The sequence below is a fragment of the Glandiceps talaboti genome, chromosome 1, assembly GCF_964340395.1.
Source record: "Glandiceps talaboti chromosome 1, keGlaTala1.1, whole genome shotgun sequence".
In the NCBI taxonomy this organism is placed as follows: Eukaryota; Metazoa; Hemichordata; class Enteropneusta; family Spengelidae; genus Glandiceps; species Glandiceps talaboti.
In genome coordinates this window covers 25,833,226-25,959,841 of record NC_135549.1, presented here as the reverse complement: position 1 = coordinate 25,959,841, position 126,616 = coordinate 25,833,226, and the positions used below count along the sequence as shown (strand labels likewise).

At 35.7% G+C, this 126,616-nt stretch overlaps 6 protein-coding genes across 6 annotated transcripts; 3 read left to right on the top strand and 3 right to left on the bottom strand.

Moving 5' to 3' along the window:
- Nucleotides 1-16,571: 16,571 nt before the first annotated feature.
- On the bottom strand, nucleotides 16,572-32,160 carry LOC144435079 (HMG box-containing protein 1-like). The gene is made up of 10 exons (XM_078123630.1): nucleotides 32,113-32,160; nucleotides 30,503-30,702; nucleotides 29,777-29,904; nucleotides 23,566-23,875; nucleotides 22,954-23,213; nucleotides 19,883-20,176; nucleotides 19,220-19,364; nucleotides 18,278-18,529; nucleotides 17,096-17,240; nucleotides 16,572-16,580 (listed from the first exon to the last, which is right to left on the bottom strand). The coding sequence occupies exons 1-10, from the start codon at nucleotides 32,158-32,160 to the stop codon at nucleotides 16,572-16,574; spliced, it is 1,791 nt and encodes a 596-aa protein (XP_077979756.1).
- Nucleotides 32,161-33,866: 1,706 nt separating this feature from the next.
- Nucleotides 33,867-43,723, top strand: LOC144435069 (centromere protein K-like). Its single transcript, XM_078123618.1, has 9 exons — nucleotides 33,867-33,983; nucleotides 35,213-35,272; nucleotides 35,577-35,652; nucleotides 37,617-37,787; nucleotides 38,322-38,469; nucleotides 39,186-39,272; nucleotides 39,944-40,082; nucleotides 41,740-41,817; nucleotides 43,565-43,723. Exons 1-9 carry the CDS (start codon nucleotides 33,867-33,869, stop codon nucleotides 43,721-43,723), a joined length of 1,035 nt encoding a protein of 344 aa, XP_077979744.1.
- Nucleotides 43,724-48,105: 4,382 nt separating this feature from the next.
- On the bottom strand, nucleotides 48,106-52,116 carry LOC144437352 (ubiquinol-cytochrome c reductase complex assembly factor 6-like). Its single transcript, XM_078126280.1, has 2 exons — nucleotides 51,888-52,116; nucleotides 48,106-50,623 (listed from the first exon to the last, which is right to left on the bottom strand). The coding sequence occupies exons 1-2, from the start codon at nucleotides 51,993-51,995 to the stop codon at nucleotides 50,534-50,536; spliced, it is 198 nt and encodes a 65-aa protein (XP_077982406.1). The 5' UTR covers nucleotides 51,996-52,116; the 3' UTR covers nucleotides 48,106-50,533.
- LOC144437341 (ubiquinol-cytochrome c reductase complex assembly factor 5-like) lies at nucleotides 52,061-53,259 on the bottom strand. The gene is made up of 2 exons (XM_078126269.1): nucleotides 52,982-53,259; nucleotides 52,061-52,137 (listed from the first exon to the last, which is right to left on the bottom strand). Exons 1-2 carry the CDS (start codon nucleotides 53,145-53,147, stop codon nucleotides 52,061-52,063), a joined length of 243 nt encoding a protein of 80 aa, XP_077982395.1. The 5' UTR covers nucleotides 53,148-53,259.
- A 349-nt stretch (nucleotides 53,260-53,608) lies between these two features.
- On the top strand, nucleotides 53,609-61,795 carry LOC144436353 (uncharacterized). The gene is made up of 7 exons (XM_078125136.1): nucleotides 53,609-53,654; nucleotides 53,918-53,991; nucleotides 55,115-55,367; nucleotides 56,550-56,619; nucleotides 57,221-57,353; nucleotides 58,038-58,197; nucleotides 59,230-61,795. Exons 2-7 carry the CDS (start codon nucleotides 53,960-53,962, stop codon nucleotides 59,866-59,868), a joined length of 1,287 nt encoding a protein of 428 aa, XP_077981262.1. The 5' UTR covers nucleotides 53,609-53,654; nucleotides 53,918-53,959; the 3' UTR covers nucleotides 59,869-61,795.
- Nucleotides 61,796-112,232: 50,437 nt separating this feature from the next.
- Nucleotides 112,233-117,144, top strand: LOC144435058 (venom prothrombin activator pseutarin-C non-catalytic subunit-like). Its single transcript, XM_078123607.1, has 6 exons — nucleotides 112,233-112,460; nucleotides 113,503-113,607; nucleotides 114,801-114,951; nucleotides 115,521-115,643; nucleotides 116,520-116,725; nucleotides 117,025-117,144. Exons 1-6 carry the CDS (start codon nucleotides 112,233-112,235, stop codon nucleotides 117,142-117,144), a joined length of 933 nt encoding a protein of 310 aa, XP_077979733.1.
- The last annotated feature ends 9,472 nt before the right edge of the window (nucleotides 117,145-126,616 follow it).

Genomic DNA, 126,616 nt, shown 5'->3' with positions numbered 1-126,616 from the left:
GTAGGGAAAAGTTTATATCTACGATTTTCTACTAGCATCTCTTCTAAGTTTAGTAGTATAAAATATATATCTACCAAGTTTTCCGAAAGTGTCAACCTTGTGTCAGAGTAGAAATAGGGACGTACAGAGAAAGACTATATATATAGCAGTCACAGTGTGATGAGTCACAAACCGTCCTTTTAACAATGGATTGTTTTTTGGTAAAAGAAACAGGATATCTCTTTTATTAAAACTTTAATAATAGACTTTCAGTTACTCGTAAAATATTGACGATGTCTATTCATCGGTTGCTGTAGTCCCTGGGAATGTTACAAGGGGCAAATCGTATACAGAAAGAAAGAAGGTCAGAATTTATAGCTCAAGTTAATAGTTGAACAACCATAAATCAACGTTTTACATGCAATAAAACACCATGGCTAAATTACCAATGAGCACGGATTGACATATAATGCGGTAATAACAAAGAGCACATCAAATATGAAGTGAAACTGTTCTCATATATAGGTGGTATACATGTAGAATGGCGACTTTGTTGTATTGCTTTTAACCAAGTCACCACCACGCCCTGTCTATTCATTGACTCCGGTCGTTAAGATTGGTACTGGTGATATTGGGCGTTTGTTGTACTTTGTGGAAACGATATCGATGTTTACGATGGGGTGGTGGTGTTTGCAATGGGGAGGTGGAGTGTGGAGTTTACGATTGGAAGGTGGTGTTTTCGATGTGAAGGTGGTGTTTACGATGGGGGGGGGGTGGCGTTTACGATGTATGTATGTATGTATGTATGTATGTATGTATGTATGTATGGCGAGCGAGTGTGCTGTGATGGCTGATCGTGTAGTTTAATAGTTTAAGTTTTAGATACTGGTGCAAAGTTGAATTCCGAAGGTAGTTTGAAATACGTCAAAATACGGCAATTGGATATTCCAAAGTTCATACTAGTAATTCTACACAGCAGTCTAGACTCACACACATTTAAAACATATGAGACCATCTCTTCTGATTGACATCTGACCATAGCATGACGAAATGTATCAGAGACGTACTGATATAGTTGATAAATAGCTTACTGATACACATGATTGCATGTAATCAACACATCGTGACATACTAAAAATCTTAGAATAAAAACTCGACAAGTATGTTTCATGAAACAATACAAGATTGTCAATTGAGAGTTATGGTTGGGATAAATTTAAAGACCCCGACACACTTCTCGCTTCTGCGATATCCATTTCACCGGCGGCCGGCGTGATTTATCAGGGTGGCCTTAAGCTTACAAAAAGTATCCATTTCACGAACAAATCACATTACGTACCGTACCATATTACAATTTTTTAAAAAAAGTACGGGTATTAACTTGTTTATGTTGCTAATTTGAAGTCTTGTCCTGTAATATAGAAATTATGGGGAATTAAGTACTCGGCAACTCTTTCATGTGTTATTCTTGGTGACGTCAATTATCTTCTCTGTATACCTACATACCGAGAAAAGTTTATCGATTAGAAAATAAATCAAGTCAAATTAACTTTTAAAAAAAAGTCCTGTAGTAATATGACGTCTGTAATTCTAAACCCTACGAACGATAACAGAAATACACATCTTATAATATTTTCATATTCATGACTAAGATCAGGATGTCTCAAAGATATTGGACAGAATGGGGTCAAAAGGTCAAACACATCTGTTAACACGTCTTAAACTACATTGCATGGTTTTATGTCAAAAAAGCACACAAATAAATAAGATCATGACGATGCAGTGGTGTTGTTTGGTGTTGTTTGTTCACCAGTGCGAGTATCAGTTGTCGCAAACAGGACGTAAATCATGTTAGGCAATTACTCTGCTGATGGCGATATGGGTTGGTTTGGTGTTGCTATATTTTTTATTTGTTGTGTTGTGTTGTGTTGTGTTGTGTCGTGTTGTGTTGTGTTGTGTTGTGTTGTGTTGTGTCGTGTCGTGTCTTGTCGTGTCGTGTCGTGTTGTGTTGTGTTGTGTTGTGTTGTGTTGTGTTGTTGAGGGGGAGGGAATGGGGATGGGTTGGTGTGGAGAAGGAGGGGCATGTTCTACTGTTATTTATTTGAACGATTGTGGTGGTTGTTTTTAAGTTATAGACTGGGTGAACTGCAACCTACTTATTCAAAGGCACCGACCCATTTCGTCAAGCACGATGAAAAAGAACAGTTTGGAATTCAGCCTACATACGGTTCCACACGTACAAAGTATGCCTCGTCAAATCAAAATGCCAAGGCATCATATTTCTAAAGTCCATACAAATAAATACCACACAATGCAAACCTATACCAGCAAGTTTTAGCCGTCCATCACAACACGATATTTATTTTATTTTTTTTCCAAATGTATGTCGCATCCAGCTCCATCAAATAACGCTGACTTGAGTGTTGTTGGATTACGTGTAAACTCCCACGGTACACAACAGTTTGACTTCTCTCAGATGCACTTTGACCTTCGAATAATTCACGTCTGTGACATGTTATTTCCGACGGACAAGCTTGAAAACAAAATAATTGGAGATGCCACTTATGCATGGCGGCAAATTATAAGTGCGACCTTGGAAAAATATTATGTCTGGCATGGCATAAATTTGTCTTGCTCCATAAATTCTCCAAATTCATGAATCATTTACATGTTCATATTTTTTTTAAAATACTGAGGTCATAGCACAGTCGCCACACGACTGACATAGAGGAATGTTTGTCAGGTTTTTAAAGATGATGGATTGTTTTTTGTGCAAACATACACATCAATTCACAATGCATATGTGAAGACGTGGCCTGTCATCATCCCCGGTACTGTTTCTTGAAAGTATGTGAGACTGACATGTATAAGTATTGGAAATGAATGAACATGATAGCAATATTCCATCTTCATTGGCCCCGATTACATAGTACCGATATATGTCTTCCTTTATGTTAAAACCTGCTTCCATTATTTTATTCATTTTATCCTGTTACAGACGACGATTTGAATAATGCCTGCAGACTTTTCAGCTATTATTGTCTTTATTCAAGTTCTCCCTTGATGGGAGGCGGGGTGTGAGTGTCTTAACAGTACTATGTATGTTTGCATAATTATATCCGAAGTATTCACCCACTTCAAATGCCGATACAGACTTGTTAACACCGGAAATGGGCACTAGCTCGAAATGCAATAAATGTTTTAAGTTATTTTCACGGCAAACTTTAATACTGGTAGTTTTATTACCAATATTTTTTTTGGGATAGAGGGCGTCCTCCAAGGTAGCACCTACTGTTTCTTTGAAAGTGGCGAGATACAAAATGACTATCACAAACATTATATATTAGTTCGTCCAGTGGTTATCTGCTTACAAAGAACACTCTGGAGTAAAAAACCTCTCTGATGGGATCAACTCAAATGTTATCCTTTTTTAGTAATTTATAACGATATGTTAATATGTATTTTTTTTCATCGCTTTATCGATAACTTTAATGTATACAACATACCTATCTACAGTTCTATAGATTGCTGACCGCGAAAAAGCTAAAAAAAATTAACGTTTTTATATCATCGTATACATGTGGCAATTCGTTTCCCTTTCTTTTTTTTTCAAAAGTTTCATTTCACGGAAAGAATAGAATTGTGTGTTTTTTTTAACAGTCATTGAAAACAAAAGTTTTTAAAATCTCTCCAATCTTTGCAGCCTGCTTGTGTTGTGGTCTTTTTAAAAAGAAATTTAGGGTCCACTGTCTTGTTTTCAGGGAAATTAACAATCTATTATTTTCTCACAGAGTTAGTTCCGAGTATTAGACGGCCATATTGGATTCTAAAATGGCGTAATTTTGATAACACTTAGAACTCTATTTCCAAAATTGTACCTTGAGGCAGATTTTTTTCTTGATTCTAACTGAGAATGTGTTGGAGATTTCTTGAATAAGGTGACAGAGAAAAGTTTTCAAATTTCATTTCCAAGGCGCATCAAGTTTCACGTTTAAGTCCGACAGCAGCAACTTTCCCCTTGCCAGGTTTTAGCAAACGTCTACCCTCTGAACGAACCTTATTACACGCACCTTTTTACATGTACTTCAAATTTAAAAGTTCTCTATCCTTCTTATTAGTTGAATTAGCTGCCTTATTCCTCGATATGGTAATGTGTACACTGGCTTGATGTCCATGTGTAAACAGTAGGATAACTAACGGCCGAGACAATTCAATCGAGGGGTCATTTTTTAAAACAAATTGTGGATTTGTGGTCCTTCCTACCTCCATGGATAGCAAGCGAGCGACAGTAAGACAACGACAAGTCTCTGAGATATAGATTGGTGGGTTGCTAATAGAGTCTAGTCCGCTACTACGTGACGATCAAGACCGCTTCAACCTGAGCAAATACTGCCCCATAAAAAGTCAAATAAGAACAAAACTAAATGAAGAAAAAGTAATTTCAGTAACGACATGGACTTTAATGACCCAGCTATATGTGGAATTGTACAACTATCGCCACTACATTATTTCGCTATCCTAATTGAAATTTTGATTTTTAAAAATTTAGAACGGGTATGAATTCAAAAAATAAAAAAATGTCAGTTAGGATAACGCAATAGTGTAAGTAGTGACAGTCCTTGAAGTGTAAAGAGTGGGTTAGCACTTTAATAGTTGCGAGGTTGAAGTTTTGATATTACTAGTATCAAGTAACTATTCTCATTCAAGAAAATGATTTCAAAAGTGAATTTTATTTCAAACACCCCATTTAGTGGAATGACTCGTAAAAGTCCCCCATTCCATTTTATTACCCACCACACGTTAACAAACGCCACTCCTTCCACAGCTGTCTGCCGTCAGTCCATTTTACCCCTCGGGTCATTAACATCACTCATTATTTAATTTCAATAGCTATACATACTGTAAACACGAACAAATAAAGTGAAGAGCACATGCAGTTCAAACGAGTTTTAATATCTTTCTTTTTTTTATTTCAAAGCGGATCACGCATCTGTTGTATTCGAGTACCCCTGCTGAGACCATCACAAAAACTCGGTACATCACGTGATAGAAAGTCAACAAGCACTCGATGTTTGATCTGAAATGTTTTACGGGCGTTGACTCGAAGAGGGGGTCTGTCATTGTTGAGTGGTATAAAAAGAAAGCGGTGATGAATTTTAAAAGGCCCTTATTGAGGAAAATGTAAGTCAACAGTTTGTTCCTGATCAGTGAGATGTTTCATTCTTTAATCAAACAACAATTCGATTATATTTCATATAAGTATTTCATAGTCCAGAAAATATCGGAAGTGTATAAACCCTCTAAATATGAATTCACGAGGATTGCGGATCGTTTATTACTTCCCCTACATTATCATACATACAGCCTGATGAGGTAACAATTAACAAGACACACACATTCATATATACACATACTCGCATACACATACTCTCTCTGTCACATACACACACACACACACACACACATACATATACATACATACATACATACATACATACATACATACATACATACATACATACTTACATACATACATACATACATACATACATACATACATGCATGCATGCATGCATGCATGCACGCACGCACGCACGCACACATACACACACATACATGCATGCATGCATGCACGCACGCACGCACGCACACATACATACATACATGTATATATATTACATGCATACATACATACATACATACATACATACATACATACATACATACATACATACATGCACGCACGCACGCACGCACGCACGCACACACACATACATACATACATACATACATACATGTATATATATTACATGCATACATACATACATACATACATACATACATACATACATACATACATACATACATACATACATACATAGACCTTGGCAAACTGAATTAGCCAATTAGCCACCTGAAGATATGTATATATATGTATATGTATATGTATATGTCACATACACACACACACACACACACACACACACATACATATACATATACATACATACATACATACATACATACATACATACATACATACATACATACATACTTACATACATACATACATACATACATACATACATACATACATACATGCATGCATGCATGCATGCATGCACGCACGCACGCACACATACACACACATACATGCATGCATGCATGCACGCACGCACGCACGCACACATACATACATACATACATACATACATACATGTATATATATTACATGCATACATACATACATACATACATACATACATACATACATACATACATACATGCACGCACGCACGCACGCACGCACGCACGCACGCACACACACATACATACATACATACATACATACATACATGTATATATATTACATGCATACATACATACATACATACATACATACATACATACATACATACATACATACATACATACATACATACATACATAGACCTTGGCAAACTGAATTAGCCAATTAGCCACCTGAAGATATGTATATATATGTATATGTATATGTATATATATATATATATATATATATATATATATATATATATATATATATATATATATGTATGTATATATATATATATATATATATATATATATATATATATATATATATATATATATATATATATATATTCAAATGAAATGGTACCAGATCTTCTAGTGTACAGTGCTAGATACAGATGTAGAACTTGATAAGTGAATGAAGAAAGGGTGGTTTGATTACTTTGTTACATTCGATTCTCCACTACTACGCGCATGCATATATAAGTTATATATTTGTGTGCATGTGCATATCTCTCTCTCTCTCTCTCTCTCTCTCTCTCTCCTCTCTCTCTCTCTCTCTCTCTCTCTCTCTCTCTCTCTCTCTCTCTCTCTCTCTCTCTCTCTATCTCTCTCTCTCTCTCTCTCTCTCTTATATATATAATATACAGACTAACGTAACACAGCCTGAGATAGAGAGAGACCAAGATTGGCAGATTTCCAGACACAGACAGATACTGGCAGACATGCAGATTTCGACTGCATATCAAACCGATAGCACGTAGCTTACTGAATGGTTGATAAGATTCTGCATTCACCATAGGATTGATCAAACGAACTGAATACAGTCTATTGGCCAGAGGGCTGCATTGTTTACCCATCACCACCTTGCTCGCCACCAGACACCCAAAACCACACATCGTGTGAGTTTCACACGTCACATCAAAACTAGCTAGGCAAGTGATGTGCACGTGCGCAAGTAGTACATTTGTTCGCTGCAGATGGCGTTGCCGTTTTGCGGGTTTAGAGTTTTGTTGCTACAGTGGTCAGCTGTTGCGGACATTGGTCGCTCTCTACTCTTTCGGTTATATGAATACAATCTCTACTACAATTGGACAACTATCAATTTCTTTGCATTATAATTTCTATGTGGACGTACCCGATATTTCGTTTTCTTTGTTTTGTTGTTTCTAGATGTACGTAGTTTCCACTACTTTCGGTTTATTGTATTTACTTGGCCGCGGAGTGCGGAAGTTCATTGATGTAGTACTTATGACTATATCACTTACATAACTTTTGTTCGAGAACAGGCACTATATATTAAATAATGAGGGAATTACCCTACGAGACAGTATTGTCTATAAAAAAGCTAGTGATTATTTGTGATGACGTGTGATGACGTGGTATGCATATCGACTACATTTATACTGGAAAATGTTCGATAAATAACTAAAAGAAACAGTTCTCGACACCATATAGGTAGTTAGGTTGGTAGGTAGGTAGTTAGGTTGGTAGGTTGGTAGGTAGGTAGGTATACAGACAGGCAGACTGACAGACAGACAGATGGATGGCCATGGATGGATGTACGTACGTACGTACAGGTAAATACACGAGTAGACAGATACATAATTATATATAAGCACAGACAGACAGACAGACAGACAGACAGACAGACGGACGGACAGACAGACAGACAGTCTGTATTGTATCGAAAATCCGAGGTCTAGCAGCTAGACTTTGGTTTGAGAAAAGGCGTCACATAATAAATGAACACACACACACACACTTGTCTATAAATACACATGTACTGCGTTTGACATCCTTTACGTTGAACTATAGTTCGTCATGAGAAACAAAGACAAAATGAGAATCGCCCTACTCAGTGACGTTTGCGTGTAGGTTCGCAATATCACGATAAATAGTTTGTATCAATCAATGGAGTTGCTCATCGATCACTAACTGGTTAAACAATGCCAGGTCGTGGTAAAGCAGGCAAAGGCCTCGGCAATATATACACCAATGTGTAGTGAGGAAAAAAATATTTCGTTTGTTGACAATTTACTTTATTTTAGTGCCATGAATTTACTTTAGCAAAAACTGTTCTATTTCTCAATTTGACATTTTTTTTCATAGAAATATTTATGTTTAGGGGTACCAACAGATTCATTAAAAGTAAAATCGTTTTTGTAGGATAAGAACCAACATAGCTCAAACACCATCCAACCCCAAAGTAAAATTATAATGTATAGTTTTTTTTATCCTACATTGAACCTCACATCAACCATTGCAATATCTACGCAAATTAGCCTCTTTTCATTCTCTCTTGGAAACAGCCCTGTGCGTTGCACTGTTGTTCAGCTATCTCGACTACAAGGGTTTGACAATATAGACAGACTACGTGTCGTAATCCTACCATAGTTTACCATCAATCGCATTAGTGACGGAGAGGTCACTTTGCTTGGATGACCCTAACTTTGTCTTCGGCTATATATATATATATATATATATATATATATATATATATATATATATATATATATATATATATATATATATATATATATATATATATATATATATATATATATATATATATATATATATAATATATATTATATATATATATATATATATATATATATATATATATATATATATATATATATATATATATATATATATATATATATATATATATAGTTTTGGTAGTACTGGAACTCTTTCTTGGGTGTAACTCAGAGTTTCACGCATATTGCGATCATCAGACACTCAGTGTCTGATGATCGCAATATGCGTGAAACTCCGAGTTACACCCAAGAAAGAGTTCCAGTACTACCAAAACTATTACGCTCTGCCACTGCGGTATAGAGCACTGTCTTATAGCAGATTGATACTCACCGAGTTATATATATATATATATATATATATATATATATATATATATATATATATATATATATATATATATATATATATATATATATATATATATATATATATATATATATATATATATATATATATCCTTTTTTTCGTACTGTGAAAATCATAACACATCTGCCTACATGGCGCATGCCTTTATGGTACTTGATAAGTTTGTGTAGAGGTTTGCAGAAAGACAGCTCCTGATATTTTTAAATGACTTGTATGATGGTAAATTACATGTAGATGTGAAGGCTGAAAAGGAGAAATACTTGTATAGTTATATACAATCAACAGGTGGTTGCGCAATTGCGGCGTTTTCTCGTGGATCGACAAACATGATCAGACTGAAATATTGGTCGTTGTGGGCGCTCTACTTATTGCTGTCGCTTATCTCTGTACATCAATTCTAGATATTAAAGCCCATATGATTCAGTTGATGGCTGACATGTGTATTGGTGGAAAATACTGAAATATATTTTATGGAAAATATAAGCTTAGTAAGTGACATTTAAAACACGTTTGATGAAGTCCATTGATTTATTTCGATAAGTTTTTTTTTATGATTGTATTCTATAATCCCTTCTCACGATCACTCAATAAAGTCCACATGTACATAAATACAACGTACATCCACCTGTTCCATTATGCAGGGTCTTGCCTAAGCCTGATTTCTGAGGTACGTAGTAGCCCAATATTCTACTGCATTTTCAAGGATGGACTTTGTCGGTGGGGGCGGCCATTCAGACGATATCACAGCAGGTGAATTCATTAAGAGAATGCAACTGACAGAGAAGCATGACAGGCTTACCAGGGAGATCTTTAATTGCTATGGTGTTGTCGTTTATTAGAATTATATGGTCTCTAAGTTCCCATGAAGGAACAGAAGTACAATAGTGGTGGGCACTCTTCCAGTTAGCCACACATGTACATCTATTTTGTTTTAACGAAGTACTTTAATACACGGGTTCAAAGGTCATGGCCTAACATACTACTTGTCAGTTCATGTTCTTACTGTACATACTATTTGATTGTACTAATCCTTACTTTGTGCCTGTACACTAATCTGACTAATCTAAATAGAGGACTTTGCTTTGTTCCTCAAACAACAGACACAACACAAATTGTGTGGTTGTCTGAGAAAGGATTTATGTCTCAGATTGGGAGGGTTATATAATTCTTTGTAACTATTCTTAGCTAATCGTAATTCTATATTGAACTGATAATGACGAAGCTAGATAACAGAGAACACACATATGAATGATGCCATCATCATCATCATCACCGCCACCACCACCACCACCACCACCACTATCATCATCATCATCATCATCATCATCATCATCATCATCATCATCATCATCATCATCATCATCATCATCATCATCATCACCACCACCACCACCACCACCACCACCATCATCATCACCACCGTCGCGGACATCAAAGGTCACTTTAAGAATGTTCTCATAAATATAAGTAATACTTTACATAAACAGATGTTGTACATATCTATTGACACAATCATATATCCCTTATACCAATATTAATTGTTATTCACTTCCTGTAATCTCTAGCTTTTAGTTTGTTATACAATAATGACATTCCGTTTTAGCCACACTACGAGTGACTCCTCTCTCTCTCTCTCTCTCTCCACCGTTTCCCGCCCTCTACCTCACAGCAACCTGCCATCTAATGTGCCTAGCCACAATCACCACCGCCATCATTCCTATCACAATAAACATCTCGTTGAACTTTAGTCGAACTTCCAATCCAACGATAAATGAGTGAGTAGTGTTTCATTGTGACTTTTGTGAAGGTAAATGACTGACGCACACACACACACACACACACACACGTAAAAACTAGCTTGATATTATAATATTACTAAGTCATTCACATTGCAGTAATCATAGCAACAGTATATATAGTATGAAAACAATGAGAAGTACTAGATTTGTCACAAGACCATGCCCTGTTTATTTATTGATAAAATCATCCATGTACCATTCCATGGTAGCATAGAACTTGATAATATAATCAATCATTGAATGAAATCTTTGACACAACAGTTCACACACGATAAAAAAAAGAAAAGAATGAAATATCAACGCAAGATCAACAAACAATCCAGTCAACAATAAGCTGCTTAATATAATACTGAATGAATTCACATGATCAGACTAAAGGGGCAAATACATGGTCAAAATCAGCAAATACCAAGTTTGTTTGGATATAAAAACGAAGGTACGAAATTTTGCTGTTTGAGGGCGCTATAACAGGTTGGGTAATCAGTTAATGCGAAAGACTCCCTTGCTTGTAAATGTTCATTTGAAGCGACAGGTGTAAAACATTACAGACAAAATGAACAACACAATATCATTTCATTAGAAAAGATAATTACAATGACACTCCAAAGTAAATGCACTTGGGACAAGTAATACAACTGCACATCAAAACTTATGGTCACAAATAAAATGACACTGCAGATACAAACACTTGGACACACAGACAGACACACACACACACACACACAATCACACAGACATACACAGACACAGACACACACACACACACACAAACAAACACTTTAAAATTGGAAAAACAGGTGACACTCACATGACTATGCATACACTGAAACTCAAACCTGTGTCATAATATTCCCTTCACAAATAAGAAATGAAAATATTCAGAAACCAACAATTCTGAAACAACAATCAACACTGCATGCAGTCAAGACTGAGATAAATCTTTCTTCTTCTTCTTCCATTATAAGGATCAACTTCATAAATGAAGGCTCAGACCCTGGAAATGTGACGTATGCCTGCATGGCATGTGTAATTGAATGAACAATAAATACAGATACATAAACATCAGTGAACATTATGTGACTGTACCTAAAATATCCATGATTTTTGTGAAAACTGAATACTTTGGAAACATTGAAAGCACACTCTATCAGAGTAGGCGGAGTAAAAAAAACAAAACTACTCACGATGTCCACAACTTTAAATACATATGAATCTAAACTTTATATCAAGGGATAAGTTTGGTCCAACTTCGAAAAGCAGCAAATGACAGGTTTGGGCAAATTACAAAAATTTTCATTTAGTTGCTCCTGTTAGTTTCCATAGTGATAGGGTCAAATGTCATCACAGTCAATCGTAATCACAACTATATGAAAGTACTCTCAATAAAAGAATGAGAGAGAACTCCTAGAGGTGATACTAACTTTGTAACGTGACATCATTGGATAAATGGACTTTTAATACTGAAAAGATTTTAAAATGCTGCCTGTAATAAATTAGTAAAATTGTGATGTCAACTCCACATTTTATAGGCCATAATCAAGACAAACAGTGGACCAAAGTTAACCCTAATATCGTTCATAAAATTATAACAATTGTCGCCATATAATATGAATTGTTAACATAAATATTTCAGTGTAGAAGTTCTTGTTAAAGTTTCTATATGCATAACAATGTTATGTGAATGTACTGTTTTTTCTTATTGATCTGTTTTAATCGGATCATAATCCTGGATATCATATAAATATTAGAATTCACAGAGTAATATACACACTGCTTAAAGTTATACCACAGATACTTCACTGTCTATAGTTGTATACAGGAGATGAAATGACCATTTCAAAACCTATGTATACCATTGACACTTCACTGTCTATAGTTATATACAGGAGATGAAGTGACCATTTCAAATCTATGTATACCATAGACACTTCATTGTCTATAGTTATATACAGGAGATGAAGTGACCATTTCAAAACCTATGTATACCATAGATACTTCACTGTCTATAGTTATATACAGGAGATGAAGTGACCATTTCAAAACCTAAGTATACCATAGATACTTCATTGTCTATAGTTATATACAGGAGATGAAGTGACCATTTCAAAACCTATGTATACCATAGACACTTCACTGTCTATAGTTATATACATGAGATGAAGTGACCATTTCAAACCTAAGTATACCATAGATACTTCACTGTCTATAGTTATACACAGGAGATGAAGTGACTATTTCAAACCTATGTATACCATAGACACTTCACTGTCTATAGTTATACACAGGAGATGAAGTGACTATTTCAAACCTATGTATACCATAGACACTTCACTGTCTATAGTTATACACAGGAGATGAAGTGACCATTTCAAACCTATGTATACCATAGACACTTTACTTGTCTATAGTTGTATACAGGAGATGAAGTGACCATTTCAAACCTATGTATACCATAGACACTTCATTGTCTATAGTTATATACAGGAGATGAAGTGACCATTTCAAACCTATGTATACCATAGACACTTTACTGTCTATAGTTGTATACAGGAGATGAAGTGACCATTTCAAACCTATGTATACCATAGACACTTTACTTGTCTATAGTTGTATACAGGAGATGAAGTGACCATTTCAAACCTATGTATACCATAGACACTTCATTGTCTATAGTTATATACAGGAGATGAAGTGACCATTTCAAACCTATGTATACCATAGACACTTTACTTGTCTATAGTTATATACAGGAGATGAAGTGACCATTTCAAACCTAAGTATACCATAGACACTTTACTTGTCTATAGTTACTGTATACACAGGAGATGAAGTGACCATTTCAAACCTATGTCAGATTAAAGAACAGTGCAAAGTCATTTTACTAAATGAACAAAATGAACACTATTTGCAATTAGTCATGTCCCTGCTCAAAGTATATAAAATGTTGAAATAAAACATTCTCACTGTGAGTTACTACAAAACAAGAGAGACTATAGAGTTTCACTTAGATGGCACAATGTTTTTACATCATAGTAAGACTTACTACATTTCTTGTGACGATAAAGAAAAGGCAGAAACTCATGATAATGCGCAAGCAAAAAATGACATGTTTTTTCTATGTGTAATTTGTAGCAAAAAAAACTCACTGTGTAAAATGTTAGAAACATCGCGTACGTCACCTAACTGAAAATCTATAGTCACTCTGGTTTTGTAGTATTTTGTACTTGATATGATAAAGTTGCATAGAATAATAGGAAAGCACCAGAGTTACCACAATATCCAATTCCATAGTGGAATTCTTGTCTGTGTCCCATTTAGAAGCTAAACTATTGACTTTAATACTTTCACATGTAAATATGAAGATATGGAAGTACTGTTTTGTTTGACAAAAGATTCTGCACACTGCCATGTCCAATAAATAGTTCCATACATGGAGTAATGAAAAAAAAAAGGGGTGAGAAATCTTGTGAGGCGAGGTATTACAAGTGGATACAAACCACATTGCAATAACAATATATCAATGTAATCATGATTTATAAGGATATTCAAGTGAACCTTGGTTTAGTAATTAACTTGCACACTACGATTTACTTGAAGGTGACTACTACTTCTAATGTGCATCGGGCACGTTCAGAATAAAAGACATTTATAGCAAGCCTGTCAACAGCATTGGATGTATGACTGTGCTAGCTCTCATCTACAATATGAGAATTTAGCATAATCACACACCCAGCATTGCCGACAGACTGGCTAACAGTCCACTTATCGCTTTTATCCTAAACACACCCAATGTACATCTGGGGAAAGGTGAACTAGAACGAACAGCACAATACCAACACTAGAGGGCAGTATACTATAGCAACACCAATGGCATGAAATGCTATATACTATCATGTATATATCAAGAGACTGAAAGGTTGTCACTTGTTAAAACAACAAAATGATAAGGAATGAGTGTCCATATGGATGAATTTTCAAACTAGTTTATCTAAATTTCTGGATAATATTATACAAAGTGTACTGACTTCTGCAGCAATTCAAAAGACAACAACCCAATTTTTTCGTACAAAATCCAGCAATTAATGCAATTAGTGAGAAGTAAAATCTGCTAAGACAACTTTGATGAGCTAAATATCTGAGTGTTGTGTATAGGTTTAGATATATGCTATAAAGAGCAAACAATGTGTTTGATATCGTTATCTACCAGCATTAAAAGTAAAGAACCACAACGAAAAAAAGAGGAAGTTAACAAAGTATATAGTTATATATGAATAAATATTTAAGCACACACACACTGTTTGTTAATGTCATTAACCTGGCTAGAACCTTTAGCATGGTTGACATAGAAAGTAAATTATGTAGTCTACAGGGAAAGTGTGTGGTACACTGGTAAATTTTTATATGTCACAGACTAAGGTGCTAAGCAAGTATGTAAACAAAATCTTTTGACAGATTCACATGGTGATGATAGTTTAGGAAACTATTTGGTCAATGTGAAATGTTTTGGAGTCAGTAAAAACTGACACCTAACGACAGGTACTAGAACGTTGACATTTTTCAGTACACTGACCTCACCCTTACACAAGTGTTTGAATTAAAATAAAGAACAACGTTACGAAATCTATTAATTTTAACAACTGTCTATCTAGCAATTCTGAAAGTGATTTGGTGTCCATTCTCGCTGAGAAAGTAGAGTTTGAAAAAAGCACAGATAAACAATTTTCCTAAAGTGCCTCCCCAAAGAAAGAAAGAAATGAATATGGTCCCAAACTACTCTGAAAATAGTGAGTTAACTTTTGCAGAGAGATTGTCAACAGTCATGGTTAAGTTGCATAGGAATTAGCATAAGCTTTTATCAAGGATTTTGAATATTTCTAAAGCAGTTTGACCCCCCCCCCCCCTGCCGAGGTAAATGCTTCATTTAGACAGACTAATTCTGTTAAATGCAATTAGTTTAATTTGAATCCCACACTAGAGCTTCAAGCAAAAACATGCCACTAACAACAAAGACACAACAGCAATGACATCAATAGGCAAGCACATATCCCTGAAAAGTGAATAGAATAAAATTTTCCTCTCCCGATTAAAGATTCACATGAACAAATAGAAAGATTTTTAGTTTTTAAAAAAACCACCTGCATAGATAAGTATTTTTAATATATAGTTGCCTTACAAAAGGCATCCGATTCTGGCACTCTTATAGAAGAATTTGTACAAGCCAAATTTACAAACTTACAAAAATATTAGTTATTAAAAACATTCTGTACTGACAGACATGGCATACAGCAAAGATAGAATAGTTTCGTGTTTATAAATAGTTTACACTGCATACTTTTTTTTTCTCTCTTCTTTCAAAACATTTGTTAAAAAAAAGCGACATAAATGTCACCCTAAGTTTCTATTTACAATATACACACTCAATCTCTCTTTACACAAATTATTATACAAGATATTAAGGTGGTTGGTTCAGCACCTATGTACATTTGTACAAAGACCAAGAGGGTCTATTTGACCAGGTTGCCCACACAGCACCAGTGGTGGTTATTTCTGTAGAACAGTTCTCTCTAGATTGGCAGCAAGCAGGTGTCAAAGTGACTGAAATATAAAAGAAATGTAAAACAAAAAAATCATTCACTGAGAGGAGTAGAGGTTTTTATAATCAAAATAACATTTATAAAATTAGAGTGTTAAATTTATAAGTATTTTTATATTGATCCGAGGACTTCAAATTTCATAACATAGTGTGAAATTAGAGTGTTAAATTTATAAGTATCATTATAATAATCCGAGGACTTCAAATTTCATAACATTTGATGAAATTAGAGTGTTAAATTTATTAATAACTATCATTATATTGATCCGAGGACTTCAAATTTCATAACATTTTATGGAATTAGAGTGTGAAATTAGAGTGCGAAATTTAGAAGTATTATTATATTCATCTGAGGACTTTACATTATGATTTGGACAGCTGAGTCATCTTGCCAGAATGGTCAGCAATATTAACGAAATGCTAACTTACAGACTTCAACTTTGTGATGGCAATTATTGAGAAACTATTTCAAAAGTAGTTATTTTTAAAAAAAAAAATGATTTGTTATTTGACTCACTGTTGAACTAGATCTTTTTCTTTTCCAGCAATCTGGATGTATTTTCTTGTGTTCTTCTGCTAACATCTTTGCTTCCTGTGCATACACTTTACGTTCTTCCACTTTCATTTTCTTCCACCTGTCACCCAGTATTACACTGATAGCTCTGTCAAACAATATCAAAACAGTATTAGTACGTTCAATCTTAAAATATGACACTGAGAAAATAGACATGTATAAAGTAATGGCTGACTTTACTGAACTTTGTGTCAAATACATTTCTATTGCCATAATAGTCTCGGTTACCCAGACTCTCGCCACTGGGGGCTCTTCTATGAGACCACTCAGACAAGAGTTTGGGGAAACCACATTTCAACTACCCAGTCGTGAGTCACACAGTACATTTCTTCCAAGTCATAACAATGGGCTTACGAGGCTTGTTTGTTGTAATTTAGATGTATCACTCATTTGAAAAGTGATAACTTGTCGTGAAAGTACCTAAATCATTTAGAATACAAAGTTGGACGTGAAGTATTCCCCAGCATGCACTGCTTTTGAAGCTACTTCCTGCGTGGGCAAGTTGGAATCTTGCTTCCCCCAGACCCTCGATTGGGGAGCCTCTCGTAGGCAGAGCCCCAAGTGACGAGAGTCTGGTTAACCAAGGCTATTGTCATAATTTACATCCTGCAAAATAGTTATTGTAAATTTAAAGTTGAGACTCAACAAACTTATTTCAGTAAAAATATAATTTGATTTTGTTGCTTTCAATTTCTCTTGCAACATCAGGAACCTCATTGTGTTACCAGTATTAGGGAAGTGATCTTTGATGTCCGCGCCAAGATATATAATGGTGCACATTTGTAAGGGTAGCTGTTATTTGATATATGCTCAAATTCATGCCTACAGTGGATAAAAATGAAAATGCACAAAATTTTGTGTCACTCACTGGCAATCATCCATTTATATCATAAACAGTGATTGCTTGCCATGATTTGAAATTGCTTGCTATGATTTGAAATTGTTTTCCATGATTTGAAATTGCTTGCAATGCTTTGAAATTGCCTGCCATGATTTGAAATTGCTTGCCATGATTTGAAATTGCCTGCCATGATTTGAAACTGCTTGCGGGAAATTGCTTGCAGGAAATTGCTTGCAATGATTTGAAATTGTTTGCAAAGATTTGCAATTCTTACTAGTACTAACCTGTTGTCTTTGCCTGGGTATAGTTGAGTATACTCTAATCTAAACTTCTTGGCAAATAACATGAAAGCATTCATTGGTCGTTTGCCGCGATTTGGTTCAACTTTATGTTTCTTTTGTTTATGTGGTGACGTCGGACTTCCTGTCTTGCTGGGTGAACCTGGTGATCTGGGACTCATTTCTAAATCTCGTCTATGTCTAGCCATACTACTCAGTGCTAACACAGCTGAAGAGTCCATAGGTGTGAAGTCAAAACTGTCAAATTAATAAAAATACAAATAGTCAAGTAATCTGCATAGTCTATATACATTGTAACCACAAACAAAAGATGAAAATCTACAAAGAGTATATAAAACATAATAAAAAAAATAATATTGGTTTTTATATAGCACTTTCCCACTCTGTGCTCAAAGCACTATATAATTATTATCCTGGTACGGATCTATAACAGCACAACAGCCCTTTACTTTCTCAACTCCCTGGATGGCATACGATCCATTGCAGCCCCTTTAAGCACATAGGATTAAGGCATTCACATTGCAACCTCTATCCTACCAAGACTATGTCATTAAGACTGCACTACATATATTTATATAATTATTAGTTTATAGCATAAACATTGGAGAGAGACATCTATGGTTTATAGAATGGAGGTGTAACTGTTTGTATGTCCATGGTTATACATTTGTGCATTGTGTCTTTGCCAATATCATCAAACCTTTGTAACAGCAAAGTTTATACTATTTGCTTCACATTTGACAACACACATGCATACACACACCAGGTAGTCTGGACGACATCTGCACAAATTTGAAAGAGATCTGATAACTTGGAGAGTCAATTAAAAAATACTTCAAATCTAAAGCTAACAAAAGTATCAGAATGGCAGCAGCAGTGCCAAATACGAAAGTGTCGGGAGAACAAAGACAAAAACTTCACAGTTACCTTTTGAAACTTTCAAAGACTTCTGAATCCTGGAAACTAATAGCTTCAGGATGAGATGGTGGTAGACATAGATCACCACTTTCTAATTCACAGCATGGTATACCGTACTTCTCTACGGTCAGACAAGGGTTATATGATGACCAGCCTATAATTGAAATAGAAATATATATAAAATGTGAATTGCAAGTGATGTTACATCCCATTTAGTATATTTTACAGATTCTACTCAACAGACTAATATCCCTGCATTAATTCTTCCTTTCAACAATTTCATATTCACTTGTTCATATTTTACATTTATCCTGATTAGTATTTTAAGTGAGTAACAGCTGATAATATGCTGCATCTAACAATTATAGAATCAAATGGTGGGGGTTGAGGTGAAAGAATTCCCACTGACACTACATGTAAGCCTCTTCCTTATCACTATTTTATTGTATTTTGCTACACTCCTTTTCCTTTGAAACTTCATCTTTCTCTTATGGCTATACGGCTATAACTAACCATAAATTGTTAAATCAGGGTTGTTGTTATTGTTGTTTCTAGTGCCACTCCAAGATTTGGTTTTTCAATACCACTTACTACTCTTAGTTTTTATCATTTTTGACTCACAAATAATAACATTTGCCTGTCATTAGAAGGCACACAGTCTCTTCATGTTACCTTTATCTTTTACAAAGAAAGGATGTTCAAGTTCGCACTCTGCAACCAGGTTGGGTTGTACTGGTGAACATGACTTGAAAGTCAAGGTCAAAACTAGACCACTGTCCGATTCATCCTCGGCTACCTTTAAAAGCTGTAGACCATTGGGTGCATAGCCTGATGTGGGTGAGATACCCCTTCCATTGTACTCTTCTTGTTGTTGGTAAGCTTGGGCTGCTAAACTCTCATTACTACCTAGTTCTTCAGCTAATCTCCAATCTGTTCTTGGTCCTGATGTAAAATGTACTCTTGTGCCTATGTCATTGTGGAAAGGATAAAGGAACTTTAGATGTACCTAAACTGGCTGCAACTCACTGGCGTATTACTATTTTCAATCAGACAATTAACAATATATACTCACTAACAATTGTTAAAATACCAATAATTAGACATTGTACACGATAATTAGAGACAGATTTTGTTCATAAGTAGTACAGTAATAGGTTGAAATTGGGGGTGCTGATTTTCTGGGTGCAGACCCAAAATTCAATTTCATTGGATTTACTGTATTATAATTATGTATACATGCAGCTATAAGTTTACCTATAGATGATAACAATTTTGTACAATATTAATTGTACGTCATATCTAACAGAGTAGTTTCAAAATATGCTCAAATTGCAGCTAGAACAGCTTTTAACATAACAAATTTGGATCTGGAAATCTCTCCTGGGTTTGTAACAGATCATAGTGTACAAACATAAGTTATATGTAGCGGACTGTTAATATGTTAAGAAATAGACTGTTCAAATTTTATGAATTTGATGTTTTAGTGAATACGAATATTGGTATTTGTGGTCATCTTTACAGATTTAAGAATATAATGTGTTGTGAAAGGATTGGTGAAAATCATTTTAAATTTTTCAAAAGGTTGTCAAAATAATGTGCAATAAAAGTAAAGTTCACTGAAGAGAAAGACAGGCATCAGCTGAATAAAATAGCAAAAAACACACACACAAAATAATAATAATAATTAGTAGTCCAGTGTGTTACTTGTTTGTAGTACATAACATCACATAACAAGCGACCTATCGGTCAGAATAGCTCTGCTGTTTTTTTAATTTTTTTTAATTTTTATTTTTTTTTATTTTGGTGACACGTAGAAATGGTTCAGTTCTTCACTATGCAGTTTTGTTTTAGCGATGTAATAAAGTGGTTACTGGTTTCATATGATGTCTCACTATAAAACACATTTTACACAGAAGTTGGTAATGTATTGTACTTTTATACCATAGTCACCATTTTATAACAAAAATCTACTGTTATGAAAAATTGCACAAAATCTCTGAAAAAAATGACTGGAAATGCACACAAGAAAAAGAAAAAAAAGAAGATTTTGAGGTTGGCTATAAATAATTCCAGTGTCTTACAGCTTTAACCCTGGAAAATGTTAATGATGAATGAAATAAACTAGGGATGTAAAATAATTTTGAGGCAATTTGAATTTCAATTTTCTAACAAATTTACCAAGTCAACAACATTCAACTTGTACTAGTTGTAGTAGATATATATAGGGAAGAAATGTATTAATCGCCATCTTAGTTTCCATACGGCGACAATCCCAAGTACCCGGAAGAGAGTCATTCTCAGCCATACGTTACAGTGGTAACACTCGTTCATGTTCGATTACCTTTCATAAACAAAAAAAACGAAATGGTTGAAGTGATCTTTTTTTTTAAAATTTCTTTTCATCACAAAAACAAAATCTGTGTGATCAAAAGTGTTGTAAACTAAACCAGAAAGAATTATCGGACTGGCTAAACTTCCCGCTGAACTGGAGTAAGGTCCAAGCCTCGATAGTACGTGAGGAAATCGTCTCAAACTAGCGATACAACTTTCAAAATATAACTGGACATGTCTTCATTTGTTAGAGTTATACAATTCAAGACGGGTTTTCACTCGAAAAAAACAATTCTGTGAATAATGACACTCTGAACGCAGCGATTTCTCGGACGATGTTACCACTGTAACGTATGGCTGGCAACGACTTGCTTCCGGGTTAGTCCCTCGTGCATCCGGGTACTTGAGATTGTCGCCGTACAGAAACTCACTTGTCGTGCATTACCACATCGGTAATTTTGACGCTGTAATTTTGCCACCAAGATTGGTCGTACAAAAACAAAACTCCATAATGAACCACAAAGTACTTTCCCTTTCAAAATGTGATAATTTTAGAAAGAGTATTATCGTTTTTATTGACGACTGACTCTGTCAAAAATCATCCCATACACTTCAGTTCAGGCATGCACGACTTCACTTGATCGTGAGGTGCGTATACTGGAATGAACCATTCTGTAGGAGGGTGGAGAATTTGGATTTGATGTTTACAACCCTGTTTCGAAACAAATATTTGTCATTTGGGTGCACAATGCGTAGAATTAAGACTACAGTACATATTACATTGCTTGTTTGACGTCAATAGTGTCTTTTGAAAAGTTGCAGTTTACCTAAAGTCTCGCGGACTGATTTCCAATATGGCGGCGGTCATAATGCTCATTAACATATTCATTTTTTTTTTAATTACAAAAAAAAAATCATAAAAAATAGAAAAGAAGACGTGCTGACTTGAAATTAACAAATCTAAGTAAGCTACCCCCTGCGCATCAACACACCAGATATCAAAGCAATCTGACAAGAAGTTTTCAAGGAGATGATGAAAATGATATTTTATGAAAAAAAATCATAAAAAATTGAAAATGGCACAGATCAACTTGGCATGAACAAATCTGAATAGCCTCCCCCCCAGGGAACATGCACACCAAATATCGAAGAATTCCGACTGTCACTTTCGGAGTAGATAATGAAAATATAAAAGTTTGATGGACACCTATGATTCACTCTACTCTCTATACTCTATACAACCTATACCTAAAGCTACGCTTTCAGCTTTCTCTGACAGTGGAGCTAAAAAATTAAGGCAATATTTCATCAGTACTTATGTATTTCATTCATTTATACAATACACCACAAAAATATTTAAAATCAAACCATTTGAAAAAAAAGGACTGACTTTGTACTTGCAAGATCTTTACCTTTCATAAAACATTGCCATACAGCTGTTGGCCATGAATGTGACCAAGTACCACTGGAACTCTCACTAAGTTTAGGTGATGCTGGAAATGGTGATGACGATGTTACCCTGCTGTCTTCATCAACACATGTAGAATGTGTATGCAGTGCTGGTGTTGTATAGATTATTTCACAATGGTCTATCAATGCTGGTGGCGGGCTAGGAGTTCTTGGTGGTTTGGCATAGCTATGTAGAGATCTCTCTAGTGTACTGATTGGATTTCTGTAATGTGACAAAGACAAAGTTGTTACTATAGAAACATACCGATTACAAGGTAAAATTTCCCATAATTACTGAGCTAGATCTTTTACTAATTTTTACATTATTTTCTTTCTCTATGCATCTTACGGTAACAGCTTTCATAGGGGATTTTAAATTACAAATGGATGCTGATAATGCAACAGATAGTACCATACCCAATTGACACTGAAGGAAGTAGAACATTTTTAAATCTATTTTTGTAGCTGAATTTAACTTTTACATATGTACTTCCCATTTTTTTAAAACCTATTTTTAGAAAGCCATTTTTGTGTAGAACTAAGTAGAAAAAAATATGATAGCATTATTCAATTACCTTGGAATAGTACTAGTTTTCTGAAGTAAAGGACTTTGTGGGCTGGTTGCAATTATTGCCAACTCTGTCAGCCAGTTCAGATTGGCTGGTTGATTTTGATTGACACCACATTCTAGTTCATCATTGGCTTGTGGGCTGTGATTGACACCATAGTCTGGTTCACCATTGGCTGATAACGGTGAGCAACTGTCATCATTCAATGTGGTTGATGGTTCTTCAAAATATGAATTGTTAGTGTCTATTGTTAAAACGTGTGGGATGTACTTTATCTTCTTTGGTGTTTCCATGGCAGGTACATCAATTGTTGCATCTGGAAAAAAAGAAAAAGAACAGTAGACATAAATGCCTGCTCTTCTTGATTACTCTTCTTCGAGGAAATGACTATTGGTACATTTACTTTCATTTTAATGAATTGAATAAAATATTCATGATTAGCCAAGCATACACTGTGTTGAACCATACGTATATGTCAAGCAATCACTTTAGTTTCATGTATATGCAAATATTGACTGTCTAATTAGCAAATAGCTTTTCACTTTTCGTGATGGATGGATTCTAAGGCTTGTTTTACCAAGTTTTAGAATTACTATCAATATTATCTACATGAAAGTATGTTTTCTGAAAAATTGTTGGGTATTTCTGAAAAATTTAAATAACATATGATTTCACAGGCACTTCTGGTCCATTTATAGTTTCAGTATTTCCCTATGAGAATAATAATATTATATAATTATAATAATATTGTATTGTATATCATATCATATTCCATTGTAAATTAACAGGTGGTAGTTATATCTATTGTGGTCACTTTATTGATCATTATTGACTTCCACATTTATTACATAAATCATATGGTTTAATTATTATGAGGGTTAGAGCAAAGAAAACTCTGGAAAAGGTTCGAACCTATGTTGTTGTTTTTCCAGTAAACAGTTCAGGAGAATTATAATTTGTATACCACTACCTGTCTAAACACTGAATAGTTAGTAGAGCTTCAACTCACTTTTCAAAAGTGTGAAATTATTGCAAACTACTACAATTCAGAAAATAAACATAACAAATGAAGAGTACACATAAAATGCACGACTATAAATGGTGTAAGCAAATCTCAGTAAGGCCTTCCTAACAAACAAATTGTGTGGTTTTGTTTACGCTCAATTTTAGAATAGGTAGATCTTTTATTTTATTTTTATCTATAGTATATACAAAAAAATGTATATATATTTTTTCATATGTAAGTGTCTACTTCAGGTAGTTATGTTTTCCATTGTTTTCCATATGGTTTCTGTGTTATTGGTTTCTTCTCATCAGATGATCATGTACAGGCATTACAGATTGGAAGAACGACTTTTTTTTTTTTACATATTTGAGAAAACTAATAATAAAATTGCGAAAATCGTGTGAAGTCTCACAAGAAATAGTGGGGGCAGAAACTGACATTAACATAAAAAGACAATATAAAACTATTCTTCCAATCTGTAATGGCTGTACATCTGATGAGAAGAAATAAACACCAAAGAGACCATTTGGAAAACAATGGAAAACCTGAACTACACACACATGAAAAAAAATAAAATAAAATAAAATAAAAAAGCTACCTACCCCACCTATTTTAAAATTGAATGTAATCAGAACCACACAATTGTTTTTTACTCCTAATCATATCTGTAAATCTCAGTAAAATAACTAATACCCTGGTACATATACATAAAGAAATAAAAATACAAAAATCCCACAATCATAACTTGTAGCATACACACACCATTGCACAATTCTAATCAACAATATACATGTCCATATCAGCAAATCTCAAGTATGGTAGTCTTATCCTAGTGTACATGTATGAGGTCAATGGGTCAAAAGTAATACTGTGTACTTACTGGGTCATTCTGGACATGTACACATATAAACACTCACACACTCTGATGGTCAACCAGGTTACACATAGGTAGGTCAGAGTTCAGACTAGATATATACTAACAACAGTTATTCTTACATCATTTTATATCTTTTATTAGCATGACATAGAAATAGAATTTGTAAATTTAAAAGTAGTAGCACAAAAATAAATTTAAAATTTAAAATTAATAAATTAATAAATTTAAAATTTAAAAGTAGTAGTGATCATTAGTGGCCTAACTTTAGACCTGAAGGTTATTAAAGTTTGTGACTTCACAGATTGTAATAGAGACTTAGGTAACTAAAATTAAAATAGAAATTAGAGTATCAGGTATCAAAACATCACTTGTATATGATTCAGTTTCTTGGGTGTCCCTATTAATAAATATCTAGTTGTTGAACAAAAGGCATAGTAATATCTACAAAAATTACGCTTTGACACAGTTTCCTGAATAAAAAAAAAGTTAAATAAACTGATTTACTGATCCAAAAATCTCTTTTCATTCAAATACCACTACACAGAAAGGTTTTTAAGGCTATAAATGCTTCAAGTGTTCTCATAAATGAAGGCAAAATATTCATATAGATTTGGTATGGTATGTCACTTATGTGTAGAATGGTAATGTAATGAGTTGACTCTTGGGATATAGTAATGGGACACTATAAAACAATTTATGACTTGGACATTTCTAAGATTGTATTCAAAATTCTGAACTTTGCAACCATAAAACCATGTCAAAAGGTTATTAAAGCATTTTGAAATTTGTCACAAATGGAGTGTAAAGATATTGCTGTGAATCAGCTTATGTTTACTATCTCAAAAACTGCACTTCATCATTTCATGTGAATTTGATTGATGTTTCCTGTGCTTAATTAATATTCAATCTCTAAATTACTGATCAATTTAAAACATTATCACAATCATTTAAATTGGCCACACGGATGAGAATTTGGGTATTTATTTTGGATTTTTAATTTATAAAACAATTTTATCACGGCTTCCTTCTTGATAAATCAACATGAAACAACATATGCCAAGTCCTTGTTTGTAACTCAATAAAATGGCAAAAGACTGATAAGTGTGTAAAATGTTTGTTATTGTACCCAGTCATTAACAAACTTTTTAACACATTTTTTAAAAATCTTTTTGCAAACAGACCTGGTCCATGTTGTTTCACATTGATTTTTTAATTAAGTAGGAGGCCATGATAAAATTGTTTTATAAATTAAAAATCCAAAGTGAATATTCAATCCTCATCTATATGAACACTGTAAGAGATTTGACTATGTTAAACTTAAACAAATGTACAGCTGTATTTCATGTTGATTTATGACTTCTTTACACATAAAATAAACACATGTTCAACAGGACTTCAACAATTTCCACCTGCCAATCATTGCGTAAACCCAGTATCCACATAGTTCTCTCAATAGTATAGCATGTAGTTAATACACAAACACATTGTACATAAGTGTGTTTTTAAAATATATATCCAAATAGACCAGAAGCAATATGTTTTATTAACGTATTAGTTCTATTGACATTTGATTTAACCACATGTATGTGACAAGGACCTCCATAGTTTTATGTGTAAATGTAAAGTATTGATCTTAACTGAATAGCAATTAAGAGTTGTTTCTACAAGTAAATGAATACCTTAAACTCCTTAAACTTGCTGATTTTGACAAAAAATAACAGTGTGCCCAGTGTGTGTCCTGTTTGCCACAGTTCATTGAAATATTGCTTACATCAGCAAAAGTCTAGTCAACATGTTGAACAACTTTGTGATTAGTTCTCAATACTGTAATCTCTAAATTACCTAATTAACATTTAACTGTTAGTGGTAATATTACAAAGGTCAAAAGACAACACAGTAAAAAGTCTGTTAAAAGGTCAGATGATCACACTTCAAACTATCTCCTGACAATATGTTGGCAGCTGTGACTTTTATGTAGCCTAAGATACTGATTACAACTAATCAATTATGCCCCGATTAATGTGCCCTTGAAAACAAGAAACTCAATAGAAGTTATGGGACACTAACATTTCAATAGAAGTTATAGGAAGGAATTATATTCAAGGTGCTGCTATTTACAAAACGTCAAAGCCATAAATAATGGCTTTGAAGGCTTTTCAAAATATTGTTACAAAAAGAAATGTCTATTGAATAACCTTAGTATACAATAGAGATATATTCTCTTGCCTGTTGTTATGTTTGATCTATTTAAACAACTTTGGAACGTTGAAACTATTTCATCAACTTGTTCTCACCTTGTCTACAACCTGATCATTTCAAAAGTCAACCAACTTGACATGTTCTTGATGTAGGAAGCCTGTGTTACGTATCTCTCACCTTAGCAAACTATAAAGTTCCGACTCAAAAAAACAAAACATGAAGCCTCCGAGTCAGCCTTGTCCCAACTTCTGAATGAATTTAAATGGCCTGGCTGGGGACTGCAACAATGTTTTGTTGAGTGGTCAGTCATTCTATGCCCACTCACATACCATTCACCATTGTTCCTGTGCAACTGCTTTTCAGCTGCATTTGAAAGTTTACAATGGACACAATGGCATGACTTTGCATACATTTACATATGAAATATCTCATTTTGAAAGGAACTGAAAACTCACTGTCACTACTGTCCACTATGATATATAGAGTCACAATAGGAAAAGCTTCAACTTTCATTTTTGATTGTGGCTTGGGAGATTGTGTTCTCACTGACAATGATGTGTATTTTAACAGGAAGAGTTTATGAAGTGAAAAGATAACAACAGGCATTTCAAGCTTTTAAGTTATCACAATATCAGTCTGTACAATGAATCTTTTCTTCAAATTTACAGCTGATAACTGAAAAGGCTGTCAAGTTCTCTACACCTTTATCTGCTCTCTTCCTACTTTTCATACTTTTGCTGTGCATTTAATTTTTTTAGAAAAAAAATATGATCAGTTGTCTGCACAGAACTGAAGTTCTTTTTTGTCACAATTTCATTTTTAGAACCCATGGAATCATCAACAAAAATAGAAATATTTCACAGGGTACACTATTAATATTGGGTATTATATTGGATAGCTACACAAGAAAATGGAAATGGACTCAAATAAAGAGAGGAAAACACACTTGAGTGGATAACGCTGTAACATATATAGAACAATTATGTCGTGTTCAAATAATGAAATAGGTTATAGAGTCATCCTAAATGTATATTAGCAAGTCAAGAAGTTACTCAATCAAACAAAGATCTTCATAAAATATTAAATGAAATGCTCTCCTGAAACCATTTATAATACCGTACAGACTATTTTTCATAATCATGGTTTCTCTTCTTCTTCTTTTTTTTAAAAAAGGAAAAAAATAGCAACAAAAATAATCTCCATATATCACATCATCATTTTGGAGATCAAATAATTTCTTGCATCAACTACTAGAAAATTTTGTGGCGTCTTCAGCTAGTTTTCAAAGACTAATTATTACTAACTACCAGACTGGTACATTGTATTTGTACATGTATAAAAAGGCAAGTTAGTCACTACAATATTTTTGCATTTTTGTCCTCCAGCAAAACAAGTAAAAATATTAAGTCTTTAACAAGGATTCCCAGGTGTATAGTATTTTACAGAAGTTAGTATATATCTGCTATCAAGTCATCTTTGTGATCACACAAAATATGAGGTCATCAGGTTATTGGAAATCCGAGGAGTAAATATTAATTTTTATCAGAATAGATAACAGGTCTTTATCAAAGCCACAGTGGAAAGAGTTCAAAGGGAATTTAACTCTGTCTAAATCTCTACATCATGATCATGCAAAATCGCAAGAATTCTATTTATATTTTCAACTCCATCAAATAGGTGCAAATTATGATAACATGTATACTTGTGGCACCATGAACTTTACTGGGACAGACATGCTTGTAGACATGAAATTTTTATTTTATAAGGTTAGTGCAATATATGAGATTCAAAGCTGATAAGAAGTGGAGTGGTTGCATAAATCTTAAATACTGCTCAATGCCTGAAAAGTATGTTCTACAGGAGTGGTAAAGTTAGGATTTAGGAAAAACTGATAATTAATTTGGATGAACTTGGATGAAGACACATATCACATCAGCTCAAAAGCCTAGAATATTTTCCTCTTTCTACCAGGGGATTATGTGTTTGTACACAAAAAACTACAAGTTGAGAAAAGCAGGAATATTAATGAACAAAATTAAATAACATTTCAAAAAAAGTGCTAACAATTTCATAGTCTTAAAAAATATATTTCTAAATCTTTCAAGTGTTTATGTTTTAAATTTTTTTCAACTTACCTTTGATGTTTGGCATCTGTTTGGTTGGTGTAGAAGCTACCGGTATATAACTTACAGAGGGGATTTCAGAGATGGTAAACATTTCCTCACATTTGGTTTTCTCCAAGTGATATTTCAGTCCATTTGAACTGTTACATAAAAAATATCAGAACAGAGAAAATAAGACTCCACAATACAATACAATACTGTACACAAAGTAGTTACAGGACGGTACCAGTAACAAAACACACATCAACAGAATCAGAATTGCAAAATAATTTGAGCATAATTTTATTATAAATTGTTATTCATAACAAAGATACAAGTTTGAAGATAAAATGTAAAAATGTGAAATATGTATAAATACACGGTTGGCGGTATAAGTTTAGATTCCTATCAACTGTAAGTAATATGCTACTTTGATTTTGTGACATTTATTGGTAAAGTTCATTGAACTTGAAGCAAGAGAAATCACATTGGGCGAGGTTGTGATTTTGATAATTTATAGAAGTGAAAATTAAATTTCTAGCTTCATTTCCCTAAAATTCATCTTTGAAATAGTCTGTAATTAATAGAAAATTGGATAATTTGACTTTTAAATGTACCATTCTAACACTACAGTGTCATTAAAAAACACCGAGTGACAACACCTCTGTGTTCTTTATAATCATAATTTTTCAACACCATTCCTTTAAAAAAGATTGGGAAAAAATAAAGCTAAATGGCTAAATAATGAAAACTAAATACCTTTTGAAAGTCTTGGAACATTTCTTACAAGAATAAGGTCTTGTTTCTTCGTGTGTTTTTAAATGATACCTTAAACCAGGCGAACTGCTTAAAACCTTATCACAGCCTTCAGTTGGACATTTTAAAAGTTTCTGAGGAGAAATCTCTTGATTTTGTGAAAACTGTTGCATTTTTTCTGTTTTTGTATGCTGCCTTGATTTCTGAAAATGAAATTGAAAATGGGTTTTCAGAGCATTCAATGAGTAATATTTGAGTGAAATGTCATCACAGTTCTATGAATAATAAATAAACCGTGTGGCCACTATACTGCTCATGGATATTCCCTTGATATCATGGCCACTAATTCATTCAAAGGTTTCAAACACAATTAACATCTTGTTTGTGACGGTTTGAAAACCTCCCGGTCATTCATTTTTCGTCGCTGACTTTTTACTGTTTAAAAAAAATCACCTGTCATGCGGATACTGACTGGCAAATACACAGTTATATGTAAATATATATGACAAGATGGGCCCCTTTGTTTACAAACACATACTGTCAATGTACACAATTACCTTGGCTTTGCTTTCATAACTGCGAATTGTGTTTGTAATTACGATAATGGAATTACAGTAGCTCAAAATTAATAGCGACAGAATTAAACAAAATACCCAAATGGGAATATCAAATTAATTGACCACATGCGTTCTCGCAATCACCTGGCTTTGGGCCCCGAAGTAATTATTATTTACCAGCAGATATGGTGAATGGTACTGGTTTACGTCCTATATTTTGAGTTAATAACCGCACTACCTGGATTTAGAAAGGCAACTATAATAATACAATGTCTGAATAAACACAGCGACATCCGTTTCAAGAAGTGCTACTCAAGCGATACGAAACAAATTAATGGGAGTAAACACTTGTTGCTTCTTCAAAAATTCACCATTCAAAGTTGTGGTATGTACATCTACTACGCTCAACACCATTTATGGTCGTGAAAGATCGTCAATGAATCAACCCGTCCGAACTTCGAACATGAGTTGTTTTCTAACGTAGAGACTGTCATTCATTCCAAAATAGACACAGAGAGTGATTGCGAGATCAGAAAACACTGCTGGTGTTGCTTGAGGGGGACCATTTTGGGCCCACACGTAAAATTCCGACAATTTTTTCGATGAATGAAAGAAGTGCAAACCGAACGCAGAGTCGAACCTTTCGGAACGGCCCATTCAAACTGCATCGAAAGAATGCGATCGAAACGGGAAGAACTCTGCTATTCTTGATAAAAATATATATGTATTTTGAAAATGGACCATCTAAGCAATCATTTACAATGTTTCTGTGTAATGTCATCACTGGAAAACGTGACTATTCATATTACACAGTATCAATGAAATAGTAAAACTACTGTCAGACCGCAAATTAAAATCCCAGACGTAGTAATTTATTTTTTCCAACTTTCGGTAATGAAAAATCATAATGAATTCAAACGTATGCTCGTGAGAAAATTACTGCAAATTGAGGAAAAATAATCCCTATTTTTGACATATTTTTTACGTGTGCTCAATGTCGAGATGCAAAGTTTTTGAAAAATTTTCGCTTGAAAGTTTATCGTAAAAAGTACTTACCACAACCGACGCCATGATGGCTATTGTTGGACGTCTGCAGGGACGCATAGTAACCGTAAATAACTCAACATGCGATTGGTCGATCGTGATCACGTGCGCTTGTAGTTGGCATGTGATTGGTTCATTTTTAAAAGATTGCATACTAAATTAGGTGAGGGTCGACTTCTGCTTGTCAATCATGAGCTGTTGTGGAAAACTATATTTTGCGACTTTCCTCCCCAAAGCGGCCACATTATTTTGCAAATTTACCAAATTGATACGCAACTGAGACAATGCAATCTAGGAGTACTTCGTAAATTTGTATTCATCTCTTGAATTCTAGCATTTCCTCCCCTAAAATGTTTATGATCACATTATTTTGAGAGCCAAACGTAGTGCACATGTCCCGAAAGTCAAGTAAATGGAACAGCTGTAAGGGTCAGCTGAGAAATGTATAATAGAGCGGGAATTTCCAAAAGGGATTCCCTTCTGTTCCCTCGTCTTGATGATATTTCGGATACACCATCTGCTAAATTTATGGAATTGCTACAACGATAACAACAACATCCAACATAAACTGTTCAAGAACTATAAAAGTCATGGTAAGTATGTATCAGTTTCATAGTTGATCATTCCAAAATTACTAGCGATGCCAAACCAAACTCGATAATCGGAATTTGTAAGTCATCCTGCGCGGTGTGTATCTTGAAGTTGAACTCGATCGAGCCAATCTGTTGATTCTAATAGCAAAATACACCACGTTACGGTCACATTTACCTCCGTGTCCGTGAGTTTCGAGAAATTTGAAACCCCACATCGCTGTAAACACGATGACTGGAACCGTTTCCCTACCATGGGACAAATCCATTTTCAGTTGACAGTCGTGACTCGCCCCGGTCCAATATCCCAGCTGCTACATGTACACATCCCATGATTCTCAGCGCTTCTCCAAAGTCAGGCAACCTTTTTTTCTCTCCCTCACCCTCTTTGTTGTAACCGACCAGTATAAGAAAAAAAGACATCTCCCCAGTTGATTGCAATCAAGTTTTCTCAAAAGTAGATGGTAGTAAGATTACAATTTCACATGATAATGTATTTATTTATTTCTTTATTGTAAGAGAGAGAAAGAGAGAGGGGGGGATGGGGGAAGCAAAGTTTAATTGACGGACTAGTTGCAATAATTGTAGTGAAAGTTTTTAATTTTGTGATTTTTTGCTATTGTTTTTAGCTGTTTATCATTCCAGGATTAGTTTTGAGTCCAAACTTAGGACAATACTGTACAGAGCTATAAAAACAAAAACAACCACCCTAAAAAAAAACCCCAAAAAATAGAGCTATAATTATTATTGCAGCTACGTTCTCTCTACTACAATTAGTGGAGTCATGATGGGTTAAAGTGGCCGGCTTGGAATCTGCAAGGTGCAGGTTCGAGACCTATCGCTGCCATTTGTTTCTGAGTGGCTAAAGTCCTTTGTCCAGATTTGAACCATGACTGTGCCTCAATCCACCCAACTGTATAAGTGGGTACCTGGTAGGATAGAGGTTGCAATGTGAATGCTTTAATCCTATGCGCTTATAAAGGCTGCAATGGACTGTATGTTCCCCAGGGAGTTGAGGAAGTATAAAGGGCTGTTGTGCCGATATAGATCCGAGCCAGGGGTAATAATTGTAAAGAGCACAGAGTGGGAAAGAACTATATAAATAACATTATTATTTTTATCATTAATACCAGTAGTAATAGTAATATAAATTGTGTAATATTATATAATAACAAAATGTTGTTTCCATCATATCTTTTACTCCAGGAAAACATTGACGATGTTAATTTTAACACTGAGTCGATCAACCAGCTGAAAACAGAATGTGAACAAATCTGGACAGATATACACATGGTAAGTTCTATCAGTTCAGTTCACAAAAGGGAAGAGGTATCCATGGATGATAACATCGCTTTAGTTCGTACTTGCAGGCAGTCAATCTGATCTAGTACCCCCTATAGGAAGAACCATGCATACTATACTGTTCTATGAAACATTACAACAGTGCTGTTTCCTATGTACATGTATGCAATATGTATTATAGTAGTGATGCTATGTCATGTCTTGTATCATAAATTCCCTCTTTCAATAGAGGCACCTCTAGCCAAGTATGGATTGGTTGCTTTAGTACATAAAACATCTAAAATAGAGAATACATAAAACAAAGACATAAACAGAGACACACAACTGTGCGATAAAAGAGACAAAAGTAACAAGATAACGTCCCATCCATAATAGCAGTTATTTACCAGTTCAGTGTATTGAGAGATCATCCAGCAGGACAGTCCTGCAATGATAAAGACTTGGTTTTCAAATACTGGAATACAGTCAATATGGCAGCCTTTGCTCCTTACGACAGCTTATGGGTTAACAAGTAGATTAGTGTAATCTTCAGCAAAACAGGTACATCTCAGTAGAATCACTACACAGTCAGTGCAGATTGAACTCTTTAGAAGCTCTATATACAACGAAAATCATAAACCCTGAAACAAAACGTCTCCTGGCTCGACAAAAATGTCACTAACATTGCTACAGTTCTTTTGTCTGTCTAGACAAAATATCTCTTTGATGTTCAACAGTAAATCTTATTGTCTGGCTCGACAAAAATCTAATTAATATTTTCACATGTTATCGTCTGGCACAACAAGAAGTGAACTACAATTGTTACATTTTAGTCAATTGACTGTCTCAAAAATATCAAAGGACGTGCCAACCTTAGGTTTACCAGGGACGTATACATTTAGCGATGATCTCCTAAGATAATAGTAGCTCACACAAAGAAAGTGTAACAATACTGGTACAGATGTTTGTCATGCCAGACGATTGATGAAACACTGTTGGTAAGAGTTTTGTCTTGTCAAACGATAAAATGTAGCAATGTTGATAAGATTTTTGTCAAGCCCAGCGACATTTTGTTTCCTCGTTTATGATTTTTGTTGTATTTATTGTGATATTGATAATTCACTGAGTGCTATGCATACAAACTATGTTAGTTGCTGTTATCTCTGTGTGATGATGTACACCAACAAGTGAGGCCTACCACTGATCTTGCAATCTGAAGGTATTCACAAATTTATTTTCAGGTCCATAGTGATATACAAAAGGCTGGAGAAGTACAGACAACTGCAAATGTGAAAAATCCTGTAAGTTCTCATTTAAAACTATTTACTTGTAACTAATACATATAATATATACTTGTCAGATTATGGTTTGAAGACGGATTGTAACGGGGCCCTTACCTGTAGACTTGAAAATGACTATCGCTACACTATTCCACTATCCTGTTTTGGGAGCAAAAATTTCAAAAACAACAAACGTCAGTCTACTGATAGCTGAGTAGTGTAGTAGTGATTGTGGTTCAAGTCTACAGGTAGGGCTACCCTCTCAGTTAAATTCGTGATTGACTTTCGTTTCTAAAAATGTGATTTGGATTATCTTCATGAATAGATGTTGGCAATTTGTCAAGCAAAAGAGAAAAGACTGCAAGCTGAAGTGGATGCATTGAGACAAAGACCATTAAATGGTACGTATAAAAATTAAATAATTGTCCATCCTTTTTGTACAAGGTTTGTTTTAATGTACAGAGCAGACAGCTACGTAATAACCATATCTTTCGCATCAGTGCCTCCAGAGTAAATCTGAGAAAATATTCCCCAATTTTAAGATGTTTAACTACTTGTAATGACGTTTTTAAAGCAAATCCAAACATAGATTTATTTAGTCCTGTTTCCGCCTTTCGGCGTGTGCTTCGAGCTGCGTGTTTTTAATAATTTTTCCTGTTTTGTTGTTTTTATTTCTGTGTTTGCCTTTTATGTCATGTCACTTCTTTCTGTTATTGCTACACCTTGTTTTTATTTTTTTAGTGCTTGTTTTTCCTTATTTGTTTCTATAGGTGCCTGTAAATGGGCTTTATGCCCGTTGGTTTACCTGAATAAATAAATTAAAAAAATGAATAAAAAGTTGTAACATTCTTTTTTTATATTCTACAACATGACAATGGTTGTCCATGTCATTGGTTTTGTTCATATGGGAATCACTACACATTTCTTGGTTCTATTAATGCTACACCTGTAGTAGTATTTTCTCTATCAAACAAGTTCAACCAACAATATGATGATTGGAAATTATCAAGGCACCAATAATTAGACATTGTACATGTTAAAGCGTAAAACAAATTGTGTGGTTCCGATTTCATTCAATTTCAAAATAGGTGCTGTAGGTAGATTTTTTTATTTTATTGCATTGCATTTTTTTTTTCATATGTGAGTATCTAGTTGAGGTTTTCCATTGTTTTCAAAATGGTCTCTGTGTTGTTTATTTCTTCCTATCTGATGTACAGTCATTACAGATTGGAAGAATAGTTTTATGTTGTCTTTTTAAGTTGTGTCAGTTTCCGCACACACAGTGGCACTATTTCTTGCGAGACTTCACGATTTTAGCGATTTTATTATTATTTTTCTCGAATACGTAAAAAAAAAGTTTAGGGTCAGTGTAAAAAAACTAGGTGGGGTCGGGTAACCGGAACCAAACAACTTTTTTTATTTGTCCTAATTAGAGTTCAGTTTTATCCATAAGTAGTATTATAATAATTAATAGGTTGAAAACATGATCACATTGGGTGTGCTGAATTTAGAGTGTGGACCTAAAAATTAATTGTATCATATTGTGTGTACAGCTACACAATGTACGTTTACCCACATATAATTCAATACTGTTCAGGATGTTCAGTATTACAAGTTGAAGTTATCATATCTAACAAAATAGTTTCATTTGCAGCTAAAAAGCTTTAAACTTCATGCTATAATTGCGCGCATTGATGGAGGATATTTGCTCAGAATGTCAATACAGCCTATGAAACCCTAGATTTGCTGCTAGACATTTGGGCTTTCTTTCGATACTATATATAAGCGAACCAAGTTTGCAGTGAGGGCTTGCCCGAACAGTCTAGCAAATATCATTTTCAGACCGGATATTCCATTGAGATTACGTTAAGCGATGGGTCGGGCCATGTACGTATGCATATATATACTTTAATATATTCAATCTCTGCATGCAGATGATGACAAACACACTTATGTCATTACTATGTCTTATCGGTTTATGGTAATTGTGAGTTTGATGAGTGTGTAGACGTTGTCATTCACACAATTTAGTTAACGCATTGGTGGTTATTTTTACAAGCCCCTCCGTAAGATGAATATGCATGAAAAATTACCTATTGTCCTCTGTTTGTGCTTGTCGTTAATACGGTTCTCTGATTGGCAGTTATTTATATCCTGATGACATTTGCTAGACCTTGGATGTTCCATCCTCGATAGCGATGTTCAGTCATGTGTCGTATTCTATCAGAAGAACATCCGAGGTCTAGCAGATAGACTAATAAAACTCCAGTATAGCGATTTCACTGTCTATCATAATCACTTCTTCCTCCATGTGACTGGCCAAGCCAGCAAAATGTTTTATAAAATATTTCTTTCTTTTGTCAAGTTTTACCACAAAGAAGTGAAGTACTGAAGGCTGTAGTGAAAGATGAACTTCAAACATCTTTGAAACAGTTGGAGGAAACTTTGTCAGATGTCAAAATCCGTAAGAAGGAACTTCAAGATGAACTTAACAGGTTTGTTGAAGAGTTGATAACTTATGTAAAGTCATGTGAAGGTGAAATAATTAGATATTATTCCAAAATATCTTGCTTCATTCAGCCAAGGAAAATACAAGTGACCTAAGGGGCCTTGTCACTATGAGTCACAAGACAAGTAGTGACAAACCCTTAGGTCATGAGTATTTTCTGGCTGAATGAAGAAAAATATGGTTAGAACTATAAAATAATTGTACCTCCTCAAGCATAATTTGTTAAAATCTGAGAAATAATGGCAATTTGGAACATTTTGACTAAACTTGAATTTCAAACATTGCAGAACCTATGATGTAGTCTGACACATCATGGTTGTCATAACCTAAAATGGCCAGGATATACATTTTGTATAATCCATATTTCTGTTGAAAGATAATATCTTGGCTTGTGCTTGGTATAATCAACTATACCTTGGTTTTACATCAAACTTCAAAGGCACATGAAATTGGCTGAGAGGGCACACTGAAGCTGACTGCAATGACAAAGATATTCCAGGATGCTCACAAGTAAAATATAGATTTGTATAATATTCATCTGTATCTGTATCTGTATCGTAGACCTACAATCACCAATACTGGTTGTCGCATACGTAGTCAAGGGTCGCGTGTGGGGCAATACCATCAAAATACTAAGGGGTCCTAGTGTCGATAGCATTCAGTGCAGTTTTGAAGGCTTGTGTGGTGGGTGCACAGCGAACTTCTTGAGGTAGCGCATTCCATAGTGGCAGTGTTTTGGGATATAATGAATGTCGATAGCAGTCTTTATTTGTCGTTATCACTTTGTATTTATGAATGTCTGATTGCCTGGTCTGTACTGAACGTGAAGTATTGATGACCGAAGGTATTCGGTAATGTAGTTTGGTGTGAATCCATGAGTCTCTCTATATATTGTGATTAAGCATGAATTAGTGCATCGATCCTGAAGTGATTCCCATTTGAGTTTCATAACAGCATAAAGTGGCTCTTAAAATTCCTTCTTGGCCAAAGGACAAGTATCTTCCACTCCTAACTTGTACTTGCCTGTAATCAGGTCATTGACACACAATTGATCAGTTGGCTGTAGTGTCAAAGATCAGTTCTTACCATATTTGTGTGACTGCCATATTTACTATTCCAACATAATTGGAGAATATTGACAGCTAAAATCCTTACCGACGGGAGTGCATAATGTTCTTTGAAGGGAATCAACCTACCAAAGTGTCTGGGTGCTGGAAGAGTTATTGTACCATTAAGTGAAGCTAGGGAACCTGGGGCAGCGTGACTCTGCACTTGTTGTATACACTATACCACTCATTACTAATTGTTCCTATACCTTTTTCTATGACAGTCTTGTCGGTTTGTATTGTTGATGCCTCTCTCACTCATTATCAGTTTTTGATCTGATTTTGTCAGACTAAATGACATTTATGTTTTTACTTTTAGGACAGAAATTCAGTTGCAACAACAACAGGAGTTACACCAAGAAATGTTATCAAAAATGGAGGGGATTGGAAGAGGTGCTGATGTACGGTAAGTATTTTATTTAATGTATTTATAAGTGTGTTCTTTTCCTAGTCATAAAATATATCAAGCAAGAAACAACAAGCTGTGTTTCTGTTATGGGCAGTTACTAAATATAAATCAAAGTGATTTCAGAGGTGTTTTACCTACTAGTTACCCAGCAATATTGTGGTATGCGTACGTGATATGGAAATCAATGCAAATTTTATGATTTTACTGTCCCTCTTTAGAGCTCTGTTATCATGATTCCCGTACCTTAGTAAAATCACCAAGCATAAATTATCATGTCTATACATGTAATTGTGTATAAGTTAAGTTAATTTAACAAAATCTGACCCAAAACAAGCAGAAAAAATTCTGAGGAAAAGTCAAACCCGGTCACAAGGAGCAGTGGACTGACAGATCAGCCATTGGGGGCGCTCTTCTAATCCCTTTCTACAAAAGGCGAAGGGTTAATAAGGATGCCCTGGCAATGTATTTTTCAGTCTAGTAGGGAAACAGGAAAGCTGGTTGAAATGACCAATAACTATTACAATCTCTTCTAAATTCTACACTGTTATTGACAATCAGCAAATATGCCATGATGATCAGCTTCCAGTGGTGTGTAGCTGTTAAGTGTGCAAGAGACCAAGATGGCGATTGTAGATATTTTGTTAAGAGCTTTTCATCTTTCTAATCAGTCTCATTAGGGAAGCAAAACAGAAGCATAAAAAGATGGAGAGATATTCATCAGAACTTGAAAGGAAACTGACAGAATTCCTGGCAGAACATTTTCCATTACCAACTCCAGATGATGATTTAGGAAAAGGAAAGCGGAAGGTAAGTAATTGCGAAATAATAGTTCTGAACTCAGAGAATAAATTATCTATATTTCAGCTAAATCACTGACCCTTCTTCTGTGTTGTGTAACAGCATTAGCAGTAAGATGTTTGAGACTTTTGTGGGTAGAATTACAGACAACTGAAAATAGAATTTTGTGTCACCGGGGTGATACAACCATACAAACTACACAAAAGATTACAATTTCTGATATAGTTGGTTATTACTTTTCCAGTACTAACTATCCATCTCAGTTTTATAGCAGGATGTTGCTGTCATTTTTCTCACTTTAAAGGCAATTACATTTTGCTTTCATACACTGAATATGTTTCTTATGTATGACCAGCAAATATTGTTAAAAAGTGTAGATAGTCCTTCTCTAATTATTCTCCAGTTAAAGGTGAACACCACTCCAGGAAATCGATTGTCATAAACTTTGGGTTCTGGATATCTTTACTATAGGCCACATTGCCTGATTGGACTTCATGGTTGAACAATGAATGTCAAGGACAGATGTTTTACACTGAAGGGAAAAACAAAATAAGCAAGTAGTCAAACTTGCTGTGTGACATATTCAGTGCCACTTAGTGTTTTGATAATCCCAGCTGTAATTGTATGACATTTGTTATTCATTACTCGATCAGTCTACATATCTGGATATCTATATCATACAATTCATGTTATCATATACCCAGTATCGATTCCATTGCAATTCAATAGAGAGCACACGCCTGGATCCTGGGCGATAATTTTCCATATCACGGCCGGCACACTTTGCCCAAATATGGCAAGTGGTGCGTTCAGAGATATCCGTTCACTCAGTGATTTGGCTTTGTTAATTTCTTCACTATTTTGACGTTTCTGCAAATATAATATTTCACTTCCAATTTATGTGATTCAAATGATGTTTCCATGCCACTACATAGGGTATATGATAAAAACCTTTATGACCCAGATATGGGTTTTGTGGACCTCGGTAGTACTGCTTACAGCAAAACCCGTATGCAGGCCGTAAAGATTATTATTTTATGAATCATGAGAAAACATATCTACCAAAATTAGAATAAGTTAACCTTTTCATGTCTACGTTTTGGCAACATAACTGGTACCTTCCTCAGGACAAACTGATGATGATGATTACTGCTCACCACTAGACATACAGCAAATTTCAAAACACCATGCAGCTTTTTTGTTTGATACAACCACGGTAAAAACCAATAAGAAACTGGACATGCTACACTTTAAGATAGCAAAATTGAATGAGTACAGTTTCTTGCTACATTTTGTCTAAGTGAAATGAACTACACATGCCACCATACAGACATCAAATAAACACTGCAAAGGACATTTTGCACACCCTTTATCAGGTGTTTGATACTAAGAAAAACATTGGTGCCCGAATGTCTGCATGGAGTTGCAATACATTTAAATGGTTTATTTCATTTAGACCAAATGTAGCAAAAAATGCAATCTTGCTATTGAAGTGTGGTATATACAGTTTCTTATTGGTTTCTGCGTGGTTGTATCAAACAGAAAAGCTGCATGGTATTTTGAAAATCACTGTACAATCTCACATCATCCCTTACTTGAGGATATCTTGTATGAATAGCTTCATCTTTTTGTCCTGATAAAACTTTTCATTTTGTTCCCATTTCAGAGACGGACATCAGGACAGACAACCATAGATCAATATGTTGATGGTAAACACTTTGTCTCTCTTAGAAGAATTATTAGGGTATGTTTGCATTTGTTTGTATCTCTCAGATAATGACAAAATTGTGATTGTCTTACTTGATTGTACAGTACTAAGTGTTTTCATTTGCATCAAATCTTGCATATTTTACGTATTTTCAAATAAATTGACGCATAAAGATTAGTGTCTGCGTACTCCATTAGCCCAAGAAGACAGTTCCATTTTGACTACCATGTAAGCTCACAAGTGCGAATGGTACATTTTGTACTTGCAAATGATTGTTACTGAAATTGACTGTTAACCCGAGTGCCCAGGATAAGTCAAATGTACTGCAAATCGTCCATACAATAGTGATAAAATGACAAAGTGAATATAATGACAGTCTGACTCAAAAATAGTCACTGCAGTATTCAACTCTGTAAACCCGTTGGTTTCTTTAGACTACGTGTACAGGTAATTCTCAGTGCTTTTGCTAAGGGGCTGGGAACCCTGGTAACAGAAAGAGGTAAATCTTGTAAAACTGGCACAGTTTCCCCATACATTATACCATAATATTGGTAGGGAACCCCGGTAAAATGACAGGAGATTTCGGGTAGATTTTACCTACTTGCCACCCTTAACAAAAACACTGATTATAACCTAAAATAGTGGAGTAGATTTGATAGGCATATTAAAGATGAGTTTATACATTTTGTTCATGGAACATCCGTGGATGGAGAGTCTCTGGTTTTTATGCCGGTAATATTTCAGCATAGCCCTCTTCCTCCTTAGAGGGTATTTGTTTGTACACAATTAAGTTCAAGTTGGGAAAAAGAGGATTGAACGATACATCTAGGCTTCTCTAAGCAAAGTTTATTATTATTATTATTATTATTATTATTATTATTATTTATTTCTTGTAAGTAAATGCGCTACACATGCGTCTCAGCGCGTTGTACAGACTGTAGTTTAAAAAATAGCAATAAAGTAAAGAAAATAACAACACACAAAAAGGGGCTAGGTGTAAAACTGGCCAATTAAAATAATTTACTTACTTAAAGTGGCTATATCGATGATGATTGGGTATTAATATTGGATTTTTATTTCATAAAACAATTTTATCATGGCTTCCTACTTGAAAAATAAAAGTGAAACAGCATATGTCAAGTCCTTGATTGTGAGTCAGTAAATAGTGAAAGATTAATACACAAGTGTGTAAAAACCTTTTTGGACTTACAATAACAAACTTTTGAAGCCTTTTTTTCAAATTTTAAAATGTATTGAGTTACAAACACAGACTTGGTCGATGTTGTTTCACATTGATTTTTCAAGTAGGAAGCCATGATAAAATCATTTATAAATAAAACATAAAAAAATAAATACCCCAATCCTCATCCATATGGCCACTTTAAAGTTATTTTCACATTGTCATTGTCCCCTAAGGAGGAAGAGGCCAATCTAAATCTGGTATTCAGCGATACATAATTGACTATGACATAATATATTGACGTATACTAAAATGTGGAAAACCCATATCATACCATCAATTATGCAAACAACTAAGATGTTTTAATGCCATTGAAGGTGTACATCAAAACTAACACCATGCTACTCTAGAATTGGTTTTATGTACATATTTCAGTTTTCAGTTTTCACATTTCCACTCTAGTAAAAAACAACAACTTATAAACTTACCTTGTGTCACATTCATTTGCCAGTTTTGCATACATTTTGTTTACACTTGAATTTGCATAAGTTTTCATACCAACCATTGTGTCAATAATGGTTTTCTATTACTTTATATTTACAGAGGATGGCAAAACAACAGTTTGAGAGTCCACATGATCCATACATTGTGATAGAAGACAGTTACTGGCCACCGTATCTAGAACTACTACTTAGATGTGGTGTTATAGTCAAGAACCCACAGAACTCTCAGTATATCAAATTAAGACCATTTCATTTGTGAAACAACACATTTTTGTTGACATATTTTATCTTCTGAAACTCATGAAAATAGCCCATTATAGTATACACCCCTGACAATACTAATCAGACGTCAGCGGAAATTTGGGATTCTTTTCCATATGAAATATTTTGACTCTGTGAGTAGAAATTTTTCATTAGTAATATTTTATCATAATAATTTATACTCTCAATCCAAATCAAATTTGAAAATTAAAATCCTGTTGTCATTCGTACAGCGACCAGGTATGTTAGTTAGGGCCTGAAGATACCAGGAAACCTACGTTGTTTGGTTGGGTCAAAATGGTTGCTTGAATGGTGACAACAAATACAGTAAGACTCGAATCTAAACAAGATTTAATGAGATTATTATATGGTAAAGTCTACAAATAATGAACACTTTTGCTGCCTCAACAATTTACAAAAAAAAAAAAAGATTGTTTAATATTTTGTTTTCGCATGTTTCACTGCCAGCATACCTTCACCTGTACAAAACACATCCCTCCAAAGCATATGCTTTTTTAAAAGTTCTTTTTAAAGTATTGATTGAAATTTCTATGAATTCACACTGGTGAAGGAAGACACATTCTTTCTTGATTAGGTAAATCCATATCATATGGTATTGCATATTGTTATTTCTTAGTAAGAAACTTTGTATGATTTAGTAAGATGTTCAAAAAAGATTTTTTTGTGATTTTGTAAATAGATTTTTTCAGTGTTATCTCTCGATATTTATACCACTAAACATTTTTATAAACCAGGGTGTGATTGGCTACTTAAACAACTGATGCATTTTATTAAAAGGCTTGTACATTTTGATGATTATTGTGGAGAAATTTTTGTCAAGAACAGCATGCTATTTTCATAAACAGCGCCCTCTATCGGTACATCTACATGTATATTGGCATGATATTTCAGATTTTATGTAAATTTTCAGACTGCAAGTGATGAAAATGTTTAAAACCTATATTGCCATTTATTACTGCAAGTAAATGCTTGTTGTCTGAATTAGAATTCTACCATCCAAGTGTATCAGAAAAATAACTTTATTCAATTCTCGCTACCTGCAATACAATTCTACACATCACTGTGGAGTCAAATAGAACGAGGTCGCGCGACAACGCGTTCTAATATCGACAACTACACTTCCGGTCGACTATGCTAATACACAGGAATGTTTCTTTCCCATTTTCAGTTCTAGACATCTCTTGTGATTTTGCTCTGGAAAGATACTGTACATATTTAAATTTCCCACCTCCATAATTATATGAGCTTAAAACTTGCGTTTATCTTATTTGTTACAAATTAAACTGTTTGGAAGAAACATTCACGTGTATTGACATAGGCGACCAGAAGTGTAGGTGTCGACAAATGCAAGCGCGGTCGCAAGACTGCGTTCCATTTGACTCCTTAGCGATGCATAGAATTGTATTGCAGATAGCGAAAATTTCTTGGTCGACTTAATAACTTTGACTCCATAGGCTACACATGCATTACAGTTCTTTTCGGAGAAGCTTGCCCTATCTGTTAAACAAACTATCAAGATCAGTGAGTCTGATTACAAGGTTTCATGTTGAGACAGACACCATAAAGATAGCACAGAAACATCACTTACACTGTGTGGACTCCTTATTTAGTTAATGATATAAACAGTAACTGCATGAAAGAAACAGTTCAGTTGGCTGCTGACCATGGATTTGGTTTGATCTTCAAGAAATTATACCTCATGTCTAGTGTAATTTTAGTAGTGTGCATGCTGTTAGTGTCTATAAAGAGTTGATACTGGGTAAGTGATGTTTGTGTGTTATCTTTTTGGTGTCTATCTCAACATGAAACCTTGTGATCAGGCTCACTGATCTTAGTAGTTTGTTTAATCAATAGCTTGGGCAAGCTTCTTCTAAAACAGCAGTAACTATATGCATGTTTAAGAATAAGTTGACTTTCTCATTGTATTTTGCCCCCCCCCCCCCCCCCCCAGCACAGCACAAGGTAAAATACAGGTAACAAGAGTTAATTTTCCCATTTACCCATTTGGCCAAATAAAAAAAAAAGTTGGTTATGGTCATCCGACCCCACCTAGTTTTTCATGCCGACTCTAAAGTTTTTTATTACGTGTTTGAGAAAAATAATAACATCGTGAAGTCTCGCAAGAAATAGTGGGTGCGGAAACTGACATCAACTTAAAAAGACAACATAAAACTATTGTTCCAATCTGTAATGGCTGTACATCTGATAGGGAGAAATAACAACATAGAGACCATTTGGAAAACAATGGAAAACATGAACTAGACACTCACACATAAAAAAAAATGAAATAAAATAAAAATCTACCTACCCCACCTATTTTAAAATTGAATGTAATCGGAACCACACAATTTTTTTTTTATGCCTTACCCATGTTTTTTTTTTCATATCTTGTCACAAGAGGGTGCTGTTCATTGTCAGCATCAGTAGTGTCTCTTATACACTGCAGTTCACTGTAGCATCTTGATATATACAAAGCAAGTAGAACTGAATTTTTTTTAGTGCTTTTATAAATATATAGATACATGTACTTATTTTACAAGTTTCTTGATGCACTAAACACATTTCCCAATAAATCATTTTCTGTCCATGTATGATTCTTCATAACTTTTTTTCCGTACAGGGAATAAACATCTCAAATACATGTAAACTTACGTTGGATGTGATATATTCCTTATGTATATGGATATGACCAACTCAACAAGGCACACCATATATAACAAAATGTCCAAGCTATATTTGTATTCAACCTTCACTAGCTCGCTTCTTTTTGTTCATAAAGTGACCAAAGATCATATAGTGACTAGCAATTGGTCAGTTCCTACTAAAAAAGACATTGTGTCAATAATATCCGTAGGTGATGTAGTGACAACTTTTAACCTGTTGCTAATTTAACTGTAGTATTGTTTTTCAAACAGACAACCACAATTTATTCACTGAAAAGTATTTCAATACCAATAATTAGACATTATACATATTAATCAGTGGTCAATTTTATCCATAGGTATTGCAGCAACAGGTTGAAACCATAATCGCCGTTGAGGGCGCTGTTTGGGATGTGGACCCAAACATAAATCTGATTTGATTTATCGTGTATACAGCTACAAAAAATGCATTCACCCACATGTAATTCAATACTGTTAAAGGGGTATACAATATTACGAGTCTGTTCTTGTATCTAAGAAAATATTTTTTTTTTAAAATAAGTTCAGTTGTAAGTAGCTATAGCTTTGAAACATGCTGTCGTATCCTCTGTGGGACACTGATGTGTTTACTCTGTTATCATTCATATTTCTGAAGAATAAGAATTAATGAAGTAACACATCAGTGTCTTAAACAGGCTATGCCTGGTTTAAAATATTTGTGGGTGCTTCCAGTTGTCTAGACTCCGTAAGTGGGGCTGGCTAGTCAACCTGGTAAGTAGTCGGTCAACCATCTAATCTGCTATGGATACTAGAGTAAGTCAAATGGTTTGTTAGATATCTCAGTAAAGGAAAATAAAAGGTTTAAAGCTGCAACTGATCATATTTTGTTAGGTACAATAACTTACTCATAAAATATAGTACACCCTGAACATTATTGAATCACCCATAGGTGAACATTTTTTTGTACCTGTATACATAACAAATGATTTTTGAATCCATAACCAAAAATAGCGCCCTCAACGGCAATCACTATTAAATCTGTTATTACAGTACTAATAGTCTATAATGGATAAGATCAACCCCTGATTAATATGTGCAATATCTGATTTTATTGGTATTTTAACACTTTTCAGTGAATAGATTGTGGTTGTCCAATCGAAAAACGATCCTACAGTTACAAACTAGTGCAATTTTAACATGGTGTCATTCAAATTCAAGCTTTTGCTCAAGATTTAAACTTGTCACTACACTACATGAGTGTCTGTATGTGTACGTGTGAATGTGTCTGGGTATACGTGTCTGTCTGTGTCTGTGTACCTATGGAAAATATCGACCACTAATTAACAGATACAATGACTTTTTTTTTTTTATAAGTAACAGGTCAATTATGACAGGAATATATATTTAGTTACTTGATGAAAAAAAAAATCCCAGTTGCAGCTAGTGCATCTTTAACTATCAAAATAATTATTAATAGTGTCATAAAATTACTACTAATGTCAAACAATGTTTACTTGCTGCTGAACTGTTGGAGAAAAACAATGTTAAAACTGATCTAATTTGCTATTCATTTACCATATTTTTTACTTTGAAAATTGCAAGCTTATCACACATACATCAAGACATTGGGTATCCATTCATTTTTTTTCAACTTTATTTTATTCACTATTGCTCATTTGTGGCAAAAATGATCAAAAATAAATACTTCAACAAATTTAACAAAACATCATACAAATTGGCATACACACATTTCAATAGCCTTATTTGTCTTGTAGCACCACAAAAAGCCAATATTCATTTATTGATTGGAAATTGAAAAGCATCTATGACTCTGAAGATAAGTATCAGTTAGGCAGCATAGTTGAATACTGGTATTAACATGTAAGGTATGTGTTTTTTTTGAGATTCATTATCAAAGATGAAAGTGAAAACCATAAAAGAGAGAACAGCTAACCTTTATATGAGTTTACTACATTTGGATAATAATGTCAAGAAAATGGAAATTTGTATAATGGAAAGGGAGGGTTAACTTTATATGGGTATTTGAGTTTACAATGATCAATTTTATGGTATGACATAGATAGCAAATTGTCGTTGTCTAGAGTAAGTTGTGGGTTAAAGAAACACTACATTGTGTTCATTTCATTTGGAGGGAAGTGCCAATAATTTGCACTGGACACATTTTCTTCTGTCCTTTCTAGTAAGTGTTTTACTTGACTCCAATATCCATGAATAGTATTAGACATATAATCTGAACTATATTGCAATATATTGATATTTGACAGCTGTGTTCTCATTTCCTGTGGTTTTTACTTTGTTACTAGATCAGGATTCATTGACTGTCTGGTGAAGTCTAAACAATGCAGTGTCCAGAGGTCCACAGTGAATTTGTTGATTTCTACACAACAGTGTTCACTGGTCATCAGTAATCAGAGAGCGAGTCTAATACCACGATTTCTATACAATGTGATTTCACAAGACCAAACTTATCACAGTCTATGAGATATGAAATGTACACAATAAAATGTTCACAGTAATCCAGTAATCACGGAGTATGGGATACCACGAAATATACAAAATGCAATGTTCACAGTAATCCAGTAACCACGGCATGTGGGATACCATGAAATATACACAATGCAATGTTTGCAGGAACCCCGTAATCACAGAGTTTCTGAAACCATGAAATGGGATGTTCTCCCCACAAAGTTGAGTTACCTTCCCCCAAGTCAACAGCTGAACACAATGCAGTTTTCACGGTGACAGAACGTAGGAGTATGTGATACTGTGAAAAACATGTTCAGAATTTTCAGGGACTTACAATTATTGTGGTGAAAGTAGTAAACTACAGTAATATAGAACTATAAAAGTACTATTAGTTACAAGAACAATGCTACATGGTACATACGGAAGTAGTGCAAGGTGTAGAACTGCAGTCACAAAAGTAACAGTACATCCAGTAGTAATAGACTAGCACATGTAGTACTAACAATAGTAATTGTAACCATAGTTTTCTAAAGGTGAGAAGTCTTATATTATTTGTATAGTTCACTTTACGTCTATAGTTTGTGGCATTCCACAAACTGTTTGGCAATATGAAAGCATACTACTGTTCTAAATTGTTGACATCATATTCATTAAGATTGACATATTGAATACTTGTTGAAGTAACTCATAAAGCAGTGACACTCACTGTACAGATTTTGTTGAAACCTGTCAGGTTGAAATGCGCTATTTTGGATTATTGGAGCCTGATAACAGTTGTATACTATGATCATGAGAGCTGAAACAATCTCAAATGCAATTAGGTTCCTATTTCAACACATAGCAACTGTTGCCAGGTTCCTATTTGTACACATAGCAACTGTTGCCAGGTTCCTATTTCAACACATAGCAACTGTTGTCAGATTCCTATTTCAACACATAGTAGCTGTTGTCAGGTTCCTATTTCAACACATAGCAACTGTTGTCAGGTTCCTATTTCAACCCATAGCAACTGTTGTCAGGTTCCTATTTCAACACATAGCAACTGTTGCCAGGTTCCTATTTAACACACATCGACTATTTTTATTCAATTCTACCTATTACAACAAATTGGGAATTGTTACAGCAAGTCTGAACAAAACAAATTGAGGAAAAATAATCATAACACAGATAGGCCTGAACTGTTTGGATCAAAGTTCGAACAAAGTAAGAATATTCACAAATTAAAACAAAAAACCTTTTAAAATTCACATGTTGAAACCAAATACAAACTCAACAAACCAATAAACCATAGAATTTCTCTGAACAAACATATATACATTTGTTGTCACCTTAGATGACACAATTGAGTTACTTCAAGGTTTGATTATAGAGAGCTGAGTGGATCAAGGAGGGTAAATATGGGGATGGGGGGGGGGGGGGGGTTACCTAGTAGTAAGATTGTACTTATGCCAAAGTAGTCAGTTGAACACTTATTGTATATTCATGATATTAAAGAATGAGATTAACTATGTATTGAAATTCCTAATGACATCTATATGCGTCGTTTAACTAGCATGTTTATTGAAGTTACTGAAAGCTAGTAGATGTAGATTAAGTCTCCCCTTAAGCTGAATACTTCCTCAGATCAGAAACAGGTTGCGCAGCATTGAAAGTGTTTATTACTTGGCATTGTCATCTGGTGTTGGACTTTCAGCGTTATTATTACTTTTCTGTGCATTATCTTCTAAAGTTGATTCACCAGGTATGCTCTGAAATAAACAAATATGACAAATATGATGTATAACAGTGTTGGAGAAATTTTCAATGCCATTGCTTGATGAACAGAATACATGTATGTCCTACTTTTGTCAAGATTGATGTATAGTGTATTATACATTTAGCTACTTGCAGAATTGATTTTATGAAGTCAGAGTGAAACCAACTGATTATTCTACTGCAGTGCTATATCATGACAACCCCATTATGTGTACATGTGAGTGCAGGAGTGGCATACTTGGGGTATTTGCACGAGCGCTGGAAATGTTCTCTGTGGCAGTACTTTCATGAGTATAGCAAGTGAAAATGCAGCAGAAAACACTGCAACAAGCATGAGTGCAAATACCCCTGAGTATTGACACTGGCACTCACACAGTATGGGGTTCTGTTATTATTACATATGTCTATCTGAAACAACAAATTTACATTATGTGATCACATGCTTTTGTGTAGAATGAATGATCACATCCTCATTTGCATATTATTTGTATGCAAAATTATGTTTTTGGTATTGCACTGCAGTGCAAATACTAATAGTACGTGTGCACACTGGTGTGAGTAATCTATGCAATAAGTATGTGTGTTCACACTGGTGTGAGTAATCTATGCAATAAGTATGTGTGTTCACACTGGTGTGAGTAATCTATGCAATAATAAATACTAATAGTACGTGTGCACACTGGTGTGCAATAATAATGTAGATTACAGTAAACTTTCGGGTAATAATGTAGATTAACAGTAAAATTTAGGGTAATAATGTAGATTACAGTAAACTTTCGGGTAATAATGTAGATTAACAGTAAAATTTTGGGTAATAATGTAGATTACAGTAAACTTTCGGGTAATAATGTAGATTAGAAGTAAAATTTAGGGTAATAATGTAGATTAACAGTAAAATTTTGGGTAATAATGCAGATTACAGTAAACTTTCGGGTAATAATGTAGATTAACAGTAAAATTTAGGGTAATAATGTAGATTAACAGTAAAATTTAGAGTAATATTGTAGATATACAAATGTAACAGTAAAATTTAGTGTAATAATGTAGATATACAAATGTAACAGTAAAATTTAGGGTAATAATGTAGATATACAAATGTAACAGTAAAATTTAGGGTAATAATGTAGATATACAAATGTAACAGTAAAATTTAGGGTAATATTGTAGATATACAAATGTAACAGTAAAATGTAGGGTAATAATGCAGCTATAATAGTAAACTTTATGGTAATAATACATATAACAGTAAATTCTCACCATGTCAGGTTTGTATATGACATGGACTAGCTGTGACCCAGCCATCATGGTTAATAAACCAGCTGTTAAAAACTTTAAGTACTGTGACCAAGGTACACCAGCAGGCATTGTAGCTCCTCCTTTGATATTAGTATAAAGACTGTAGTTATAGAGATGTGATAGTCTGACTATTTCTACTGTTTGTTTGGTGATGCTTCTTCTGCAGCTGCTGCTGCCAATCTCTCGGCTTTTTTTCTTCTATTTACGTCATCTAAAAAAATGTAAGTAACCACAATATGAAAAGGATTAGAGAAAGGGAATTCTAACATGTTTGTTTGTTTGTTTGTACTTATGAAATGGTCAAATCACCCTAGTTACCTAGAATGTTTTATCGGGGTTCAAAAAGGTTAGTAAGGTATTGATAAGTATGAACATTTCAATGGAATGCTAGCATTTTAGAAAAAAAAACCTATAGTACAATTCAACATTTCCTAGAATAATTGTAGAACAATTATCTCTTTTTCTTGCCAGTTTTTCTATGAATGTTTTGGAACCTCTGTCATGGGGTGAGGTGGGAGTGGGTTGGTGTGGTGTGTGTGTTAAAATTTACATAGATTTCTGTATGTACCTAGCCTGTTAGTATACTATTACGAGCTTTGGCCAAGGAACCACAATATAAATTACTCTATAGGGAAAACTCTGGTAAATTTTACCTACTTATCACCCATAACAAAAACACTGGGCCAAGACATGCTACAGTGTCACCTTAAACATGAATGTGGGTCATAGGTAAAAAAGAAAATATTAAACAATAATTAATAATCTAGTAATAAAATAAAGGATTTCTAAAAAATTAAATAAGAAATTACTGGTAATACTGCCTGAATTAAAGGCATCGACGTCACAGTACGATGGTATAGATCATCTTAATGTATCAAGTGCTGAATAAAGTCACGGGGGGGGGGGGGGTTTGTTAGCAGCTGTCATGGTCTAGTATAGTACCTATGGTAATGACATGATCCAATACTCAATATATTAATTCAACATTGTGTCTACGCCAATGTGATGAGATTCTATTTTTTGTAATCATTGTAGTAGTATGCTTCAATACTTACAGAATGTTTCTCCTCCTGGAGCTATCCTAGCATTGATCATGACCCATTCTAATGAAGCACCAGTTACGAAGAAAAGTGGTAAAAATCGGTAGATACCAAAAACTCGTTTGCCTGGCCACTTGTCAAGAAGACGGCGCAGTCGTCTGCTGTACAGCAAATTTGGCATTTAAAACTAAAAAAAATAGTGTCAGTAAGTTACGTCAGGTGTAGCTTTCCTGTCTTTCAGACGATGAATTCATTCAACTATAATGTCTGATCGTCACATAAGTTTCAAAATATCGCCTTCTTTTCAGTATTTAATTAAAAAGATCGAAGTTCCAAGGTCAAACGTGATGTAAACAACCTTTCAACCTATGTTGATTGTTGGTGTAATCTTTTCTCCAATAAAACTGAACAAAAGATAGAAAAAGACAGCAAAAAATATTGAAATTTCTGTGCCATTGTTTCAATGGAAAATATTTATCGCTTATCTATAGTTTACAGATTCATAGGATATTGGCTATTGTCTTATCGATAAGGAATATCCATCAAGGATTTGCTTCTCAGGAAAATTAGGGCTTCCTGTAAACAGCGCCGATTACGGTGACCTGGAATAAAATTGCATGGAATTTCACCGGTCACTCAAATTCATTGTTCTTGCAACATCTTTTGCGTTTGATCGACCAAAATTAAGGTACGGATCTCCCGTTAATTTAGTAGTGGTGGGTATTTTATCGATGACAGAATAACAGATTCATGTTTATCTCTCTGCAAAGTCTATTTTAAGGGCAGATCGACCATTCGCAGGTCTGTTGTATGTGGTAGACGCTGTTCGGCGATGTTTGTGATGTTCATTCAAACAATCCTAAACCTATTTACTCTATGCGAAAGTGTGAATGGAAGCCCAATTCTGTATGCAAATTATTAACGACTTTGCTATTGTTTTTATCTTCACAGTGTATTTTGATCTTATTTTGACGGTCACCTTGGCATTGGAACATGGAAAATTCATATCAGCCAAGCCCGTATTTGTAAGTATATCAATGCATTTCTGTGCTTTAAATGAATTGAACCGGATGTTTGCATTTCGTTTACCGTTCTCTTACTCCTAGCTGAGATTCAACAATGGGGGATTCATCGGGCAAAAACAACAGAGATCGATAGAGATACCTTACATTTTTAGCTCGATTGATAATGCTGAATACGTGTACATGTATTTTTTTTTGTGAGTCACCACTCTATGAATGTAACCAGAGATTTCACGAAAATGCCATTTTCTATACGCAAACATAACCCAGAATTTTCTGAGCAGAAATCTGAATGTAGGAGATTTTCCTCAATTTGCACACCAAACCTTTTTTTTAGAAATGCTTTCACGAAGCCAAAATAAAGTATTCATCAAAATAAATCGAAAATATGTATGGAAATATTTTGCCAGATCAACCAAGTGTTCAGGCTTGGCAAACCAGGTAGCAGATACTAATATGTTTCCTGTGCTTTGTTCCAAAATTTATTTTGGAGGGAAATTCCAATAAAATGACTGTGAAGGGTATGTTTATTTTACCTACTTAACAGCCTGAAATAGTTATTTATATCAAAATCGTTGTCTGATGTTAATACTGGAGTGAAATGTTGTCACTTTATTCAATTAATTGTTTCTATTTCCAAACCAAATAGTTTGTTTGCTTTTTTTCCAAGTGATCATGGAAGTATTCCATGAAGTAATGAAGCTAGGGAGATTAAGCTTACATTGAGCAATCAACAGGTGAATTTTTAGCATTCACCATATTTCACTTTTTCACACAAATTGTCCACTTTGAAATCATGGAAGTGATTCGATCTGGTGAAAATCTGATAGGGAAACTGTATAATGCTGTTTTTACATCCAGCTGACCACTCCATCAGATTTTAAAACATGCAGATCAATACATGTCTACACGCACACACACACACACACACACACACACACGCGAGTGCACGCTCACACACACACACACACACACACACACACACACACACACACACACACACACACAGGTGTTTGAAATCCCCAAAATATATCTGAGTAAGAAATGATTGATTTTGAAGTCGCAAAGAAAAAAATCCAATATAAAATAACCGTAATCGAATTTTGTCTCATGTTCTTTGTGACAGTAACCCAGCTATGATTAAAATTGAACCACCACAACAACCCATGATGATGCCTCATATGTACCAACAACCACAACCATCAGTCTCAACGACACCAACAAAAGTCAAGAAGAAAAAAGTCAAACAAGAAAAAATTACAGATGCCTTCCCAGTTAAAAAGAAGAGAAAGTTTGACAGATTCCAAGGTATGCCAGAAGAGGAAGTCATGAAGAGAACATTACCAGATCATCTTGATTATGACCTTGACATAGCCATTGTAAGTTTCAAGACATTTTTTAAAAAGTTTTTTTTTAAATCCCAGTTTGTTTGTTTTTTATCTCGGTAGCACTTTAGTTCCTCCAATTTACTGTTACACTGGCATATGTGATACTGTTATCATGGTAACCTTGACAACATGAGTGTTCTCTCTTTGTAGGAATTTTTTGTCTTGTAGTGCTGCAGTTAGACAATGTAAGATATGTTGTATCACTCTCCCCTCACTGGCCTGCTTAAAAGGGTTGACGGATGTATGAGAGCATCCCGATTGACATGGTGTACCTTACAGACTAAACTGCAGTGCACTACTGTGAATGATCATCATCATCAATATTCACCTAGTCCAAAATCAAATTGATAATTATATTTCTATAAACATACACTAGCTGTAACTTGGATGTTATTATTTTTTTTATCAGACCAACCAACAATATATTCACTGAAAATTGGTAAAATACCAATAATTAGATATCGTGTCAATTAGAAGTCTATTTGATCTATAAGTACCGTACATTTTGTTGATGATGAAGACTGTATTTTTCTCCAACTGAATGCGTTTATATGTGATTCCTGTGTGTCTAGAGTGATGTTGGTTTCAAAATCGAGTGTGAGTATGAGTGCGTACTGTCAGTACAATGTCGGCCATATTGACTGGCGTTCCAAGAGTCACTACGGTTATAACGAAATCTGGATATAACGACCAAAATTGCCCAGTCCAAAGTTATTCATTGTAATGAGGTTTGACCTGTAGTATAATTATAAGTGCAGCTGAAATCATGATTCATTTGGGGTTCTGGTTTTGGGGACAGACCCAAAAAATCCATTTGATTGGATACATTGCATCATACTATATGTGTGCTACTCCACAAATATGATGTTTACCAACTGGTAATTCAATACTGTTGATGGTATATGGTATTATGAGTAAGTTGTTATATCTAATAAAACATATTCAAACAAATGTTCCGGTTGCAGCTGGAGCAGCTTTAATATTATGTATATCACTGTGTACAATTTATCAGAAAATGTATCAAGGATAAGCCTTGGCACAATTTTCTAAGTTCTCTGTGATCAGGGAAGTCAGCGATGAATTTTACTTTTTGAAGTCCCAACACTTCAATGTTTCATTTGATTTTCATGTCATGTTTCATTTGAGTCTCTTTTTTCAATGTTTTCCTGACAGATTGGAATCAACCCTGGTCTGTTTGCTGCATTCAAAGGACATCATTATGCTGGGCCTGGCAATCACTTCTGTAAGTTTTGATTTGTATTTTGTGATTATTAAGGGGCACAAGTTGAGTTTAAACATTTTGTGGCACACTTTTTGCTGCATATTTAAAAACATTCTCACAGTATTGTACTTACTGAAACACACTTAATCATCACTTGCAATTGACTGACCTCAAACCTGGTATTAATATAAAACTTATAAATGATTTGATGACGTCATCTATGATATGTATGATCAAAAAATGTCACGGAATCCGTATCGAGAGTCAACTGTTCTAACAATACCAAAAGACAACTGTGATGTCATAGAAGGCATACATTGGTATTAACATTATACTAGGATAGTTTAATCAAGGTTTTATGGAAGTATTTTTCAATTAAGTAAAAAGCTTATGAACTCAGATTATGCCACTTTAACTGTTTACCCAATGATTTGATGTACATGAATACTGTGATACCTCATTAGAAGGAGATTTATCTCTTAACAGTAAACCAAGTAACATTTGTCAAAATAACCATCGACAAACTAGAAACCAGAGATCTTCAAAAGGTTGCAATGTATCACCATCAGTTTGAAGCGAGGCAGTGACTAGTAATTTTTCTCTGCATCATTATTTTTTGTAGGGAAATGTCTGTATTTATCTGGTTTGGTACCAAACCCAATGACTTGCATGGATGACTACAGACTTAAAGAATTTGGTATTGGATTTACCAATATTGTTACCAGAACTACCAGAGGCAGTGCAGATTTAACAAGGTTAGTTTATCCTGTCTTTCCCAACTCATAGTTTTTTGTGTACAAAATATAACACCCCCACCCCGGTAGAAGACAAGTATTGCACTGCAGACAGACCATGTCATCCTTGATATGGTTACTGGTAACATACAGCCCAGTAGAGTAGGTAACTTTTCACAAATTAAGCTACAACAAACGTGTACATGAATCAGTTCAGTCTTAGCTAATTAGCTGAATTACCTTACTTTTTAGGTGTTGTGTTACTCTGTATACTGGCTTGATGTCCATGTGTAAACTGCATTAACACTGAACCCATGAGGGATGGTCCTCACTGGACTTCTTGGGAGACAAGTGTTTATATGCTTAAAGAACTATCCAGTATAAATAAAGATTATCATTATAACAGTCATGAAAAAGAGAATGTGCAACTTCTTGAAATTTTGAAATGTGAACAAACATGATTGTTACACAGCCACTTGGGCTTAATTATCATTTTTTATGACAATGCATTGCATACCAGATACTAATTTTGCAAAAAGTTATAACAGGAGGGTGCCCTAGAATACAAGGCATATCATGCTGCTTTGTCTTATATCCATTGTAAACTGATAACAATTTAATGGCCTTGGATTTTCTGACATGATAGTAATTATTATTCGATCAATATTTAGTGGTTATAATGTTTCTAATTCTTTGTTTTAATAGGAAAGAAATCAAAGAAGGAGGAAAGGAATTGTTGGAGAAAATGAAAAAATATAAACCTAAGATTGCATGTTTCAATGGCAAGGGTATCTATGAGATCTTCAGTGGACGGAAAGATTTTGAAATTGGCAGACAGCCAGAACCTATGGAAGGCACAGATACGGTAAGTAATGACTTCTGCTATGGACATTACTATGTGAACATAGTTAGATTATGAAGTTTTCCGTTTATCAAGTTTGTCTACTTTCATACCTGTATAAGGATTTGATATTCTATATGTTTATAATTAAGTTATGAGTTATGAAGGACAATAAATGATAATAATATAATAACTAATGGACAATCACACAATGTCGCACAAGCTTAACAAACAAACATCGTTTGTTTGGGTCAAAACCCCCTCTCCCCCCTCCCCCTAAATAAACATTCACAAGTGTGACATCAAATGTTTATATATGATGTAAACTATGATGAAAACTGTAGTAGTCACACCATGTACCGGTACTACTATGATTGACGTAATGTAAAATATGATTGTAAACACATTAAAATACTACAGAAACCCCACATTTATAGAAGTAAATGTTTATCAACTTATCAACATCTCAGTAGTAAATTCATACAAAAGCTGTTATCATTGAAGAAGTGAAAGTTTTCCATCAAAATGTGGTTAGAAATGTGAAAATTAAGGTCAGCAATCGCATAGATGCCAGACCCCCCTCCCACCTAAATTGAGCTTGTGTGACATTGTGCGACCTTCTCATAGTCATCTTTTCAAATGGACAAATTGAATTTACAAAATAAATGAAAAAATGAACAAGAGAAAATTTGAGCCATAAAGAGATGTTAAAATATCACAAATGTTTCTCAAGTTAAAATACCAAAAAATGATGTGATAAGTGCAAGGAACATCAGCAAAAGTTAGGTTGACAAAATAAGTAAAAAATAAGAGCTCCTCTAATGATCAAAGCAAGGTCAACTCATTATAATATTATGTTCCTTGTATCCATTTTTGTCGATGTCAATATTGTGTTAAGAAATAATTCTATTTTTAAAGCTCAAAATTTAATTGCTATGAAATTATTATTAATGTTTGGAAATTTTTTGGTTCATTGTAAGTAGGTTATTGATGTTTTTATAAGTACCTGTATACTGTGTTTATAATAATGATATTGTTTGTCATCCTAATTTTCAGGTAATATTTGTGATGCCTTCCTCCAGTGCACGTTGTTCACAGTTTCCCAGAGCAACAGACAAAGTGCCATTCTACCTCCAGTTAAAGAAATTACGCAATGAGCTAACTGGTCGTCCACAATCACCAGATCCGCCTATGCCTCCTATATCATCAGCAACACCGACTAACTCAGCAACCGCCGCTGATCTTACCGTCAAGCTTGAAAATCAGATGGTTGATGCTGCAAATGCCGAAAAACAAGGCTTTATGGCGACAGCGCAGGCAACTATCCCTATCAAACAAGAACCTGTAGATCCTACTACTGGGACAGTCATGTCAAATAACATGGGAGCCGCGATGCCTAATAACATGGGATTTCGTATCAAACAAGAGCCATGCGATAACCAGTATGTTTACAATGCGCCCATAGATTTCCATCCAGGTAGCTTTATAGACAGCATTCCAAATATTCAAAACGATGGTGGAGTGTCGGCACAGCATCAACAACAGCACAGACCTGGTGTACCACCCAGCTCCACACACCAGAATCCCAATGGTCAGGCTGTACAGATGGGTCTTCAACTGCCGAATTTCAGTGAAGCGTTTTCAGTGAAACAAGAGGATGGGCAGGGGAACCAGTCGTGTCATTTCAATGCATAATCAGGAACCTTTCAGTTGGACTTCATCAGAAAATTTGGCCACTTAAAAGATATACTATTTTGATTTCATAACCATAATTTATACATCCATAATTAACCTGTGAAGGAACTGTTTAAAGATTGAGATAGCCGTATAGTCTACTCACAAGTTGAAATTTTAACAAAACTATCACAAGAATGCTGAGTGTTGTTTTACCCGTAACAATATAACCAGGAATAGAAATATCCACTTCCATAGAAATCCTCAGTAAATACACAAATTCACCCCAAGAATATGTAATTAGAGACTTTTCAAATTCAATGCAGTACTTCCCTACCCATATCTGAGGTAACATGGACAATTCACAGGGTTAAGTGATTTTGTAAGGTGACTCCGACAAAACAGATTCACACAGATGTATTTAGGATAGTGATGGTCAAGTATATCCATTTGAACTTGGGTTTTTACCGTGGCTCTGAAATACAGATACTGACGATACACTACTAACCTGGAACAGGAAGAGGAACCCAGGTTAGTAATAGTGTGTGACTTAAGGTAGTTTTTATCCATATTGTAGAAAACGAGTATTACATGTATTGTGTGACCATGATCACCACTATTGATTACCACAGTCACCATATAAAACATTGTGTCCTATCTGTTTTATTTGTGTGTTGGTCTAAGATTCCTTATCTGTTTACTGTTCACATTATTGTCATATCAAAGGCCAGTACTGTACCTTCTCTCATATCAGTGCAATGTTTGTCTGAAGTACAAGTCCAAATTCGAGTTGTAAATTGAACTGTACTTACACTAAAGACAACTTGCCTGCAGAAATTTAGGCTATAGTTTGTTTATATTTGATGGTTGTCAGAGGATATTTGAGATATGGGTATTTGTTTAGATGTACCTGTTAGGATATTTGAGTTGAAAGGATGTGATTTTTGGTTCGGAGAAATCAAAAGATTGGGTTGGGTTGGGTTGGGTTGGGTTGGATTGGATTGGGTGTGATTTGGGGTTGCTTTTAGTTGTTGGAGATTTTGACTGTTTGTATTAAGCCAAATATGTCAGGGGGGATGGGTTGTGAATATATTCGGTCATATTTGTGTGAGGGTAATAGGTGACAACATTTGGTGATGAGACTGCACCCTGAGCTGTATTCAATCCAACAGACCAATGTAGTTGACTTAGAGTTTGCCATTACAAATACCCAGGTTGACTTTTAAAAGGCGTAAATTTCAATCCCAGGTCATCACATTAGTGGTATTTTATCAGTGGAGCCACAAGGATTACATACGATTATTCTTGAACCAACTTTTTTTCCGATAGCTCTGCCAGAAAACCGTTTCCGCACCTAAATTTCAATTCTATCCAAAGTAGACCAATAGTTCAATAGACATGGCAATTTTTCCTTGCAGCCAAGTCGTCACCCACCCCCCATATAAAAAAACTGATTACTTAACAAAGTTTGCCTATGTTTTGAGTAGACTTTTCAATTAGGATAGCAGTTCATTGCTGTAGTCATGCCAATAACTGGCTGCTTCTTTGATTGTGTGGTTGACAAATTTCTTATTTTTTCTAGAAATAGTTTGTTGTGTGATGCATGTATTTGAGTAGACTTTAGTTTATAATTAGTGAAGAAAAATTATATTTCACTATGTTACTTTTAGTTTTGTCAGCTTGTCAAATTATTCTCCTGTAATTAGATATAAACTAAAGCTGATAAAATATTGTATTGCCATGGTAATGTCATACCACAAATGGTACAATACAATGCAACTTTATAAACTTGACATCACATCTTTTTCATCCGATGCAAAAATTCGCCTCCACAAATAAGGGCTATGATTTCAAAAATTACACCTAAACAACTCAAATGTAATTACCTGAAAGCTTTGGAATTAAATGCTGATTGGTTGATAGGTTAATTAATATTCATTGCTGCCATCAAACCTGAAAGCTTATGATGTAGTTATTGATTGGTCAGTGAATTAATTAATATTCATTCATTGCTGTCATCAAACCTGAAAACTTTTCATGTGGCTGCTGATTTGGTTAATGAATTAATTAATATTCATCTGCATCATTAATAGCCAATCAGAACTTGTAGGTCATAGTTTGCAGCCTTTTAGAGTCAATGAAATCTTTCAAATTTAAATCAAAGATAAACTTTCTGTGACCAAAGATGGGATATTTTTTTTTTTCTCAATATTTTGAAAAGACTCGTTAGTAAGTTGTTGTTATTGGTGTCACTAACAGTGGACATTACTGTTGCTTTTGTTGTGAAATTCTACATGCTTTGTTCATGCTACAACAAAGACCGTAAGATGCATTGTGTTGTTCAGCCCTAATCAGTTTTCTCTGTACGATAGTTGTTGGACAACATGTTGTATCTTACAGACTAACTACATCCGCAAGGTAACAGATGCCACAGATGTGATCAAATTTTCTTAAATTAATCAAAATAACATGTGTGCCAACACAGAGGTCGCCATCCTAAATGTCATTACGATGTGCAATAACATTGCTCTGTGTTTTAAACTGTGCTAATTTGAAACATGTACAAAATTTGGAGTGCTCTTCTTGTTAATGTCAGTTGTCATGGTAATCAGGACATTTAAAAACCACTGGATAATTTGATATATGATCATGAAAAAAAATGAAAATTAAGAGTATTCTATCATTTTCTTTTATTCATGGCCATTGCCAACAAATCTCTGCATACAAATAGGGGAATTCCTTTGTTTGTCATGCCATGAAAAAGGTTTGGAGAAAATAACACCATACTTGCAAATCTTTGTTTGTAACTCAATAAATTGCAAAACATTATTTTAAAAAATGTGTAAAATGTCATTTATTGTACAATAACAAAATTTTTACACTTTCTGCATATTTTTGCAATTTAATGAGTTACAAAGAAGGACTTGGTATGTATTATTTTACATAACAAGGACTTGGTATGTATTATTTTACATAATAAGGACTTGGTATGTATTATTTTACATAATAAGGACTTGGTATGTATTATTTTACATAATAAGGACTTGGTACATATCATTTCCCATTGTTTTTTCAAGTAGAAAACAGTTAAGTTTTATAAATCAAAATTCCTAAATAAACACCAAATTCTCATGCATATGGCCACTTAAATACCATCAAAGGGTTCAATTTCCTAGATCCTCATGTGAATTTCTAGTAAAACAAAATTTGTGGTGAAAATAATAATTAAAAAATCTGTATTTTCAGTGAAGAAAGTAGAATGTTGGAGACTTTACATTTATATTTATAACAGATATCAGCTGAAATGTCTCCTTCTTTGACAATTTATTTATCATTTAGAAATGTCAAATGGTATAAAATATGGTTACATAATACCTCATTTTTTTCAGTCTTGTTTTGAAAGTTACTTATTGTGACCCCGATACTTCATAGTCAGAATCATATACATTGTATGTGTGAGCGATCACCCAATCTGGGTAAAATCTGATGTGAGGAATACGGCGAGATTTTTATATTTATCTCGATTTCGTACATATTTTGTACATTAATATTATTGTCTGTTTTTGAATTGTTGTTCCGGGATGGCTCTTCTTGGAATGATGGCATCCTTCCCACAATCACTCCCAGAACAACAAAATTGGGAATAAAACTATAAAGTATCAAGGAAATCGATGTTAATTATAAAATGTAGCCGTATTTCTAAATCAGAGTTTAATCAGATTGAGTGAAACCCATATTTCCTCCATAATAATAATGTAATCATGCAAAATGTGCATCATAATACTATATTAATTAGCTTAATATTGTGCTTAAGAAAATCACAGGGTGGCACCCACCGCTCTATAAAGATGTGGGGGTTAGCAACATGTATCGTTTCATTTGAACAAATTATAATTAATTTCAGTCCATAGTTTGTCCACATGCCTTGATCTCCATATTTAGCAATGGAAATTTCTACTCACAGAGTCAAAATATTCTTGGAAGCGATCCCAAATTTTCGCTGACATCTCGTCAGCATCATCAGGGGTGTACTACAGTGGGCTATTTATTTCCATACTTTATAGAATGTATAGATAGTGGTAAAACGTCATTGCTTCAATTGGTGTCGAAATTGGTGAGGGAAAGTGGGATTTTTTTAGTGTCAATTTTCATTATTTTATCACAAATTTTATCAATGTAGTATTTGAACTACCAAGAGAACATTTTTACTATTTGAAAGATGCCAACCGAACTATTTATGGCAGTATGTATGTATGTATGTATGTATGTATGTATGTATGTATGTGTGTGTGTGTGTGTGTGTGGGTGTGTCTGAGTGAGTGAGTGAGTGTATGTATGTATGTATGTATGTATGTATGTATGTATGTATGTATGTATACATGCATGCATGTATGTATGTATGTATGTATGTATGTATGTATGTATGCATGTGTGTATGTATGTATGTATGTATGTATGTATGTATGTGTGTATGTATGTATGTATGTATGTATGTGTGTGTGTATGTATGTATGTATGTATGTATGAATGTATGTATGTATGCATGTGTGTGTGACAGCCTGTTTTAATGTGATTCAATAGAACTACATAATGTTTATGATTGTTTTAAAAGCAGAAAGATGAATTATCAAAGATCATATTTAATGAAGTCTTGTTGTAATATTTCGTAAATATGATTGGAGTATTAAAGTGATCTGTATATCCAACTCTGTTTGACATTGTGCCAAGTTTATCATTTTCTGACTGTGAACTGAGAAAAACATGTCTTCGTCAAAGACATAGACCCCCAAACATTTCAACTGCAACTACATTTCAACTTGCTACTGTAATTCATAATCTGAATGTTATGACAAATAAGGTGGCCGTTCACTGATTCAGTTAAACTGTTGTGAAGATCACAAAATAAAGTGATGTCTATATTGAACTACAGTATCTGACATTTGTGCCAGGTTTGGTTGAAATCAGTATATCACAATTTTCAACACAGAGGGCACTAGAGTTCAAAGCCCTGATTATATGGTGTTTGCTGGATCCTACCAAGTGTTGGTAACTGACCTAATTACTTAGAGTTAAAGTCATTTTTGTTATGTCTTGTAGAAAGTAAAATGGTGACAAGGGGTAAATGAAAAGACGTGGCTGCTTTCTCATATTAGAATATTACTCATGAAGTCAGCGCACATGCATTAGACTTGCTCAAGTCTATGGCTGTGGGCTATTTTCAACCTTTATTTGAATAAATATATGAAACACAAATGTGTATTTTTTCTTGTGTGTGCAATGGTCATCTGAGTGAGCGATTGCGAAAAGTGGAGAGATCATGTGTATAGCCCATAGCCTTGTGTTGGTGGGACCCTGTCAGGTGCTATAAATTATGGATGAAATGCCATCATCACACTCATTTTTTCATGACAGGGGCGGAGCATGGAAGTACCCCTTATACCTCCATGGGCGGAGCTACATAATGTAGCCCCCCTCCCCCAACGTTGTGAATAAAAGTCACACATGGTGGTGCACATCAGGCATTAGTAATGTTCTATACTGTTGTTAGAAATGCATCCAGACTGCCAAAGATGCAGTTGAATTTGTCTTTGTTCACATTGGCTGCATCATTCTCCTCATGATTTCAGGTTGCGCTGCGTCAGCTTCTGAACTTGCTCTTTCATGAGAGCAATCAGTGGTGAAACAATGATAATGATGGATCAAGGTTGCTCACTGTAGTGCATTTAAAATCAACACAGAAAGGGGGCAAGTTCTTATGTTAGCAACTTGCTCCTGCTGGTTGGGGCAAATACGAAGGCATCATCCCACCTTCGTACCAGTCGATCACTCTCTGCCGATACTTGTGCAATATATCAAATTTGCATGACCAATGTACTGCAAGGCACATTCAACATGTGAGATTGGAGCCATGTTGTCAAAACCTGGGACACTGAAATGGTACGTCTGGCTGATAAGACTACTGGTGTTTTTTTTTGTGTCAGAAGAGGTTAAGGGGTCAGTAATATGCAAAATAGTCTTACTACCCTCTCATCTGATTGGCTAGAGTAATCTTTGGACCTGTCTATCATGATTCTCTCTTTGTTCTAACATTTAATAGTGACCAAATTGCAGGTCGGTAAAATCAGCGCACTAGTGGGTGTCACCAGTCCCTTGGGGGAGTCTAATAGTAACTGGAAAGAAAAGTTGACCATATTTTCCTTAATTCACAGAATTTGAAAGGAATAAGAAATTCAAAACATATAACTATGACACAAGTAAAATCTCCCAAGGAACTGGTGCCAGCGTACACATGCACCTCACATATTACACATACACTTTAAACATTTGTGGCTATTTGACCTTAAACATAGGGGTCAAGGTCAATGGTTAAGGTCTCATTAGAAGTCTCAATATGGATAATATGAGTGTAGACACTCAAATGAGGTCTTTATCTATTAAGCATCCAGAGTTAGTGAACAAAATCTGAAGTTTTGCGACAAATATGGCTGCCATTCAGCTAGTATTTAAAATTGATTTTCATATATATCTACTGTATCTGACTTTGTGCCAGGTTTGTGTGAAATTGACTCGTGCATGTTAGATATATACATATAGACTTTGAATACTTTTGGTTGTTTGACCTTGAACATAGGGGTCAAGGTCAAAGTCTCATTACAAAGTTCATCATAGATAATATGGATGAAGACACTCAAATGAGGCCGCTAGCTACATTTTTGTATTAAGCTTCGAGAGTTAGTGGACAAAACGTGATTTTTTACAACATTTATGGCCGCCATTCAGCTATTATCGTAGTGACTATTAACTATTAACTAAGTGATGTGCATATGTGGACTACTGTATCTGACATTTGTACCAGGTTTGCTTGACATTGGTCCCTGCATGTGAGGTGTGTACATTTACACTTTGAACACTGTTGGCAATTTGACCTCGAAAATAGGCGTCAAAGTCAAAGATCAAGGTATCAGTCGAAAGCTCATCAAAAATAATATGGGTGTCGACACACAAAGAAAGTCGCTTCCAGAGTTATTGTGGGCATAATCTAAACTTTTATGATAAAAATGGCTGCCATTTGGCAGAATGTGAAATAAAGTGACTTTAAATATATATATGCCTACTATAGCATCTAACATTTGCACCAGGTTTGGTTTTAATCGGCTCATGCATTTCAGAGCTACAGGTGGGAACAGGCGGTCGGGCGGTCAGACCTCAATGTAGCATATAGCAGTACGTTCGCCCATTGGGACTAAATAAACCACCATGCATAATAGCCTTATGCAGCGATATCGCGTTTGCTCACACTGCTTGCTACCAACCAAACAAGCAATAGTATCTTGAGATAGGTAACAGTCTCAATATTTCTGATTCAAATTGTAATTAACGTGGCCATATGGGTGACAAAATGGATATTTATTTTGGATTTTTAATTCATGAATCAAATTCTTCTATGTTTTTATACTTTATATAAAGCAATGTGAGACAACATATATTGAATTCTTGTTTGTAACGCAATAAATTACAAAATAGTCAAAAACGTGCAAAATGTTGGGTTTTTTTTGTACGATCTTGTCCATACAATAACAAACTTTTCACACTGCTTTTTAGCTTTTTGTAATTCATGAAGTGACAAACACGAATTTGGTCGATACTGTTTCACATTGAGGTCTTAAATTAGGAAACCATTAGTAGTTAAACATCCAAGATAAATACGTATTTGTCATCCATATGGCCACTTCTATCACAAAATGTAAAGAAAATTTGCTGAGGAATATATTTACTAGTAAACCGTTGACGTTGGTGGCGCTAATGTAAAAGCGCCTGTTTGTACAATGGAGTTTTATTAAACAATTTGCAGAAAACAGTGCTCGATGTAAACAATAAACCAAGACATTTCACGCCAATTGTCATATATTAGTAGAGTTACCGGCACTCCCTATAAAAGGTGTAGATAATGACATGAGATGTTTCCCATCGTAATTACTTGAACGTGGACTAACATATTTATTTCACGCCATACATGTATGTCCGGTAAGGTTCGGGACGTAAATTAGCGGGGCGGGGTGATCGTGCGAGATGGTGATGAAAAGGTGATGACCCTCACGTAATATGCGGTGGAAAATTTTATGACTCTCCCACGAGGTAAGGCTGAAAAATATGTGACCCCAATTCCAAAATGAGCAACTCTCAAAGTCATCTTCATATACATAAAGACTAATTAGTCCTGTACTAATGCCATTGGATAAACGATGTTATCCTTGGGATGGATCATCCTATCCTATGAACAATACAGTCACACAAGATCTTTTCTACAGTTGTGATTTCATTGTATGAAGGAAAAAAACAACAACTTCTGTGTGTGTTCTTTAAGGAACAGTAACATAGTTGCTAGACATATTTTTATCAGTGGAAGTCACAAATAAAGGAAGAATGTGGCAAATTATAACGGCAAGGTATGGTAAAGTAAGGTGAGGTGAGTTGAGGTGGGGTGAGGTAAGGTACGGTACAGTAATATGGGGTGAGGTGAGGTATGATAAGGTGAGGTGAGATGAGATGAGATGAGATGAGATGAGATGAGATAAGATGAGATAAGAATTTATTGATCCCCGTTGGGTCATTGACATCCATATGAATCTGATCATATATATCACAAATACAACATAGGTAACAAAAAATAGAGACAATAAAAATGAAAAAAAATACTGTAACAAATAGAGCTGTAACCTCTACTGTTAACGTAACCCTCCTTCAATGTTTCTCTCTCTCTCTCTCTCTCTCTCTCTCTCTCTCTCTCTCTCTCTCTCTCTCTCTCTCTCTCTCTCTCTCTCTCTCTCTCTCTCTCTCTCTCTCTCTCTCTCTCTCTCTCTCTCTAATATCTCTCTCCACTCTGTACACGGGATCGACTTGGACTTAGCTCAGACTACACACAATGTTCATGGTTAACCTGGATCATTTAGAAGTGGCCACGTAGCAGATCGAAGCTCCTAGTCTAGGCCTAGTTGTTGCCTTCAGCTCCAACTTCCAAAGAATGAATCCATCATTTATTTCAACATTAAATTCTTATAAACACAAAATATACAATACTCAAATGATTGGGTGATAAAATAATCAGCACCATAAATGACTAAAACGGAAGTATTGCCGTCGCGTTAAGTCAATGCAAAGGATATTGACAAATATGAAAACAAGCTAAACAATGTGATCACGTCATCGTTCTTCCAACTGTCTGTAATCAGTCATTATTTGACATTGTTGATCTTATAATAACTTAATGTTGTCATCTTAGAAGAATACTATTCGCGATATGCAAACATTTGTTCTAAGTTTTAATTCATGACAGCTGAGAGTTCACGGTGACGTCGCAAAACATCAAAACTTAGCGAATATTAATAAAGTTGTATTCTGTCATCCATAACAATACATATCACACATCAGTAAAATTATGAAGAATTGTAAATAGGGCTAGCTAAAAACAAGACAAATGCTGATACAAATGAAAATAAATATGGAATTAAAAATATATTTCAAAGATATGAAATGATAAAATCATGACCCTGTAGTAAAAGTTGGTATAAAAAGTATAAATTTCATGTGGTAAATATGGCATTTTGTATCGATTTGTAGAAACCCGCAGTGCCTACCACTCCTCTCAATGAATCTAAATATCAAACTCGATACAAGGATGTGTTCCGTCTGTATTGTTTTACACCGTCGATTAATAATATATATAGTCGTCTGTTGTATTAGGGTCGACTGTCAGTTAGACACCTTCAGTGATTCTATCACCTATTTTCTCTAGTCGTACTTTTATTGTGACTTGAAATATTATATATGCCTCTTTGGCGTGAAAAAGTCACCTGCTAGATCTAATTATTTTCGTTACTTATCTTCGGGGATGACACCCTTGGACTAAATATTCCAAAGGTTTTGTTCTTGAACGAGCAGTTGTCACTTCATTTAGCCAAGCCATTTTCACATTCTTGTCCTAAACATATTGCAATGGTATATTTTAGTTGTGCAAATACTCCTCTGCTGTTAATAAATACTGAAACGGCACGAAACGCAACTACTTTCCCGTATGAGTGTCTGCCATCTTTTTTTTGATGTGCAACACTCTAAAAGTGCCTGTAGTTGGTAAAACGTTTTTACTCCTGAATGTACCCAGTACGTACAAGAATGAGTATGAAATCTATGTGAAAAATGTAATTTCTAGAACAGAAGACCCTAATTGCATGGTGATTTTGAAAGCAAAGATAATTGATGGCGAATTGCTATGAAAGAATAACCCGAAAATCTACACCAAATATAGTGACGGGTTCACATCTTTGGATCTGAATGTGAATAAAATATTGAGTTGATACTTGACCTGACCTGGCCCCGCCTGGCTTGGCCTGGCCTGTACCTGCGTTCTGTACCGACAGCACAAGGAAGACATTTTTATACAGATATTTACGTTACATTTGTGTATTTCTGTATTGTTTTTGCAATGTATGCCCGCTGGTCAATAGACCCATTGTTGTAGTAAATCATACCATATTGTGTATTCTTACGAAATAGATCTCTTCACCGTTGTGCCCATTTAGGCTACTTTCACAAAAACATGTTTGTTTGTTTGTTTGGTTGTTGTTGTTGTTTTTTGTTTGTTTGTTTGTTTTTATGGGGGGAGATTTGTTTTGTCAAACCCCCAATTTATTTTTAAGTACCCCCTTCACATAGCCCAAAATTTTGAAGTACCCCCTCTGCCTGGATCAAAAATTTTGAAGTACCCCCCCCCCTTCATTTTAAATAGCAGATAAAATTATTTTACAATACATGCATCCATCCATCCATACATACATACATACATACATACATACATATATACATATGTACTGATCACATTACCATCCAAGTACCCTGCCTGTAAAACTTCAATGTCTACCGACTCTATTTGCAAACATTAAACCAATGTGTTTTACTGTTTCTGTCCCTTTGGCACGTACTGAGATATTTGGGAACTGTTTTCCTTTTTAAAAAAATCTCTCAAACATGTCATTGTCCTTTAGCTCAAGTGTCTTTGAAGTAGGCATATGGTCATTTTTAATTGGTAGCAACATGTCTTTAGATATTCACGTTTGAAAATATGTTGTCATTATTTTAAAACTATTTCTCTATTTTCTAGCTCTATACACCTAAAAGAAAATTGTTGCCATTACTTGATTAATAGACTACATGTAACTGTTGTTACATGATCAGCTGTCCAACTGAGTCTTTGATTTCTGTTCAATAGTGTATTATTTCCTTGATGTGTTGCAGTTGAATGTCTCCATTGTTACATGTATTAATTTCTTAACAACGTTGGTGTTGAACTATCAAAAAGTTAAAGGTGTTATTACATATTGGGTTAGTATTACATATTGGGTTAAGGTGTTATTACATGTTATCCGGTTAGTATTACATATTGGGTTAAGGTGTTATTACATATTGGGTTAGTATTACATATTGGGTTAAGGTGTTATTACATATCGGGTTAGTATTACATATTGGGTTAAGGTGTTATTAAATATCGGGTTAGTATTACATATTGGGTTAAGGTGTTATTACATATCCGGTTAGTATTACATATTGGGTTAAGGTGTTATTACATATCGGGTTAGTATTACATATTGGGTTAAGGTATTATTACATATCGGGTTAGTATTACATATTGGGTTAAGGTGTTATTACATATCGGGTTAGTATTACATATTGGGTTAAGGTGTTATTACATATTGGGTTAGTATTACATATTGGGTTAAGGTGTTATTACATATTGGGTTAGTATTACATATTGGGTTAAGGTGTTATTACATATTGGGTTAGTATTACATATTGGGTTAAGGTGTTATTACATATCGGGTTAGTATTACATATTGGGTTAAGGTGTTATTACATATCGGGTTAGTATTACATATTGGGTTAAGGTGTTATTACATATCGGGTTAGTATTACATATTGGGTTAAGGTGTTATTACATATCGGGTTAGTATTACATATTGGGTTAAGGTGTTATTACATATTGGGTTAGTATTACATATTGGGTTAAGGTGTTATTACATATTGGGTTAGTATTACATATTGGGTTAAGGTGTTATTACATATTGGGTTAGTATTACATATTGGGTTAAGGTGTTATTACATATTGGGTTAGTATTACATATTGGGGTGATACACCCCCCCCCCTCCCCCCGTAGTGTTGCGAGTCGTAGAGTCGAACGGTATAAGTATGGATAGTTCTAACGTTGCACTCTAGCACTCACACTCTCATACTCTCGTACGGGATCGTTCAGGTCCAAGTCGGGAATTAGTCACGACTGAGAAGAGATTTCGGCTTGCAAGAATCACCTACCTGAGTGCTTCTGGATGTTTAATTCTCATCTTTAAGTATACTTCCAATACAATGGAATTTACACAACGACTACATATAGAAAATCACGCCATAAGATCTCGCCATCATAAAAGTTATTTTATACTTTTCTTTTACCAATCATGTGAATTTCAGTTACATCATGTTTGCCCAGATTCGTCATCGCCAGTCTACTTCTGACCTATGGCCTACAATGCCGAAATGTAGAATTTGTTCCCATAAATCCGAAATACGATATTTTTGATCGTAAAAGTATGACCCACATTATTTTGTCGGATATCCCCAACACTATGCATATTTGTTCGAGTACCCATCCCTCAAATATCCCGACCCCCCCCCCCCCCCCCATGTATGTAATGTATGCAATCTTGCTTCTATGAGTGGCCGTATGAAATATTACGCCATTTACCAATTATGTTGCCAGTGTATAGGGAAACGGCCGCGGATGTTTCATCTTAGTCAGCCTACATGGTACGGATAGGAGAACACAGGCAAGATAACGTGTCCCTCTGATCTTGATATTGAAAATGAAGCGGTATCATTACTAAAGAACATGCGAACAGAACTGGAACGACACACGTTACACTTGTAACAAAAGGAAAACAAAATATTTTTCTCTATTCATCAGGTTTACCAAGGGATACTTGTGTTGATACAATGACGTCATGATTGTATGCCGGTGACGTCATTGGCAGTAAGACGTCATAATTATATGTGTTATCATACGAGACACAAAACCGTTGTACGACTTAGTTGCATCGTCCTCGTGATAAAAACGAATTCCTTTGTGAATATTTCCACAATTGCAGTTCTCAGAAACACTGAAGTAATCCACAAGTTGTAATCTGGGATCTTTTCTTTTATACTCTTTCGCAAAGTCTTCTGTGAGAGAGTTTATTTTTTTCAGCCTTGGCTTGGACAGGAAGTCACACCTTGAGCTATCACTACAGTCTGGAGAATTTAACCATAGCATGTGACCATCTGGTTTGACAATTTGGCTAATTTTCTTGATATAAATAGGTAATAATTCTCTATATTTGTCGAAAACGTCAAAATATTTGGGTTTATGATTGATGGGTGCGATATCATGGACACCGGTCAAAAAAATGATCAGGTCCACGTCACCATCAGGTGTTAACGCTGTATGTATATTTTTATCTGTTCTTTTTGTGATGCATTCTAGACCGCATCCAAGTGGTGTTGCCATGACAAAGCTGAAACCAACTTCTGTGTCATCGTTCAGCGATGCCCAACGCCACGGCCGACCAACGTATAGAGATTGTTGCTTCAAGTTCGACGCATCGTACAATGTAAGAATATTGCTTTGTCCCTGGGAATAAATTTGCATAAGTTCATTGGTAATTTCTTCGGCGATCGAATCACCTATGATTAATATTTTCTTTCCTTTTATACAAGTTTTCAAAGAGACAGGGTCGAATATTTTGTAATGGCAATTGTAAGGCGCCCACACACGACCTGAACTTGCAAGGTGTTTAATATTTCCCTGGCAAACAGATCCGTCACAGTCATTGACTGTTAACCATCTACCACCAACAGGTGGCGCTGTACTGCTGCAAAGTGGTGTTTGCTGTTTTTCTTTGCACAATCCTTTATCTTCAAGGGTAAGAAATAGCGGCGTATTTTTGATAGGTTTGTCCAGACAAGGAGTCTTGCTTGAATATATGGCACTGGAGAACATGGTTGTACGCACAGCTTCGTCGTGCACGAGAAGAACTTCGAGGGCGTATTTGCCAGGTTTGAGTGCTGGTATCGTTAGAGTAAAGATACCACCTCCGCGATAGCCAGCTTTCACAGAGTTAAAATTAAGAGTGTATGCACCTGGCTGTGTATACGATTCCAGGTGATCCAATTCCAGTATACGAGCTTCGAGGTCTGCCCAGGGATCGCAGCCGACAGGGTTACCCTTGCCATCGATGGCTTTCATTGTAAAACTGTGCTCGTTGCAAGCCTCAACCAAAATACTCCCATCTTCATGTTTCGTGTAGTCGTCAACAACTAACACAAAGTCTTTAGGATAATCCTTAACTTGACAGTAGAATTTTATTGTTGTCTCTGTGCGATGTATTTCTGGTTGAATACTGTTGTTCAATAATGAGGACCCGCTTACACTACCCGCGTTTACAATAGTTGTGTTTGCTACTGCGGTGAGATTTTTACTTTGTCCCTCCACAACAGAATTTGTCATATTTCGAGTTCTGGTCGCGTTTCCCTGCTGTACCTGTACGCTGTCTGTGTTGTTGTTGTTAGTTTTTGTTGTCGTTGTTGTAATCCCGACAAGGCGTCCCAAAGCACCAGCCAAAACACTGACACTTCCGTTCCAACGGTTCGCAAAACCAAGAGTGGTGTTAGTTGAGACTCCGGAAGCCAGCGTTTTGTTGTCTGTTGTTGTGAACTTGGCAAAAATCGGCGACAGCTGCAAGCAGACAAAAAAAAAGAACACGGTATTATTAAAATAAGAAATATTAGAATGATCATTATGGGTAGCTGTGCTCGGGCAATATATACTAAGGTTTACGAGAATGATGCAAGTCGCACGTTACTCTTCAAATATTAGTTTGCATAGAGAAAAGAAAGTGTCCTTGTAAATGTAATTTTCTTGCAAAATATGAATGAAATTTTTCATGATCCAGCAAAAAACAAACAAACCCGGAGAACATTTTTTCCGTTGACTTCAAAAATTAAAAAGTGGGAGTGTGAATTAATCTCGCTGTAAATTTTAGAATTCTTTTTTTTTTTGACGATGCGTTTTTAGATCGACACATTCTACGACAGACATTATAATTGGTAACAATGACATTTCTGGGTCCCTAAGGCCTAAAAAAATTGTGTGGTTCCGATTACGCTACTTTTAGAATAGGTGGGGGATGGGGTAGGTAGATTTTTCTTTAAATATTATCTTCATGTGTGAGTGTCTAGTTGATCAGTTAGTTATGTTTTCCGTTGTTTTCCATATGGTCTCTCTGTGTTATTGGTTTCTTCTCATCAGATGTACAGCTATTACAGATGGGAAGAACAGTTTGTTTTATATTCGATATTGTCTTTTTACGTTGATGTCAGTTTCCGTATCCACTATTTCTCGCGAGACGGCACAGTTTTGAGATTTTACTCTTTTTTCTCGAATACGTAAAAAAAAGTTAGGATCAGCAGTTAAAAACTAGGTGGGGGGGGGGGGTCGGGTAACCGGAACGAAACAATTTTTTTTAGGCCTAAGCAGAAATAAATGAAGCTCGATGCAAATAGCCTTGCTTTTGTTCACATTTAAACTGAAAAGGATTCTATTTAGGAAAGTAAATACTGGATCATCACTATTTTATTGCACAAAACTTGAAAGCCAATGGATATTACGATCAGTATGCGCACAGGCGTGAAAGATTCTCAAAAGTGTACAAACGCAAACTAAACAGAGCGATCAGCAACAAGTTTTTGCGGCATCGTATGTTTCGTGTCAAAGGGTAATCATCAAAATTTCAACTAGAGAACGGCAAAAGTGCGGTGACAGCGAATGCACGTTCGAGGTCGCCATGCACTCGTAAACATCATTACTGGGACAAGCCATTAGCCAAGCAAGTGAATTGTTATCAAAGAGTACCAATATTTACACATGTAATGATGGGCTCTTACATAACACAAGTAAACAGCTGTAAAACCACTATTCGGCCATCTGCATGGACTGCAATTGAGGCAAACCTTATCTCCGTCTTATATCAGTTGTTATCAATTTATTAGGCTATTATAAGTAACGCTACAAACAGCTTTAGAGATGCAAACAACTTTTATGACACCCGTTTTCGCCAGGCAAGCCCGCGGGTTTGTTGCACTTGGACCGCTAATGGCTTGTGAATGTCATGTAAAATCCTAATAAACTTGTAAACAATATCAAAATGACTGACATAGAGGGCGCAATTTTTGCTTAACTAAAACAACAAATTTAAAACATATGATCATGTGTACATTTAATGGAATGCCGTACGCAAAACAAGGACGCACTCGTTTTTCAGCTGAAGGTTAATAGTTTGAATCTGACTTTGAGTGATATGCAAATAGTAAACATTACGTCATACTATACTACATAGCAAAAGCGCACTCTTATTGGGTGATGAAACTGTCCAAAAAAAAAACCGGAAGTGAAATAATGAATAAATGAATTCGTAGTCGTATAGGTAACGCATAAGTAGGTATTTAGCCTATACCATTCCATATCTTGCTACTCGAGGTCATTTCTGTGGAAATGATTTCAGGTCATTTTTTGAATTTCTGACATTTTCACTTTGTTTCTTTATTTTTGTATTTTCCACATTTTTCAGTTTTGAACTTTGACAACCAACTGAAAAATGCACAGGTGAAAATGTCGGAAATTCAGAATCACCTAATGGCTCTAACAAACCACCATATATACATGTACTTATATATATATATATATATATATATATATATATATATATATATATATATATATATATATATATATATATATATATATATATATATATATATATATATATATATATGTGTGTGTGTGTGTGTGTGTGTGTGTACATACACACTAAACAGCTGCATCGACCACAACTGGTTTATCACAGCGGCCTCTTTCCTCCGTATAAGTAGCTATACGTAATTCTGATGTGGTGATTGACCCAGTACGCTTTAAATCACAGCAAATATTGACACTGTCGGTCTATCTATCGTGTTCGGGCATTGATAAGATCACACTATAAATAGAGTTGTGACCCAGACTGTGTTTAGGTTATGAAATGAAGTATGATTTATTACTTGAAATAAAAAAAGTAACAGACAGTGAATCTCATAAAACACCCACAGAATAGAATGATATTTAAATCACATTAACATGATATACAGACATCAATTGGATTAAAAAATGTGATGTAGTGAATATGACTCTACTCTACTGGGTAGAAGGTGCTCACTCTTGGTATAACGAAATGGAAAAACAATTCTCTGTACCTAGCGCTAGAGGGTCAGAATAGAACAAGGTTGCCTTTTTCTCAGTACCTGTAATGGCATTTTACCTCATGCTAGAGAGTCACAATAGAACCACGGAGTTGACTTATTCTCAGTACCTGTAATAGCATGTTACCTCATGCGATATGCCAAAGGGTCAGAATAGAACAAGAAGGTTGACCTGTTCTCACGCGTACCTATTCTATGTATGCAATGTGAAGCACATGGAGTGTAACTTATGGCGTCAATGGTTATGATACACCTAGGCAGTAATGTTCTAGTTCATGTACCAAGAATTAAATGACAGTATACAAATACAATAGAGGTAAATCAGAACTTGAGCTGTATTCACCACATCAGATTTTAATCAGATTGTATGGACACTGACTTGTTGGATCGTATTTGTTAGGAATTCCTCAGTTTTAACAATGGATACCCTAAACATTTGGCAAAAGTGTGGAAATATGTTCAGCCTGCCTCGACATCGGGTGTTCCAACCATTTGCACTTGTGTTGACAACAATTAAACGTTTCTACTAGTTCTACAAATGTAGTTACATGTGAGTGGCCGGTGTAATAAATTATCAATTCAATAAATAACTTGATTTTACACCAGACTGAATTGTGTTGAGATTGTAAATCAGATTTGCACAAAAGACCACACTAGACTAGAGGCAAACAATCACAAAATTGGAGTTTGGTATGTGCTTTACACTTCCTGTTTGACATGGATATATATATATATACCTGTATACTATTTTATGTATCAATGGAATTAACAATACAGTGTACTTAGTTTCATGGTTGATAATGCTCTCTGGTATTTTTAATGTGTTTTGAATGCAGTTTTCACTTCCTGAGTGAGAGTCTATGAAATTGAGTGAATATATTGTTTGCCATTTCAGGTTTTTTTTGTAATTTGCTTTATAAATATTGCAATTCATAATATAGTATAGTATAGTTTTGAGACTGGATTATGTTTTCATGTGACCAAACCTCACTACAATATAGCAGAATGGGCTTCACCTTCGCATCAAATAATTTAAGGTATAATTTGATGGGGATAGTAGTTTCTAAAAACAGGCCCTGTTTTATGTTAAACAGTGCCTTCAGTGCTCTACATCTTAGGTCATCTTGTGCCCTGTGTAGCCTACATGAAGTGTTCAGTTTTATTCCAAGGTAAGTGTAGGAGGGAACACAGTCTAGAACTTGATTGTTTATATAAAATTTAAATTTCTTTAGACATTTTCCTGACTTATTGAAAATCATAATCTTCGATTTGGCAATATATTTATGTCTAGGTGACATTTTTCACAGAAGATTTGAACTTGTTATACATCTCCATCTGTGCCCGAGTTGACATTGTCCTCTGTCGGTACATACATTTATACTTTCACTTCTGTACTGATATTTTACCTCCCTAGAAATTGACAACATATCAGTTCAGACTATTGTATATGATGCTATCTCAAAATCAATTCATTGATGTGAATCCACCCTATTACAAGATAATGAATCAATCTTTCCTAGCAAGTACATGTCTATGGAATGCAACAAATTATATAAAACAAGGGGTGGGGGCAAGGATAGGCTGAAAGATTCACCATTGTTTGTGCTTCACTATATTGTTGTCGCTTAATACTTTGATTACAAGTGACAGCAATGTGGAGCACAAACAACGCCGAATCTTTCTGTCTATGTCTAAGAAGAGCTAGTCTGTAAGATACGACATTCATGCCACGCTGTCAGCTAACACTCATGTGTGTGTGTGTGTGTGTGTGTGTGTGTGTGGGGGGGTATTTGATAGCACAAGTGTATTTGGCTTTTGCTACATGTATGGGCATGGTCTCGTTGCTAGGCATATTTGCACACAGTTTTAAAATCTTTATTCACTTACCTACCTATCCCTGTTCTTATCTTTGTAACATGCATTGTCATTTCACTGTTACTAAGGGCGTTGTCATGGTTACTAGGTCCAGTTGTGTCGAAATGGTTAGAACAATAACTGCAGGATAACACCTCCAGAAACATTCCCAGTTTCCCACAAAGCTTCAGCCCCCATTCACCATGTAATTTTCAAGATTTAAGTTTTTGACCAAAATTTAGATTGTTAGACCTAGTTTGCATACTGCCAGTGGATTCATAATGTTGTAAATACACTTTCATCTACATATCTCTAGATGTATTCCCAGTAAATTTCAGCCCAATCTGCTCTGTAATTTTGGAATTACAGAATTTTTGACGAAAAAAGACACATTTTTTACACCTTATTTGAATAATACTGTAGTGATTATCATGTCTTGAACAATTATGAATGTTCCCACCAAATTTCAGCCCTATTTGCTCAGTAGTTTTGGAGTTATAGATTTTTAACCAAAAAGACACATTCTTAGCCCTAATTTGCATATTACTGATTGGATCATAATGTCATAAACAATTCTTAATATAAACACCACTAAGAATGTTCCCGCCATAAATAGGGCGCATTGATTTGTTGAGAGCGCGAAGGGGAGGGGCTGCGAAATTTTTTTTGACAAAAATAATTTCTACCGAAAGCCTCGCCCCCCCGCCGTAAATTCTGACCCAGCCTTATACAGTGTGGCAAATTTAGTCAAACCCGGCTAGGCTATATCTCGAAACCTGGCCGCAGTGGTTAGAGACATAGGGACATGTAGCTAGTATTTCTTAGATTGTTGTTTTCCTTGTCTGCAGTCCAAACATGACAACGTTTTGACTTGAATATAATTTCCCTACATCTACGGAAAGAACACAAGTAGTTGTCTTATTGTATAAAGCATAAATTGATACATTTGTAGTCGCATGATTCGTGTAATTTTTTTTTACGAAAATAGCAATCTAAGCAATAATACGTGTCCGAGGCAAGCGGAATAACCACGTGCACTCGGCTATCGACAAAACTGTTCTACAATTGCATTATGTGCCCATGCCCATGCGATTGTCACCGGCTATTCATAATACATATGACTATTTTACATATTGTTACACTGGCAACATGTCATTTATGAAATGGTCGCATGATTGGTAACACTGAATATTTATGATATATCAAATTAGTCTAACTCAATGGCGTGGCACGGGTCATGCATTGAAATTATTTTCCATGAAATGCTGGGTAATTGGCACTGAGCCAGACCAACATACAGTAAACAGTTGCTACTCTGTGTGTTTAATAGAACCAGAATATGGAACTGTAGTCTAGTTCCATGACGACCTTGTTCCGATTTTACACTACGTTATCTTCCCACATTACGTCTAGTCAATGTCCTAATAACATAGTAGTAATCCATCACAAATTGTTAGGCTGTTGTCATCGGTCATTAATATTCATTTGGTACAGCTGTGAACCGTAAATAAACGTAATTCAAACCGAACTCCACCTCCAGTACAGCCTGCTGAAACTATAATCAAGAGGGGACGAGACAACGTACGTGTCATCATGTTTATATGGATGCTATAGGGGAAGTACAGAATTCTGTGCGAGAGTCATGGATGCATTAAGGTCTCCCCTAATACATCCATGACTAGATTGGAACACGGTCGTCAGGAACTAGACTAATAGAACTGTTACTATCCTGTGAGAAATTAGGGCGGATGTCATCACTACACAACATCTCTACTCTTGAGGTATATCATCATATAACCGTTCCTTTGAATAAAAGAACTCCGATGTTTCATTGATAGAACATCTGACATGGTGTATAATAAGTTGCCTGCAAATTACGTAATAATGCCATGCAATCCTTGTTAAATTTAAACACACTGTATTAAGGGGTACACCATTTGATTTCCGGGAGTGGGGGCTGGACGATTTTCGAAAAAAAAATTGTCGCCGACCAAGAAGTAGGGGGACAAATATGCTGACCAACTCAAGACAGAAAAAAATTGTTTCCAGTGTATGAGTTAAAAATAATTACTGTACTGCAAGTGCAGAAACTAGCTACAGATGTCAAATTCTCAGGTACATGTGTTGTGGCTGCTGCGGCAACATCGCCTAAACTTTTAAAGTTACTTTTCAAAGGTTTATACTAACTGTTGGCAAATACTGAAACTAATCAAAACACTAACATCAAATCAAATTACTAAGAATACTCACCTGACTTAGTACCTTTATGATGTTATTTTTGTTAAAATTATAAATGATATGGCATTCAACAATACACATATACTTTGAAGATTTTCTTGGTGTTAGTTTTCTGAATTCAAATTTCAATTGTGATCAGGAAAGGGTATTGTTATCAACTTGACTTGTTAAAATAACACCAGATAGTACTCTTTTAGTCCTTAAATTTGAATATTTCCAGGGGTACCCACCTCCTTACTGCTGTCTTGTAGTTTTATTCAAAGTTTAACTAGTATTGTTTCCACCTCGACATGTTAAAATAGCACCAAAAGGTATTCTTTTAGTCAATACATTTCAAAAATCTCCCCCACTTGACTCCCTCAAATTTCTATTCAACTTTTACTGCCTACTTTCCAATTCTTCTAGCTGCACTCATTGTTACCTCTTACTTTTGAAATAAGCTACATTCATCATGTGTGTCTCCTGTTATGAGGAAATTCAATTTCAATAATAATACTAATACAAGGTTACACGACGCGACTTGATGCGATGTGACACACATGGCGAATATAAAGTCAAATTTAAAGAAAATATGTTTTAAAAAATTGCTATACCCCTACTTGCCCCCCCCCCCCCAAAAAAAAAAAAAAAAAAAAAAAAAATTGCTGTCTGGTTGCTCTCAAAAAAAAAAAATTGCTGTCATGGTGGTTGAAAAACAAATTGTTGTTAGGTCCAAATCCTCCGGCCCCTCTCCCCGAAATCAAATGGTTTACCCCTTAGGCCATCAGCGTACAAGATATACACGATATCTATAGCTGGTACTTTAATCATATAATCGTTCCTTTGAATAAAAGAACTCCGATGTTTCATTGATAGAACATCTGACATGTGGCGTATAATACATTGTGTTACAAATTACGTAATGCCCCCCTCGAAATCAAATGGTTTACCCCTTAGGCCATCAGCGTACAAGATACACGATATGTATTGCTGGTACTTTAATTTGCCTACATTCATCTGCTCCTAGCAAGACACGCCCGCTCACTGTCAGATACCTACAATTCAATATCGCGTTGCCATGCGTTACAACTATCCATTATTGTCAATTACTCCAATTATACCTCGCGACAGCAATACTATAATCGTGTGAAAAACGCAAATGTTATTATGTTGAACGTACGTTTTTCACCGAGACATTTTCCTGATATGTACATTGTAAATTCACGAATACTAAACTATAATTCTATATGTTAATACTTCTGTGTATTATAATTGGTACATTCTAGACATACTGGACACGCGTGTACAAATAAAATATATGAAAAATTGCAATTCAATTCCCATGGGATCATGTACTAAAAGTAGGGAAATTATACCATGATGGTTACCTACTATCAAATTAGATAAGGGATAGAATTATCTATTTAGCAGTTGATGCGTTGATTGATGGTTTTGAAGGATGGCAAGTTGAAATGAATCTGTGATCAGCAACGTAAGTGGAGATATAAAATTATGTGGTACAATATGATACATTAAAATAACAGATAGCCAACAACAATAATACTCTGAATGAGATTACTTGTACTTTCCACAGGATGTGGATTTCACACGCATACGGAGATGTCTAAAATTAGCTCTACCCTATTCAGGAAGGTACTTAGCCAGACACCATCCATCTTGTTTTGGGAGAAAGACAATTATCACCATGATTGCTACTGATTGGAGAGAAAACTCCAAAGGTGAAAAAAAATTGAAAATAAGACAATGTAGGAGGCCATTTAGAGGCATAAAATATCAAACCATGCACATAATTTAAAGTCTTACAATATTTGAATATGGTAATAAAATACCAGAATTGAAACAATTATGCTATGCATTACATATTATCTGGAAGTGTATTTTGTTGTGGCAAAGCTGAAAAATATTTTGCGGATGTGCACTTGGTAAATGACTTCTCCTGAAGTTCAATTTGGTTCCAAAAAATCCCGAATAAAGAGCAAAACATTTCAAGACTTTCAGACTTTGATGGCCCTATAACTGTTCAGCCGACTCCCATGGTTGTAAACTTTTGCTCAATTCTTTTTAGTGCACATTGGATATGCAACAGCTTAATTTAATCTCAATTCATGCCTGTATGCATCAGCAGAGCCAAGTAAGCCACAGTAACCGTATAAAATATTATATAATTTGGAATAGACTCAAATGTATATTGTTACATGTACTACTCAGAAAATATAAAGAAATATCCTTAATTTTGAAACAAATGCGAAGCCCGCACGAGGATATATTGCCCATCACCAAACAAAATATATGGGTAGGTTGAACAGCTTTTTCATTTTTCCTGGCCTAATGTCACATCTTTCAAAGTAGTTGCCGAAAAGATATCACATTCAAAGTAAAAAAAAAACACTTTTAAATAAAAAATATTGGATGGTGCTTTCTCAAATAAGTAACACAACAAAATAATCATTTTGTTTACCCTACTCCCAACACTTTTATGGCCCTCCTTTATGTTGGAACCCAAGGTGAACTCAGTGAATTCATTATCATTATAATGGAAATAATTGAAGTTTTGATTTTGATGTCGAAGGTACAGCTCTGTTTACAAATTCAGGGCCATTCTTTCCATAGCAAGTTGTCGCTTCAAAATGAATTGCGTAATAATTCTAGTGTCAGTGCAATGACAAACAACATTTTAACCAAAGACAACGCCGAATACAATTATTGAAAGTGGATTTTAAACTGCGTACCTAGTTAATAGTTTTTCAGGGCCACCAAATATTCCAAAAAGAGGTCTGCCGTTTTATCAGTAAATATTTTAATATAAGGAACAAGATGTAAATGAGGTCGAGTGCATCTTCGGAGTCACTGCATGCAACAGGCGACCTCACGTTGAACAACCTTTTCCGTCTGTTTTTTGAGTTTCACTCTCTGACATTATTGCGACTTGCTATCTTCAATGAAGGAGACTTTCAAGACTACTGTTACTCGCGGAAAATGCAAAGTGCATGTGAACTTCTTTTGTACTTTCCCGCAAAAAGAATTTTTAAAGTTACGATTTTTAACTGGACACATTTTTTTTATTCAAAGTTAAGCCAGCGTACAATAGAGATATAAGATGCATATTAGCGAGGAGTCAGTGTACAGTCACTGTTGACTTTAGTGAACCATCAATTTATATCGTGCATGCTAGGAATCATCACGTAAATAACGATTTTAATAACATCGCTATGTATTCAAGAAGTCGCTTTTTTCTTGCTTTTTAGCAATATCTCAGGGGGGGGCCCTACCCCCCCCTGCGCCCCCCTCCCCGCATGCTACGGTACTGATGATGATGATGATGATGATGATGATGATGATGATGATGATGATGATGATGATGATGATGATGATGGCAACTACGACGACGACGATGATGATGATGTAGATGCAGTACTGTAGCGGTTTCGCTATGTCGCTTTCGGTCTTACGCAAGAACCACTACAGATCTATCGTGTGTAAGCTCCTATCAAAAATGTGTTTAGGATCCTGAAGACATATTCAAACTGTTTTTTGTAGACAATATCCCTCACCTCTTTTGAAAGTCGAGCATATTCTATGTCATTATCTATAAATGTGTCGCTCTTGATCGGATTAATGCTTTCTCAATGTTATTTTCAAGTGGAAATCGTACTATATTCTCGACTTTTCAGCCAACTTTTTACATTCGGCGGATGTGTTGACAAATACTGCGCATGTTCCACGTACTACAACGATATGGTAGTGGCTGCGACGAAGGACTCCAATGTAGCGGTTCGGAGTATTTATTGCCGTATCGAATAGAAAATGAACAGAATCGAGTACTTACGTAGTGCATTTTGGTATTGAAGCGATAATTGAAGCTAGGGAATTGACTATTTTTATGAGAAAACCATGGAAATAATTGCCGATAGATTTTAGACGGCACTGTTAAACAAATAAGAGGTTTAGCTTTGTTTTTCTTTGCAAACCCCATAGAAAATAAACAGTCTAGTAAAACGAACAATGTTGAGTCGCACAAAATAAAATATGTGTTTCCGACAACATGGCCTCAGAAAATAGGATAGGTAGGTTGGGATTATTTCATTTTATCTGTTTAATTGCTTTTTATTTTTGAAAATATTGCTTCGACTCAAAAAAAAAAACTCGATTAGAATACGCTTTCTGTGATAGTTCGATGAAATATGTACTGTACTGACTAACTGGGGAAACAAAACAGACGTGCATGAAGATCAAGAAGACAAAGAGAATTTCATATCTTTTTTGTTTTGTATGTTTCAAAATTATGTTTAAGGTCGGAGGTTTAAACTAGTGTCGGTCAGGTTATCGGAAGCTCACATTTTGTTATTATAATCTAATTTTACAAAAACAAACGACAATGGATTGGAAAAACTCACCAGAACACTTTGCATGATAGGGGGTCTATTTGCTCCTTTCGTCATCTCCAGGGGTTCGTCGATAACTAAATATACAGTCACGGTGACAATTAGTACTGGGACAAGCGTCCAATATCTCCATCGGCAAAAACAGGGTTTGCGTGTGGTCGTTTCATCCATACTTCCTCCCCCCGTTAGCGACATCTTTGAGTTTTTCCAAACCTGAAACCTGATATGTCAAGAACCGGGAATAAGTTTGTATAGATATTCAGAAAGGAAGGTTTCCATAGCGATGCATATAAATAAACCCTAATAAATCATATCTTTGCAGATGAAATGCATGGCCAGGCAGTCACATGATGGTACGTTACCAGCTGCAATAATTGTAGCGTTTGATGTGATTTTGAGGGGTATTTAATGACGATGAGGGGTAGCTAGTACGTTACATGTTTTTACGTTGTAAATGTCAGAGTTCGTTAACCTATTGTATCATACATCTCGTCTACATCTAAGTCTATATTAATTACTGTATCATAATTTTATGATATCACTTTCTCAAATACAACATATGCCGATTTGAACAGACTGCTCATTCGGTACCCTCTCCTACAATTATTATAAGTTAATAAATAAATAAATAAAATAGATAAATAAATAAATAAATAAATTAATAAGTTTATGAATAAATACATAAATAAATAAATAGAGGAATGTATGGAAGGATGGACGCGCGCGCGTACGTAGTATGTACGTACGTACGTACGTACGTACACACACAAACACACACACACACACACACACACACACACACACACACATCCACCCACCCATAATATTCATAATTCAGATAAAACAAGTGGGGTCAACTACTGCCTTGCACTGGTGGTCTGTCCGTAAACGAACTCATCGCCATTGACAATATTACAATTTTGTATTAAACGTTGTCCTGCAGTGAACGTTTCAGTAGTCTACTACCTAATCTAGAATTCTAAACTGGTACAGTACTATACGTTTTTAAAAATTTCATACAAATTTGTATAAGGGATCTCCGACCTACCTTCCGGACTTGTTTGTAGTCTAAGGCAGTATACACGCATTTGTTCCCCATGTGACACTCTGGGAATACGTACGTGGCATATGATTACCTATACACAATATAAAGTACGTATAACATATTAGTCTTGCTTGCAGACGGTGCACGGGTCTTTGTTACTGACATGACCCTAAACAAGAAGGAAGGGACGACTTACTCCGTATGCAAGCAGGACTAGTATATCATATAAATATAAATAGAAAGAGAAAGGAAACATACCGGTGTACGTGTTACACTACGAATCTCTCCAAAGACTGATTGATAGCTACGTACACGAATGTATTCATTTCCTGATGGCAGTGTTTTCCCCCTTCCTTTCATAAACGTTATTTTCTCAGTTGTCAAGTGACTACTCTTTGGTACGTTGTCACGAAGTCAAAAAGTACACATAATTCAGTACAAGATGTCTGCTATTCTTCCTCCTACGAACGTCGATGAATGTGCTTATCATTATTTCGTTTGCCCGTAATTCGATAGTGCACAGATGGTTCATGTCGTGGTGATAATCTGACCTACCGATTACGTAATTTTGTCGCTGTCAGCTGCTGTTTCTGTATATTCATACGAATTGTCTTTTACGAAAATATGGTGCATGGTGCAGAGACTTACAGTATGAATTTCTCATGTTTTTTTTTGCATACACATTTCCGTGTTTAGCTAAAATACGTGTAACTTAGAGAATGAAAATATTGTAATGAATAGCGCCCTCATACGACGAGACGTCCATTTCTGTGAGTGTAATCACATTACACAATGAAAGTAATTTGATACAGCAAAAATTGCAAACGTATTATCTTACATCGAACAAGATGGTTAATACATATCGTGTGCACTGAAGATGCATGTAACACGTAATGAACTGACAACTGGGAACAGATACTGTATTGTTCGTGCGCTATCAAGTGTAAAACGGCTTAAGGGAGCTGTTGTTGTTTATGGCGGGGGAGGGGGAGGCCATTACAATTCTGCCGATGCTAAAAGTAACACCTTTTAGCACCTTCTTACACCTGTACCCATATGGTGAATAACGCCACCAGCCTATGCTTTGGGGCTATGTGTAAATAAAACTTGTTTGTCTAAACTAAGCATCTTGCTGGAACTCGTTGACACCTCTCAATCCGATAATGGTCAGTAGTTGTACCTCACATCACAGACAAGAAACTGTGTTCCTTGTCTGTGCTCAGATGTTGTACCATGGCTCACAGTCCTGCTTGCAGACGGTGCACGCGTTTCGCTCAACACCGTCCTACGAAAAGTAACCGACCTATAGCGAGTGCGAAAACAAAATACTTTCGCACCAACAACAAAATAATTACATATAATTTTTTTTATAAAGCTATCAAATATTAGCAATCGGTCGAATATGTACTCATTTTACATCTTTTTGACGATAGTAGTCGCTGGTACGATCACAAAAGGTGTCGAAATCGGAACTTTTCCAGTTCCGACTGATTTCAAAGTCCCGCCTTACAAACTCCGCCACATTTGATCGGGCGTCCGCTTGGGCATAAATTTTACGATTGAACTTGTGATTTCGGGATTTCTGGTCCTCCGGACTGGGACTAGTACTTTTGTAGCCAAGGCGAGGTAAAATTACTAAATAGTCGATTTATTGCTGATATTTGAACACAGATGCGTTAAATCTTTAGTTACTACTATACTAGCATTTCAGGTAAGCCCAGGTTTCACAACTGTCTCTTTGTAGGCGACTTACTCCGTATGCAAGCAGGGCGACATGGACCCTCAGACCACTAGTGGTCAACCGGTCTGAGATGGATCATAGACCCTACGAAATGGATGTAGCCTAGTAGAAATGTCTGTATTTGTGAACAGTAAGGAATGTCTCTCAGATAGACTGTGTCCATGACTGTACAATGTTGTGTCAATCAAGGCCTCTTCGCAGGTTTGTGAAAATGATGCTGGGGACTAATCTCCATTTCAAAAAGGGAAGTTTTTCTAACTGAAAAAGGTGTTTGTCCTGAATGTTCGATAACTTGCATTTCCGTCATTTTCTCGTCTCTGTTAATTTTAGCGACGAAGGGATATGATATTCCATAGAACGCCTTTTGTTTTATCAATTACAAACAATAGCATGTGAAGGGCGATATAATGTTGCCTTGTCCGAGAAACGGGAAGTACACTAGCTGTTTTCACTTCACTGCTCACACTTACATTGAAGAGCTATGTAGTCAGTAATCTTGGCTAGTCTATTCTATTGTCAAACAGAATTTTCCTTCAAATTCAACATCACTGTCAGAATATATTCGAGAAAGGTTTACAACGTTTAAACTTTATTCATCCTGGATCCAATAGCAAGTGTACATTCTTTGATCACGGATTTGCGAGTGCAAAACATTATAAAACTTAAAAGCACGGGACTGCAATTTTGTGTTCCTTGTCTGTGTAACCTCAGATCACTGAAAATATTCATTAGTGGTCTGAGTCTGAGTTGGAACACATCTCCGTTTATAGTGCTAGTTGTGTGTATTCACTAAGCCGTTTCAATATAATAATCATATGGATGTTTTATTTTCAACATCACGCAAACCATTGGCCTCTTTTCATGGTAGCGATTAGTCTATCTGCTAGACCTCGGATGTTCTTCCGATACAATACGACACACGACCGAACATCGCTATCGAGGATGGAACATCCAAGGCAAGCCCTCACTGCGAACTTCGTTCGCTTATAGTAATTAGTATCGAAAGAAAGCACGAACATCTAGCAGCAAGATTAGGTAGCGATTTGACAGACGCCAACAAAATCGAATTTTAGACTCTAATATTACTCTTCGCACGTACAGAGTACTTTTTATAGGATAATATCATAAAAAGTGAATCAGAGCAAGCATCTAACCTAGAGTCTAAAATCAGATTTTATCCGATAATGGATATTTGTGTAATGTCGCGTCTTCATGGGGTCAGGTGTAAAAAAGACGGGTCAAAGTTTGGAAATGTGCACTCAGAGAACTGCGACACAACTGCTGACAGAGAGTTCTCAAATCATATTTCAGAGCTAAGGTGGCTATTGTCCTGCGTGTTCATTATAAAGCGGCCAAGTTCGCGTCACAATTTGTAAAATAACGCTACGACATTATACTAAACAATAAAGAATAAATAAGCCTTTGAAGTTTCTGTGCTCCTACTATAAATACTTCCTATGAATCTGGCCACAGCTACTCATGTCCTAGTCTAGCTGCTAGACCTCAGGTGTTATTCCGAATTTACAATACGACAAGGATGGGCGTTCGCCGTCACAGCGAACTTCGTCGGGAGAAGCCCGAACGTCTAGCAGCAAGACAACCTCTTTCTATAGTGGTCTGAGCGCACCATGCATACAATGAAAAGATGGAAAAGAAGATTATGCAAATACCCGACACTTCTTTATTTCTGTTGATATAGATGATGAGGCCAATTAACACATTTCTAACAGCTTAGCATATTAACTAACCTCGGATTTTCGAGGTTGGGAAGTTCTCAATTGGTCATACTTTAGCATCGGAGAGAATTATAATGCGTCTGCGGATTCGCAGTGAAAAAACAATTTAAATAAAAGTAAAGTAAGTAAGGCAAAAGTCTGGCTTTGGCTAAATATACATTTATATTAACTCTGAAGGCGATTCATATATATATATATATATATATATATATATATATATATATATATATATATATATATATATATATATATATATATATATATATAGTAAATAGTATCAAACTCGTAGAATAAAGTGCTCGATGCTTGGGTAAGCAGGGCGGGAATAATCAAAGTAAGTTGGTTGGAACTTGAGGTGCTTAGTTGTAACTCCGAGTTTCACGCTCAATGCGTTCATCAGACAACTGATGAACGCATTGAGCGTGAAACTCGGAGTTACAACTAAGCACCTCAAGTTCCAACCAACTTACTTTGATTATATATATATATATATATATATATATATATATATATATATATATATATATATATATATATATATATAATTGTATGTATGTATGTATGTAAAACGTATGTATGTATGTATGTATGTATGTATGTATGTATGTATGTATGTATGTATGTATGTATGTATGTATGTAAAACGTATGTATGTATGTATGTATGTATGTATGTATGTATGTATGTATGTATGTATGTAAAACGTATGTATGTATGTATGTATGTATGTATGTATGTATGTATAAACATAACCAAATACATATATATACAAATATAAATATATATACATATATATGTAACTTTTATTTACTGTCAAATTTTCTGCAAGTATAATAAACAAATGATGTAGTAGAAATATTTTACATAAGTTCTCTTTTCTACTGTTTTTATACAGATACACCCTCAAGGTTTTTTTCTGCCAATACACAAACTGTTTCAATATGGCACTTCTGACTGCAGTTACAACCAAGGATTATAAGCAGTACTGTATTTTTTCTTGAGTTGTAAACATTAATGTACAACACTTTACTAGTACAGATTACATCATCTGTGTATATCACACATCTCTGAGATCTGACCATGTTATGTCTGGCAATTTTAAAATGGGCCAAACTGTATGTCATTTATAAAATTGCAGAAATTCAAGACATGGTAGAAATTATAAATAAATATGACAAATAACAACAAAGATTTGTGAAAATAAAGTATGCATAAAAGTATACTATATAAAAAAAATATTATAAATTTCTGATTCAACCTTTTATAGATTTAATGAAAATATTAATTGGAATTAAATTCTGTTGACAATATAAGTATATATATGTAGAAAAATGCGAAAGCAGTTAACACTCCTATGTCACATCCACTCAAGAAAATCATGATTCTTATTTACCGTTAACATGGTTAAAGTAGCTGCAACTTGAATTGTTTCCTTGATTCTATTCAGTGTCGCATTCCGAAAGTCTCTTCAACATTTATAAAACTGATTTCTCCGTGATTTTCTAAATTGTTCAAAGTGGTCTATCAGGTCACAGTGAACACTATAATATCTCTAAAAGTCCACCATGGATCGGGTAAGTCTTCCTTTACTTGGATAGACTTACTTTGGAGTACAGTTAATAAAGTAAATAAAGCATACGATTTGACCCCGGTACTTCAAAGACAAACAAAAATCCATGATATGTAGAACACACACTTAGTCAAATAGCTGTTTCTTGAAAGTGTCAAGGTAACAAATATGGACTTTTGCACATCTTCAGTATGTAATAAATAAGACGGTAAGACGTCAAATTGTATAAAATAAACTTTGTTGAGCATGATAAAACCACAAACAATCAAACAAGGTAGTATTTATTGCTACGCTGTTAACCTTGGCGATAACCACTTTATATACAAACGTATAGACTCTACAGAAATAGCATTACTATTTGTGAAGTGTCTTATCATCTGATGGCGGATATACATAAAGTAAGAGCATTTTTCACCAGAAAGTTTACCAATGTGAAATGCTGAGTGGCAATAGTGCTGCAATAACTGAAACATCACAGAAATTAGCAGTGTTTGAGGGGCATGTTTTTTATGTGTGTTTTGCATTTAGAAGAACTTAAACAGTCAGCAACAATCAGAGCCAAAGAAAGAAGGAAGAAAAAGCCTTCCACCTATGAAATGTATGATTGGATTTCCCTTACACTAAATGACACACTTTCAAAATTGAAAGTTAAAGAACTTGAGAAATACTTAAAACATCACAATTTCAGTAATAAGGGCAAGAAGAGAGGTAAGGTCAAGGCCATTGTGGCAGATTGCCTCAGGAAATCCAATGTTGATAAGGCAAAGCTGCGACCAGTAAGAAATTGTGCTGAGAGTGACAGTGCACGTGATATTAATGTGGTAATCTGTGATCTTGGTGATAGTATTGACAGTGACAGTAGAGACAGTGACTTTGGAGTGAGTAAAATTCCATCTGAATTCCATCTGTGTCAACAGTTGTGACAAGATCAGAGGTGGGAGAAGGACTGGCTCAGTTGTGACAAGATCAGAGGTGGGAGAAGGACTGGCTCAGTTGTGACAAGATCAGAGGTGGGAGAAGGGCTGGCTCAGTTGTGACAAGATCAGAGGTGGGAGAAGGACTGGCTCAGTTGTGACAAGATCAGAGGTGGGAGAAGGACTGGCTCAGTTGTGACAAGATCAGAGGTGGGAGAAGGGCTGGCTCAGTTGTGACAAGATCAGAGGTGGGAGAAGGACTGGATCTTGGGTTGAACTTGAGAACTGTATACATACTCCTAATAAAAACATTGACTCTTTTCATTCAAGATCGATTTAGTTATTTTAAGTATCCTTACAATTTGTAATAATTATGGCCTTCTGAAAACGGTTTTACAGTTCAGAGTTCCACTTCACATGCATGATGGCGCATCCAAGTTGTTAGGTTGTCCATCATGATTATGTTAATATTATGCTAATTTGGTCAATGGGCCGCTTAACACTGATGCCTAGTTAGACACCAGAGGGCGCTTCAGGTTTGTACAGACGTCGGATTATATTAAGGGGGGGGGGGTGTCAAATTCAAAAAGTCGATAGATTTTTCTTATACTTTGCGTACCTAAGCAGTGATATCTGAATATGTAAAAAATGCAAAGAAAATACTATGTCACCGCCTTTGTTTTCAAGATAATAACAATGACAGTTTCTTGTATCTACACATATTTCTTTGGGTCAAAATAAGTAGATTTATAACAATTAAACTACATCACAATTTTTGACAGTTAAAGGTTATCCCTGGAGCACTTAATGAACTTACATATTTAAGTGCAATGTGTATTATATCCAGGCATATTTGTTTGTAATTTCTTTTCATTATTTCATAAAATGTTGTTATTTTATCCCCAGCTGCTTTACGATTTGTAGAGAAAAATGTAAGAAAACTGCAAAAAAGGATAAAAGTCCGTGATAGATTATTTTTATATGCTGTATGTGTACAATATACTATTCCAGCTATTTATCAATGACAAAATAATAGTGGGGTCACCATGTCCGTTTAAATTCTAGAATTAAAATTGTAACCCCACACCCTATCTAAATTTAGACATTTTTGACAGAATTTTTTAATGAAATATTGTTGAATTTTGACAAAAATTAAAATGAACTTGTTTAACTTTGCACATATGTATAATGTACCAATGACTCTTCATAATCATACAACAAAACTCATTGTGTGTATGCTAGCTTTAAAATACCAGTAGAAATGTTACCCCCACCCCATCAAAATTTCAACATTTTGAACAAAAATCACTTAACATTGTATAATATTGGAACACACAGGCACCAAGGTATATTTCTGTCAGTTCATACGTATGATAAATCAACTGAACTATTCATGTGTAGAGTTTATGTATATCTCCCAAAGCCAAAGTGGCCATAATATTCATAATTATGACCCCCCCCCCTTCCAAATTACAACATTATTGGACACAATTCACATGATATTTCATAATACTGGAACACATGGGTACTAAGGGATAGTTCTGTCAGTACATAATTGTGTATGATAAATTTACACATTAGGGGTGTCAATAGTTCAATGTAGGATAAAAAGCTAAATACATTTAGTCCCCCTAACTTAATTGGCCAAAATGAAAAATGTCCATCCAATTTTAAATCAGTATGTAGTAATACTATGAATATGCATACATTTAGGGGTACAAACAGACCCATTAAAAAGTAAAATCGTTTCTGTAGGATGAGAACTAGACTAAAATACACCCCAAAAGTAAAAGAATTTAATTTTTCATCCTACATTGATTTGAAATATATTGATCTCGCACCTTATATCTCATTCTCGCATTGTTGAACCAATTTCATGCAAGGAAATTGCTAGTGTTATATTCCGGAGTGTGGTCACTATGAAATAGGAAATAACTTATATCAGTACCTGTTGATCCACTGAACACGGCATGCAGTATACGTACCTAGCCACATGATAAAAACCGGCATTGCACACACTGTGAGGCCCAAAAGCTACGCTACTAGATGTATTTATTGATTTTGGGTAGAAACCCTAATTGAAATTTTATTAATTATACCATGGATACTTCTCTCATGGGGAGACAATGTAGATAGTTTTTATACAACTTGTATGATTTGTTGCAATTTGAACTGTAGGCTTTACGATACGTAAACACTCAATAGAGTTAGTGTGACTAGTGACATACTATAGATGGCGAGACAGCTGAAACATAATCTATTTTTGGTTGAATACATCTACTGAAAAACAAACTATAAATTCAGTAATTTTAAATTGGCAGGACGTTACTATACTGATACAGGGATATGTAATGGCCGGGGGTTCCATTACTGTGCACGACCAGTCGCACGGTCATGACCCAGTGAAGAAGAAGTATCTTTTTTCACTGTCGATTCTCTACAACTGGTCATACGGTCGTAGCCCCATTTTTAAATACGAGAAGTAGCTTTTTCACTTTTTTTCTCCACGATCAGTCGTACGGTTTCTAATAATCATCATTGTTGTTATCTTGTAATGACAAACATGGTTTTAGCATCGATAAGACATCAATGGTTTTAGAAAACGCACACAAACAATCAAATGATTGATCTAGTGCTTTGACCCCATCAATCGCCGTCTAGCTCTGGTGATACTGCTGACCTATCGTGCGTATGCTTCCAAAACGACATAGAATCAATCTGTATAGCAAATCTAGTTACCATAGTAACAAAGCAAAAAAACCCCAAAAGTACTTCATTTAATGGCGATATGGAATGGTCATGATCAGTATGTAAATTTCATGTGAATACCATACAAGTCGTTGTTTTGGAATAATGCAATTTAAGTTTCCAAGTGTCATGTCAGTTTCATTTCGAGCAGTCGAAATCAAAGCAACTAAGGAGAATATTAAAAGAAAATGTTTTTGCTTGTGGGGTGGGGGGGGGGTACTCAACTTGGATGACTTGTGTAGAAGCAGACATTTATGACCTGGGGTATCTCACGTAGAATATCTTGGATGTATTCAGACGTTACGGTTAATCGTGCAATAGTTCGCGAACTCGTGTAATTCTAGCGTCAGACACTGGGCGTGGTGTTATCTTTTTGATATGGCCGACTCCAACTTTTCTGTTTCGCATGTCAATGTTTTGCTTGACCGGCAATATAGGTTGTGTGATTGTTGATACATTTCAACAAGTCTAAATTTTATAAGACAGTTCCTCTCTAAGTCATGGTAGTAAAGCTAATTTTCTCCGCAAGGACTTCAATACAAAAAGGTCAGAGATTCAAATAAACTAAAAGATTGGATATCAAAACTTATACTAAACCAACTGACACTTTTCAGTACCTCCACAGACAACCGTGTAATCCAAAAAAGCCTGGACGATCACAATATGTGTCTGTGTGTCTGTGTCTGTGGCTGTGGCTGTGTCTGTGTCTGTGTCTGTGTCTGTGTCTGTGTCTGTGTCTGTGTCTGTGTGTCTAGTCTGTGTCTGTATATGTAATGTTTTAATTCTTTAAATATTAGGTTTCCAGCTGTGATTGCACAAATGCTACCCAACCTTTTAATCTCTTTCAGTTAGATCACTAATTGTATTGGAATCATTATAATACCATCCAGGCTTGCTTTACAATTCACCGAAAGATGTGATGTGTTGCTGTCAGCTGGAAATATTATACTGAAAAAAGGGTTTTTAAAAGAATATAAGGCGTAAAAAATTGTGTGGTTCCGATTACATTCAATTTTAAAATAGGTGGGGTTGGTAGATTTTTTATTTTATTTTATTATATTTTTTTTTTCATGTGTGAGTGTCTAGTTCAGGTTTTCCACTATTTTTCAAATGGTCTCTGTGTTGTTTATTTCTTCCTATCAGATGTACAGCTATTACAGACTGGAAGAATAGTTTTAGAGTGTCTTTTTATATATGTTGCTGTCAGTTTCCGCACCCACTATTTCTCGCGAGACTTCATGATTTTCGCGATTTTATTATTATTTTTCTCAAATTTGTGAGAACCCAAAACTTTTTTTTATTTGGCCTTAGCTCGTAGCATATGTGTTCATGTACGTATTGTTAACGCAGAATTCGATATACACCTATACCGCATAGGTGCTGTTCAGGTATTTCCAGAGCAGAAATATAAATCTAGTATACCCAAATTTCTTGTGTGGCTAAAACAGCATTTATCGCTATCGTGGAATCTGGCCAATATGATGTCATTTTCACAAAGTAGGGTAGTTTCGAAGGGGAAATATATTCTTTTCATCGTGATTATCACCTTTGTCTCATATTTTATATTTATTTAGTCAATGCATCCATTAGTATAAGAACTTGTATTCTCAGTTTCATTTTTACATAATAGAAGTGAAACAGAACTTCATCTGGTTAGTCTGATAAAAGGGTGGCATTTCCGGTTTCGTACACATGACAGTACGTCGTACAACGAAATTGCGGCAAACCGGCGTGAGGTGGCCATAACCGTGTAGCATAGCCAGCACAAAAACCAGAAAGAACAGTAACGCTTGCTTTAATTTTGGAAATTCGGGTTATGAGGTAACGTAACCGACAGGTTTCCCCTGTCGAGATCTGTCACATATTTATTGAACAAAAGTGAGTAACTATTATATATAAGGGTTAGTTTATTACTTACTGTATAAAGATTTGACTTTTTTTTACTATAATAAATAACCAATTATGCTTTCATGAATATGTGATGTATTTATTGGTTGGAAAAAGCAACCCTCTGGGCGCGCTAAATTTCTGAGAAAACAACTGCGTTCACAAAGAATACATGGTGTTTTTTTATATGTCAAACCAAGTACTAACAACATTAATAAACATCACCTCTGTCAACGTACAGTTGAAATGTATAGGGATACTACACGCACAGACTCTCCGATCATACACATTTATCTGAGCGTAATTCGACTTTATCTCCTTGAAAAGCAAAAAAAAACTGAAGTGTGAATACTGCCATCTTTGTACTGACTTCCGGGATCCGTTCTGGTATAAATAAACGAATACGTTTTATCTTTCTAAAACAAACAAACAAACAATTGGCCCTAGCAACCGTGACCACGCCCTTAGCAACAATCACGTGGCAGTATATTTTTGCCAAATAACCACATCATCTGGTAGGCAGGTGAGTATACATTCAAACATGTGTGCAAATATCCCTAGCAACCATGACCACGCCCATAGGAACAGCGAAACACTGGTGTATTTCTCACAGATAACAACAGGGATTCTTAGACAAGCGAACAAACATTCAAAAAGTGTATGTAAATATGTCTAGCAACAAGACCACGCCCCATGGAAACAGCCAAATTATCACATATATTGCAAAGATAACAACAGGGATTCCAGAAATGTAAGTAAATTTACCTAGCAACAAGATGGCGATCCATTGTGCTTGCATATATTACACGCGAAGTCGCTTGACCGTTGACGGCTGTCCATCTCATGCCGGACGTGTTTATTGACACTCTCGTGTCATGCAGTGATCGTCAGATTAGACTGACACTGATAATGAAGGTGATGCAGACAATGATATCAGGGAACTTTTACAAGTGACCAGATCAGGCAGAGTATGCACAACATGGAAAGCACGTTTTAGATACTAACTAGATTGTGCATGATTAGGGGAGAACCATTTGATTTCTGGGGGAGGGGGATTGTGGGAAAAAAAATAACCAGCATAATTTGGGTATCCAATGCTCTCATTTTCTTTGGAGGCGCACCGTCTAATGCGGCGCTAATATTTTCAATATTTGGGAGCAAGCTCTATGTTTTTTCCAGCATTTATGATATATATAAAGCTGCTTTCACAAAACTTGTTGGGGGGGGGGGGACTCCTCAAACTTGGGAAAATTAATATTTTAATAGTTGGTCAGCCTTTTTTAAATTGTTAAGAAATTAATACATGTAACAAACAATTGTCCGATTTTAAAATCCTTCAAATTGCACATATGAAATAATACATCAATGTAAAAGTTGAATGTCACTTATTGTTTTTGGTCCAAAAAAATACCAGTATCTTAAATGTGTAGAAAGCAGCTTCAAAGTTGAACATATCCAGGACCAGAATTATTGTAAATTAGCCATTTCCTCTGTTATGTGCAAAAATCAGTTTCAATAAACATGTCAAAATGCATTTACAGCAAAAGCCCCCGATTCCAATGATTGCATGCACTACCACAACACAAGGAATATATGTCATATTCATCAGCTCTTTCCATCACACAGCTATGTGGTATACTGATATGCTATACGGTATTGCATTTTTCAAATGTCCTTTTCCACTGTACTGGAAATATTTAATGTGACCATCCTTCCATTGTTCCTAAGTGATGTCTAACTATTTTATGTAAACTAATTTTAGTACATTGCATAGAAGACAAATATGGATGCAACATTTTATATATTAAAAACTCAGACGTTTTACAAAAAGAAGTACATCTCAGCCTGCTGCCAAAATAGAATGTCAATGATAAAGAGTCACTTGAGAGGAACGTGCAGCAAATGGAGTGCTTGACATATATCAAAAAAAGGCTTGTAAAAGCATGCTAGATACATTCTAGAAATTGTAAGTTGAACACCAGCTGCTAAATGTGTAACAAATACTAATATTTGGCCAAGTTAACTACCATAGAGGAAAAAGAGAAATAAACTTTTTACAGTAAACTTTGGATAAATACAAGTATTAATAAATAGATACATCAAATACTGTGACATGAGTCAACTGTTAAAGTTACCCTAGAATGTATTGCAGCGGGAATGAGGTAGCGAACTGAGTCACAATATATCCAACAACTCCAATCAACATATTTGTATTCATATACCACTTGATGCAATATTCTATGACTTGAACATATGGCTTGGCTTGTTTGAGTTATACATTTACTTTCTCTTCACAGTGTATTCAACTAAATCAAGCAAGAACAAGATATAAGACTACATATTTTATAGTGTTATTCAATGTCATTCTGTCAAAGTTGTCAGTTTTTACTGTACAATTAGGGGACTGAACTAGTACATTCCAATACAAAGCCGTTTTTAAATAGCATGTGCATCAACATTTGCAACTGGATAAAGAAAACAATGAACTGCAACACATCAAGAAAACAGTAGACTATTGAACAGAAATCAAAAACTCAGTTGGACAGCTGATCATGTAACAACAGTTACACGTAGCCTGTTAATCAAGTAATTTTCTTTTAGGTGTATAGAGAGGATTTTTGTCTTCAGATCAAAACTAAGAGCCTCCACGTCCATGTATCCTCAAAAATAGAGAAATAGTTTTAAAATAATGACAAAATATTTTCAAACGTGAATATCTACAGACATGTTGCTATCAATTTAAAAATGATCATATGCCTACTTCAAAAACACTTGAGCTAAAGGACAATGACATGTTTGATAGATTATTTTTTTAAAGGAACAAAAGTTCTCAAATATCTCAGTACGTGCCAAATGGACAGAAACAGTAAAACACATTGTTTTAGTTTTTGCAAAGAGAATGTCTTAGTAGACATTGTTTTACAGCCAGAGTACTTGGATGGTGAAACGTATATATGTATGTATATAAGAACCCAACATTATTATGTATACATATGAGTGCGTGTATTTTAAAATATTTTCTATCTGCTATTAAAGTGGAAAGGGGGGGGGGGTACTTAAACAGTGTTGATCCAGGAAGAATGGGTACTTAAAAAAATTTGGACTATGGAAAGGGGGCGAGAGGGGAGGGGGGTCATCATAAATTATTTGAGGTTTGACAAAAAATATCCAGACCCCCCCCCGACAAGTTTTTGTGAAAGCAGCCTAAGCACATACCAGAAGTCTAGTTTAAACTCATTGCACGCAATGTTTTCATTGCAATGACAGACCATGGAAAACATATTTTAGGATTTATTTTGCATTAACGGTTGACGCAATCAGTGAACCAGTGACATGTATGTATAGTTATGAACCGCTCGTTACAACATTGGTAACCAAGAAAAAAAATTACATTGCTTCTGCATATGAAAAAAATAATTTGATGCAGGACTGACATAAGAAAAAAAATGCTGTCACAGTGATGGGAAAACAAATTTGCTGCCATACTCCCCCCTCCCCAGAAATCAAATGGTTCTCCCCCTTATAAGATAAATGTAACAGGCAAGTCTTATACTGTTTGTCACTTTATCTGTACAAATATTGCTTTCTAATGCAGAGTCAAACTCATTTAATTTGTATGTATACCTCTAATGAGAATATTGATTAACGTTCAGTATATGCAGTTGTCATGGGGAGGGTCATGTTTTACAAAATGTGACAAAGGGGAGGGTCACTTTTTACAAATGGAGAATGGGGGAGGGTTATGTTTAACTTAACTATACCATTTGCGATTTCCTCCGGCCCTCCCCTCCTGTAAATACTGAAGGCTCTTAAAGATCGCAAATAGTGTCGAAATCGGAACTTTTCCAGTTCCCACTGTAATTTCAAACGTCCCACCTTACAGACACCGCCATTTTTTATCCGGACGTCCATCCAAGACGTCCACTAGAGCATAGTACGTAATCGACTAATTATACCTTGGCTACAAAAGTGCCAGTTCGGAGGACCAAAAATCCCGAAATCACAAGTTCAATCGTACTTTCAGGTATGGTTGAATTTCAGGCATCCATGCCTGGTCGATGAAATTATGGTTGAACCTTGTGATTTCGGTATTTTTGGTCCTCCGAACTGGCACTTTTGTAGTCACGGCGAGGTAAAAATACTAAATAGTCGATTTAGTGCTAATAATTGACTGTATTTGTTAATTCTTTAGTTACTCGTCCTGCTTCCATATGGAGTAAGTCGTCTCTTCCTATTTTACCAGCATTTCTAGTAATTAAGCTCAGGTTTCACAGTCACTGCTGTCTTTTTGCAAGACGGAGAAGGAAGTGACGACTTACTCCGTATGCAAGCAGGACTATAAAGATCTATATAAAAACCTTGATTTTACTGCAAACTGTATTTGTTCTGATTTCCAGATCACTTATTTTCCTAATTTAAAGGAAATTTATCAACAAACTACGGTAATTTGATAACGAATATTATGATAAACTCACCTTATATATCAGTTCCCTTTCAACAGTACATGTAAAAAATACTGACGTCACTACAGTATGGGCGCCACAGGTCACTGGCTTTTTTGTTAACTTCGTCTACAAGTATTCATATGTCCCTTCCCCTCTCCAAGTAAATGTCAACTGAGTTCTGCACGTGCGCAGATGAGTTGTTTCGATCATGCTAGTTACTAGCCAACTGTAGCTTGAATACCTCATCAATAGGTGGCATTGTTCACGATCTACTCACGTGGTCTGAGAGCAAATTTAGTGTAATAATTATGTAGTCCCTTGCATTTACGGACCAAAATCAGTGTTACTATAATTTTTCTCGAAATTGTCAAAGGAAAGCATAACTTTGAGTTTCAGGGAGCCTTCAGCATTTACAGGAGGGGGAGGGCCGGAGGAAATCACACATTGTCTTTTAAGTAAAACATGACCCTCCCCCATTCTCCATTTGTAACAAGTGACCCTCCCCTTTGTTCCATTTTATAAAACATGACCCTCCCCATGACAATTACATATACTGAACGTTAATCAATATTCCCATTATATGTATACATACAAATTAAATAATCTTTACTCTGTATTAGAAAGTAATATTTGTACAGATAAAGCGACAAACAGTAAAAGACTGGCTAGTTACCTTTCTCTTATAATCATACACAATCTATTTAGTATCTAAAACGTGCTTTCCATGTTGTGCATACTCTGCCTGATTGGTCACTTGTAAAAGTTCCCTGATCATTGATCATCACCTTCACCTTCAGTATTGCCATTATCAGTGTCACTCTAATCTGACTCGCTGTCACTACTTGAGTCAGTACATGTATCACTTCTTCATCACTTCTTCATCATCATCATCATCATCATCATCATCATCATCATCATCATCATCATCATCGTCGTCGTCGTCGTCGTCGTCGATCATCACTGCTACCATCACCATCATATTTTAACAACATTCACGTACAGTGTGAGTGATAAGGTGAGATAGTACATTCAACAAAATGCATCGTCTTATTGAACAATTTTCTTTCAATATATGTATTTTTTATTTTTGTACTTTGGCATGTAATGTACTCGTAAAAGTAAATGTTGAGTGCTCATCATCTCGCTTTTACATCTCAAAACACACAAAAAGAATTGACAATAATTGAATCTTCAATTTGGTCACAAAACTACGGGTTGTAAAATGTGACAATCCCCCAAACATTATAATGCAAAATATTGCCCTCCCCCAAGAATAGGTTTGTAAAATGTGACCCCCACCCCGATTCCTCCGGTCCTCCCCTGTAAATACTGAATGCTTCCTATTAAAGTGGAATGGAGCTACAGCGAAATTTGTAGACTTCACGGCGTTACTACTGGTGATCTAAATTAGATGCAGTACAGTAGCGGTTTCGCTCCGTCGTTCTTGATCCTCCGCTAGAAATAGAGAATAAAAACAAAGCTACAATTATTGCCGCTAGATCTAGGTCACATCTGCAAGTAATTTTTTTTTGATCCATGATACATCACGTCAAAGTGTATGGCGAAGTCGATAAGTACATGGACCACTGGTACATGTTAACTTGTCTTTTTTTCACTGTTTGGTCTGGATAGTTAAATATTATATTTTGACAAAAAATAACTTTGAAGGTGACACACATATGCCTTACTTAGTGTCGAAAATTCCTATATGGCAGTTACCAGGCCTGTCCTTCAGTGACTCGGTCAGTCCATCCGATACCGTTTTGTTTGGTAAACTCGAATATTCTTGAACTATGTATTATGACTTAAATTTCGGTTTTGCATTAATCCTTGAAAAACGTTAAATTTGAGTAGTAATTTATATGACGAAGTGAATCTCGAACTGTTGCGTTGTTGTGATTGAAAGATGTCGGGGGTTAACGATATACATTATCAAGACACATTACTTCACATTTTTTACCCTGTTTAGTTGACTGGCCGAGTCAATTTGAAACTCCTCTATTACATCGTGGTTCGAATGATTGTTTTGATAATGCAGTGCTAAGTTAAGGCAGATATATTAAATAGAAAATTGACAAGAGCTAGCTATATCAAGTGTGGCAAGCCAAAGACCTACACACTAGGGACTATTCTATGTCAAAAATTAAACTAATCTAGTGTCAATGTGGTGTTACTAGTTAGTGTACTGCTTGGAACCAGTGTGAATAATTCTGAAATGTGTAGACATCATTACATTGTAAATAATCTTGTTAATGTTGTAATCTAAAAGATGGTGGATCATAACATGGTGGGATGATGTTTTATTGTGCTTGTTTTATTTCATATATTCTGGTGATGATTTGTTTTTCCCATGACCATATACTTATAATTGCTCTTTGATTTTCCAGATACATGGTAAGGCTTTGTATGGTGGTCCTTGATGCTGTGTTGGTTTCAATGCGTGGTTGTGGACTTTGCGCAACAACCAGTTTCTGTAATAGAGATTTCTGTTTCTGTTTACTCGGTAATACTAATAAGTATCACACCAAGTTTGTGAGCGTGTACATGTGTGGACATTACTAGTAATGATGAAAACAGTTAATGTCTTCTGATACTTGTTCTTTGAATACTTCGGTAGATGTAGAGCAGACAATGCCATTTGTGAGATAATTCCAGTCATTTACGGTGCGGGGATAATATGAGTATTTGTATGTATTTGTTTTTGCTGGTATTCCATGGAACGCGTGTGAATGATCATGAGATCGACTCAGCTGGTTGATTTTGTTGTACGTTTGAAGTATTGCTCTGTTGGTAATTCAACTCTCCATTTAGTGCTTTATATATGCCATGGTTAGCCTGAGCACGTTCGCCTGTTTTCTAAGGATTAACGTTCCCATTGAAGCTCCCTTAGCATTGCTGTAAAAAATGTCTATTTTGATGTAGCGTCTAAGAACAAAATGGGCAGCCCGCCTTTGAGTCATTTCAATGTCATGTTTGTCAGTAGTTGTATGCGGGTCCCAGGTTCAACATCCATATTCTAGGATAGGACGTACAAATGTAAAATATGACTCTACGTTGATGTCTTCGGGTGCGGGTTTTAAGTTCCGCTGTAGAAAACCTAATGTTCTGTTGGCTTTAGCTACTAGGTAATTAATATGGTGTTTCCATTTAAGCTCGTTTGATAGTTCAATTCCCAAATACGGATGATGTTTTACAGTTTCAAGTGCTTCCCCTTTGACTTGATAGATATGTATATACGGTTTGTGTTTGAGAATGCTATGTACGGTGTAACACTTACTATAGATGAATGAAACTTCATGTTCCATTCATCAGTCCAAGCGACGAGAGAATCTAGATCTTTTTGAGCTGGAAGCGTCGTTCGTAGAGTTGATTTGTCTGTATAAAAGGCAGTCATCTGCGAAGAGGCGAAGATTGGTATATTTAGAAATGTTTTCAGAGATGTCATTTAGATATAAAGAAAGAGAAGGTAGAGGTCCTAATACGGTACCCTGTGGAATTCGAACACCCGAGTCAACTGAGATTGGTGTTGAAAGTTCTCCAACAACAGCAACACGTTGTTGTCGCATGATCAGAAAGAAGTCCATCCACTTTATAGTTTTACCACGTAATATTAACACAAATAAGCTTTCACTGAGGTCTCGTGATTTTTCAATAGCAGTCGATGTCGTTCCACACCAACGCCGACTACACAAATTTCACTATTCCGTTATCTGTAATGGTAATAGTGCAATTTGTGTAGTAGCTAGCATTTGTGTGCAACGGAATAGTAAAATCTTTTTAGTAGCTAGCGTTGTTGGTGTGGAACGACATCAAATGCTTTTGAAAAATAACGCATTATGAGATCTGTAAGTTTATTTGTGTCAGTAGTATGTGCTAGATCATCGACTGTAATAAGCAGTTGTGTTTCACATGAACGCCGTTTTCTAAAACCGTGTTGCCTGTCGTTTAGTATGTTGAATTCCTCTAGAATTCCTCTGTCAAGAAAAGACAAGCGACAATGAAAGTAACAAATTGTTTCTGTATCAAATAGAAATAGAAAAGAAGTAATTGAGCAGCTTGATTATTCGTCAGTCAGATTATTTTGTCTGTTATTGAACTCTAATACTTCCTGTAATCAACTTTTTAACCGTCTTGTCTGTCTTGTCCACATCAGTTTCACCGTCGTATGAGTGTTTCATTTTGGTTTTAAAGAGATGAGTGGCACCTTTCTCCAAATCTGGAGTTAGTGGTATGTCTAATGGTCTTTGAAGAATGGTGGATTGTGTTGTACGGTCAAAGGGTACAATTACTTCAGAAAACTGACAACTAGATGTATATGGTAATTGGCAATGTCACACACTCCCCTACATTGTGTACATTTCAATGGCAATGAAATATTAAGAAAATAAAGTTTTGCCGGTTGTACACCAAAACAAGACAAAGATTGATTACAAAAAGAACAGTGGATAGATGAAGTATTCTAAAACATAAATAATAAATTGAACAGCCACCAGAAAAAAATGCTCACATGGAGTTTGTACAGGATTGTTAAAAAAGAAAGACAAATACTACATGTAACTTGGTGATATTGGCTGAAATTGATCGGGCCAATCAGAACTCGGCGATGTTACTGTCCGTTGCTGAAGGTATAGCTTACCGTCCTCTATAAGCACAGTCGACACCTCAGCTGCCTCCTCTTTTTTCATTACTGCCTTCCCCCCCCCCCCCCCCCATTGTCACTACGGACACAGCCTTCCCAAATATTTCAAAACTTGTCGAAGTTTCGCTGACCATTCCAGTTTCAACATCAGGTAATTAAGACCATTCCTTGTCATTACTGAAATAATATCAGTGAATATGTCTATTTTAATATTATATAATTTTATGATTTTTTATTTCAGATTGTGAAAGGGGATTTAGTGTTCTAAATCGTGTGAAAATCAGACTACAATAGGAACCCGCGATCTGAAAAGATTCTGAATGCATTGCTAATGGTTTCCATAGAATGTCATGCAACACACCAGAGGAGTTTGATTACACACGGACAGCACTGAACATTATGGAGTGACATAAGGATAAGGAAGCCGACTCTCATTTGAGAAGGTCTGTGCATATGTTAGTGCTTACCTTATAAAAGGGGGTAAGAGTTCAATATAAACAAGAAGAGAATATACGATGTTTGTTCATCAGATGCCATGATTTTAAATTTGCTATACAAGGTCCTGAAGATTTCTGCTGTGTAATGAATGTTGAACAACTGTGGCAATGATCGATATTATCAGCTAGTAGTAAAATGTTTCATTTTTTTCATGTCCTGTTTTGTGTTTTGTTAATTTCAGTGATGTGAAATGATGCTATGGAAGAGGACACCGCAGTGAAATATGATGTGAAGTGTGATCAGATGTCAAGAAAAGTTTCATTAATTGGTTGGATTTTTCACCGTTAAGTATTTCAAAAATTATATTAGCTTGTCAGTGCAACATTGTAATCAACTTAAATAGTATACTTGTAATTTGTAACTGTGTACGTTTGATTCAAGATTGGAGGGGAAAGTGAAATTTGTTCGTATCTGCCCTCCCACTGCGATATTACACGACATGTCCTCCCACCATATTTGCCTGCCCACTGCTTACTCGATCCCTACAATTTTCGCCAAGGTTTCCCTTCTCTCCGCTACCCTCTACCAGACATATGGCCTCTGTCCACTATTCGTTGAAGCCCTATGTTCAATTTACTCAAGATGCTATTTGATCTACTCACAACAAAACAGTTTCTCCTTCTAATATATACGTATTGAACAGTTGTCGGTTGACATATTACATTGTGCTGCAATCTCAATTCACTGCCTCGCCAGTTTCGATGACATACATGGTCAAAAATTAATTATTGTATTATACATCTTGTGAATATTGTAAGAAAAAATAGTAAAATTTGTTCACTAACTTCCTGAAAAAAAATATCGAAAACTCTCCGGTTTCAATTGCCTACTGCCATCCCCTTTCCCCCATATCTTACAGCTGAAATATATGTTGCCCGCTGAAATACCCGGCCATTTTCCCCCTCCCTCTGGCCAAGCTTGGAAATTGCCCGCCCACTAAACAATCGTGTACGAACAGCTTTTAACACGAACAGCTCCGTTGGCTCCGCCTGGATTTGATGTTATCAATGCCTAAACACGACAGATCGACCGACTGTGTCAATATTTCGTGTGAATTAAAGTGTTCTGGGTTAAACACCATATCAGATTTACTAAGCAGCTACTTTTACGGAGAAAACAACCCGCAGTGATAAACCATTTGTGGTCAGTGCAAGGATTTTCAAAAGAAATATTCAAATGAATCTCGCAAAATACAAAATAAACGTCATCGAGTTTCGAACTAGAATGGAAATCCCACCTGCTTACTATTGTGGCGCAACGAAAATACGATATGTAGTGAGATCTCAGACCACTATTTTGAGTGGTCTGAGGTGACATACAGACTTTGCACAACGATACTCCGACACGTATTCGAACAATCCGAAGGGAAGGCGGCGATCACTCCGAACAAAACAAACGTCACAACACGATGAATAGAGGTAAATAAGGACATCTAGCCGCTTTCACCACATCGGATTTTAATCAGATTGGTATTCGAAGTGTACCGTATTCTTGTCAAGGGGCTATTCGTGTCATTTTATGGTTGTGCTAAGATCAATGTGCAGTCGCGGGACGATTATATGACGGGTGGAGGTGGGCTGGGGAGAAAATAACTTATTTTTGACTACTAAAAGTCATAGGTCATAAATAGTACCTTCAATATGTTTTAAGTTCACGTGTCCATCTTGTATAACGTGTAAAATCCTGCTTTATTTCCAAAAAACTCGTTGGTCTGAATACAGACTATAGATGGACTGGCTACAGTCTACTAAATATTTCCGGATTCTCCATATTTAGGCTGCCGTTCAAATTTCCATTGGCACATGACTTGTAGTTACTGTTTCATTCTGATTGAATACAGGTTTTGATTTAAATAAAAAAAAAAGAAATTAATTAACTACCTGGCGTTCCATTCTTAGTGTGTTCACGAATCAATTGTCATTTAAGCCCGCGCCGGCGCACACTAGAGCAATCAACTGAGCAAAATTTCACTAGTGACAAGTTGCTCAGGCCGATTCCTCATGTGTGCGGGCAAACTTTCATGAGATTTTGGTCATTCGTGGTCGTGAGCCATATATCTACCGTGTGTGATAATTTTGGCCACGAGTGACTTTTTGCTCGTGTGTGAGCAAAATGCTCACGACTTTCTCTTGGGAGCGCATGCGTGTCGATGACGTGACTACAAAATGTTTGCCCGTCTAAAACACAGGTGAGTAAAAGTCAGTAACTACGATATCTTCGTGATTTTAGAAGACAAACGTGTCGATGTTTGGCCAAAATACCTAGCTATTGCTTTACAGCGGAATAGTCGTGAAGTTATACGAGACAACTTTCTCATGTTGTGACACAATAACCGACGTCTTGTTGACTACGCCCTCTAAGGCGATAGTCACGGGTATTAAGGTCACAACATATCACTTTACTTCCTACAGATAAAACCCTACACTAATTTAGCAATGCCTTCTTACTTACTCTATAGTGGTCTGGTAGTGAGCTTCTTATAACCCTAACGAATATGTCTTAGGTAGCTTCAAGTTGGTGAAAAGGCCGCTCCCGTTGCAACCAGTGCAGGTTTAAAAAAAAATGAAAAATGGTGTTTCTATTATGGTACTTATTTTACTAACCAATACAAAGTATGTATGAATCCACGAATTCATATTAATATATCATATGAAATATCGTAAACAAAATTAAAAGAGTCATTCACGCAAGCACTTCTTCATGCCGGTAACCTAAGCCGACGCAAACTATTTGTTTGTGTGCACTGCCCTTCAAGATGGACTTTCGAATCATATTTTTTTAGACCAATCAATACTCCAGGTAGAGAACAATAGCAAAATGTCGACCTCATTAATTATTGATGATGAAGAAGAATTGTTTTTGCAGTGGCTCTTTTTACTGACGAAAGATAGTCACTATAGGAAATAATACCGCGGTATCGACCCATCCCAATCAATACTGTGTTTCTCCAGCACTAGTGCATTACCTGCGTCACCTTCGAAGAACATAGTAACACTCTTTCGTTCTAGAAATTGGGGAAGAAGTTAAGAGGCAGACGAAGAATTATTCTTTCACAGTTCTTCAGACGCATTGCTAGTAGTGAGATGCTCGTGTGCACAGAATTATTTGTAGTAAGAAGTTGAGTGAACATTCGCGAGTGTTCAGACTTCGTACAACATACAAGGTACGTTCTAATCCATACTTTACTTTACTTTGAAATAATTAGTGTAGGGCATTTTCTTTTTAGTCAGTTAACTAAAAATAATTGCGCTTGAAAATAGTGTTGGTGCAGTTGTCAATATCGGTGTAAGGATGTAGGGAATATAACGTGATCGTGACATCACTGAGTCATTATTTAGGCTGTAGATACACTTGGCTATTTCTCAAATCATTTTTTAAAAACAACAACCTTCGGTTGACATAGCGACTAGATGCAGTCTTTCAGATCATTATTTACAGGTCAGAACACTATTCTTCTAGTTGTTTGAGTTTACAGTAAAGTTACGATCGAAAAAAAGGTTATACCGTTCTTTCGTTGAGTGATGAAATGGTACTATGCCTAAGAGACGATTCGAAAATCTTGACTTTAATTATTAATTATCTTCCCGTCCAGGCGTGCCAGTAAAAGTCACGAAATAAACCCGAATTTTGGTATATTTCAACTTTTTAGACAAAATATTCATAGTTGTACTTGTACATTAGTGTGTTTGTGACTGGATAAGGGCCAGAGTAAAAAATCGACTTGTGAGTTTCAGAGATGGTCCGTCTACGAAACCTTAGTAGACGGTCTCACATATTTTGTATATATATTGACAATATTCGTTTCTATATATTAAGTTTCCCGCCCACACAATATTTACTTTGCGACTTTGACGATATTATCTTTTCCGCCTCGAAAATACGGATGTTTTTATTTCCTTGATATTTTTGATACTTAATAACTTTGATTCAAACAGCTTACATCGATATAAGAATTATATTTACAAAACGTGACTATTTTTTCGGTCTTGATGGGGGGGGGGGGGGGTTATATGTTATACTGTACCTCAGACCACTCTTCTATAGTGACTGGCTACACTAATAACACATTTGCTGTAAAGCCACAGGGGGCAGCGAGCATCTGACCTAGAATGTCAGTTTTTGAGATATGCAAAGTCAGTATCATAAATAACACACAGTGGTCCTTTGGACTTTTTTATATTTCATTAGATGCAAGACTTCCGATTCCTGTTGATAGTTCTGTTTCTTCTTCTACATAGTGGCTGTACAGGTAATTGCATACGATCGTTTTGTTACCATTGTCTCGCATTTTATTAGTTAATACATAATACTTTGCCAAAGACAAGTTGATTGTAGTAAGTGTTGTTTATTATAATAGTGACATATGAATATATAGTTACAAATTGTCAATAAAAAGAACAGAAAGTTAATACATGACCCAGCCCATTGGGCTTATTTGTCACTATGGAATTAAATAACTAATCTAACAGTACTACTATGAAATCTACAAATGATTATACCAGTGTGCTTGTTGAATAAATTTGCTAGTTGCTCTCGGCTTGTGTTGGTAATTAGAAAGCTCCACGTGTCTGACTCATTAAAGTTTATAAAATTTGGACATGAATCAAGTATATGATAGAAGTAACAAATACAGTACCTAGGCTATTCATAGTCTCCATATTACGTATTTTCGGAAGGACTCAAATCAAGTCTGTTCGGCAATGGTAAGTTTAAACACCCAAGCAAGTAACGACGTTATCAAGTGAATGTTTTACTACAAATTCGCCACGTTTATGACAACAATAATGACAAATTCAGCTGTCGTCATAATTTCGACAATCATTTTCAAATGACGTCATTAAAAACATGACAACGGGTATTCAAAAGAGTGACATTTAGAAACTTCCCTACATTCGATGACTTAATTACTTTATCTGCATTATGATCTTATGGTAATTAATGACAGAATGAATTCACGTAGGGGGCCAATTTTCTCCTTAAAATAACAATTCTTAATATTCTTTCTAAACCTTGCCAATGAAAGTTGGTTTCTAATCTATTGGAAACAATGGAAAAAAAATTGCGTGTTCATCGTCCGGCCTGTTTTCAAGGAAATTGACATGCTATCATAAACTATCAAATCATACAATTAGCACTCTGATCAAGCGGCCATAATGGTTTCTAAAAATGGCTTGATTTCAATATTTTTTTGTACCACTATTTCAAAAAATTTGGACTGTGACCTATGACCTATGACTTTCTTTTCTTGATTGTAACTAATTACGAGTTAATTGAGTTCTGTTGAACAAAGTAACAGGAGGTACACACTGGGATGGTAACCATGACCTTGCATTTGTCTTTAGGAGGTGACGACCTAAGTTCATGTGTGACTGCTTTTGGTATGGAAGATTACTCCCTCACTCAAGATCAGATAACTGTCTCATCTAGTAAATCTGGATACCGACTCAAAGAGATTCGATTGAACTATGACGGGTCGTGGAGAACTAAAACGGAAAATACGGAAGAGTGGTTTAGTTTGGATTTGTTGAAACCAGTCATTCTCACTAGTGTAAGTATTCAATCGTAAACTCACAAACACAAACCAACAACAAACAAACACGTATGTAATGCAGATAGGAGGCGATCAGGCTAAAAAATGTAAACATGTACTACGAAGGTCAATTCAAGCTAAATAACGATGGTAAGATAGCAATGCACGAATAGCCGACATCTACATCGGATTTTAATCAGATTGCAACAACAGCAACAACAACAACAACAACAACATAAACAACAACAGCAGCAGCTACAACAACACATATAAACACACACGTACGTGCGCGCGCACGCACACACACACACACACACACACACACACACGATAAAGTTGTTATTTTCATTCAAATAAAAAACGTCGTGGCTATGTAGATTTCAACGAAGATAGTCTTACTCAAGAAAGTGTTAGTATCATTGTCAAATCTCATCTTCAGACTTGACAAGCATCTTTTTGACATGGCTAGATTTTGATCCATTGGGCCTTGGCATGCCTATATATCCTAGTTCCAATGTATTCATTTGGTGCGACGATCTGCAAAAAATAATATGATATAACTCTTGCAAAGAAAATGTACAGCCTAGAGTCCACGTCTAGTTGTCTGGCGAGATCCAGAAGTCCCAACACGACAGGACTTTAGGCTAAGAATGTACCAAGGTGTAAGATATTCGTCATGTCGGGCGATCAAAAGAAGAAGTGCTGGTAACAGTAAGGAAGTTTTCTGTCAAATCAGATCTAGACAAGATCCTGTCTCAAGTCAGCTGCTTGCAAGTAACCCATGTACTGCGTACACCAGAGCCAGGGACATTTTTATGTCCCTCAACTCTTTCCTCGAATGTATTTCCAATTCTCAAGAAATAAAAACTATACTGGAACTCAAAAAAAGGTACAATATTCAGAAGGTTAGTCAGTACGGCATGCAGTGACAGGGCGCCCTCACACATAGGTTAACCCTTTCATAGATAGAGCAGGCCCGATGAGGGCAGCGTGGCACGACATATCTACCAGCGTATTGGCGTATACATGATAAGTATGACGTCTTTTCTTTGATTTGTAGGTGGCAATACAAGGATATGAGGGTGCTTATGCTACTTCGTACTATATTTTGAGAAGTACCGACGGCGTAAACTTTGAATACTATTACGAAAGTGGCAGCCTTGTTGTAAGTAGTTTTACGTGAATTGTTTGACCACCATATTATTCACAGTCATTCTCACTATATACACAATAATATATACTATCATATACATAACAGACTATATTTTGCTTCAAGAGTTCAATAAACTCTTATGGCTTTATATCACTTTAAAACGTGCACATTCATCAAATATAATTCGACAGACTTTTGCTATTTTCATTTTGATGAGAGCGACTAGTACTTATAGTTGAGTCTGACCAAGACGTGAGAAACGGTGAAATGTTCATGTTTGCCGCCCTTTCAATGATGATCTTTCTACAGTTTCGATAACGAGAATGGATGTTGTGCTAAGAGAGAAACTTCACAGAACTATCAGTTATCACTGGGGAACGATGATCGGCTCGACCCCCATCCTTCATCCAAACTCACTCGAACGTTACACTATATAAATCAGATTCATATATTGTCTTTAAAGTCTCCCAGTTTTGTTAATCCTGCAAAGGCCCATATTGCTGAGGATCAAAATTTGATTTACATGTGTATTAAGTAATAGATAGTCAACGAGTTCGGGAGGGTTATGTGCCAATAAACGAGGGGGGCGTAGCCATAACTCTACCGAACGCGTTGTCTATCTTACTTATACTACGGCGTGATTGGCTCAAACGGATCTTTTCCAAAATTTTATGTAATTTGTTGCATCCAAATTGAGTGCTGAGCGTAATATAGGTCACACCCCTACGAAAGAGTGGGTTATATGGTTCCATATAACCAACCGAAATCAAGGCCTCTGATTGGTCAAGTCGATATAGCCGTAGTATAAAAACAGTTCTTTGGCAGAGCTATACAAACGGTGGTCCTGAATAAAATAAATAAAATCTTCTACTTCTGATCCACTCACAAGAATAATTCTTTAATGAGGGTCTTGACTAGATTTTACAAGGGTCTTGACTAGATTTAATTGTTATCCATAATCTTAAATTCCAGATTCTCGGATTAGTGTTATCTTATCAGTGGAGCCATGTGGATCGAATCTTTAATTTTTGTTCACGACCAAAAGGTTTTTTTTTTAAATGATTTTTTTTTTCAAACTTAAATTTGAGGCCTAACCTGAACTGTGCCTTTAACAGTATTATTGTAATACACCATCTAGCGCACACTATTTCTTGTCTAAAAATAACATTAGTAACTTATTGCGCAATCGTTTTTTTTTATCTCAGCTTTTCAGTACAGACACCACCTCTCAAGCATCCGACAGTGAATATATAGATGTGCAAACTTTTACGATGTATACCAGACACTTTCGAGTGAGTTTCCAATCTTGGGTCACACACATTATGGTTAGAGCTGAAGTCTATGGCTGTGATGACAGTAAGTGTCTTTACCTTTTAACAGCACAGCGCCCTCATTTCGTGTTATATAGTAATGGAATCAAACTAAAGGCAAACTGAGATAGACTCAAAAATAAAACTTACTGTTGTTGTGGTTGCATGTGGTAGATTACACAGTCACGTGGGTGATGACGCTGCCTTGGTTATGCAAATACAGTCACCCTGTAATCAAGATAGTGGAAACATTGGGGGTTGAGTGTGCAGTCAGTCACTCGAGACAAACTTGGTATCTGATATGACGTGACTCTACAAAGGGTGTAATTACATCAACGTCCATTCATTGTCATAGCATATCTAGAAGCATGAAATATAAACTTGTTTTTAAGTGAACGAACAAAACTATAATTCTACACTTTAAATTCAATAAATTATAGGAAATTGGTTGTAGTTGTTAGATGGTATAGTTGGATATGCACTTCAATGTGTCCAGGATGTTGCTAATTGTTCCTTTTACCCTGAACGTTGGTGGCGTTACACTTTGATTTCTGCATATTACACCAGCAAATTCTATACAGAAAAAAATCTATGTCCATATTTTCTATTTCCCAGTTCGAAGCACCTGTTCTGATTATGATGACGTCGGTCACATTGAAGGTTGGTACACGGGATATCCTAGTGGCGATGCCAATAATTTAGAAGATATATATTGTATCGACGTACATCCTGAAACCAGTAAGTGTCCAACGGTTTTCCAGACTTAAGTTCACATGTAAATAGTGTGTTTGTTTACAAACACGTCCAAGACAGTTATGTATATCTGTCAACACTGACAAAAAATTCATACATAACGACGTAGTGTAATTTCTACGAACATTTATTCGAATACATTCTTTCGGGTTCTATGTGCAAATAGCCTGTCTGCACAATTTAAGTCCCCCATCTCCTGCAAATAGATATTATTACATCATATACCCACGCATAATATGTACCAGAGTGACTATTTTTACGGGATGGGGTTGGGATAGGGGTGGGTGGACCGGATAGAGTATTATGTAAAAGTACGGTGGCTATTTGTACGATGAGAGATATGTACAGGGGGAATAACTATTTGTACAAAGGATCTGCCAAATTTCCATGTTACGTTTTTCATGTTTTAGTTATAGAACTTTAACTTATTTAAATCACGATCTTAAAGCCAGTCGGGAGAATGATAACTCCTAAACATTGCTACTAACTATAGATTTTGAGTGCATACCCCCCCCCCCACTCCCGTTGTGAGTTTTGCACAGTGGTATCGTGTAAATACTTTTATAGATGGTAACTGAACTCAATGGTCAGTAAACACATATGGACAATTATAAAATACAGATCAACACAAAGCGTTAGTAATAATTGTGTAGTACCAAGTTGGCCTCTAGTTAAAAATGTTTCATTGTTATCTGTTCTAGTGAAATATATCTTTTATTCAAAATACGAATCAGACCGTTGAGACCAAAGTCAATAATAGTCAATAATTCATAGAAATTTCGTATATTTTGTCTACAAACGTGTTCACCTTGGCTTGCTTGAGGTATTTAAACATACCGTGTGTATGTCTTTCCTTTCTAGGGATTGAAGCCTGCTACTCCGCTATGGGAATGGAAGATGACTCGATATTAGATTCACAGTTGTCAGCCTCGTCCGTCAAAAGTGATTCGGCGAGTAATGCAGCTTCACAAGCAAGACTGAATGGCGCCAATCTCTGGATTGCTGACGCCAACGATGCCAACCAGTGGTTGCAGATCGACTTTGAGGACTTCGTTACGGTTTCTCGGGTAAAAAATAATTGAGGCGACAATTTTGGTTTACAAATAACCCAATACTCAATGAGTCAACTGATTGGTCAATACACAAAACACAATTTAATAATATGAAAGCTTAGTTAGTATCTGTGCATTTCTGTAAATAGAATATAATGTAGGAAGAACAGAAAACATCAGAGGAAAACAATCGCCACACTTTGTGTCAAATATCAGATCACCATATTGACATTGAGAAGTTCGTTTATTCACAATGCCGAGAACGGATATGAACAACTAATTATGCTTTCCAATTTATTGTTACGTCATTGTAGGTTGCCACACAAAGTTCCAATGGTAAAGCTGTAACCGAATATGATTTACAGTATGGATTTGATGGGTCAACATTTTACACCTATAACCAGGTATGTGACGTCAGTTATAAATTAGCATAATTGAGTACGTTCTAAATCATAATATCTCAGATTTTCTGCCCTTTCACTAGTATGAGGTCAGAATGTAGGTCTTGGAGGGTTTACTTCCGAAACGTTAGCTATTAATAACTTTGTTGGATCGAGAGCAATCTTTAATATCAATTTTATGTAAATTAGTGTCTCTCTCCTATCCGTACGTTAGTTATAAATATCCATCCATCCATCCATCCATCCATCCATCCATCCATCCACATCGGTCCATCCACCCTTATTGAAGACAGAGTACAGAATATGATACATGACTTGAAATTTCAACGTGACCATTTCACAAACTGTATGTTTTCTTTTTGTTTATTTTTTCCAACAGTCGTTTACAGCTTCATCTGGAAATGACGTAATTTCATATAACGATATAGCTAATCCAATTCGAGCTCGTTACTTACGATTTGTACCAACGTCTTGGTCTGGAAGTCTTGGAATGAGAGTGGAAACATACGGATGCTATTTTGGTGAGTAATGACGGAGAATTCCGAAAGAACGAGTGACACAACGAGAGAGAGAGAGAGAGAGAGAGAGAGAGAGAGAGAGAGAGAGAGAGAGAGAGAGAGAGAGAGAGAGAGAGAGAGAGAGAGAGAGAGAGAGAGAGAGAGAGAGAGAGAGAGAGAGAGAGAGAGAGAGAGAGAGAGAGAGAGAGAGAGAGAGAGAGAGAGAGAGAGAGAGAGAGAGAGAGAGAGAGAGAGAGAGAGAGAGAGAGAGAGAGGGGGGGGGAGAGAGAGAGAGACGTGCAGAGACGTATAGAGAGACATACAAGCAGATAGATCTAGAGACAGACAGACGTAGACAGTGCGACTACGAGACAGACACATACAGACAGACAGACAGACAGACAGACAGACAGATATTTTAAGGGGGACTGAGAGAGTGTAATACAGAGAGAGGCGAGGGATGGAGAATGTGAGAGAGTGGAGGGAGAGTGAGAAAGATCGAGTGTGTGCGATGTGTGTGTGTGTGTGTGGTGAATTTATTTGCAGTTGCAGTGATTCCAAGGAATATATAGTTAATAACTACAGTTTGTGCTTCTTCAGGTAAAGCTCAGAGTGCATGCGATGAACTCGAAGAAGCAGGGAAAACAGATGGTTGGATGACAGACTGGGTATATTGCATAAAAGGTAATGTAACATGACAAAATATGTAATTTTCTATATTTCATCTCAGTATTAACTACTTTAAATTTGAAGACAAGTCTATCTCAGTCTTCATATGGTAACCAAATAATCAACTTCTTATGCTATTTTCTGATGATTTATCTTGTTTTTCATTTGGCGTTTTACACAGCTCGTTTCAAGTTATAAATCAACGGTTCTGTTTGATACAATCACACAGAAACCAATAAGAAACCGCACATTCTACACTAAGATAACACGATGTCAATTTCTTGCTACATTTTGTCTATTATAATATTAAGATATTCCATTCCATTTATTGTACTTAACTAGATACAGACACGTGGGCGCCAATGTTTTGACGTTTCTGAATCGATGTCTGCATGAAAATTACATTCAGACAAAATGTTGCAAGAAACTGTATTTTATTCAATTTTGCTATGATCTTAAAATGTAGAATTGACCGACAGTTTCGTATCGTTGTTGTAACAAAAGGTGCCGGTGAATGGTAACTTGAAGCGGGCCGTATGATGTTTACTAACCTTATCATCCTAATAGACGGTGACTCCAACAAAATCTATTACATTTATTTAGTCAGGTTTTGTTCTTAAAAACATGGGAAACAAGCTGTAATTTTCGCTGCATATTGAAAGTGTATTCATAATTTATATCCTATATCCTGAAGAGTACTTTGCTATCATTTACACAATTGATTGCATTTAAACCTGGCATTGAGATATATTTATAACTTATATTCACTGTTCTTACAACTCTAGAAGACATGTTTTATTCATATCTAAGGAATGCACTGACTGTAATTATACCAGAATAGCTTAATTGAAACATTTTCTCATGACTACTCAATATTTCACTAAAAGATTTATTTGTAGTAGACCAGTTCTTTAATGTATATCTTTCATGAATTTTTAAAGGAAGATTTATGTATGCCTAGAGTCAAAACATTTTTTTAAAATGCCAAGATAATTAAAATGTAATTAAAAACATAACTTGTGATTGACATTCTGTCTACATTATCGCACGAAACCATGTCATTTGTAACGTTTTGTGACGTGACGATATTATACAGTTTAATCAAAACACAATTATAACAAAAGTAAGTATTGACGTAATGGCGGCGTTTTACTAATTGTAATATTATAATTTATTTCACACTTAGTTGGCAATAGCGCTATAAGCGAATGCTCTGATGCCATGGGCATGGAGAGTGGTTTGATAGCCGATTCATCATTAACAGCGTCTAGTTACAAGTCAGACTCTGATGGATATAAGCCAGAGCACGGTCGTTTAAATGTTGTATCAGGTAAGCCACGATCACTTTCATCAGGTTCAAATTAAATAGGGGGTATGTGTGCAGGTTTCCGGTACAAAACGCTCACAGTCTATTACTCGGATCAAATGCTTTCATCATATTCTCTGATATAATTCAATATTAAAATAAGTGTGTAAGTCAACACATGAAAATATATAGGGGTATGATAACGAAACTTTGAGATTTAGATCTTCTGACAGTGATGTTTGATCGACAAGAATTATAGGCAAATAAATTGAGATTGACACTGAGGTGCTGATTATTGGAATAAATAACACATTCAGGATATGTATACATGTTGTTTTAGTGTATGTATAGGTATAATTAATCGTTTATGTCATCACCATTTTAGGTAGTTATAGCGACAGTTGCTGGGTTACCGATACCACAAACACAAACCAGTATCTACAGATTGCGCTTGGTGTTCCTGCTTACATCAGTAAGGTAAGCATGGATATACATGTATGCTGATAATCAGACATTGTTGTACATGAGTAGTCCGAAAATGTTCGTCTGTCTGTCTGTCTGTCTGTCTGTCTGTCTGTCTGTCTGTCTGTCTGTCTGTCTCTGTATGTCTCTGTCTGTCTGTCTCTGTCTGTATGCATGTCTGTGTCTGTCTGTCTGTCTGTCTGTCTGTCTGTCTGTCTGACTGTGTCTGTCTGTCTGTCTGTATGTATGTATGTATGTATGTATGTATGTATGTATGTATGTATGTATGTATGTCTGTATCTATCTATCTATCTATCTGTCTGTCTGTCTGTCTCTGTATGTCTCTGTATGTCTATGTCTGTCTGTCTGTCTCTGTCTGTCTGTCTCTGTCCGTATGCATGTCTGTCTGTCTGTCTGTCTGTGTCTGTCTGTCTGTCTGACTGACTGTGTCTGTCTGTCTGTATGTCTGACTGTGTCTGTCTGTATGTATGTATGTCTGTCTGAGTCTGTCTGTCTGTCTGTCTGTCTGTCTGTATGTCTCTGTATGTCTATGTCTGTCTGTCTGTCTGTCTGTCTGTCTGTCTATGTCTGTATGCATGTCTGTGTCTGTCTGTCTGTGTCTGTCTGTCTGTCTGTCTGTCTGACTGTGTCTGTCTGTCTGTCTGTATGTATGTATGTATGTATGTATGTATGTATGTATGTATGTCTGTATCTGTCTGTCTGTCTGTCTGTCTCTGTCTGTCTCTGTATGTCTATGTCTGTCTGTCTGTCTGTCTGTCTGTCTCTGTCCGTATGCATGTCTGTATCTGTCTGTCTGTCTGTGTCTGTCTGTCTGTCTGTCTGTCTGACTGTGTCTGTCTGTCTGTCTGTATGTCTGACTGTGTCTGTCTGTATGTATGTCTGTCTGATTCTGTCTGTCTGTCTGTCTGTGTCTTTGTCTCTGTCTGTCTGTCTGTCTGTCTGTCTGTCTGTCTGTCTGTATGTCTGTCTGTCTGTCTAAATAATCTTACAATGTAGCAATGCATGCTGCATGCATCAACACACAAAAAAGCAAACAGACTTATCTAAATGAATGGATCAATCCAAATTATAAAATGGAGTATGATTTACTTTTCTGGCCAGGGCACACATAAAATAATTCTATGAACTAGTCTAGCTTGTGGCCCATCAATGCGATATGCAGTTGCAATACATTTATGGTAGACCGCGCCAGGTAGTAAAATGCATATTTGTCGAACAAATGATAGGTATTACATTGTAAGTAAAGTGACAACTAAAGAGTAAACGAAACAAGCAGTGATATGTGGAGGAGGGGGGGGGGGGTAGAGTGGTGAATAAAGTGTGGTGATGATTATGTTATGAATTTGAATTTCTGTCCATCTATGGATGCGACATTTTCAACATATTTCTATCTACAGGTGGCAATACAAGGCTCCCCTGGAGGGACTGATTACAGAACTGAAACCTTTTACCTTATGTATAGTACTGATGGATCTAGCTTTACAACATATCAAGAAGATGGTGCAGACAAGGTGAATTATCACTCCCGATCACCATTTCCTTAAAGTCTACTACCACCGCCAATGGTGGTCATGTTATGTCTGTCTGTCCGCCCGTCCTTCCATGTGTCTGTGTTAGTTGACAGGATATATCTTTTAAACAAAAAATAGCCATTGATTTAGACAACATTTTGTGGAAAGAACACCAAAGTGACTCTAATAGATTGATTAGAATTTGTTGGAAAACCAATTTGGAAGGTTTTAGTGACGCCAATACATCAGCCATTGAGCTCCAACCAGTGAGGGCGCCTTTCCGTGGTTTTTGAGTTGTGTTGCTGAGCGATACACCCTCTCATGGATGGTGGTACAACTGACTAACAATCAAGTGTGTATTGTAGTGGATTATATGTGTTATATTGGTATTCGTTTTGATCGGTGTTAATGGTACGCCTAATTATATCCCAGGTACGCACACTTAAGCTAAAATAATTTATCTTTTTTTTGCTATTAGTTATTCACCGGAAATACTGATGCCACGGTTGCCGTGACGACAACATTACTCACCCCTTTCGAGGCTTTATACGTAAGAATTAATCCACAAACTTGGAACACATATCCTGCAATACGTGCTGAACTCTATGGATGCTATTATGGTGAGTAAAATATAAATAAAATTGGACTCCTCTTTTAGCATTAGAAGCTAGCATAACAAGCTTTATCTTTTGTCTGGAAATCTGAGATTAATGAACAATATATTTCTAAAACTAACACTAAAGCTAACTGAGTTGTAGTATTTAAGGCAAATACTACCATAACTGTAGTTCTTAATTCTCGTTCGCCTCCAGTTGGACAATAGTTTACCAGTCGCAGGGCCTTTTAAAGGATCTTTCAAACTTGAATTTTCGCTGATGGTGTTCTTAATCTTCAATTGTATACACTAATTTTTTAGTCTGGTGAAACTCACCCACTCACTCACTCACTCACTCACTCACTCACCCAGCGAAAATTCAAAACATCAAAATGTCAGTCAGGAAAGCGGAGTAGCGATAACTGTTCAAGTATACAGGTAGGCTAACAAACGACACACGTAGAAAAAGACATACAGGCGGACGAAAATGATTTAGACAGACAAGAGAGAGACATAGACAACACAATGTTAATCGATATTTGAATAGAAAAGTATCATAATACTCGAATTAATTGATTTTCCCAGGAATGGATGGCTGTCCGGAGTGGTACAGTGAGGGTTACACAACAGAGGGGAACTACAAATTGGGCTTACCAAATACTGGTAACGCCTACGACACGGTATATTGTCCAATGGACAAATTGTCTGGAGGCGTTGCATCGTGTATGGAATACGAAGATGACGGCTTCACAACAGACGGTCTCTACTGGATCAAGCCAAGTGGTTCTTCGGGTTTGGCCGTTTACTGTGATTTCGACACCAGTGAATTTGTCAACGATGTGATTTTGATGGAAGTGGGACATGATTATGAAACCGCGACTCTAGTCAGTGGGACTCAATATGCGGCAGCAGGATCCTACTCCGTGACTCCAACCTATGCGTACGCCACTGCTAGTAAGTACATTTGTATGTCGTACGGAAAGTACAGTATAAGTGTCAATAACTCTGAAATACAATACTGGATAAAATACGCTGTTATTGGTAGTCATTTTATAAACCAGCTTTTTGAAGGGAGGGGATGTGAAACTGAACCTTCCAAAACATTCAGAAAGTCACAATACTTATAACGATATCAGGTCGTCTTTTTTTTCTTTTTTTAAATCAAAGGCATGGCTGTGACAATTTGGAAGTACATATAGCTCACCAATAGATAATATCTGCACTGTTCTAAACACCTTTGCCATTTATTGCAGGTGAGCTTTCAAATCTAGCCCAGTCTGTTTTAAGTTGTGAACAACAGTTATACTACACGTGCAAAACCGCCCATATTTGGAATAGTGGAACCCAGTATACCTGGTGGGAGGATGCGTCAGGAACACAGATGACGGCATTTCCAGGCGCAGCCTCGTCATACAGCGGTTGTTTCTGTGGACAGAGTGGTGCTGGTAACTGTGTCGGCGATACCACTGGGACGCTTTGCAATTGTGATCAAGATCTCGTTGAAAGTCGAGATGGTGGATATCTCATTGATACCTCTGAGTTACCGATTTCAGCTCTTTATGCCGGTGAATTTGACCTTAGCTCGGATTATGCATACCATACCATTGGTAAACTGAGATGTTTTGATGCAGGTAAGTATAGCTATGAAAACTCCTCAAGTTTTGTATTCGTCAGCAGAGAATATTCATCATATCCCGAATTCTTCCATGTGATGGCTCATAACCATGTATTTCAAGGCATCGTCGTAAACCACATACTCTTTTACGGCACCTTGAGCAGAAATATTCGGTTTGGCTTGCGAGAATGGTTCAAAGTAACAATGGCAGATTTAATTTAGAAACACCTTGAGAGAGTCATATTTGATAATCCATGATGTGAATAACACCATATGTGGATATTAAACAATACTCTGTTCTTATTATTTATATATCCTGATATAGACACTGTACAAACTGATTTTGTTGAGATAACATTTTTAGATGTTGCTGTTGACGTGATGTTTTTGGAATCGAACTATATGTATTTAAATCTGAACGTACCTGTATCCAGAATTTGTCGTTGTCACTGTGATTTATTACTCGGGACTTATTTTGTCTACTCGTATTAGATTTCGGTGGTTTATTGTTGAGAACCCCTGATTAGTTCAGCGGGTGTACTTTCGATAAAGTACCCTATAAATGCACAACATGAACGTGATGTTTCTATGAAATAACATACGCAAGTAACTGTAAGAGATCATGAAATGACTCTCCAGAACCAATATTTTACGAAAAGGTCTCTGTTTCCTGGAGCGGCGTAGCCTTTGAGTTGGTGCATCACTGACTCGGCTTTGGTAATGCATGTGATATTTATGGTAGGGAAAAAACTGAATTACCTACGGTCAACCACGTCAATATCCTGAGCAAATAGGCGTAACTTGTAATGCATGTTCTGTTATTGTCCTCATTGCTATAGATACATCAACAATACCAACCTCGTGCAAGGATGCTTCGGATAGTTTTGGACATTCAACGGATGGCTACTACTTTATAGACCCCGATGGATCGTCTGGTGCCTTGACACCATGTAAAGGTGAGAGCGGGAATCCTGGGAAGGGAGTAAGGGAAAACTCGAGTCAGATTAATTTCTGTTTTTAGTATAAACAAGCATTGATTACTGCTGTCATGATTTTGGGTCACCGTAAAAGAATATCACCTTGGTAATTTACTCAACTTTCAAATCCTGTAAAGAAGCCCTGGGTTTCTGGGAAACCTCGGACATCTCATTTACCACAACAAACTCTTTGTCTTGTCTCTGATTGTCTTTGTGAAGACGAAGAGGATAGAATAAATGTGCTACCATCACATAGACATCTTCACATAAACCCTTGCATGGAATTCTCAAAAAAAGCCGAAAGATGTTATACATCGGATAGTACAAAACGGTGTTACATGTAGACTCCTATCCACCTAGTAATCTATCGTGGTATCGGGGTCAGAGTCGGGCCCGAAGGAGTCGGGAGTTTATGCATATACATGCACAATGGATTCAAACGTTGAAAGACACAATCAAACCGAGGCTTTGGTTGTCAAGATCGAACCCAATCTGATGTGGTGAAAGCGGCTAGATGTCTTTATCTACCTCTATATGTCCATCATTTTATGTCGTTTGTTTTGTTCCGAGTGATCGCTGCCTTCCCACTCGGAACAAAACAATACGACACAAAATGATTTTTTAATCAGATTGGATCAAACCCAACAGCAGAGTAACTTTAATCACCGTTTAGTTCTAATATAAATGATTCTAAAAGCTTTGAATTTGCTTTATGATAATGAAATGTGCCTTTCTCTTGGCTTATTGCGTTTAGATCACATCACATATAAAAGAAATGGTAAACAAAAACATTAGAATTCATTTCTATAATTCATATCACGTAAACGATGACTCCAAATTATGTAAGCTCATCTTGTCATCATCTAGACCGTTTTGCGATCGTTCACTGTGACTGAATGTGTTACATTAAACTGTGGGTTACTCAATACATAAATTGGTTTAATTTATGAGCCAACGCCCATTAGGCGAGGTTTTGGCGTCACAGAATTGACGGTATGGTGCCTATTTTCTTTAAAGCTGGTAAACACAACAAGGTCCTAATTGGATATTAAACGGTTGAGGGCGTGCTCACATATACAACTCCGATTTTTTTTCAAGCTCAAAGAAGGATTACTAGAGATATTACAGTGAGAATCCCGTTTCAAAATGAACTAAATTTAGCCGTCAACTGTATTAATTGTGTTCTTTTGTGTATTATACAGTTTACTGTGATTTCACAAGTATTAAGAATGCAATAGTTACGATATTTGAGCACAATTTAGAAGAGGTTCAAATTGATGGAATCACAGGCGCCGGCAAATATGGTCGAGACGTCAGCTACAATGGTGTATCCCTTACACATATAGACACCTTGATGTCCGGAGCTTTGCGATGTGAGCAGTATATCGAATTCGAATGCGGATTTGGTGAGTAGTTTGAATCTAAAGGAGAAGGGGGAGAGGGTGACCACTATGTAGCAGAAATGGTTTCGTACATATATGTTAGTGTATGTGAGTTATTTGGTAGTTTTACAGATATATGTGTCGATAAAATACTTCACCAAATACACTCTCGGAAATACAGGCATTTTCATAAATCACATACATTTCGGGTGATTGCCAAGAAAACCCAAATCGAAAATTGTTCTCACATGCATTATCCTAGCAGTGGTTTGTATGTTATTTGCCTCATGTGGCATTAGCAGCCATGCATTTGTATTAATTAGATGAACTAAAAACACGCACGGCTATTTATCTGAAGGTAATATGCACTTAGGAGTCATGAATGTTCATTATTCATCTAGTTCATATGCTTGTCTGCTGACTGCCACGAGGCAATGCTGGACCACTGCTAGGACAATTTCAAATTGGAA

Excerpts from the sequence above, each read along its gene's own strand:
- LOC144435079 (XM_078123630.1), bottom strand. The coding sequence starts at position 32,160 with ATGCGTCCCTGCAGACGTCCAACAATAGCCATCATGGCGTCGGTTGTG. Across the intron at positions 30,703-32,112 it reads CCATCATGGCGTCGGTTGTG|AAATCAAGGCAGCATACAAA; the intron begins GTAAGTACTTTT and ends TTTCATTTTCAG. Across the intron at positions 23,214-23,565 it reads AAAACTAGTACTATTCCAAG|AAATCCAATCAGTACACTAG; the intron begins GTAATTGAATAA and ends GTCACATTACAG.
- LOC144435069 (XM_078123618.1), top strand. The coding sequence starts at position 33,867 with ATGTTGTTTCCATCATATCTTTTACTCCAGGAAAACATTGACGATGTT. Across the intron at positions 33,984-35,212 it reads TCTGGACAGATATACACATG|GTCCATAGTGATATACAAAA; the intron begins GTAAGTTCTATC and ends ATTTATTTTCAG. Across the intron at positions 39,273-39,943 it reads GGAAGAGGTGCTGATGTACG|TCTCATTAGGGAAGCAAAAC; the intron begins GTAAGTATTTTA and ends CTTTCTAATCAG.
- LOC144437352 (XM_078126280.1), bottom strand. The coding sequence starts at position 51,995 with ATGCCTGCTGGTGTACCTTGGTCACAGTACTTAAAGTTTTTAACAGCT. Across the intron at positions 50,624-51,887 it reads TCATATACAAACCTGACATG|AGCATACCTGGTGAATCAAC; the intron begins GTGAGAATTTAC and ends TGTTTATTTCAG.
- LOC144437341 (XM_078126269.1), bottom strand. The coding sequence starts at position 53,147 with ATGCCAAATTTGCTGTACAGCAGACGACTGCGCCGTCTTCTTGACAAG. Across the intron at positions 52,138-52,981 it reads TCCAGGAGGAGAAACATTCT|ATGACGTAAATAGAAGAAAA; the intron begins GTAAGTATTGAA and ends ACATTTTTTTAG.
- LOC144436353 (XM_078125136.1), top strand. The coding sequence starts at position 53,960 with ATGGAAAATTCATATCAGCCAAGCCCGTATTT. Across the intron at positions 56,620-57,220 it reads TGGGCCTGGCAATCACTTCT|GGAAATGTCTGTATTTATCT; the intron begins GTAAGTTTTGAT and ends TATTTTTTGTAG. Across the intron at positions 58,198-59,229 it reads CTATGGAAGGCACAGATACG|GTAATATTTGTGATGCCTTC; the intron begins GTAAGTAATGAC and ends CCTAATTTTCAG.
- LOC144435058 (XM_078123607.1), top strand. The coding sequence starts at position 112,233 with ATGACCTTGCATTTGTCTTTAGGAGGTGACGACCTAAGTTCATGTGTG. Across the intron at positions 112,461-113,502 it reads AACCAGTCATTCTCACTAGT|GTGGCAATACAAGGATATGA; the intron begins GTAAGTATTCAA and ends TTTGATTTGTAG. Across the intron at positions 115,644-116,519 it reads CGACGTACATCCTGAAACCA|GGATTGAAGCCTGCTACTCC; the intron begins GTAAGTGTCCAA and ends TTTCCTTTCTAG.